Genomic DNA, 120,807 nt, shown 5'->3' with positions numbered 1-120,807 from the left:
TGCTAAGTTGGTTAGAGCGTCCCGGTGCACCAACATCACAGGTCCAATGCCCAGGTAGGGCACATACAAGAAGCAACCAATGAATGCATAAATAAGTGGAACAACAAATCCATGTTTCTCTCTCTCTCTCTGACTCTCAAATCAATAAATCAAATTAAAAAATATATTTCAATGTACCTCGATATGAAAATATACGAAAAAATATATCTCAATTTATTTCAAAAATGTAATACAATGTACCTTGATCTGAATTTATTTTGTGTGTCTTTAGGCTATATTCCCAGGATTGAAATTGCTGTGTGATAGAAAATGGCTTTTTTCAGCCTTTGCAGATAATGCCAATTTGTCTTTACTTTACATTATGTCTTACAAACTTTTTGCCTGCTTGTTTTTTTTTTTGTTAGAAAATAGAGGAAGCCTGCCTCTCAAAACCCCAAATAAGAAAGGAAGCCCTGGCCAGTGTGACTCGGTTGGTTGGTGTGGTCCCATGCATGGAAGGCTTGCTGGTTGATTCCCTGTCTGGGCACATGCCCAGGTTGCTGGCTCCATCCAGGTAGGGGGCGTGCAGGAGGCAGCTGATAGATGTTTCTCTCTTTCTCCCTCTTCCTTCCTCTCTCTCTAAAATCAATAAAAATTCTTAAAAAAAAAAAAGGAAAAGTTGAAATTGCATGTCAGTCATGTTAGATATAAGAGAGGGATACAACTTATCAACTCATCTCAAGGCAAACAATGACCAGGTCATTTCTTAAAGGCATTTAACTTTAAATAGATCTTTTTTTCTTTTTCTTTTTGTCTGAACTTTCTCAACTCCTGGAACATACACTTTTTAAAAAAAACCCTTTGATTGATACCCAACCTTTTGTCTTCTGAACCTTTCACTACCTTACAAAAGGAACTTATTAGCTTAGAATTGTTAAATGGGAGTCTGTTCTAATCTTTGGCCAGGAATTTCCTAAAACAGTTTTTAAAAGTTCTGTTTGGTACTTTTTCAAATGTGCATACTTCATACATATGTGTATGTAAGAAACATTCAACTCTGTAGAGAGTTTTTATAAGAGTTTATTTGAGTCAAACTGACAACCATTGTCAGGAACCAACATCTCAAATGCTTCTGAGAATAACAGTTTTGCAGTTTCTTTTACACATTTGAGGCTAAGGAGGGAAGTAAAGAAGAGTACATGAAGGTGGGAGAAAACAGGGTGTCAATCAGATTACACTATATTTAACAAAATTACATGCTCTTTGGAGGGAGGTTACACCTTCCAGGGGTATTTTGAAGGTGTGTTAACCTAAATGCACAGAAACAATGAACAAAACTTGCTTAAAAACCTTTCACTAGAGAAGTTATATGCCTGGGGCATGACTACCAACTATGACTTGCCCAGTTAGGAATTTATGATCATATTCTATGAGGTTACCTTTGGTAAAAATTCCTTTTTCATCCATACATGTATGGATTCCTGTGGATTCTTTATATATTCTATTCCGTCTTTTATCACAGTAATAATTTTATTTTCTTCTTTTCAATATGACAATAACTTTTTACTGATTCTAAAATTACCTTTTTAAAATTGTAAGTATAACAATGACTAGAGACAAAATTTTAACATCTTTAGTTAACCTCAGTACTTAGACTACCTGCATTCTTTTAATATTTTAGCCTGTATTCTTTTAAGCCATTTAGACAATTAGGTAATTGGGTATATTGGTTTTTTTTTAGTTGTTGTTGCTAGCTGACAATATTTTGGAAGTGGGAAACTCTACAATGTTACATGCCGTTTGTACTTTTAGGAGGATTTTTTTAAAAACCCTGTCAAACACAAAGTCCTAAAAGCTCATTTTCTTTTGTTTTAATGAGGATAATTAATGGCTATTAGTATCATGTGCCACGTTAACCCTTATGTTCTTGAAAACCATAATTAAGATTATCTATCAACCTTACTGTCTAACCTACTTTTACAGCGCTAGTATGTTTTCCCAGTCTATTTTCTTCCAATTTACTTTTATTCAACACAGTGGGGAGAATAAATACTTCTTCAGGGCGTAGCACAATCAGTCCGCCTAAATGCAGTATAAAAAGCACTTTACCTTCTTTATAACTGAAAGAACTATACCAATTGTAACCTGAAGAGTAGGTTAGTCAGATTAACAAGTTTTGTCCTCAAGGTGCTTTTATTTAAGGAATAAAAAACCAAACTCTTCTTTGTTCTTTTTTTAACCTATATATGTGAACATTACTATTTTTTTAATTCTTTTGATGTCATGCAAGAAATCTCTGATTTAATATAAAGCCAATTTGAGAATGAAGAAATGCTTATAGATACTTAACTATGCTTACACTAATTACACTAGACTTCATAGTAATATTCCTAATTCTGACAAGGACTGTGTATTAAGTGTTCACTGTCTTCACACTGGTGAAATTTAAGAATATGTAGAATATATAGCCATAGGGTAGAGAGAAGAGGAAAATACCTTTGATGGCCTTCGTTATTTTACTGTAATTTGATTTTTAAATTTTTGTATTTAATTTTGAGTAGATACTATTCACAAGGCTCAAAATTCAAAGGCCCCAAAAGATAAGCAATAGGGAGAGTCTTCGCCCATTCCCGTGCTCCAGCCACTCAGGTGCACCCAGAGCAACGAAGGTTAGAAGTTACATCCAACGGCGCAGTCTGCAGGTGTTTCCTGCGTTAGCCCCTCTCGCCCCTTTGTTGAAAAGGTGAGGTTGAAAAGGCTTTTAAAGGAGCCCGATTTGGAAATTGAAGCGGGACCAGAATCGCGTCTCCCGGCATTCTATTCTAATTTAGGACTTGAGGCGACCCTTGCAGCCAGCCCGCTGCCGCTGCGGCTGCTTCTTTCATTGCCTCTTTAAAGTGGCTAGTTGGCAACGAAGATCAGGGCGGACCGTCCAATCCGGTTAATTTAAATCTCAAAGTCGCTTCGTTGAAGCCTGGTGCGCCCGGGACCGGTAAGGTTTACCAGAAGGGAGGTAGGGGAAGAGATTTTTGGTTCATCAAAAGGGGGCAAAGGTTATAAAAGTCTGACCTAGGGCTTAACCACACGGTTTGACTTTTGCCAAGTCCCGGAGATGGCCCAGAGTGCTAAGGTCGGCGCGGCTCCCAGACGGGCGCGGACGGGCGTTTAGCCCTCCGGCTGCTCGCTCCTCTAACCACCCGACCGGGACTCTAAGGCGCTGGCCTCGGTCCCACCCATTCCCGCTCCCAGCCTGCAGGCACCGTGCGGGGGCGATGAGGCCTGGTCCTCGCCTCTTCGGCTGGTCGGGCGAGTGTGGTGCGGGAAGAGACGCCCTGGCGCCGGCGCCAGCGCCAGGCCCGCCGAGGGACGGCCCTCCTCCTGGGTCTCGGGCCGCTCCGTCCGGTTCCCTCCTGACCCCACGACCTCCACTCCGAGGGGCACGATCCTATAGGCCAGCCTGCGCCCACCGCCTCCGAAAGCGGACCGAGAGGTCTGCCCCGCCCTGCCCAGCCCTCGGGGGAAGAGCGATCACGAGGCGGAGAACGCGACTCGGCTAACGGGGCACCTCTCCGAGCCCCGCCCCGCACGCGCAGGCACCGGCGTGGGAGTGGGAAGGCGCCTTAGCAAGCAGCTCTGTGGCCCAATGGCTTACCGCTGCCTTCGGGCGCAGGCCAATGAGGCGCGCGGGGCGGGACTTCCGCCTGGCCGCAGTGTTGTCTTCCCGGCTCGGGCTCCCGGCTGTGGGGTCGGTGCGGATACTCAATGATGGAGTCAGGATAGGACCTTCCGCAGATACGCGGCCCGCGAGCCTACTTGTGTTGCGGGGCCAGGCTTCCAGGTAAGAACCGCGAGGCCTCGGGGCGGCGGCGGCGGCGGCGGCGGCGGCGGCGGCGGCGGCGGCGGGCGGCGGCCTGGGCCGGAGAACACGCCCCCTCGCCTGCGCGGAGCTGCGAGGTCTGCTGCTCCTCCCCAGGCTGGACGCGGAGGAAATTAGGCTTTTCGAAAAAACGAAAATAAAAAGCTGTGTCCTGGGCGCGCCGAGTCCCCCGCCCCTCCATCTCGCGCGTGTGTCTGTATCTGAAGTTGCTGGTGTCTCGCTTTGGCTTCTCACGCTCCCCTGCGGAAGTGGCTGGAGCTTGGGACGAGGTCAGGAAGGCGTCTCTGTTGCAGCACTTGCCGCAAAGTCCCCAGGCGAAGTCGGCAGACCTTAGTTGCCGGGACTCTAATCTTTGGAAAACAGAGGGCTGTCACCTCCTTCCTTTCTGCCCTTCCCCTCCTCGTCGTCCCCCCTCCCCCGCGCACTGGAAGCTCTGATTGAGCGCGGGACGGGGCTGCTGCGGACGGACGCCGGGTCCCTGCGCCCCGAGCCCGCCGCTCCGCCCGGAAGCTCGCGGGGCCGCCGGCGCCGACGGTCGGGCTGTGCCCGAGAGGGAGGGGCGGCCACCGGGCCGAGCGACGCCGGACGCGCCCGGGCAACTTCAGGGCAGCCGCCGAGTGTTCTCTGTCAGCTTGTGGTAAATTCCTCTATTTTGGCCTAATTTGGGAATAGTAAATTTCCAAAACTGTCGTTTTGTCCTCAGTTTCTGCACCGCGGGCAGCCACGCAGGTCCTCCTGTGTCCCCAAACCTGCCCCCCTGTTATTTGTCAGTGATGCAGCAGGAACAGTGAACACGGAGGCATTTCCTTCAACAATGATCTGTTGTTTTCCAAGGAGAACATCTGCAGTTTTGATACAATATAAGTCAGATGGGTGTGCCGCTAAAGAGTGCTAGTAGAGAAACAGATCAACTCAAGATGGAAGCTTTTAATCTATTTAATTAAGGACAATTTTTAATGGGTCGAGGAGATGAGCTCCACTATAAAGTAACAAAACTGGGCTGTGGTAGGGGAAAAAAAGCTTTAAACAGGAGGTAAGAAGTGTAGTGCAGGGACATGGGAAGTTATTAATGGATTTTGGAATCAATTTAGTGCATTGACATTAACGTTAGAAAGAGAGGAGAGAGAAATATCAGAGGACATCCTATGGCGTAAGAGTAGATATTTTTTTCATGAAGCTTTTGTTGGTTTTTAAATACGTGTGTATGAAGAGGAAGATGTTAATGTATATCATTATTGTGGATTATGTCAAAATGCTGGATCCTTAACTTGGGGGTCAGGTGGGGTTCAGCCTTCAGCTCTGCTATTTACTAATTCTGCGATAGTATCTGTAAATAGGGAAGAATTATAAGAATTAATTGAAATAAAATGTCACGTAGTTAAGCCTCAGTGTTTTTTAAAAGACAGTTGGATAGAGCCCAGTTATTTTTGTGTCAGAAATGACAACTGTTTTATTAATATATTTTTTACTTGTGCCTTTGTTTGAAGCCTACCATATGTAATAGTAAATCATGTGGACAGAATCTTGGTTTGTGCAGTTTTAGTACTTGAAGGGTTTGGAGTAAATTCTCATCTATCCTTTTTTAAAGCTCATTTCTTTCAAGCATTTTGTTACTAGCATTTGGCACCCTTCCTTTGGTATTTTCCCGCAGCTCAGAGTAACATAGATATATTACAAGTTTTTCAGGCACTAATTTTAGCAAGTAAGGGTAGGACTGGGTGTGATAGATTTGTATCTTTGAGTTAAATTGGAAGGAAGGCATTTTATGTTTTATAGTTATTGCCATAAAAATGTATGAAATGAAATGGCTTGGTCAAATTTCATGGTATGCTTACTTCATGTTGGTATGACCTAAAAACAGTTGGTGTTTAAATAAAAAGTATGATTTTGGATATTTTAAAATCTGGAAATTAATGTTTAGCAGAAGGCAAGATGAGTTTGAATCAAAATAGTGTTTCGTACCATTTGACATATTACTACCATATGGCATTGCATATGGTAGTTTCACATGACAAAAATGGAAGAAAGTTAGTAAGCATTGTTAGTTTTCTCAAAAGAGGAAAGAGTTCATAGACAAGTGTCTTTCGTTTAATACAGCATGGTGGTTAATCAGTTTAAACATTCATGTATTCTGCAAGTATTTATTGAGCTTATATAAATACAGTATTAAGCTTTTACATTACGCAAAATTTGATTTGGAAACAGAACATAAAATTGGTATAGTCAGAGTTTACATATAGCTTATAAATAGTAACAACAGTAATAATAGCTAACATTGATTGTTTACTATGGGCCAAATAAAATTCTAAGCACTTTATATTATCTCATGTAATTCTCATTGTTGTCAGTGTGGTAGATAGTACCATTATCTCCTTTTTATAGATGGGGAAGGAAGGCATCACAAACACCTATCTTGCTGAGTTCACACAGATTGTTAGTGGAGTTACTGGAATTTGCACGTAGGCATTCTGACTAAATCCTTCCATCTTGTGTCATGTTTTTATTAAAAAAGAACTGTAGCCCGGCTGGGCGTGGCTCAGTGGTTAAGCGTCGACCTAGGATCCAGGCGATCAGGGTTCGATTCCCGGTCAGGGCACACGCCCCGGTTGCGGGCTGCAGCCGATCAATGACTCTCTCATCATTGATGTTTCTATCTCTCTCTCTCCCTCTCCTCTCCTCTCTCTGAAATCAATAAAGATATATTAAAAAAAAAAAAAAACTCTATGGGGTTATTTTGGATTCTTTACTTGCTGGTTTGGATGACTTTGGGTAGAATCTTTTGGCCCTCAGTTTCTTTAACTCCTTCCTCAGAAAATGTAGTTAGTAAGCCATTATGTTTTTGTGGGGATTAGTATAATTTGTAAAGCACTAGACAGAATATGTGTTTAATAAATGATATGCCTGCATCTGCCTTTTTCCTTTCTTTGAGGATGTGACCATTCAGAATATTGTTAGCTGTTGGAGGAGGCTGGGAGAAGAAAGCTGGTTCCACATAAGGACACTGCCTAAACAAAGGTACTGAGGTAGGAAAGCAGAGAACATTTCCCAGAGTTGTATGTTTAAGGAACAGGCTGGTAAGGATACTTGGATACAGATCATGGAAGTCCTTAAATGCCAGGCTAAGGATTTTGTACATGATTCTTAGTTGAAAAGAACCCCCCTTCGTGGATATTAATCTTTCACAGAAGTCTGGTGTAGTGGAAACCTGGAGGGGGGAATACCGTGGAGTTTAATTACAGTAGTTGAGTCAAGAAGTGATGACAGCCCAGCTGGGTGTGGCTCAGCAGTTGAGCATGGACCTAGGATCCAGGAGATCTCAGTTCAATTCCCGGTCAGGGCACATGCCTGGGTTTCGGGCTTGATCCCCAGTGGGCGTGCAGGAGGCAGCTGATCAATCAATGGCTCACTCATCATTGATGTTTCTGTCTCCCTCCCTCCGTCTTCCTCTCTCTGAAGTCAGTAAAGATACATTAAAAAAAGATGACAATGTGATTGTAGTGAAGGGTATAGAGATTGAGAAATGTTGACATTGACATTGGGAATTGACATGAGTGTGAGTCTAAGACAAATTTTTTGGGAGGATAGTGATGCTGTAAACAAAAATAAGGATATTATGAAGAACAGGTTTTGGTGGAAGGGGATTTAGGAGAAGAATTTATGATAGGGATTTTAGTTTTGGAGCTGAGGAGTTGTTCAGACATTTGGAAATGTAAAATGGGAACTGGGAGCTTTGTGTATTCCATAAAAATGGAAGAGACAAATTGCTCACACTTTGAGGAAAATTCACCTGTGGGTCAAAGTTTCACAGGAGTGATGTGACTCCTGAAGGTCCCTCATAAATGAAAATTTTTCACTTGATAGAGATGCACCCACTATTTTTCCTTGTGACATGTTTTGTCCTGGGAGGACAGGAGGAAAGGTTGTGGGGAGGGAAAATTTTGGAAACCTAGCAAGACTCCTATTTATTATTTCAAAAAGAGCCCTAGCTGGGTTGTTCAGTGGTTAGCACATCAGCCCACTGCTCGGGTTTGATTCTGGTCAAGGACTCGTATACTCTCACTGGATTGAAGGTGGGGAAAAAGAAAATTGTGCTATGAATTGCTTTGCTTGGCTTGCCTGTGAGGTTGAAATGGAAGCAGGGTTATATTGTAGCTGAAAACATCAACATTAAGGGTGACTTTGCATTAATAACTTGACCTTTCAGTTCATTTCCTCATTTGTAAAATGAGGTAGTTGGAATTTTTTAGTTTAACAAATCTGCTGTTAAGATTTCTGACAGCTTCTATTGCAGTCATGTTTCACTTTATAATATAGATAATATAGAGCTGGTCGTGAGCTTTCATTGAATAATAATAGGGACTAAATTTATACTCTTCTTAATGACCCAGATGTTTAAAAGATGATGCCTACAAAACTAATGTTATCTATTTGATGTTATTTACTAGTAAGACCACATTGTAATATAAAAAAAAAGCAAATTACATCCTAATATGTAGTTTTCCCTTTCTCATTATATAAGAAAAATGAACTATAATATTTTACATGCTAATAGTGGATCTTAACAGTTACCCATACTTTCATACTTTAATTTTACAACAGCCTTTGATTATTGTGCTAGATGCTGAGTATACCAGATCGAAAAGGTTTAGTTCCTAATTTCAGGGAGTTTAAAGAATCATGGAAATGATGAACAATTAAATTAGTTTAAGTTACACAGTGGCTGGAAGAAGAAAAAGTTCCTGTGGTCAGAGAAGAAAGACTGAGAAGGAATAGCAAGAGTAAGCTAGCGTCATAGGCAGAGCCAGTTTATGAAGAACTTTCTATGCTAGGTCACTATTTAGTTTTCAGTTTTATTCTGAAAGTTATTTAATCTGTTAAGGGATTTTATGCAGAGAGTAATGTGATGAGGCGTTTTTATATCTACCTTTATATTTCTCTTAAGGAAAGGATCCACGAGGAAGGTACTTGTTATTTCTAGTAATTTCAGCAGTGTAGTCCTACTTGTGGAAATCAGTCTTTTAACTCTGAAATACAGTTTGAAGAACAGTGTCAATTTTGTATTTTAGAATATGAGTAACCATGAAAAATTTAGACATTAAAACATTTCAGTGTTGTCGGTTGGAATGTTGTCCAGTACTCCAAAAAGGTTGTGGGTTTGATCTCTGGATGGGACATACAGAGGAGGCGACCGATTGATGTTTCTCTCTCACATTGATGTTTCTCTTTCTCCTTCATCTCTCTCTAAAATCAGTAAACATATCCTTGGGTGAGGATTTTAAAAAATGTAAGAAAACCCACAAGCATTTCAGTGTTTATAGCATTGATGTAAATTGAAAATACAGCTGAAATTTTGGGGTATTCTGCTCGTTGAAAATATCTGCTTCTGGTCAGCTACAAGATTTTGATTTGTAATCATTTCTAAGGGGCTAGAAGTTTGTTGGAATTTAATTGATTGAGTGTGACTCTAATTCAGGCTCAATTTCTAATGATCGAAATTCCCTTTATAGAGGGAATGAATTTCCAGGGGGAAATAATCACACCTGGTTTTCCACAATGCCTGACTCATCTTACATTGCCACTGGCAATGTGCGAGGTTCTAGTTTCTCTACGTTGCTGTCACCAACACTCGTTCTTTTCTATTTTTTAAAAAATTTAATATTACTGCTATCATTGTGGGTATGAAGTGGTGTCTCACAGTGGTTTTAATTTGCATTCCACTAATGACATTGAGCATCTTTTTATGTTTTTGTTGGCCATTTGTATATCTTCTTTGGAGAAGTATCTATTCAAGTTTTTTGACCATTTTAAAATTGGGTTGTTTGGCTTGTGTTTTTCTATATTCTGGATACTAGACTCTTGTCAGATATATGATTTGCAAATATTTTCTCCCATTCCATGGGCTGTATTTTCACTTTCTTGATAATGCCCTTTAATGCATAAAAGTTTTAAATTTTGATGAAGCCCAGTTTATTTTTGTTGTTCATGCTTGTGGTATCACGTACCTAAGAATCCATTACTGAATCTTAAGTCATGAAGATTTATCCCTATGTTTTCTTCTAAGAGTATTTAACAGTTTAGCTCCTATATTTAGGTCTTTGAACCATTTTGAGTTAATTTTTATATATAGTATAAGATAGGGGTACACCTTCATTGTTTTGCATGTGAATATCCAGTTGTTCCAGTACTACTTGTTAAAAGAGACTATTTCCTATGTGAATGGTCTTGGCATCTGTTGAAAATCAGTTGGACATAAATATATGGGTTTGTTTTTGGACTCTCAATTCTATTCCTTTGGTCTGTATATCTGTCCTTATGCCCTGAACACTATAGCTGGGTTAATGGTGATAAAGTCCTTTAGTTTTTGCTTGTCTTGGAATCTCTGTGTCTCCCCCAATCCTAAGTAATAACTTTGCCAGGAAAATTATTCTAGGTTGTAGGTTCCTTTCAGCATTTTAAAGACATCCTGTTACTCCCTTCTAGCTCATAAAGTTGCTGCTGAAAAGTCAGCTCATAGTCTTAATGGGGTTTTCCTCTCGCTTCCTTCAAGATTGTTTCTTTTTTCCCCTCCCTCCCTCTCTTTCTTTCTTTTTTAATTACACTTTATTAAAGTTATTCGGGTGACAAAGGTTAATATGAACATATAGGTTTCAGGTGTGGGTTTCTATGTTACAAGATCTGTATATTGCACTGTGTGCCCACCACCCAAAGTCATATCTTCTCCTGTCACTATATATTAAGACCCTTTTCACCCCCCCACCTCCTTACTTCTGGCAACCACCATACTGCTGTTTGTGTCCACAAGTTTCAGTTTTATATCCCACATGTGAGTGAAATCATACGGTTCTCGACTGTCTCTGACTGACTTATTTCACTTAGCGTAATATTCTCAAGGTCCATCCGTGTTGTGGCAAGTGTCAGTATTCCATCCTTTTTTTATGACTGAGTATATTCCATTGTGTCCATGTCCCACGTCTTTTTTATCCAGCCCTCTTTGCAGGACACTTTGGTTATTTCCATGTCTTGGCCACCGTGAATAATGCTGCAAGGAACATTAGGGGTGCATATAGCTTTGCAAATACATGCTTTCTAGTTTTTTGAATATGTACCTAGGAGAGGGATTGCTGGGTCATATGGTAGCTCTATTCTTAAATTTTTCAGGAATCCCCAGACTGCTTTCCATAGTGGTTGTACCAGTCTACATTCCCACCAGCAGTGAATGAGGGTTCCCTTCTCTCCACAACCTCTCCAACACTTGTTATTGCTTGTCTTATTGATAACCGCCACTCTAACAGGTGTGAGGTGGTATCTCATTGTAATTTTGATTTGCATTTCCCTAATTGCTAGTGAGGTCGAACATCTTTGCATATGTCTGTTGGATGTTTGTATGTCTTCTTGGGAGAGGTGTCTGTTCAGGTCCTCTGCCCACTTTTTTGTTGGGTTATTTGGTGTTGAGTTCTATGAGTTCTTTATGTATTTTGGATATTAAGTCTTTGTTGAAGCTACTGTTTGCAAATATCATCTCCCATCTAGTTGGCTGCCTGTTTGTTTTGTTGTTAGTTTCTTTCTTTATCTTTAACTTTTGCCATTTTAATTACAGTGTGTCTGGGAGTGGATCTCTTTGGGGTCTTTTTGTTTGGAACTCTGTTTCCTAGACCTGGATGTCTGTTTCCTTTTCCAGGTTAGAAAGGTTTTCAGCTATTATTTCTTTAAATAAAGTTTCTGTTTCTTCTCTCTCTCTTCTCCTTCTGGGATCCCTATAATGTAAATGTTTGTGTGCTTGATCTTATCCCAGAAGTCCCTTAAACTATTCTCATTAAGTTTTTTTTGTTTTCCTTTTTGCTGTTCTGATTTATTTCCAGTAGTTGGTTTTCCAGGTTGCTGATTTGTTCTTATGTATTGGATAATCTTCTGATTCCTTCAAAATGTTTTTCATTGCAGTTACTGTATTCTTCACCTCTGCTTGGTTATTTATTACATTTTCTCTTTGTTGAAGATTCTCTGTTACACTCTCAAGTTTGGTGAGCATCTTTATGACTGTTTTTTGAATTCTTTATCAAGCAAATTACTATCTCTGTTTCCTTAGGATTTTTCCCCTGGGGATTTTTCTTGTTCCTTGATTTTAGAAGTGTTCTGTTTTCATTTTGTTTGACTTTCTATGATTATTTATATGAGATACAGAATAGCTCTCCTAGTCTTGAAAAAGTGGCCTTGTGTGGAAGTTGCTTCTGCATAGGCTCTGTTTGCTGGATAGTTTTGGCAGGCCAGTTGGAGTTGCTTAGATGCCTATGGAGTCTGGGGTGCTGGCCTACTGAGCTGGAGTAGCCCTGAGTGGGGAGGCTAGGTGCATGTAGTAGTGCCCTGTTAATCCTGCTTGCTCCCTTAGTTTGGCGCTGAAATTGGTTCATTGGATGTTTATGGGACTGCTCTGCGATGACCTTGCAGGTAGGCCAGAGTACCTGGATAAAGCTCCCAGCAACCCTATGGACGTGGACAGGGCTGTATGTAATGGCTCTCACTGGTATATTAGACCCCAGAGAATTCTCGCAGTTCTTGGAGAGCTCCTGTGGCCCCCCAGCCTTTTTTATACCATTTATCTCTTGTTTGTTTTATAGTGAGTAGTCTTGTGTAGAAGCAACCCGTGTAGGCTGGGTAGTTTTGGCAGGTCAGTTGGAACCTGGCAGTCACTTATGGCACCTGGGGCCCTGGCTGGCTGGACTGGATCGGCTGTGGGCAGAGAGGCCAGGTACTTGTGGTAACACCCTGTTGATCCTTTGTGTTCCCTTTGTTTGGAGTGCGTGGGGCCATGTAGCTTGGAATGGGCTGTGGTTTGTTTTAAGCAGGCCAACATACCCTAATAGAGCTTCTGCTTGCCCTGTGGAAGTGGAGGGGGGTGTAAACTGTGGTGCTCAACAGCACCTCTAGTCTGGAGAGTTGTGGCAGCTCATGGAGAGCTTCTGCAGTTTACCAGCTTCTCTGTTTGGTCTCTTTCTCTCCTGGTTGAGCATTCATACTTGTCTCACAGGAGTCATTGTTCTCTATGTATACATGTATATTTCAGTTTGCTCATGGTGGGTACAGTTCAGTATCCTCCTATGCTGTCACCATTTTGGATCCCCTTTCACCTCTTTGATTAAATTGATTACTGGGTATTTTATTGTTTTGGATAACTTTATAAGTGACATTGCTTTTTAAATTTTATTTTTTGATTGTTCATTGCTGGTGTATAGAAACACAACTGATTTTTGCTGGCGACATTGATTTTAACAGTCATTTACTTTCTTCTTTACATATGTGAGCTGGATTATATAGGTAAATAAGAAAGTGGAAAGTGAAGCACTAAAGAATTTTGATCTCTGATGTATGATTATCCTGAATATGAATAAGTATGGAACGTCTGTATAGCATAGCATTGAATGATTATTTAAATTGTTGCATTCCTGGCTAGTATCATGTTACATATACTTGGCCATTATAGAAGATAAAACACTTCATTTTGTTTTCTTTAACCTTGAGAAAGGTTTGAATATAATAATTCATTTAAAAATTATTGTTATTTGTGACTTAAATTCTGATGTTACAGAGAAAGCCTTAGACATAAGCCACATTTATTGCCAAATCTGGTTTAGAGATCCATGAATAATACACACAAGTAAGATTGGAGTGGAGCTGATTTGAATATACAAATTATCATTAATATACTTTAGTTTCCCTTTCTTAGTTTTCCTTGAAAGAAGTAAGAAATGCCAATTTATACAATAATTGGATGGTCTAGAAAAGCTCGCATTTCATGACACAGACCTGTATTTGGCTCCTGGCTTCACTATTTAAGAGGTGTCATTGGACAAGTTACTTAAAAAGTAAGAGTGACAGGGATGTAAAGTTCAGCATAGGGAACACAGTCAATAATATTGTAGTAACTATGTATTAGACTTATTGGAGGATCACTTCATAAATTATATAAATATCTAACCATTATGCTGTATACCTGAAACTAATATAATACAGTAAAACCTCAAGATAATGGACTAATTTGGGCAATGGGGTATCCGTTAAAGCTGAGAGTCTGTTATATAATAGTAGGTTTTCTGAACACTTATATTAAAAAGTTGACAAATTAATTAGCTTACTGGTTTTTTACTTATGTAGAAATGTTTGTGTAATTTTAAATTTATATTGAATAGGTCTAGTAAATGTGTGCATTCACCAGTCACTGAGATTAAACAAATGCACAGGGATGGGGCGTGGCTTAGTGCACTTGGGAACATGAGTGGGCACGAGTTAAAACTGCTGCAAAAAGTCATGTCACGTGAAGACAGAACCAATTTACCTGCATGATACACGATGCAGTGTGATCATGTGCTAGTCATTTGCCACATATTTTTTATAAGTGGTGACTTGTGGATTTAAGTATGTAGACTATACTTGTAGATATGTAATATTTACTTATGTTGGAGAAATTACTACAGTGTTTTTTCCAGCATATGGCCTGTTGCTAAAATTTGTTAAAAATAACCAAAAAATAACCTATTAATTATAAGCAAATCTTGGTTAAAAGCATTTCAAAATTAACAGGGTGTTAATTTTCACATGTGACATTCAGGCTGGAAACTTTGTCCGTTAAATCCAAAGTCTTTTAAATCGAAGTACGCAAAATTGAGGGTTTACTGTATTGAATGTCAACTGTAATTTTAAAAAATAATAAAAAATAAGAGTGTAAACTTACAAAGTGCTTGATACATGCTAGGCACTGTTATAATCTCTTTATATTATTGATCTAAGTCTCAGTTTTCTTTCTTTATGGAAAAGTAGTGGACCCTACCTCTGTTTATAGTGTTGTGAGGATTAAAGGAAATAATGCATGTTAATTACTCAGTCAGAAATATGGTAAGCATTTAAGATACAGTAGCTATCTTTATCATTTATAACTTCACCTAACACCAGCAAAGAAGAGAAAAGGGTAACCAGTGCAATGAAATGCATATTTATTTGGCTATATAATCTTCTTTTTGGAAAGCAGTGTGACAATATGTGTAAAGTTTTAAAATGTTTCTTAGGCATAGTGATTCCACATGTAGGAATCGATCCTATGATAACAATCAGAAATATGAAAAGAGATTTATATTTATTATAGAATTATTTGTAATTTATCATAGAATTTGTAGTGGGTTCACTTAAATATTGAATAGTTAAAGCCATGATTTAGCTGTATAATGTGACATTAAGCAGTTATTAACATGGTTATGAAAAGTTTTAATAACAAGGGAAAGTGATACAACTTTAATAAAACATATAAATAATAGTACAGTGTGATACAAATGATGTAAAATAAGCATGGAAAAAAGACTTACTTATGGTTGGATCAGAGAAGCAGAACCACTGTGAACCATACTGATACAAGTGATACAGAATAAGGGATTAAACTTGAAGAAATTCAGGCAGCGGGTAAGAAGTATATTACAAAGCTGCTGTTGCCTTTGCCTCCTGTGTTGGGTGAGCTGGGCCACTCTGGGCAGGGTGGCGGCAGTGAGGAAGGAGAGCTGAAAGGTTGGGAGAGCAAGGATATACTAGAACCTGTGAGAACTATAACACAGGAGGACAAATGTGATCTGTGAATGTTAACATTATGGGTAACCAATATTTTCTCTATAACTTCCAATGAACATTATTTTTAGTCTTAGAAAAAAATAATAAACATTTTATTAGATACCAATGTAATGAATAATATATGAGGATTGGAGGCTAATTACAAAGGCAGTAACTTAAGTCAGCAAATGATGGAACCAGGGTTAGAACTTTGATCACAGATATTAAATTACAGCACTCATTATAGTTTTTGCAATTACATTTTAAAAGCTAAATTCAGTTTGTCATATTTTGAGAGAAACCACAGTGATTTTTATAGCTGGTAAATTTTCAGTCTTACTAATTAAACTGGCCTCAAATAACTTGTTTTGAACTTTGGAAGACTTTGTATGATTAAAATAAGATAGTATTTTATTTATTTTGAAATAATCACAAGGTACCAGGAAAGTTGTAATAATAGTACAGAAACTTTTTTCCCCTTAATTATTTGAGAGTACCCACCAAGTACTTTAGTGTAAGATTCCGACAAACAAGGATATTTTCCTTGTAGAAAAGGCTGATTTCAGGGCTCGGACAGGAAAAGAACAGGATAGGACTGGAAAATCTGGTGGGAGAAAACAAAGACGTGATCAAGAATGATGGGAACATGTCAGAAAGACACAGGAGCCTTTTGAATGAGCCTCTACTAGCCAAACTGGGGACAGTTGGGCATCAAAGTAATAACTGTAACATTATAATACATTGAATAAAACAGTAATCCATGAGTGAATGGAATATTTGATGAGAAATGGGATAATTACTGTAGTAGACAGAATAATGACCCCAAAAGATGTCCATATCCTAATACTGGGAACCTGTGAATATGTTACTTTATATGGCAAAAGGAAGTTTGCAAATTTGGTTCAGTTAAGGACTTTTGGGTGGGAAGATGATCCTGGATTACCCAGACAGGCTCCGTGTGATCACAGAGGTCCTTAAAAGTAGAAGGAGGCAGAAGAGGAGTTTGGAATAACGTGATGTGAGAAGAGGTCAGTCTGCTATGGCTGGCGATGAAGATGGGAAAATGGCTACAAGCCAGGAATCTGGGCAGCCTCCAGAAGCTGATAAGCATAGCAATCAATTGTATAATTTTTGATTTTTTAATTTTCTTTTTTTGTTTTGTTTGTTAATCCTCACCCCAGGATATTTTTTCCACTGATTTTTAGAGGGGAGGGGAGAAACATTGATGTGGGAGAGACGCATCTATTGGTTGTCTACAGCGTGCACCCCGACTGGGGTCAGGGATCGAACCCACAACCCAGGTATGTGCCACTTGACTGGGAATTGAACTGACGACCCTTCCGTGCACGGGCTGATGCTCCAACCACTGGCTAGGGCTGTTGTGTAATTTGAAACATTTTTATTTTAAAACACACGTGGATAATGGCCAAGACTAGGATAAGAAATTTGTGTGACTTTTAAAAAGAAATGATACTTCAGAGAGACTATGGGTGCTTTTTCAGATTCTGCACCTTTATAACACACTAATGGTCACATGTTCACTTTCTTCTTTTCCCTATTGTTAAATGAGAGAAGCACTGCTTTAAGTACTGTTAAAAACAGAAAGATTACTGTGTCAGTTATCAATTTATTTTCTTTCTGCTACAAATTCACAGTTCAGTACATGCTCTGCAGTAATGGGACTGGACTCTTAAGCATTTCTCCTTTACAAAGAGTGTGATGTAACTAAGCTTTATCAGGTGTTGGGGGCACTAAGTGCTAGAGGAAACTTGCTGGAGGAAGGGTTTTCTTGTGTTCTTCCTAGTTCTCTTGAGCTGCGCTTTCATTTTTCTTGCTCCTGCTGCATGGTCTGTCAGCAGTACATATGGATGGGGACATCTGGTGTTGCTCTGTCTCAGCCATGTGCTGAGAGAACACAGGTCTTCAGTGAGCTTGTAGCCCCACTCCAGACCTGGTGACCACCTTGCCATGGCCCTTCTGAAGTGGACACCACCTACCTAAGGCCTCGTGCCTGCAGTGCCCCAATTGCCTCTGCTTGCCTGCACTCAAGAGGATTGTTTCCTGCTTGTCTGGCAACAGTGGACTGGCTCTGGTTTTGGAAAACCCAGTGAAATTCTCTGTTATCTAGTGTGCTGCAACCATATCTTCTCCAATGAGAAACCCCAGCCTTGGGGAGGGGACCCATCTGCCAAGTTTATCTTATTGGGTACTCTCCCTCAGCCCTATTTTCCCCAACATAGTTTATTATTTTTCTTAAAATTAAAAACAGCTTTTGTAGACTTACAATTGACATACAGTAAACTACATATTTAAAGTTTATGCTTTGCCAACCTTTGAGATAGTTACGGAACTATGAAACCATCACCATAATGAAGTTAATGAAGATATCCATCTCTCCCAGAGATACCTGATGCCCCTTTGGGATCCCTCTCTCCTGCCCCCGTAACATCTTTATAGCTACTATCCTATCATAGTTTAATAATTATTATGCTAAGCACTCTCTGTTTAATTACGGTGTACTTTCTGCCTCTTGACTGAACCCCTTCTAATACAGATTTGGTGCCTGGTGGGGTTCTAGGAGATAGACCTAAAAATGTGAGGTTTTGGTATTGGTTTGGTCATGCCTTTGGGCCTGAGCCCAGTGTTGAGCTCCTTGCCAATGGAAATGGGATGCTAGTAATTCATGGCATCACAATTTATCAAGCTGTCATCTGTGGTTGATTGTCATGTATAGTCATGTGCTGCCTAATGGCCTTTCAGTGAGCGATGGACCACATATATGAGGACAGTCCCATAAGATTATAAGGGAGCTGAAAAATTCCTGTCACCTACTGACATTATAGTGCATCATGTGTTTGTGGTGATGCTTGTATAAACAAACCTGTGCTGTCAGTAGTAGTCAAGTACAGCACATATAATTGTATACAGTATATACTAGATAATTATGATATTAATTGATATGATTAATTGATAATAAGTGACATATTGGTTTATACATTTACTGTACTAATTGTTTTAGAGTGTACTCTTTCTACTTATAAAAACATTTACTATAAAATAATATGTTGTGTTACGCTGGCAGCAGCCTCATGCATCTTGTGTTTATCCCTCTCTCTTGGTTGTACCATTTTTTGTGTGCTTGATTTAATCCCATGTTGGCCACTAAGCATATAAAATCCACTGCTAATGTTGTCAGTAAGATGCTTCATTGAGTGATTGACTTGGAAACAAAATTAAAAGTGGTTAAGGGCAATGAAAGTGGAAAATCAGTGATAGTTATTGCTCTCCAGGCAGGCTCCTTAAAAAGTTTGAAGAACATGACTCTGATACCAAAAGATTTTCATTGGAAGGAATGTTCATGGCATTAATCTGCTTATAAGCTAACCACCAGGGACATATTTCTAAAAAGAATGACACCTCCCTGAGAAGAGCCTTTGGGAGTATTCTAGAAGAAAGCATCGTTATCATAGGCAATGGCAGCTCTGTGATATTATTGCCCCCGAAGACCTTCCAGTGGGAGAAGATGTGGAGGTGAAAGGCAATGATACCAATGATCCTGACCCTGAGTAGGCCTAGGCTAGTATGTCTTAGTTTTTAACACAAATGTTTTGTTTTAGTTTGTTTTTAATAAATGTTTAAAAAGTTAAAAAAGATTTAAAAATAGAAGTTTATAGAATAAGATAGATATAAAGAAAGAATATTTTTATAAAGCTGTATAATGTGTTTGTGTCTTAAGCTAAGTGCCATTACAGAAGTGAAAAGTTTTAAAAAATTAAGTTTATAAAATAAAAGTTACAGTAAGCTAAGGTTAATTTATTATTGATGAAAGTTATTTTATGAATTTAGTGTAGCCTAAGTGTACAGTGTTTATAAAGCCTACAGTAGTATACAGTAATGTCCTAGGTTTTCACATTCACTCACCACTCACTAACTCACCCAGAGCAACTTCCAGTCCTGCAAGCTCCTTTCATGCTAAGTGCTCTGGCCATTAAAAAAAATCTTTTATATTGTATATTTACAGTACCATTTCTATGTTTAGATATGTTTAAGTACACACATACTTGCCATTGTGTTACATTGCCTACAGTGTTCAATATAGTCTCATGCTGTACAGGCTTGTGGCTGAGGAGTGATAGGCTATCCCATGTAGCCTGGGTGCGTAGGTGGCTGTATATACCATCAAAGTTTGTGTAAGTGCACCCTGTGATGTTCCCACAGTGAAGTTGCCTGATGTCACATTTCTAGAACACATCCCCTTCGTTAAGCAGCGCATGACTGTATTGCCAACTGACTCACATGCCTCAAAGCCCAGATGGCTGCTACATTTGACATGTGTGGCAGTAATTATAACTGTAAAGACTGGAGTGTGAAGTGAAATCTTTTGAGTGTAATTGAGTACTTGAAGAGCGAAAACGACAGCTTGGATGTGTTAACTCTCAGCTCAAGGTCTGCCCTTTGTTCACTCTTTTTTGATTACACATTTTACTTCAGAAGAAATAATTACATCTCCTCCCAATTGTGAACTGTGATGCTTGCTCATTAAAAAAATTTTTTTGGTATAAAAGTATTGCACACTTAGGAAACTTGAATAAATGAAACAGATTTCTTTCTTTTTTAAAAAATATATCTTTATTGATTTCAGAGAGAGGAAAGGAGAGGGGGAGAGACAGAGAGAGAAACATCAATGATGAGAGAGTCATTGATCAAGCCCGCAACCCGGGCATGTGCCCTGACTGGGAATCGAACCCCGATTGTCTGGATCCTCGGTCGACGCTCAACCGCTGAGCCACGCCCGGCCAGGCGTGAAACAGATTTCTATTAAGAATATGGTGTATTCTTTTAGGCTTTTGTCTGGTATGTTATATAAAATGAAATAGACTTTAGTAAGTTTTAATTTTTAATTCTGAAACATGCAGGTATACATAATATAAAAGTCCCACCCAGAGTCCCATATAGAGTCCCACCCAGAGTTTATATATATTAACAGATTGTTTTGTGAAGGTCTTAATTTTGTGTGTGTGTGTGTGTGTGTGTGTGTGTGTGTGGCCATAGTTAAGAGGTGGTCATATTCAGAGGCTCTGTGGAAGATGATATTAAGAGAGGCCATGTGTGCATTCATTCTACAAATATTAAGTATCTAGGCTAATATGCTTTAGTTTTTAACAAAAATGTTTTGTTTTAGTTTGTGTCTTAGTTTTTATGTGCCAGGCACTGTTTGGATATTTCATGATATACCCATAAAATAAAGATTCCTGTCTTGGAGTTCATATTCTTGCCACAGAGATGGACACTAAACCAATAAATATAATATGTAAATAAAGTATAGCATGATAGGAAGTAATGAGTATTATGATAAATAAAAAATGTAGAGAAGATTAAGAGGAGTGAGGTTTGGTAGGTACTTAGGCAGGTTGCAGACATTTGTCAGATGAGAGTGTGGTATACAGAAAAGAAGGCCAAGAACAGTTCTCTGGGGTGATACTTTAAAGAAGCAGTTGTTATAATCACTTGATCTGGTACCCCATAACTCTCCATCATTAACATAGTAGGACAAATAACACCAAACTCTATAGATCATTGGGCATGCTCAGCGTTTTGTTCAGAAAGTATGCATAAATTATGGAGTGATGTGGGCGGAATTTTTTACCTCATAAATGTGAATCTCTATAATCTCATCTATTTTGCCTTTTAAAGAACTTTATATGACTGGGATATAGTGTTTGTATTCTTTGTGACTTGCTTTTGTTCAGGGTTATTCTTGTGAAATTCATGTATGTTGTTCATGTAGCTCTCATTCATTTTTATTATTTAGAGAATTACATTATATGCACCTACCACAGTTTGTTAATTCCACTTTTATGCATAATGCTCAGTAATGTTTAATATCAAAAAGGGCAACTCATTTGCCTATGTTTGCATAAGGACAAAGGAAGTATATATTGGGGAAGATGAGGACATGAGTTCTGTCACTTAACAGTAGCAACATTCTTGATTCTATTATGGTTGGTATTTTTGGGGAAATAGTAAAGAATTGTTGCTGTGGGAGAAAAATCAACGTGAGCATACATTAAACATTGGGAACAGTTTGTATGAGCCTCTGCAGTTCAAAGAATTGCTGTCTTAGAGAAACCTGTTTGCTAACCTTAAAAATTAAAAATATATTCATTTTGTTTCATTTGTTGGAAAAATCAAATTGTGAAGCAGTTGTCATGGAATCTGAAAAATTTGCTTTGGCTGACGGTAATAGTTAATAACCTTAGATGAGGATTGCTTTTAGTTTGGGTTGCTTCATATTAGAGAAATTAGCTGGGTAACCTTTGGTTTCCTTGGAAAGAACTATTGGGCATCTTATTATTGCTTAAAAAGTTAAGCCTTGCTGTTTTTTCCTGATGTGACACTTTTGCTCAACCATTTCTTTTTTTGTTTGTTTTAAAATATATTTTTATTGATTTCAGAGAGAGGAAGGGGGGAGAGAGAGAGAGAAACATCAGTGATGAGAGAGTCATTGATTGGCTGCCTCCTGCACGCCCCCGACTGGGGATGGAGCCCGCAGCCCCACATGTGCCCCAACTGGGAATCGAACCTCGATCTCCTGGATCCTAGGTCCATGCTCAACTGCTGAGCTACGCCTGGCTGGGCTCAACCATTTCTTTAAAAGCTTTAAAAAACTGTGCTCTATGGGAATTTTTCTATACAGGGTGGGGCTAAAGTAGGTTTACAATAGTTTGTATGGAAAATAATACAGTAATTAATAAATAAAAATGCAAGCATAAACTCTGTGTTTTGCATACTCACAACTGTAAATCTCCTTTTGTCCCACCCAGTAGTATATGTTAGTAGTTCCCAGTTGTTAGAACTCTTGGAAATCATGATGCTTTTTAAGGAACACTATGAAGTTACAGATATATTTCAGTTATTGTATGAGTTGAGTACACTATTTCGGAGGAAATGTTGTAGTACAATATATGAGTAATATACATACATGACCATGAGCACATTTTTAAGAAAAGTAACCTGTTTAATGAAATGTGATTTGGCTATTGTAAATGTAACAATAAAATAGTTAACTAGCTGTTCATACTTTTCCCGTTGGTGCTTGCTATAGTATATATTCTTTTGATGTATATTGTATAAGATACATTTATGGAGAAAAACAAATTTAAATTACTATCCATTTAATCTTCTTTGCAAATTAGGAAAAGATTACCGTTATTTTAGCAGTGGAGTATTTTGGTCCAGTTTTACCAGTGATGCTCAGAAATGTAGCTTGACAACCAATAGAATATGAGCTTGTTTAGAGGCTTTCTAATGGAAATGGTTAGCTTTTTCATTAGTGTTACCTGGCACTGAACTAGTTAATGTCAGAATGTGAGTCATCTTCAGACTTAAGTTATTTGGAAATGAATTTCCTGAAAGTAATGCTGGTCTTAAGAACTTAACTAAATGCATCCCCATATGTGAAATGAAGTTTTAGAATGTAATTTTGTGTAGATGAGTTGTATGGTATTGTCACACATTTAAATGTGAGGTTAGAATTTATTGTGATGCTTAGGGAAGTTTTTAAATTTTGCAATGACCAGATCAGCATTAGATGAGTAACTGGCATTTATGCTCTTAAGTCATATAGATAATCACATGTGTCACTCAGGGTGCTCAGGTTCTCAAAAATGAGGCCAAGAAAAAATCAGCAAAATCAAGAGTTGGATTTTTTGGAAAAGATCAACAAAATTAATAAACCTTTAGCTAGATTTAGTAAGAAAAAAGAGAAGATGCAACTAAAATTAGACATGAAAGGGGGAACGTTACTGCTGATTTTACAGAAATAAAACAGATTATGAAAGAATAATATGAACAGTTGTAGAGCAAAAAATTGGATAACCTAGTTGAAATGGATATATGCTGAGGAACACACAACCTAACAAAACTGAATCATAAAGAAATAGAAAATACAAATAGACTTATTACTAGTAAGGAGATTGAATTAATAATTTAAGACCTCCCAAGAGAGAAAGGCCCAGGACCAGATGACATTACTGGTGGTGAAATCTACCAAGCACTTAAAGGACAATTAACAGCAGTCCTTCTTAAAGTCTTACAAAAAGTTGAAGAGAAGGGAACATTTACTAGCTCATTCTATAAGGCCAACATTACCCTGATACCAAACCAGACAAAGACACTAGAAGAAAACTACAGACCAGTGCATGCATGCCTCACTTTTTTTCAAATCCTCACCTGAGGGTATTTTTTCCATTGCTTTTCAGAAAGAGAGTAGGGAGAGGGGGGGAGAGAGAGATGTGAGAGATACACATTGATTGATTGCCTCCCACACGTGCCCCAACTGAGGTACCTTTTCTTGACCGGAATTTAACCCAAGACCCTTCAGTCTACAGGCCAACACTCTAACCACTGAACCAAACCAGCTAGAGCCAGGCATACCTCATTTTATTGTGCTTTCCTTTATTGCACTTTACAGATACTGTGTTTTCATCAACATCAAAATGATACTTTACCAGCAAAAAGATTATTACTTGTTGGAGGCTCAGATGATTAGCAATTTTTAGCAATAAAATATTTTAAAATTAGTGTATATACAAATTTTTTTTTTTTTTTTTTTTTTAGACATAAAGCTATTAGACACTTAATAGGCTACAGTATTGTGTAAACGTAACTTTTATATGGGCTGGGAAACCAATAAATTTTTGTGACTTGCTTTATTGTGATACTTTATTGCAATGGTCTGGAATCAAACCTACAACCTCTCGAAGGTATGCTTGTATTTCTTATGAATATTGATGTAAAAATCCTCAATAAGTACTAGCAAACCAAATTAAACAGGACAATGACCAAGTTGGACTAATTGCTAGAATGCAAGGATGGTGCAACATATAAAAAGTAATCGGTGTAATATGCCACATTAACAGCCTAAAGGGAAGAAACTGATCACCATATCAGTTGATGCAGAAAAGGCCTTAGACAAAATTCAGTGGTTTTTTATGATAAAAAATGCACAACAAACTAAAAATAAAAGGAAATTATCATACCATAATAAAGGCCATATATGAAAAATGCACACTTTACATCATACCCAGCCATGAAAGACTGAAAGCTTTTCCTTTAAGATCAGGAACAAGACAAGGATGCCTGTTTTTACCACTTCTATTCATCATAGTACTGGACGTCCTAGCCAGATAAATAGGCAAGAATAAGAACTGAATGGCATTCAAATAGGAAAGGAAGAAGTAAAGTTATATATGTTTACAGACAAGTGATCTTACATGTATAAAGCTGTAAAGGCTTCCCAAAAAATCCTATTAGAACTAATGAATGGATTCAGCAAAATTGCAGGAGGTACAATTAGCATGCAGAAAGAATGTATTTCCATTCCTAAATAGTAACAGTGAACAATCCCAAAAGGAAGTAAATGAAACAATATCTCTTGCAGTAGCATCAAAAAGAATAAAATACTTAGGAATGAATTTACCAAGGATGGCAAAAGACTTGTACACTGAAAACTATATAATATGTTGCTGAAAAACATTAAAGAAGGTACAAATAGATGGATAGACATCCTATACTCATGGATTGATAGACTTAATATTGTTAAGACATCAATATTGTCCAAAGCAATCTGTAGATTCAATGTAATCCCTATTAAAATCCCAATGACATTTTTTTGCTGAAATAGAAAAATCCATCCTAAAATTCTTATGTAATCTCAAGGGACCTCAACTAGTCAAAACAATATTGAAAAAGAAGAACAAAGTTGGAGTTCTCATCCTTCCTGATCTCAGAACCTACAGTAATCAAAACAGTATGGTACTGGCATAAAAACAGACTTATAGACCAGTGGAATAGAATAGAGAGCCCAGAAATATATCCTTACATATATGGTCAAATTATTTTTGACAAGGGTGCCAACACCATTTAATGGGGAAAGGACAGCTATTTCAACAAATAGTTTGGGGAAAACTGGGCAGCCACAAACAAAAGAATGAAGTTGGGCCCTATCCTACATCATATATAAAAGTTAATTCAAAATGAATCAACGACCCGAACATAAGGGCTAATGTATAAACCTCTTAGATGAAAACATGGGAAAAGCTTCATGACCTTGGATTTGGCAGTGATATGTTAGATATGACATTAAAAGCATGGGTAACTAGAAAAAATGAGTTGGACTTCATTGGAATTAAAAATGTGTACATCATAGGATGTTATACAAAGTGAAAAGACTCATAGAATGGAGGGAAATACTTTTTTTTTCTTCTCCTTTTTTGTTTTTTAGAGAGTGGAAGGGAGGGGGAGAGGCAGAGAGAGAGGAACGTCGTTAATGTGAGAGAAACACATCGATTGGTCTCCCACCACCCACTGGGGCCGGGATTGAACCTGCAACCAAGGTACTTGCCTTTGACTGGAATCGAACCCGAGAGCCTTCAGTCTGCAGGCTGCCACTCTAACCACTGAGGCAAACTGGATACGGGTGTGGAGGTTAATATTTTTAAATCATATATCTGATAAGGAAAATATATACAGAATATAAAGAACTTTTGCAGCTCAGCAACAATAACCTGATTAAAAATGGGCAAAGGACTTGAATAATCATTTTTCCAATGGAGATACACAAATGCATAATAAGCATATGAAAAGATGCTCTACCAACATCACTAATCATTAGGGAAATACAAATCAAAACCACAGTGAGATACCACTTTATACCTATTAGGATGATTATAATCAAACAAAGAAAAAAGTGTTGGTGAGGATGTGAAGAAATTGGAACCCTTGTGTGTTGCTGGTGGGAATGTAAAATGGTGGAGGAGTTGTGGAAAACGAATACGGCAACTTTTCAAAAAAATTAAACATTAAATTTCCATATGATTCAGCAATTCACCTTCTGGGTATGTACCACAGAATTGTGAAAGCAGGGACTCAGATATATGTACAGGCATGTTCATATCAGCGCTATTCACAGTAGTCAACAGGTACAACCAAAGTGTCCATCAGTGAATGAATGGATAAACAAAATGTGCTATATATATATATATGTAATAGAATACTATTTAGCGTTAAAACAAGAAGGAAATTCTGATGTATTTTACAACACGGATAAATTTTGTAGACATTATGCTAAGTGAAATGTCAGACATAAATGGACAGAAAGTGATTCCACTTATATGAAGGACCTAGAACACCTAGTGTTTAGTGAGTACAGAGTTTCAGTTTGGGGAGATGAAAACGCTCTGGAGATGGAGGCTGGTGATGGTGACACAGCGTCATGAATGTCACTGAACTTTACACTTAAAAATGTTTAAAATGGTAAATTTTATGTATATTATACCACAATAAAGAAAATGAGGCTGAAAGCCTTCTAAAAAGATCACTGGAAAGTTAAAATTATTTATTCACTGTATTAAAACAAACTTTTATATAAATAAATGTTCAAAAATACAGAAAAGACGACCTCAGTATAATCTTCACCTAGATTTAACATTATTAGTCTTTGGTTTAATTTTTTTTTTTAAATGTCCTTATTGATTTCAGAGAGAGAGAGAGAGAAACATCAATGATGAGAGTCATTGATCTGCTGCTTTCTGCACGCCCCTTACTGGGGATTGAGCCCGAAACCCGGGCATGTGCCCTGATGAGGAATTGAACCAGGATCTTCTGGATCCTAGGTTGATGTTCAACCCCTGGCAGGGCTGGTTTAATTTTTTTTGACTGGCATTTTTTTTTTTTTAAGTATTATCTGACCTCTCTTGCTTTTTACTTCCTTTAACATTTTTTACAAATTGAGATATAATTCACATACCATAAAATTCACCCATTAAAATGTACAATTCAGTAGTTTTTTTTGTTTTTTTAAACTTTATTTTTGTTTAAAATATTACAGATGTTCCTTTTTCTCTCCAATGACCTGTTCCACCCCATCCAATTCCCCTCCCCAGTCCCTCTACCCACCATGTCCGTGTCCTTGGGTTGTGCATATATGCATATAAATTCTTTGGTTACTCTCTCCCCCTCCACCCACCTGCCCTCCTCCATCCCTCTCACATTTGTTAGTCTCATCTGTGCTTCCATGTCATTGAATCTATTCTGTTCATCAGTTTATTAAGTTCTTTAGATTCCATGTATAAGTGAGATCATGTGATGTTTGTCTTTCTCTGCCTGGCTTATTTCACTTAGCATAATATTCTCCAGGGCCATCCATACTGTCCCAAAGGGTACGAGATTCTTCTTCTTTACAGCTGCATAGTTTTCCATGGTGTGAATGTCGCACAGCTTTTTTATCCACTCATCTACTGATGGGCACTTGGGCTGTTTCCAGATCTTAGCTATTGTAAACTATGCTGCTATGAACATCGGGGTGCATATGTTCTTTCTGATTGGTGTTTCAGGATTCTTAGGATATATTCCTAGAAATGGGATCACTGAGTCAAAAGGCAGCTCCATTTTTAATTTTTTGAGGAACCTCCATACTGTTTTCCATAGTGGTTGCACCAGTCTGCATTCCCACCAGCAGTGTACTAGGGCTCCCCTTTCTCCACATCCTCGCCAGCACAAGTCGTTTATTGATTTGTTGATGGCAGCCATTCTGACAGGTGATACCTCATTGTGGTTTTAATTTGCATCTCTCTGATGATTAGCAATGTTGAGCATTTTCTCATGTGTCTCTTGGCCATCTGTATGTCCTCTTTGGAGAAGTGTCTGTTCAGGTCCTTTGCCCATTTCTTAACTGGGCTCTTTGTTTTCCTCTTGCTGAGCAGCATGGGTTCTTTGTACACTTTGGAAATTAGCCCCTGATCAGATACATCCTTAGCAAATATGTTTTCCCAGACCGTGGGGTTCCTTTGTATTTTGAGGCTGTTTTCTTTTGATGTGCAGAGGCTTTTTAGTTTCATATAGTCCGATATGTTTATTTTTTCCTTTGTTTCTTTTGCCCTAGGAGATGTATCAGTGAAAATTCCATTATGTGGGATGTCTGTGACTTTACTGCCTATGTTTTCTTCCAGGATTTTTATGGTTTCGTGACTTACATTTAAGTCTTTTATCCATTTTGAGTTTATCTTTGTGTATGGTGAAAGTACCTGTCCAATTTTCCCAGCACCACTTATTGAAGAGACTGTCTTTACTCCATTGGATGCTCTTGGCTCCTTTGTTAAATATTAACTGACAATAATGGCGTGGGTCTATTTCTGGGGTCTCTATTCTGTTCCATTGATCCATATGCCTGTTGTTGTACCAGTATCAGGCTATTTTGATTACAATGGCTTTGTAATACAGTTTGAAATCCGATAATGTGATCCCTCCCACTCTGTTCTTTTTTCTCAAGATGACTGCAGCTATTTGGGGTCTTTTTTGTTTCCATATAAATTTTCGAAATGTTTGTTCTAGGTCTGTGAAATATGCTGTTGGTATTTTAATAGGAATTGCATTGAATTTAAAAATGGCTTTGGGTAGTATGGACATTTTAATGATATTAATTCTTCCAACCCATGAGCATGGTATATTCTTCCACTTGTTTACATCTTCCTCTGTTTCTTTTTTCAGTGTCACGTAGTTTTATGAGTACAGGTCTTTTACATCCTTGGTTAAGTTTATTCCTAGGTGTCTTATTTTTTTAGTTGCAATGGTAAATGGTATTGTTTTTTTAGTTTCTCTCTCTGAAAATTCATTGTTGGTGTATAAGAATGCCATTGATTTCCAGATGTTGATTTTATATCCAGCTACCTTGCCAAATTTGTTTATCAAATCTAGTAGTACTTTGATGGAGTCTTTAGGGTTTTCTATGTACAATATAATGTCATCTGCAAATAATGACAGTTTTACTTCCTCCTTTCCAATTTGGATACCTTTTATGTTTTCTTCCTGTCTGATGGCTGTGGCGAGGACTTCCAGTACTATGTTGAATAAGAGTGGTGAAAGTGGACCCCTGTCTTGTTCCTGTTATTAATGGAAATGGTTTTAGTTTTTGCCCACTGAGTATAATGTTGGCTGTAGGTCTGTCATATATGGTCTTTATTATGTTGAGGTATGATCCCTCTATTCCCACTTTCCTGAGAGTTTTTATCAGAAATGGGTGCTGGATTTTGTTGATTGCTTTTTCTGCGTTTATTGATATGATCATACAATTTTTGTCCTTCAGTTTGTTTATGTGATGTATCACATTTATTGATTTGCTGATGTTGTACCAGTCTTGCATCCCTGGAATAAATCCCACTTGGTCATGATGTATGATCTTTTTAATGTATTGCTGGACCCGGTTTGCTAGTATTTTAGTGAGGATTTTAGCCTCTGTGTTCATCAGGGATATTGGTGTGTAATTTTCTTTCTTTGTAGTATCTTTATCTGGTTTTGGGATTAGGATGATGCTGCCTCATAAAAAGAGTTTGGGAGTTTTCCCTCCTCTTGAATTTTCTGGAATAGTTTGAATAGAATAGGTGTTAATTCTTCTTTGAATGTTTGGTAAAACTCGCCTGTAAATCTTTCTGGTCCAGGACTTTTGTTTGCTGGGATTTTTTTGATTACTGCTTCAATTTCATTAGTTATCGGCCTATTCAGGTTTTCTGCCTCTTATTAATTCAGCTTTGGAATGTTGTATGCTTCTAGGAATTTGTCCATTTCCCCTGTGTTGTCCAATTTGTTGGCATATAGTTCCTCATAGTATTTTCTTAAAATCCTTTGTATTTCTATTGGGTCAGTTGTTATATCACCTCTTTCATTTCTGAGTTTATTTATTTGGGTCCTTTCTCTTTGTTTCTTAGTGACTCTGGCTAAAGGTGCATCAATCTTGTTTATCTTTTCAAAGAACCAGCTCTTGGTTTCATTGATTTTTTTGTATTTTTTTTAGCCTCTATGTCATTAATTTCTGCTCTGATTTTTATTATTTCCTTCCTTCTACTTCCTCGGGGCTTTTCTTGCTGTTCTAGTTCTAGTTCTTTTAGTAGTTGTGTTGGATGGTTCATTAGATCTTTTTCTTGTTTCTTGAGATAGGTCTGTAATGCTATAAACTTTCCTCTCAGGAATGCTTTCGCCATTTCCCATAGATTTTGGATTGTTGTCTGTTCATTTTTGTTTCTTTCCATGAAGTGTTTGATTTCTTCCTTGATCTCATTGGTAACCCATTCATTGTTTAATAACATGCTATTTAGCCTCCATGTGTTTGAATATTTTTGAGGTTTTGTATAGTAGTTTCATGGCATTGTTATCTGAGAAGATGCTTGATATGATTTCAGTCTTCTTGTATTTGTAGAGACTTGCCTTGTGCCCTAACATGTGGTCTATTTTTGAGAATGTTCCATGTGCACTTGAGAAGAATGTGTATTCTGCTGCTTTGGGATGAAATGTTCTGAAAATATCAATTAAATCCATTAGGTCTAGTGAGTCATGTAAGGCCTCTGTTTCCTTGTTGACTTTTCTTCTTAATGATCTGTCCAATGCTGACAGTGGGGTGTTAAAGTCCCCCACTATGATTGTGTTGCTGTCAATCTCCCCCTTAAAGTTCCTCAAGAAATTTTTAATATATTTCGGTGCTCCTATATTAGGTGCATAAATGTTTTGTTTGTTTTTTTAATATATCTTTATTAATTTCAGAGAGAGGAAAGGAGAGGGAGAGAGAAACATCAGCAATGAGTGAGTCATTCATCGGCTGCCTCCTGCATGCCTCTGGCCGGAGATGGAGCCCCCAACCCCGGGCATGTGCCCTGACTGGGAATCGAACCCCGATCGCCTGGATCCTGGGTCGATGCTCAACTGCTGAGCCATGCCCGGCTGTGCTGCATAAATGTTTATAAGGGTTATTTCCTCCTATTGGATTGATCCCTTTAGTATTATGTAGTGACAATCTTTGTCTCTTATTATCGTCTTTATTTTGAAGTCTATTTTGTCAGAAATAAGAATTTCTACTCCAGCTTTCTTTTCCTTTCCATTTGCATGGAATATTTTACTCCATCCCTTCACTTTTAGCCTGTGTGAGTCTTGTGCTCTCAGGTGGGTCTCGTAGACAGTGTATATTTGGGTCCTGTTTTCTTATCCATTCAGCTACCCAGGTCTTTTGATTGGACCATTTATTCCATTTACATTTAAGGTTACTATTGATACCAACTTATTTAATGCCATTTTCCCCTTTATGCTGATGTACCTTTCTCTCACTATTCTGTCTTTTTCTTAAAGCAGTCCTTTTAGCATTTCTTGCAATACTGGTTTGGTGCTACTGAACTCTTTTAGCCTTTTTTTTTTGCCTGGGAAGCTCTTTATTTCACCTTCAATTTAAAATGATAGCCTTGCTGGATAAAGCAATCTTGGTTGCATGTTCTTGCTTTTCATTACTTTGAGAACTTCATGCCACTTCCTCCTGGCCTGAAAAGTTTCTGTTGAGAAATCAGCTGTCAGCCTTATGGGGGTTCCCTTGTAGGTCACTGCTTGTCTCTCTCTTGCAGCCCTTAATATTTTCTCTTTGTCCTTGACATTTGCTGTTTTAATTATGATGTGTCTTGGAGTGGATCTCTTTGCGTCCCTCTTGTTTGGAACCCCCTGTGCTTCCTGAACTTGTGTGGCTTTCTCCCTTACCAGTCTAGGGAAGTTTTCTATCATTATTTCCTCCACCAAGTTCTCTATCCCTTGCTGTCTTTCCTCCCCCTCTGGCACTCCTATAATGCGAATGTTGTTTTGCCTCATGTTGTCCCAAAGTTCCCTTAGACTGTCCTCATGCTTTTTAAGTGTTTTTTCTTTTTGCTGCTCTGATTGAGTGATTTTTTCTACCTTGTCTTTTAAGTCATTTATTCTATCCTCTGCTTCATTGAGCCTGCTTTTAATTCCTTCCAGTGCCTTTTTGATATCAGCTACAGCATTCTTTATTTATATCTGATTTTTGTTTATGTTATGTATCTCTTTTTTCATGTTTTCCCTAAAGTCCTTGATCTTATCCTCTATTGCCTTGTTTTTCTCTTTAAGTTCCTTGAACATCTTCATCATCAATACTCTGAACTGTGTTTCTGATAACTTGCTTAATTCCATCTCATCAAAGACTTCTTTTGGCGATGTTTTCTTTAATTTGGGGGTTCTTTGTCTCCCCAGTTTGGTAGGCCTTAGTGTTTGTATCTATATATTAGATATATTTGCTGTGTCCCAGTCTTGTGGGATGGGATATTGTATTGTGGGTTCCCGTGGAGCCCAGAGGTGTGTTTTCCTTATACTTCTGAGCTCTTTGCTCTAGGCATGTCCCTCTTGTGGGTGTCCCTTTTGTGGTTTCTTTATGTTCTCCTGTTGTGGTTGGGTCTAGATTGTCGTTGATCAGTCCTTGGGAGGACTCTCCTCTCAGGTTGGCTAACTCTGTCTCTGCCCCAACCTCGTTGGGTAAGCTGTTGTACTGGTGCTGGCAAGGCAGGACAAGACACAACTAAACTTCTAGGAAACAAGGGGTATCCTACAAAATATCTTGACAGTCACAATGAAACCAACCCACATGAAAATAGAACTGGGAGAGTGAAAGGAGAACACACACACACACAAAAAACAAGCTTAAAAAAAAGAGAAAGAAAAGTAACGCTTAGAGAGATGTATATTGTTGTTAGTAGTGGTGAAAATTTAGGAAATAATAGTAAACTAAAATGTGAAAAAATAGATAAGCTACTGTGAGATAACAGAAGCAGAGAAAACATTCTGAAAGAAGGGCCAACAAAAAATTAAGGGGGAAAATAGGAATAGGATAATAGTTGAAAATGAGAAAATAAAAATACAATAAAGAGAATAAGAGAAACTCACAATCGAACAAAAAGACAGGAAGACAGAAGGGAGAATAACAAAAGAATGAAAGAAAACAAGGAAAAGAAAAAAGAAAAAGAAAAAATAGTTATGCCAATGAATCGAGAGGAGAGAGAGAGATAAAGCCCAGGCAGGGAGGGAGTCCAGTAAGAGATTTGGTGGAAACTGTAGAAGAAAGCAGTAAACTTGGTTATAACGATAAAGTCCTAGTCATTAGCAGGGATATCAAGAAAGTCTTGATAGTAGAAGCAAGGATAAAACAAAACAAAGCAAATAAAACAAAACTACAAACAAGCTAAGCAAGACAAAATTATTTTTCAAAAAAATTTAGTTAAAAATGTTTTTAAAAAAATTAAAAAATAAAGTATTACAAAATTTAAAAAAGAAGAAAAAAACAAATAAATTTTCCCCCTTTCTCTTCTTCCTAAAGAAAAAAGAGAAAACAAACACACAAACAAACAAACAACCAAAAGGAAAAAAGACAGTCAATCAGATGAGTTTCTTCTGGGCAGCTTATGTTGTCTGCGGCTCTCTGTTTTGTGGGCTGATTTCCGTTCTCCTGGGAGGTGCTTGTGTATCACCCAATGTGAGTAGCCGTCTAGGTTTGGCTCTGGTGTCCTTAGGTAGAAGGTTGATCTGAGGCTCACCGTGGACCACCTCCTCTTGTCAGATATTTTGCGACTTTATAGTTCCCTGGTCTTGCTCCAGAGCCTTCTTGTAGAGTCTTTAGGGTGCAGGGTGGCTAGTGCAGCCCAGGGTATCACTCCCCTTAGAGATTTTGCTTTCAGGCACTCACTCTGCGGGAGTTAGTCTTTGCTCCACTGCCAGTTCCTCAGTCCCTACCCTGTCCTCTGATTCTAGTTCCCCAGGCTCTGTCCTGCTGCAGCTTCAGATTGATTTCAGCCTGTTGCCTTTTCTGTATAGGCTGTTTCAGCAGCCTGGACTCAGTGGGTTCGATTAAAGAACATTCTGGTGAGCCCTTTGCCTGCCCAGCCCCAGCAGGGGTTTTCAGCATTTCCTCCAGCTCCCAAACAACAGTCCCTGAGAGTCTTATTCTTGTAAAGTCCTCCTGTGATCTGCTCTCCCTTCCCCCTCAGGATTGTGCCCTGCGGGTGTGTTTGGGGCCTCAGTGAGCTGGACCTGGCTGGCATATTTTAAAGTAAATTACAGATATGACATTTCATTCCTAAGTTCTTCACTAGGCATCTTCAAAAATAAGGATTTTTTTCATACGAGCACAGTACTGTGATCACGTTACTGAGTATGGACACCCTTCCTGATGGGTATGGAGAAGCCAGTACTATGGCACTGGCCTTTGAGAAAGGAAAAAGCTATTGCGAACTCAGCTGGCAAGGAGATAGGAGGCAAGGCTCAAATCTGCCTCTCCAATGGAGAGTTTGGTGTGGAATTTAAGGGATTAGGGAAGGATGGGCTGGTATGCGAAATTGTGGTGGGACAGGTTGCAGTTAGAGTGCTTCAGCATGGGATATTTTGGACAACAAGTCCTTAGCTTCTGAAAGGATTCTGGTGATAAGGTTCAGGTCAAGGTCCAGCTCTTTGGTTACTGGTGGTGGTTCTGGTTGTTATTGAAGGTCAGATTCTCTCCTTGGCACAGCTTCCACTGCATGACTGTACTGTTTTGTTCTTTTGCCCCTGAAAGGCAACTCAGTATCTTGTTAGAAACAGGATAAGGCCAGTTTGAGGTGGTTCTGTGAACCATACCTAAGAAAATTGGCAATTGGTTTTAAAACAGATCAGATATCTAGACTATATTTCACATTGTCCCCCTTGTTCCTAAACTGTGTTTTTATTGTTGGTTTGTTTGAAGTTTGTGTTTTGCATTTGAATTTAATGTTTCTTATTTCTTTAACAGTCTTAACGCTCTTCTTTTATTTCATCTCCCTATACTGTTTGTTTACTCCATTTAATTTTATATACATTGGTGCAGTGCCTTCAAGTAACACACCCACTGTGTCTTATAGCTTAATTTTTCTATTCCATATATTTTCTGTAAACTTGAAGTTAGAGCTAAAGGCTTGTTAGAATCAGGTTAAAACAATTTTGGCAAGAATACATTTTAGGTGATACAGACTAAATAGAAAGTAGAATGAGAATTTGCCAGTTGATAAAGTCAGGAAGCGAATTTCAAAAGTCTGTTAATAAAATGTCTGTTAATAAATGTCGGTTAATAGTTAGTAGAATTTTGTCAAACAGTAGACAAATTTAGATATAATCAGAGATGTTGGCGATGGAGACATTTCTAGAAACCTGCTCTTTAGTTCTCAGGGATTTCTTGCATATTCTGTACTATATACTTCCTTTGAAGAAGTGTAACCTCCTTCTGGTTTTAGGGATACTCAGAATGAACATAGAGTCATGCTCTGTCTTTGGTAATTATTGAGAGAAAAAGAGAAAGGGAGGGAAAGGCAGGGCAAGGGCAAGGGAAGGGAAGGGAAGGAGGGAAAGAGGCAGATATTTGTAAATTGCAAGATTTTATTAGATGTGTGTTCTCTCTTTCTAAAAAATGGTCGTAAAGAAATGTCAAGATGATTGTGTCCTATTAGGGGGTTATGAGAGTCACAACAAACAATATTTATATTCTATCATAGAGGCTGCAACAGTTGAATAAATTGAGGGATGAGAGGCCGATAAGAATTGTAATGGGGAAGAAAAGTACAACACCCACTCTGCATGACCAGCAGTGGTTAGGAGTTCTGGTTGACAGTCACACTCTGAATAACTGATTGATCCTAATCTGGGACCAGGTTCACTAGTTTTGTAGGAGGACACAGACTGAGACAGCATATCAACATAAGATACATCTTCATTGAGGAGCTTACATTCACCCAGGTGCAGCTTTTATACTGTAACAGGTAAGATCAAACATGTGGATGTATATCACATCAGCATAGGAAAGTGCTGGAACCACTTCTGTGAATGGAACCACTTCTCAGAGCAGTTCATGAGTAGCTTCCAGGTACCCTCAGGGCTCACTTTTGGTTTCAAGAACACACACACCACAGGGAAACAGAGTCTATTGTTTTTGTAACAAGCTTGTATAGTTAACATACAGTCTTTCCAGTTTTCATGCTTTTCACTAGTTGGGAAGTCATTTTTATAATAAGTAATGTCACCTAGTATTAACAGTTGACAGTCTATATTTATTTTTACCCTGTAGTCCTAAGTGCTAGGAGATAGTATTAAAGGATTTATTGCCTTGGCCAGGTGGCCCAGTTGGTTGGAGCGTCGTCCTGTACAGCAGAAGGTTGTAGGTTCAATTCCTGGGCAGGGCACATACCTAGATTGCGGGTTTGATCTTTGGTTGGGTCACATATGGGAGGCAATCAATCCATGTTTCTCTCTCACATGTCTGTCCCCCTCCTGCCTTCCTCTGTCTAAAAAGCAATAAACATATCCTCAGGTCAGGATTAATAAAAAGGATTTACGCTTGTTAACCTTTGTCTCCAGAAGACTCCTTTGAGAAGGGAAGATTTAAAACAACAAAAACCCTTTTGTACTTTTGTTGAGAATGTATTAACAATGGTGGATCTCTTTAACAGAAACTGCATATATTTATACATACAAAAAATTTGCATACAATTTCCTAGGATTCTTAGTTTTTCTCTAAGTTTTCATTTAAAGGTAGAGGAAAGTGTATTTTAGTTTCTGGATAACAAATGAAGATACAGAGCTGGCCATAGCAGGGTGCATTCTTGGAAATAAGAGTTGGTCAGAGCAAGGTACCTGTTAGACTACAGGGGAATAAAATTATTTAGGTTGTACAGACTCTGAAATGTGAAATTTTTTTTTACATTTTTGCTTCCTCCCAATGATGATTACTTTTGTTGACTGCCTTTCTTCCCCCCACATTTATCTCAAAGTTCTTTTCTTTCTTGACTTTTGTGAAATAATCTTTCTCTTTTCTCTGCTTTCTCTCCCTACTGTTAAATTTAGATATTCTTCAGAGTTTTCTCTAGCCTCTTCTCATTTTAATTTTTACTTTTACATTAAGATTACTTTAGTTATCACTTATTTGTTGATGCTTAAATCTCTCTATGCCTTGGGAAGAACTCCTGACTTCTACCCAAGAGTGTGCACTTTAGAGGCACACAGCCTCAGTTTGAATCCTGGTTCTGCCATTATTTATTGTTTGACCTTTGGCAAGTTACTTAACTGCACTTTCCCCATCTATGAACTGATACTTAACATTATAGGGACTTGTTAGGATTAGATGAAATTAACTCAGTAACATGCTTAGAGCATTGCCTGTTGCTCTAAGTACAAGTGACTTATAACAGCTGTGGTTATTATTATTAGTGATCAATAACAGCTGTTGTGGTTGTTATTCCCATTCTCAGAGTTGTTTTCCCTCTAAACTCGCCCTCCTCACCCCCAGAGTTGGCTAGCAATTGCAGAACATTACAAGGTAAGCCAAACAGGTCAGTGGTCAACATACTGAATATTTATTCTTCTTAGCAAACTTTAGTAGCAACTATACCTTATTTAACAAGGATTTGTATGTTTTTATGGTATGGTATTTGACCAGAAATTGTCTAATGTGGTTGTATTGGGGGTTCCCAAGGCCACCCCAGGTTCAGTGACGTACCAGGAGAACTTACAGGACTCAGAATATGGTTGTGCTCCCAAATATGATTTATTACAGTGAAAGGACCCAAAGCAAAATCAGCCAAGAGAAAAGGAGCATGGGGTAAAGTCCAGGAGAAGCTGGGGTAAACTTGGAGTCCTCACCCAGTGGAGTCACAGAGTAGGCTTACTCTTCATCAGTGAGCTATGCGGTGCCTACTGTTTACACTCGGTGCTGTTCATGGTGCCAACATTTCATATTTCCGGAAAAAAAGTTTAGGCAGAGTTTAGGCACAGAAAGCTTTTCTTACCAGGGAATGAGGAGAACCCTTCTGAAATCTTTAAGTTCCCAGGTGCCAGTGAAGGGCCAGCCTTGCAAGGAGACCTTTCTAAGGATAGCCTCAGGCCTGCTATGTTAACTTTTTTCTGTACAGAGATATATTATAAGATGTACTTTCCATAAGAAACCAATACAAATTTATACATTTTAAAAACCACTTTATTGAGATATAATTCATACACCATAAAATTTACCCATTTAAAGTGAACAGTGCAGTGATTTTTACTATATTTATACAGTTGTGCATCCATCAGCACAAGCTGATTTTAGGACATCTTTTTTACCCTGAAAAGAAACCCTGCTCATGAGCAGTCATTCCCTGTTCATAACTGTCCCTCCCCCTCTCTTAATTCTTAACTTCAGCCGCAGGCAACCACTAATCTATTTTCTGTCTCTGTGGAACAAATCTAACATTTAACATGTTTTCACCATTATTTCATCTCTGATATTAATGGGTTTGTAAGGAGGTAGTTCAGAAGTTATTCAGAGATATTTTTCTTTCAGTGTTTGTCAAAGAGTCAGAGTTTGAGTCTCTGTGTAGTCTCCAAACCAGAGCCTTACCAACAGTAGTCATCCTCACAGTTGATCTTACATGAGTTAGTGGTATTTAATGAAGTAGTTCTTTATAAAGGCAAACTTTGTTGTCACTTGTAAGTATGCTATACAGTTGGTTGAGGCTTACTGATGAGAATTTTGAGCAAAAAGTATTACTTTATAAGAAGTGGCCATTTTTTTTTACATTCTCTCCTAGAGAGGCACAATATGCAAGAATAAATAAAAAGTAAATTTACACGTGAATTTATAAGTTATATTTAAAGAGTTATAAAAATTCTTTAAAATTGTAAAAAATTTATTTATTTTTAATACATCTTTATTGATTTCAGAGAGAGGAAAGGAGAGGGAGAGAGAGAGAGAGAGATAGAAACATCAATGATGAGAGAGTCATTGATCGGCTGCCTCCACGCCCCCAACCGGGGGTGGAGCCCACAACCCAGGCTTGTGCCCTGACCGGGAATCGAACCCTGATCGCCTGGATCCCAGGTCGACGCTCAACCGCTGAGCCACGCCCGGCCGGCCTAAAATTGTAAAAAATTTAAAGCAAAGGGGTTTGTGAGTTTTTAAATCATTATTTTGATTGAAATCTAGTTTCACCCATAACTGAATTAGTAGACAAGTTGTACTGTAAACCAAGAACTGTAGCAAGTTCTTTGTTTTGTGGTAAAAACACAGAACTTAGTTACCACGAGTTATGTAAGTAAGGGCTGACTAACCTTGGGTGTTTACCTAAGTGTCCAAATCTGTGTAAACTCTTATGCTTTTGAAATATGTTTAATTTTATTGCTATCATGTGTATAATTAAAGGGTATTTTTGGACATCAGGAATTAACATAGCAATGATTTATTTTCAGGGCCACAGTCCCAGAGCTCATTGTTACTTCCCTGCTTATCTTCCAGGTGATCTTACAGCAAGATGCTGCTGTCCATCGGGATGCTCATGCTGTCGGCCACACAAGTCTACACCATCCTGACTGTGCAGCTCTTTGCATTCTTAAACCTACTGCCTGTGGAAGCAGACATTTTAGCAGTAAGTATGGTAAAATTGACTCATGTCTAAAAATATCCCTGAAAGAAAAGCTTTATAAGAGTCTTATACACATGGTTGTTACGTGAAAGTGGGAGGACCTTACTTATCTTTTAATGGCTTAATATCTAATGTACAGTAAATACACAATAGATGTTGCTTTTGCAAGTGTGTGCACTCCCTAGAGTGCTCATGCACATGTATAGCTACATGCTGTGTATTTCTGTAGATGCTTACTGTTTTTCTTGATAATTAGTATATCTGTAATGACTTTGAAAGTGTTATTTAAAACAATTATATAAGATGTCTGTAGAAATAGTAAACTAAGATTAATGGTAATGAGTCAGAAGAAAAGCACAATGGTTTATCTGTGATGGTGGATAAAAAAGATTGTAGAGAACATCACTCTTCAAAACCTAGAGTGTCATTTCTAGGCTACTGTATTACTGTCCTCTAAACTAGGAAGTGCATGTTTTCTATTTCTCATTTTTGTGAAGCTAGAAAAAGAAGAATTTACTCTGTGTGTGTGCATGTGTGTACCCATGCACATCTATATTCTAGGTACTGTGCTAAGGTTTACTGTTTTTACTTTCTCGGTACAAGTGATTTGCTTACTGACATTAGGTGAGATCTAGAAGGGCCAGTTGTTGCTGATGAAAGCTTAATGTGGTCCTCAGCCATGTGTCTGCATACTGTAGCACTTGTGAAAGGGTCTAGGATCATTGTAGAGCCTGGGAGAGCCAGGATGGTTTCTATACTGTAGCTTTTGAAGGTTTAGCAATTCTAATCCCTAGGAGATTTCTCACCCTCTGTTTACTGCCTTTAGTAGGGAACTCACTGATTAGGTTATTTTCTAGGAAAGTGGATCTTTTTGAACTGGAATGGAAGTGGAACTAAGAGTCCATTGTTATTCAAACCTCTCCTCTACATTAGCCCCCAAAGTCCTTAGAATATTCTTGGGATGACTTTTGAAATTGTTACTGGAGAATCAAACTCCCCATCACTTGTGGGCGTGAGGTTCTTGTGATCTCTTCAGAAAATGAATTTTCTAAGCTTTGCATGGGAGGATGGGATGTGGAAGAAGGCTTTATTTGCGTGAAGTTACATTTCTCGGGTTCCCCTTAAGCCAGTCCTGGAAAAGGTGCAGCTGGGGTTCCAGCAGAGCCAGAAGGAGGGCCAGTGTCCAGAGTTTTTGATCCATGTTGCAGCCGGTGTGACTCAGCATTCAAGCTAGTTAAAGTCCATTGGTCCATGTGTGGAGCCCAACAGGGCTGTGTGCCATGTGGGCACAGGGGAGTGTGCCCCTGCAGCAAGTCAAAGGAGTCTGGCAACCTGGAGCCAAGAGAGGGTTGCTTCTTTGTCTATAAGTTTATGTATTTAGATTTCACGGGCTTGCACTGGCCACTCCCATTCTGGGACAGATACATACCCTCCCAGTCACTCAGACCTTTATGGGGCATGGGTTTAAACTGCCTTTGTCCAGTCACTTCCCCCATCAGTCAACAGGGAAGACTTGGAGAGTGTTAAATGCTGCTTTTCGGCAAGCTGTGTAAATGCATGCCTATGCTATTAAGCCTTTCCTTTCTTGTTAAATATTAACCAGGTTATTACAGTGGCATCAAAATGAGGTGGAGGATATATGGACTGATCAGGGAGTGAAGTTCCTCTCGTCTGCCTTTTCTCCTTTGATTTCTTCCATCCCCCCCCCTCCCCACCACCTCCCTCTCTTCTCTGTTCTAACACCTGCCACTTCTTGTCATCTTTCTTCCCTTTCTACCTGAGGTGGACTGTTATTCCATGGTTCAGCTGTGGTGGGTTAAATGACTATCAGTGGACTGCTCTGGGAACTGAACCGCTGTGTGGCCTTGATCAAATTATGTAGCCACTATAAGTGCCTCAGTTTACTTATTTATAAGCCGGGGTGTTGCAGTGATGATTAAATAAGGTAAACTTCTTAGAACAGTGTCTCCCACAGAGTGAGTGTTTTATCTAGTTTACTGCATTTATAGTTATTCTCATCACCCTTCACTCCCATGAGCAGTGTGTGAGACTGCACAAGGTGAATTTTTTAATAGCGACAAAACAAATATTAGGTATAGAACAGTCATTTCTAGCCGTCGTGTTGCCTGTGCTTCAGGAAAGTGAGTGTGGAATGTGTGATGTTATCTGGTGAAGGAACCATCAGGGGAGTTGCTTAAATCTGGCCTTTGTCCTGACACTAACAGATGGAAGGCGGCAGGAGTGCAGAGGTGGCCGGAGGGGAGTGGGGTGTGAAGGCATGCGACTGGCCAAAGGAGAGCTAAATATTCAGACTGGGGCACTGATGTGGTATAACACGGTTACTCAAAGGAAGTGAGTCAAGAGGTAGAAAATATTAGGTCTTCCTCTTAATTGAATAAGAACATCCCTAAAATCTGAGTTTGGAGCAATACAGATTTAAATAAGTTGATAAAGATTGATTCTAGTTCCTTTTTGGACAAGTATTAGGATTCTGCCTTTGAAATGATAGTTTTAGTCTTGTTATTTGTATGCCAGAAGATTTTATTTTGGACAGTTGAATTCTCCCATTTAATTGTTAATTTCCTGACAATAGCATTTGTCCATCTAGTTGGTGAGTTCTAAGAGACTATTGGAGATGCTACTATAGTGTGTTGCTAACTAGTCAGTGAGCTCCCTAGATCATGAGTACCTGGAAGGCAGGACTGGGTCTTACTAAATGTTATGTTTCTTGAGCCTAGTGCGAGTTACACAGGAATTCAGTAAATGTTTGACCTGATAGTTTTTCATAGGAGATTTAGTTCTTTCATTTTCTTTTAATAGTATTCACTCCTTAATACTTAAGATTGTTGTTTCTGTTAACAATTCATTCTCTTCTCTTATCTCGGTTCTCTTTCCTTTGACCCAAAGGAAATGTGAAACTATTAATTATGTAGGTTTATATCTAGAAACATGGAGCTTTAGAATTGGCTGGGGCCTTACACTTTAATGATAAACAGATCAATGTGGAATATCCTGAGGCTCATAAGCTACAAGTGACTTGTTAGCTTTGAGTAGTGCTGTGATCTTACTGAGAAGTAGTATCCACCTTATATATTTTCAGAGAGAGTCAACCCAGTTCTGGTTTACTCCCAATCTGCCTTTTGATTCTGTTGTAGGGATTTGTCAGGGAGAATTTGTTGAGTGGTAGGTGGTTGTGAGGGTCAGTGGGCAGAGTAGGAGACAAACACCCAGTGGTGTGAATAGATTGGATTACACAGCATGGTAGTTAAGAGCTTTAGCAATTGAATTAGAATCTGAGTTGAATTTAACATCTCTTGTCTCTTGAGACTGTATGAATGACAGTGTAGGGCAATGGGTTAAGAGCCAGAGTTCTGGGGCCAGACTGCCTGGATCAGAATTAGAATCCTGGTTCCTCTCATTTACTAGAGCAAGTTATTTTCAGTGTCTGTGGTCTCTCTCAAATGGGGATGAAGATACTAGTGACTCACTGTACAGGGTTGTTGTGAGGATTAAATAAGTGAATACCTGTTAAGTGTTTAGCATGATGTCATAAATGCTCAATAATTGTTACTTTCTAAATTAGTACTTTCTAAAAGTAGTACCTTTTTTAAAAAAAGTATTGCCTACACACAATTGTAGTTTTCTTTGGTCTGTCTATGTTAATCTAGATCAGTTTATTTTATAGTAGTGTCTTTGGCCTTGGAAGAGTTGAATGACTTCCTCAAATTCAACATAGAGCTGATCATAATGGAATTAAATAAATTAAACAGAGGTCTTTTAGTTAACAGATTAAACAGTTCATGTGGTGATGGGTATAACAGCACTTTGTGACTCTAAAGCATTTGTAATCATAGCGCACTATGCAAAGATGAATTAATGCGACAGTAGGGAATTACCCAGAAGCAGTGCTGGCCTTCAAGTATAACACCAGGCGAATTATTCCAGAGTCAGCACAGTGGATAGGTTCAGTGACTAAATGCTTGAATCACACAGTTTATTGAATTAATTACAAACATACGGAGAGAAGTACAGGTAACAGATGGATATGCTGAGACACTTGGAATAGGGTACCAGTGGAGGGCAAGAACCACACTACCTGAGTCCTGTGTTACTGTCGTTAGTTTGTCCAGTCTCTCTGCGGCATCAGCTTTCCCTGGTGTCAGGATGGTTACCAGGACCTGAGCTGAGGGTTAGCAAGGGGACTTGGCAGATGGAAGGTGTCTGGATCCAACCTTTGCTTGCTCTGTTGGAGAGGTGAGAAGTATTTGCATATGAACACCGCTGTAACTTGCTGTTCACCTGAAGAGCTATTTATCTGCTTCTCTCTGGCGGATGACACATGAAGCTAGAATGGAGATCCCCAGTAGGTGTTTGGTTTAGGGATGACATAGCCATCAGTCTAGATGTGCGACATAATCCATGCTTTGTGGATATTTAAGAGTTGCTTGATCCTTCCATCCTTTGCTGTCTATATGTAACACTCTTGCTTCGTTCCATTCTTTTTATGTGTTTTCAAAACAGATATATGCTAGTTTTTCTGGGTTTTTTTTCCTATAATTTATGGCAACTGTCTGGACTTCTAATGCACCATACAAGTTTTGTCTGTGTTTCAAAAGTCACTCGTTTATTCCCGCAGACTAGGATTTTCTGTATTGAAACCTTTGTATCAGAAGTTAACAGACTTTAGTACAATAAATAAAGGTCAGTTTCTGTTACAAAAAAAAAAAAGTTACTTGTTTACCATATTTGCTTAGTTTCATCTATATTTTTTGTTTTTCTTATTTTCTATATAGCAGATTGAACATTCTTAAATAATACAGCAAACTCACTTCACAATTATATTTACTATTATTTTCTAGAAGCACAGAGAACCCTTGTTTTGTTTTGTTCTGTTTTGCTAGAGGACTGATAAATACTGTAGCATAGGAATCTATATCTATAAGGAAGGGGAAAGTTGTTAAAATAGTTTTTTTAATACTTTCAGCTCTCTATATGTATGTACACTACTTCATTCAGTTTAGTCCTTTCATTGTTTAGCCTTAGATAAAAATGCTCAGATTATATAAAAAATGACAATGCTTTAAATGCGTGATTTGATGCTCCTTCTGGGGAAAAGGCATTTTTCATAGCTAGGCCCATAAACCCTGTAAATCTCTTCTATTAAGTCAGACCCTTATAATAGAGAGAAAATAAAGTAGAATTCTTGCTGAGAAATAATCTGTCTAAAAAATTTCTTGCTAGGGTATTGTCTGTGGGAAAAACTCAGAAAATAATTGGCAGTTTAATGTTAGAGAATTATTGCTGTTTAATTATATGAAATCAGAATCCAATTTAAGCAGCTTTATATATAGTAAATTTTATATGTTCGTTGCTATTTTAGTGGATGTGCATTTACAGAGTTATTTTTCTTGTGATAAACTGTGATAATAAATTAGAATTGTGGAAATGACAACTGAAATAATTTAATAAACTTTTTGTTTTTAATGTTATGTGTAAATCGGTTGTAACTTGTTTGTTTTTGATTTTACATTTAGTATAATTTTGAAAATGTGTCTCAGACATTTGATGACCTTCCAGCAAGATTTGGTTATAGACTTCCAGCTGAAGGTTTAAAGGTAAGAGAATAGTAATATATGCTTACGGCACAAGGTATTTAACAAGATGATTTTATTACTCTTTATTTGTTTCAAGAATGAAAATATTTATTACTATTTCTCATCATAAAACCCATACATATTCATTTGTACAGGGTTTATAGACTATTCAAAAGGTATGAAGAAGAATGTGAAAATCACCTATGATTGTCTTATTCTGAACTAGACACTGTTAATATTCTGGTATACAATATTTTAGACCTGTTTTCTAGGATATGTGCCATGTGTGTGTTTGTAGATATGTGTGCATATATATGTGAATGCTTATATAGATAATGAATCTGTACTTAACACTAGTGGAGGTGTGTTTTTATTTGCAATGGCTGCTTGGCAATTTCATAAAAAACTATGAATTTTTGAACATTGATTTGTTTAATCTTTCATAGTGGATATTTAGATTGCCCGGTGTTTGCTATTACAAACAGTGCTATAATGAATGTCTTTACCCTTGTGTGTCTGTTTATTTGCATAAGATACTTTTCCAAATGTAGAATTGCTTTGTTTATGAAACATGTTTAAAATGCTGTTGGTGTTCCAGGTTGCCCTTCCAAATTTAGTGTCTGAGGCTGTCCTTTTCCCCATTCCCTCTTTGATACCAGATGTTACCAAATATTTGTTAATTGATAAAAAAAATCTAATGAGATTGACCATCTTAATGTTTTTTTGCCTATTGTGTGTGTGTGCGTGTGTGTATGAGGGAGAGAGAGAGACCTTGTTAATGCTCTTTGCCCATTTTTAAATTAAGATGATTCTTACTGATTTGTAAAAATTCTTTGTGTATTGGAAGGATCAGTCTGTTGTTTGCTATTATGCTTCAGATGATTTTCCCCAGTTTTTCTCTCATCTTTTAACTTTGTTTAAGGTTTTAGAAGTTTTATTTTAGTTAAAAATTACTGCTTTTTCTTTCTACCTCTGTGTTCATGGTTAAAAAGTATTTCCTATTCCAAAGTAATATGAAGTTTTTATGTTATATAAGTTAGAATACGTGAAATTGTGTATATACATACCACAGAATGTTTTTAATTAGATATTGTAAAACTATTGTTCTCAATTAGGTTGACAGGCACTTCTGGGAGCTGCTTGCCAGCTTTTAATTTTTTAAAGATTTAAGAAATTGTTTTTAGTGTATGTGCTGCATTCATGATTTTAAATTATTTTTTTGAAACTCCCAGTGCTGTCTGACTCTTTCTCATCGTAAAAGTATTTAAACAGAAGAGAAGTAGGTGTACAGAGGAAAAGGAAGGCCTTCCTTCACCCCTTCATTTACCTGTGCACGTCCCACTCTTCTCCTTGGAGTTAAACATTAGGGTGTTAGGTGCTATTGTAGGCCTTTAGATCTTGTTTTCTGAATATGTAGTGCTTTTTGTTCATGAATTTATAAACTCATTAAGTTCATACTTGGTTATCATTTGTGTATATGAAAGGTTTCTTAATTTTTATAATGGAATCCCTTCTAGCTAATTTACGTAGAAAGGGGTTTATGAAGGGATAGAGATGTTCAGAGTGTCAGAGCCTGGAAAAGTAGTTTCCGTCCTGTTTCAGGAATAAAACCCAGAATCACCTGTAGAACGGGCTTGTAAAGGATTAATGTAGCCACTGACCTCCAAAGCACAGCCCCTTTCCTCTGATCAGGGGACCTCTGTGGTTTCACCTCAGAATATTCTGACTACTGCTACCCAAGCTAATCAAGCACCTACCCTTTACCAGGCTCTTCCCCCAGATCTGACTCCTGGATTTTTCTTTCTGACCACCTGCAGGCTACATAGTGACTAACCACATACTTTAGTGAAATATTAGCTGTGAGGGAGGCTGGTGTCAATGTTAGAAATGTTCAAACCCATAGAGACTTTTTATCTGTTCTTCCCCAAGCTCACTGAACTCCGTATCTGGTAGATCACATGTCTCCATATGGTTTAATTCTTTTTCTGGAATTTTCCCATTCATTTGGGACTTGTTTGTCTCCTCATTTTGGCTGCCTCTCTCTGTGTGTTTCTGTATATTAGGTAGATCTTCTACATCTCCCAACCTTGGCAGGGTGGCCTTATGTAGTAGGTGTCTTGTGGAGCCCAGTGGTGCAGTCTTTCTCATCGCCTCAGCTGGGTGCTCCAAGAGTGTCCCTTGTGTGGGTTGTGTGTGTCATCCTGTCGTAGTTGAGCCTTTGATTGCTGTTGGAAAGTCAGTGGGTTGGGTTGAGCCTCAGGTTAGCTAGGTGGGAAGATGGCCATGACCACAGCATACCAGCTGCTGTGCAGAGGCTGACCCCAAGGAGTGAGATTCGCCCCAGCAAGGCTTTGGTTCCTACCGAGACCATCCTTTAGGTATGCTGTTTGTGGAGCTAGTTGGGTGGTGCTGTGTTGTGGTCTGAAGCTGGCTACTAGGTGTGTTGGTTTTGATGCCTCTTGGAATGGGCTCCTGTGCAGGGCAAGGTCACCTACTGCCTGTTCTTGGCCCTAGGCCTCCTGGTAGGAGCTACAAAGTGATCCACAGTTGGTAGCTGCCTGTAGTGGGCCTGGAGGCATATGGGAGAGGCCACAGGGCAAACCCAGAACCCAGGCTGGCCACACCACAAAGCAGTGCTAGGGTCACTCTGCAAGAGGCAAAGGGCATGGTGTGTCCATTAGCTACCTTCCCTGACCCTTCGAACCTTTGAGAGTTATTAGGACAGTCTGCAGAATACTCACCCTAAACTTCAGTGAACGGACAGCAGCTTGAAAGGTACCAAAACATACAGGGAGAAAGCGACTTGTGTGGCTTCAGGGTGAGGGTTGGAGGGATAGCTGATATTGTTCCTGTGTTGAGCGCTCCCCCGACACAGTCTGCAGGCACAAGTGCTGCAGACTTTCTTAAAAACTCTCAAGGGTCCACAGACCCCAGGCAGGTGAGTATTGGCCTCAGTGTGTCCTGTACTTCTGCCTCAAAGGCTCCGGCCCCAGCAATGGTGCCAAATCTGAATTCATTAACCGGGTGAACACCGCTTGCCTCTCGCTGATGACTCCGATACCTTGCCCCACCCAAAGCTCTTTCACTGGCCGTTGATCACTGGTTTTCCAGGTTGATTGTTTTACAATATAGTTGTAATTTTGATGTGGTCATGGGAGGAGACAAACACAGTGTTTACCTACTTCATTACCTTGACCAGAAGCATCTTTGACATCTTTTAATCAGAGTTTATTAAAATCTAAACTCTAACTCATTGATAAAATATATAACCTAAAAAGGTAATAAATCTAAAATCTAATTCTAATAAAATATGTAACCAAAAAAGGTTATTGGGAAGACTTCTAACAGTGTATACAAGATGAGATGTAACTTTGAGGTGAAAGATACTCAGTTACTGCTCTCAGTAGTGTTACAAATGTAATATCTAATTTGTGAAGAGGTTTTTAAAATCCTTTTCTTAATCCAGCTAACCTTTTTTTAAAAACCTTTTCTTAATCCAGCTAACCTTTTTTTTTTTTTAATCCTAACCTGAGGATGTATTTTCATTCATTTTAGAGAGAGGAAGGGGGAGAGAGAGAGAGAAACATTGATGGGAGAGAGAAGCATCAATTGGTTGCCATTCATAGCTCCCGACTGCGGATCAAACCTGCAACCTAGGTATGTGACTGACCAGGAGTCAAGCCCGAAACCCTTTGGTGTATGGGACGACATCCAGCCAAGTGAGCCACCTGGCCAGGGCAGGGGTTTAACTTTTAATTGGTATATAACCCTCACATTTCTATCGTATTCAGCGCATTTCTCAGTGATGTGCAGAAGGTATGACTATCAGATTTGCAGATGGCATGAAGCTTGGAATGGTTAATATACTAATACTTTGCCCTTGAGTCTTAAAAGATAGGTACCGAAAAGAGTAGAAATATAGCTTAGTTGCAACATGTCAAAAATTTATTGAAATAACTGTGCTGTATTTGCCAAAAACCGAATTGGGTTTTACAGTGCATCAGTAGAAGTATAATGTCTAGAACAGGCTATTGAGTGATAGCTTGGGGCACCTTTCTGCTTACTAGGTGGGATGCAGCCCGATTCATGAATTGTCGAATAAAGCCAATTAGATCTTGAACTTATAAAAAATAAAAAAAGAGTGATAGTTCCCATCTGCCGTTACATTGGTCAGGTCATTTATAGTACTATGGTCAGTTTTTGGCAGCGAGCCGAAATAGAGTGAAGCTTAAGAACCAACACAAACACTTTTTTTTGTTAATGCCTCCCCTAGAACAGATTTGCCCTGATCTGTACAGTTGTACTACACGTTGCTCATTCTTTGTTTTTTCTTATCTTACTGGATCTGTTTGTTCTTTTCAGATATTACTTGGGTTGGGACTCAGTCTTACCCATCCCAGTGCTTAAACAGGGCCCTCATGAAATGCAGCCAGTGTGTTCAGAGCATAGTGTTCAAGGAACTTACTATGCTATCAACTATGGTTAAAGGATGTTTTGCTGCATAAGAGGAGAATAATCTCCAGTTATTTGTGAAAAAGGAATTAAATGGGTCCTGTATATGAAAGTTACTGGTAGATTTTGGAAGAATGACCTAATAAAGAATTAGAGAAAAGGGCAGTGGATATTTTTAACATTCTAGAAAGTTTTTGATATAAATAAAATCATTTGTCTCATATTAGGAAAGTGATAACTGATACCATCTGATTGATCAGTATTACTCTTTTGTTCTAGGTTTGAATGTAAAAAACTGACAGAAAGGTTGACATCCTTTTTTTGTCTATCCTGATCTGAGAATATGTTTTTTATTTTTACAGGGAGAGAAAGAGTGAGAGAGAGAGAGAAGGAAACATCGATGCTCAGAGAAACATCAATCGGTTGCCCCCCGTATGCGCCCCAGCCAGGGATCGAACCCACAGCCTTTTGGTGTATGAGATGATGCTCCAACCAGCTGAGCCACCTGGCCAGGGCAAAAGGTTGACACCTTCATTTGAAGTATTTGCATCAAATTTTGGAATCATCCTTATTGCCTTTTAGACTAACATCTTCGTGGTTCACTTTTGTAAATGTTCATTTCTCTACTGGTCCATTTTGTTCTTCACCCACTGTATTGTCTTTTGGAGACAGAATAGCAGAGTGGTTGAGAACATAGGATCTGGAGTCAGACTTCCTGGGGTCGCATGCCTGCTCTGTGTAACCTTGGGCAAGTTACCTTTTTTGAGACTTAGAGTCCTCGTTTTTATTTACTTATTTGTATCTTTATTGATTTCAGAGAGAAGAAGGGAGAGAGAGAGAAACATCAATGATGAGAGAGTCATTGGGAATTGAGCCCACAGCCCCAGGCATATGCCGTGACTGGGAATTGAACTGCGATCTCCTGGATCCTAGGTCAATGCTCAACTGCTGAGCCACTCCCGGCCGGGCAAGAGTCCTCATCTTTTAAATAGGGATGATACTAATAGTCATTACCTCCTAGGGTTGCGAAGGCGAACTGAATTAGAACATTTAAAGGGCATAGTGCTTGACACAGTACTGAGTGCCGTGCCTCTGCAAATGTTAACAGCTTGGTGTTAACTGCAATTATTGTTAATTCATAACTTCAGGTATTCACTGAGAAAACAGCTTATCACTTCTCTTCTCTCACTTGCTTTCACTTTTATACTCTAATGAAGGCAAAGGTGCACTGCTGCCTCGCTTTCAGCACTTTTGTTGCCGTTTTTGTACTTTTCTTCATTTTACTCACTGTATAGTGTAACATTCACTGAAATCTGAAGAGAGGGAAAGTCTAAGGCTCTTTTTAGCCTGAAACAGTTTTTGAAACAAAACCACTTCATTAAATTATCTCTGTGACTTTATTAACCAATGTAATTTATCAACAGAATAATATTTCCCTAATGTTTACCCTGAAATATTGCAATTCTGAATACCCTCTGAAGCACTAAAGCAGAATTATATTTGTATGATTTTTATGTTTAGATTATTTCAGTTAAGTGTAACCTAAATCACTTTGGAAAACTGCTTGGTGGTATTTACTAAAGCTTAATACTCAGTGATCCTGTTTGATATCCTATGATCCTACATTAATGCACATACTTCATAGACAGATACATGTGTTCATGAAAACACTTGTACTACAATGTTTATAACAGCACTATTTATAGTAGCCCCTACCTAGAAATTACCCAGATGCTCATCAGCTGCATATTCACACAGTGTAATACTATATAGAAATGAAAATGAAAAATCTACCAAGTGTATCTCAACAGTATGGCTGCTCAATAGTGGAGTTGAAGCTCACAGATACGGTACTGAGAGAAGGAAATGTAAATGAGCGTTTATTGTACTGTATGGTTCTGTTTATGTTAAGTGTTAGATTAAGCCAGAACTAATCGAAGCTCTTAAAAGTTCCTGCAGTGACACTGGGGACTGCTTTGGGGAGCAGTGGATGGCAGAGTGGGTGAGGGGAACTTCTGGAGTGCTGTTCATGCTTCGTCCTCATACAGATGTGTCAGTTTGTGAAAACTCATCAAGCTGAAAAATTATATTTTGTGCCTTTGCTTTATGCATAGTCATAAAAGCTTTTAAAAAAGCAACATGTTGCCCGGCCGGGCGTGGCTCAGCGGTTGAGTGTCGACCTAAGATCCAGGTGATCGGGGTTCGATTCCCGGTGAGGGCACATGCCTGGGTTGCGGGCTAGACGATCAGTGACTCTCATCATTGATGTTTCTATCTCTGTCTCTCCCTCTCCTTTCCTCTCTCTGGAATCAATAAAGATATATTAAAAAGAAAAGAAAAGCAACATGTTAATATATTGTAAATTTACTGCATTATACATTTGATGATAATTAAGGTGCCAGTCTATATGTGCTATTTTTGTTTAGCACCGTTTAATCAGAGAATTACAACGAAGACAAGAAAGGTGGGCATCCAGTTTCTGAGTTTCCTAGGCATTGGTAGTTTTCTTGAGCATCCTATGTATTAGCATAAAGTATCCCCCCCCCCCCAGAAGATAGAGATGAGGAGGGTTCTTGATTTAGAGCAAGCGTCCTTTTAATAATAAGGGACCGGCCCCAGAGGGTGACACTAGGCATGTGCACCTGGCTTAAGACAGCACGTTCTTGGCCACTGCTATTTAAGGGACTTCTGCCAGATTATTAGCAAAGCCCATGGTTACCTCATACAGACTTTGTGGATGAAAGAAAGTGAATTTGCATTTAGTTTTAAGTGGCTCGCATCTGAGGGAAGAATAGGAATTAGTAAGTTACCTTATTTTATTGGGAAGTTACTCTTTCTTTAGCATAATCAACAGGAAAGATAATGCCTAATAATTTAAGACCTGTTTTGTAAGAATTCAGTTTTTCATTAATGCCAATAGTTTTTTGTACTTTTAGCTTATGTGTATTTTTATACATTGTAAGTTTAAAAATAAAATGCTGCTTGACTGAGTAGCTCAGTTGGTTGGTAGGTCAATCATCCGATACACCAAAAGGTTTCAGGGTTTCAGGTTCGATCCCTGGTCAGGGCAGGTACAGGAGGTGGCTGATTGATGTTTCTCTTTCTCTCCTTTCCTCTCAAAAAAAAGAATCAATAAAAACATATCCTCAAGGGAGGATTTAAAAATATAATAACAAAATTAAAAAATAATAAGGCATGCTTGTCATATGCATTCAACAATATAGAAATGATTAAAAGCAAAGACCTTTTTAAAGCTCTTCTTGTAAACCCATTTTTTATTTTTATTTTTTGGTTTGTACATATCGTAAATTTATTTATCCTAAGATGCATGTTAGCCTTGGCTGGATAGCTCAGTTGGTTGGAGCGTCATCCCCGTACACCAAAAAGTTGTGGGTTGGATTCTTCATCAAGGCATATACCTAGGTTGCGGGTTTGATCCCGGGTCAGAGTGCGTATAAGAGGCAACCGATCAATGTTTCTCTCACATCAGTGTTTCTCTCTCTGTCTCTACCCCCCTTCCTCTCTCTCTCAAATAAAACAAAACAGAACACCCAACATATCCTCGGGTGAGGGTTAAAAAAAAGCATTTTCTTACCCCATATTTTAACATCTCTAAGATTGGGGTGTCTTTCAGTTGATGTCCACCAGGTGGCAGTCACGATGGAGCTGTCATCTCAAGGACATGGGAAAGTTGGCCTCAGCTGCTTTTTCTTCACTTCAGTTGAGTTATATGCCTTAATAGTACTACGCAGGTTCACTTTAATTGCTGTTATAAGTGTCTTGAAGAGAACTGTATGTACTATAGTTTCGCATTAATGCAAAAAGTTTGTGTGCGTAAAGGCACAGAAAAGGCAGCAGAGGATGTAAATTTAACATGAATGAAGTAAATAGTCATTGTTGGAATGATAACCACAGTTCTAGTAAAAACCAAATGCTTTATGGAATCAAGGAGGGGAACTATTCTGTGGTAAATAAAGGTATGCGGCATTTTATTCCTGAAACGTGCAAAAGCATTCCTTACCACAGCTAAGCAATGAAATTTAAGGCAGGAGGAATTACCAAATCCTGTGGGATAAATGGTTGGTATGAGCACTAGACCAGATTATTTAAGTTAATATCTTGTGGACATCTTTTCAATTTAATGTATATAGATTTACCTCATTGTTTTTAATGGCTTCATTTTTTTAATTGTCTGAATATATTACAATTTTTAAATGCCTTATTGATGTGCAAGGTTTCAAATTTTTGCTGTTAAAAACAATGTAGCAGGGACTATCTTTCTACATATGGCTTTTCTAACTGAGGCTAGTGTTTCTATGGAATCAATTTCTAGAAATTCTGTGCATTTTCATTGTTTGATAACAAAAGAAATTTAAAAGTTTAAATAAAAAAATAAATGATTGCAACTATACAAAAAGTTAATTTAAAAAAAGTATTTGCTTGGTTTAGAAATGTCAGTCATTGTTAGGAAATATACCAACATGCTAATAGTGGTTGTCCTGGGGTAATGGGCTTCTGTGTGACTTTGAAAAACTTTAATAGGAAAAACAGAATTTAGTTTAAAAATCTAAATCCTATTGAAACCAGTACTATTTAGAAGTTCTGGGATTATGAGCAGTTGGAGAATAGGAACTATTGTGTTGCCAGGTAATTCATTTAGCATAATGCAAAACACATGAAACAAATTCAGAAGAAGATGTTAGAAGCATGTTGAATTGATTTTTTTTGTTCTAACAGAGAAAACACTATCGATTCTTTTTCAGGGTTTTTTGATTAACTCCAAACCAGAGAATGCCTGTGAGCCTATAGTGCCTCCACCGTTGAAAGATAATTCGTCCGGCACTTTCATTGTGTTAATTAGAAGACTTGATTGTAATTTTGATATAAAGGTAATGTCTGCTTTTTTATTTTTTTGTTACTGTTTGCTTAGTATTTTGAGCACTCTCTTGTTGCAGAAAGGATTTAAGAAGCTCACTCGGCTCATTCAGATTAAATGAAGGAATGAGGGCAAAAGGAAAATGAGGAGGTGAAGGCAGAAAGGCAGGAGCAGGTTGACGCGAGTCGTATTTATTTGCCACAGTAGCAGCCGGTACAAAGGGGAAGACACCGTCGGTGTCAGGATTCACAGTTTTAGTAAGATTCACAGCAAACAAATTGACTAGGATATAAATAATTCTGTAAGACTTACGGTGGTGGCTGGGCTTCTTTGAACTGTGGTGGAATAGTGGAACGTTGCTTGATCCCAAGTCTAGGACTGGAAGTGTTAGCCTTTAGTTTTACATCTTCACTCTATCACACCTATATCCGTACCTGTGCCGGCATTGGGATTTCTCACTGTAACAAGCTGATTCTGTTACCTGTATAAAGTTTGTCTCCCAAGAACGGGTTAAGCTCACATTTCAGATAGTGAAACAAAATTTGCTGTAGGACTTCCCTCCCAACTATCAGCGCTACTCTAAAGGTGTGGTTTTCTGATACTTTTAATACTGCTTTTACAAACCTGTTTTTGTACTGTGCCTGAATTTTGTCTCCTTTCATTTCATGAAAGAACACCTCCACGGTAAACTTACTAAAGGAATGAAAATAATAACTGTATTATTTGGGGTTTGAAAATGTAGAGCACTTTGTAAATAATAGGTATCGTTACTATTTTATATTAGTTCCAAATCTAAACTCTCATTTATTAGAGCTTGAAGTCAAATGTAGTAGATTTCCTGCTCTTCAGAGTTCTTATGTTGTTTATAATATTTTGAATTTAAAACCATTTTAAGATTTGATGCAGAACCAAGCTGTAATGATTATAGAGTGTTCCAACAAAAATGAAATATTATTTGATAATTCATTAATTTTTGCGTCTAAAAAATTAAACTTAATGCTGATTCCAAGGTTTATTACACTGTTGTGCTATGTAATTTTTGGCTCAGTTCAGTCTTTGGTAACTAGAAACCAGAATACTTTTATTTTTATTTTTTATAATTTCCTTTTTTAGATGGGTATGAGAGGTGGTTCACTGCAAAATTTAGGGAAATACTGTCATTTATTTATTTGAGGGTGAAAGCACAACCCTGGAATGTATAGGTAGGCTTGTGAGTGTGTCTTCATCCTCAGCATGCGTCTGAGTGCCTCTCAAGGTGTTCTGTGATTTGTGATTCCATCTCACTTCTTCCCACTTCCCACGTACTTGAAGTCTCTCAGCTCGCTGTGCCATGCTGACCACACCTTTGTGCCTTTACATGTACTGTTTTTTCTGTTCAAGGTCTTTGTCCAAGATGACCTTTCCGCCTTTGTTTCTGATTGTTTCGTCGTTTAAGTGAGAGCTGAGGATGTTAACTCCTGTGGAAGCCTTTTCTTTCTACCCTCTCTGGCAGAATGAATCATTCTACCTCAATGTACCACCCTTCCACTTTGTAAATACCTCCCTATTGCTCTTTATCCCATTGTTATTTTTAATTATATATATTTCACTTATGCGAGCATGTTTAGAATTCATGTTTTAATTATATTTCTATATCTAATTTGTATCAGAGTGCATGGTAGGAGAGCAATAAAGATTTGTTAAACTGTGTTGTATAGTAGTAAGCCTTCTTACTTATATGTATAATGTATTCTTTAAAAACATGTACTTGTAAAAAACATGTAAAAACGTTTCAATTTGAGGATTCTCATCTTAGAAAGGAAAATGTTAAAAAATTTCCCATTATCCCTCACTGTGTAGTACAATTGATGTAAAATTGATTAAGGTAATGATGGGAAAGATGCTGACTGTAACAGGCTGAGAAGTCTCACAGTCTGCTGTCTGCAGGCTGAAGAACCAGAAGCCAGTGGTATAATTCAGCCTCAGTCCAAAGACCTGACAACCAGGGGTTGGTATAAGTCCTATAGTCCAAAGGCCCAAGAATTATAATTTGGCTATTACTCTAGCTTATCTTGAGAGAAAGGGAATTTGCCCTTCTTTTGCATTTTGTTTTGTTTGGGTCCTCGGTGAGTTGGATGATGCTTACCCACATTAGTGAAGACTGATCTTTATTCATTGTACCGAATCAAATGCCAGTCTTTTCCTGAAACATCCTCACCTTAAAATGTTATCTCAGCTATCTAGGCATTTCTTAGCTCCGTCAAGTTGACACATAAAATTAATCATTACACTGACTTTTCAGAATCTAAATTATTGGCTGATAATTCATGTTGTGATATCGTTACTCAGTGTCAGTTGATGTTTAAAATTTCTAACTTGGCTTATAAAGGACAGTTCAAGTTATGCCAATGCATGGAAATAAAATGTGTTTCATAAATACACAAGAATAAGAATTATGGGTCACATGTCAAAGTAGTGTGAATTGATAAGAATAAGTTCCTCATGATTACTGAAAAACAACTGGAATCCCATCCTACAGAAAATTTTCTTTCTAAGAGTGGTCACTGGTATATAGCCTTTTAGCTTTATTAGCTATAATCTTCAGATCAGAAATCTATGCCTGTATTTTCTGGGCATTCAAATTGGTGATTATGTATAGTTTTATATTAGGTATGCTATGGAACCTAATTATTTACATTTTTTTTTTTTCTTAATTGCAAATAAATAGCTTGTTGTGGATAATAAATAGTGCTTCATTTATATATAGCCACAATTTTATATGAATGTAATGACTGAAGTAGAGAGAAAAATAACTCATTTCTTCTTTACTGATGTAACAAACTGGGATTGGTACTGAGGAAAGCTTAATTCAGATCATACAGAATGCCTCAGTTGATAGTAATTGCAAGGTTATTATTATTAGTTTTTGCCATGATTCCTATCCAGAGCGACACACAAATTATCTCAGACAAATGAGAATTGGCTCTATCTCACAAAGCTTTCCTTGGAGAGAGGAATCCTTTCCGTTAAAGACAGCAGAAGAGAAAAGAAGAAATAAAATTATATCAAGATACTTAAAATGATTAACGGTGTTCTAGGGTTTTACTTTTTGTAAATTCTTTAGATTTTCTTTGAAGATGAATATTGTACTGTAATTAAAGATGTCTCTTATTTCTTCCATAAAAGTAAATGACTTGAAAGTTGGGTGCTAAAATAATAGAAATGGCAGAATAAAAACTATTCCAGGCCTGGCCAGTGTGGCACAGTTGGTTGAGCATCCTCCCATGAACCAAAAGATCACCAGTTCGATTCCAGGTCAGGGTACGTGCCTGGGTTGCAGGTTCGATCCCAAGCGGGAGACATGCAGGAGGCAGCCAATGGATGTTTCTCTCTCTCATCGATACATATATATATATATATATATATATATATATATTTTTTTTTTTTTTTTTTTTTTACTTTATCTTCATTGTTGAAAGTATTACAGGTACCCCACCCCCTCCCATTGATTCCCTCCACCTTGCTCCCACACCCTCCCCAACCCTTCACTCCATTATTGTCTGTGTCTATGGGTTATGCATATCTGCATATAACTTCTTTGGTTAATCTCTTTCCACCCCCCACCCCACCTTCCCTCTTCCCGTTGAGATATGACCGTCTGTTGCATGCTTCAGTGTCTCTGGGTCTGTTTTGTTTGTCAGATTCTTTTGTTCATTAGCTGCTGCTTAAAGAAGACCCTTCAAGATTTCATGTAATACTGGTTTGGTGGTGATGAACTCCTTTAGCTTTTTCTTATCTGTGAAGCTCTTTATCTGACCTTCAGTTCTAAATGATAGCTTTGCTGGGTTGAGTAATCTTGGTTGTAGGTTCTTGCTTTTCATCACTTTGAATATTTCTTGCCATTCCCTTCTGGCCTGCAAAGTTTCTGTTGAGAAATCAGCTGACAGTCCTTTGGGTGCTCTCTTGTAGGTAACTAACTGCTTTTCTCTTGCTGCTTTTAAGATTCTCTTTGTCTTTAACCTTTAGTAATTTAATTGTGATGTGTCTTGGTGTGGGCCTCTTTGGGTTCCTCTTGTTTGGAACTCTCTGTGCTTCCTGGACTTGTAAGTCTATTTATTTCACCAGGTGGGGGAAGTTTCCTGTCACTGTTTTTTCCAAATAGGTTTTCAGTTTCTTGCTCTCTTTCTTCACCTTCTGGGATCCCTATAATGCAAATATTGGGCCGCTTGAAATTGTTTCAGAGACTCCTTACACTATCTTCATATTTCTGGATTCTTTTCTCTTTTTGCTCTTCTGGTTGTGTTTTTTGTTTCCTTCTGTTCCAAATTGCTGATTTGATTCTCAGTGTCCTCTACTGTTGATCCCCTGTAAATTATTCTTCATTTCAGTTTGTGTAGCCTTCATTTCTGATTGGTACTTTATTATGTCATTTATGATCTCACTAGTTTCCTTAATAGTCTTACTAAGATCCTTGAGCATCCTTGTAACCGTTATTCTGAACTCTGTATCTAGTAGCTTGCTTGGCTCCATTTCATTTAGTTCTTTTTCTGGAGTGTTCTTTCATTTGTGACATGTTTCTTTGCCTCCACATTTTGGCTGCTTCCTGGTGTTTGTTTCTATGTATTAGGAAAAGGTGCTATGTCTCCTGGAATTGGTAGAGTGGCTTTGTGTAGAAGGTGTCCTGTAGGGTCCAGTGCCTCAGCCTCCTTAGTCACCTGAGCTGGGCCTTCCAGGAGCCCCCCTGTGTCTCCTGTGTTACAGTCCTGTTGTATTTGAGCCTTAGTTGCTATTGGTGTCACTGGGAGGAATTGACCCCCCGGCCAATCAGCTATGAGGACCAGATGCAACTACAGCCAAAGAGCTGGTGTGCTGGAGACACCCCTGTGGAGCAGGATTTATTTTAGTGGGGCTTTGGTGTTCACTGAATGTGCCCCCTGAGTGTGTCACTCGATATGGTAGGGTTGTAATCCAGTGTGGTCAAAGCTGACCACTGGGTGCACTGTCTCTGGGGCTTCGTGGGCGGTGAAAAGTCAGCCTCTACTTGTGCCTTGCCCAGGGCCACCCAGCATGAGCTACCCAGCAAGCCATAGTTGGCTGCTACTTGTGCTGGGCTTGGCAGTGTCCAGGAGAGGCCAAGCTATGAACCAATGCAGGCCACCACTAGTGCCAGGCCTGAGGCCACTTATTAAGACAAATGGGGCATGCTGAGGCCAGCTGCTGCTTGTTTGAGAGATTTTGGGAAAGTCTAAGCATGAGGCTCCAGAGGCCACTTGCACAGAAAAGCCACTGGAAATGATTTGGATGAGCTTGCAAGTGGGGAGGGGCGGGTCCCTGGGAATCAGCGGGGCGGGGCCAAAGGTGTGAGTCAGGAGCTAGAAATTCAGAGAAGCCCCTGCCTGTCAGCTGTGTGGGGGGGAGGGCTCACCAAAGGAGCTGTGGCCTCCGCCAGCCCTTCTGCCTGGGAGGAACCTGCCCCTCCACCTCTCGCCCAGATTTTAGGCAGGTTAGTTCCTCCTCGAGTGTCCCAGGTTCCTTTTCCAGCTGCTGCCTGGCACTGGGCTCAGAGGGAGCCTCCGAGTGAGTCCATGCCGGGCCCTTTAAGAGGAGCTGCTGTGGCTCCCACAGCCTCCGGGACCCGCAGCCACAGTCCCCCTTGGTTTTCACATCCCGAAGCTGTGGGGACGTCTCTTCCCGGCCCTGGAGCCCTGGGCTGGGGGCCTGCTGTGGGGCTGGGACCCCTCTCTCCTTCGGGTAACCCCCACCGCCGAGATGTCCCTTCCAGGTTTCAGCCTCGGCACTGGGTGTGGGCCCGCGGCAGCGTCTCCGTGATTCAGCCCCGACCCGCCCGCATCCCCCCTCCTCCCGGTCTCGGTGCTGCTTCAGCTCCCTGGTTGTGGGGCTTCTGTGCAGCCAGATCTCAGGAGGCTCTGAGTGAGGGTGGTTCTGTATTTTAATTGTGATTTTGATGTGGTTGCGGGAGGCGGCGGGTACTGTGGTTTCCTAGCCGCCATCTTGTTGTTTTTCTCTTGATGTTTCTATCTCTTCTCTCCTTTCTCTCTAAAATCAATAAAAACATTTATTTATTTATTTATTTATTTATTTTAAAAACCACCACTATTCCAAGTTTTTTGCAACTTAGAGATAGCAGAGATAGCCAAATAAGATAGCAGGCATACAATTAATTTTTGGAGGGTAGGAAATTGCATTGTTTGTAATGTTCTAAAAGAAAGAGAGCACTTTTTAAAATCTTTTGTTGGGAGAAGCACATCTGAGGTTTTTAATTTCTCTTGCCCTGGAGAGATGCAGCAAAGCGCACATTCAGAAGCAGCATTTGGCTATGTGGAATGTCCAGAGGCCAGTAAGAACTATTGATCACACTCCAGCTGTTATTCTGAAAACAATCACTTTTACTTAACACTTAGAAAAGCTGAATCCTCTGAAAAATAAGGCTCTTTAGACGAAAAGCAAAACAATGTCATTTTGTTTATCTTTGTACAATGCCGTTCTTTACTGTGACAAAATATAATTATTTGGAAATGTTCGTTTTGGGTGAGTTTGAAGTTAAAAAAAGCCTTGCTGGCTCTTTGGGAAATAAAGTAAGGCTATATTAAATATTTTAATTAGTAAAATGACTTTTTAGCATTCTGAAGCGAGAGTTCTCAGAAGATTTGTATTAGCATCCCACGGAGAAATATGCCATTTATAAAATTTTGTAAAAATGTCTGGTTATTTCAAGAACATTAAAATAATAAAATAGAATCCTAACTGGATTGGGAAATAGACACTATTATTGGGACCTTCCATTGCCTTCATATGCATTTCACTTAATGCTCTTAAGTATTTCTAAATCTAGATACTATTTTGTTTCACATTTTTCTCTAGGTCCAAATGTTTTATGAGAATTTTAAAATATTACCATAAGCTTTTTTTTGGATTATTTGGATGATAAGGTTATAATAATAAATAAATAATTTTTCTTTTTTTGTAAAATTTCGTTCATCTTACAAAATGGTCCCTCAGTTTTCCCTTCCAGGGTTACCTTTCATCGTCCTCTCAGGCCCCCTGGCTGATACATTTCACGGTATTTCCAGAATTGCACTTTGTTTTTTTAAAAAACATATCTTTATTGATTTCAGAGAGAGGAAAGGAGAGGGAGGGAGAGAGAAACATCAATGATGAGAGAGTCGTTGATCGGCTGCCTCCTACACGCCCCCGACTGGGGGATTGCGCCCCCAACCTGGGCATGTGCCCTGACCAGAAATTGAACCCTGATCGCCTGGGTCCTAGGTTGACGCTCAACCGCTGAGCCACTCCCGGCCGGGCCAGAATTGCACTTTTATTTCGGTAGTACTAAGCAAGTAGGTATGACCTTGAGTAGAAATTAACCTCTGCAAATGCTCTGAAAGTCTTTTAATGTCATTATTTAATTTTTATTACTCTTCTCTATATTCCTACAAAGTAAAGTATAGCATTTGTTATTAATGTACTTCAGAATTATGTTTAAAAGATTCCACTGAAAAAATGTGGCCAGGGGTACTCGGTGGATGGACACTTTCTGACCATATATGGTTCAAATAGCTCTGTGCTACTAGTTAGTTAACTTACTCATTTGTTTCTTTCTTCCACCCTTTAATTGATAAACATATCTGCATTTTAATAATTAGGTTTCCTTACCCACAAATTTATTCAATATTAAAACAACAAAGGAAAATTCTTTTTTTAATGAGGAAAGTAATATTCAATCAAGAAAAAAGCTGGAAAACAGTAAATTACATGTACTTTACCTTAACCCAATGAAGCAGTGTTATTCCAGTAACTTTATTTACATATCTCTTCCCCACACATTCTTTTGCTTCAAAAGCAAGATACTCAGATTACTCAGACAACACTGTAAATGACAAATGCCTAATTAAGGAGGAAAGATGGTTTATACCATTGAACTTCTGTTAATAAGAATGAAATGTCATTAGAGTCTAATACTGTCTTCAGTGGAGTGGCTGCTCTCAACATGGCCTCTAGTGATCACAAAGTAACGTGAGGAAAGAATGGAGTTGGCATGGGGTTTAATCTTGGCAGTTGTCTAAAGTTGCCAGAACTATCCAGACCCAGAATGTATATAGCCAGGACGGTCAGAAGAGGCCAGGCCTCTGAACCACCCAGTATCTGTGCTATGCTGTGTGTGTGTGTGTGCATTTTGACTAATTACATTTTTGTGTTTTGAAACAGCATACGCAGAAAAAGTATTTATAATGTATGTATGTACAATTTAAATTATAGTAAAATGAATATCGGAGTACTCACTACTCTGCTTAAGAGAGACCTGTTACTTATTAATGTTTAAGTTGTTAAGTACTTCAGCCAGACCAAGTTAAAGACTTTATTAGGTAAATTATCTTTTAGGTTTTATTAATATACAGATTATTTTAAACTAGTATTAATATCTGATCTTCATGAAGGAGTTTCCTATTTGTAACATTTTTACAATAATTTGAGATGTTTTAATAAAGTGATGTTAAGTGTACCATAAAGTGATTGCTTATTAAAGCAGCTCATTTTCTTTCTTGTGTTTGAAAAAGCTTGTGATGGGAAATATTTTTTGCTAAGGCCAGAGTAAACCCCAGCCATACAGTGCATTTCCTGTGGCTTTATGTAGATTCTTTTCTCGCTTGGTTCTAGCCCAGAAATTGCACGAGTATATCTTTTCCTTCAGCTACCCTGGAGTTGAGCTCTTAGTACAGTGCCTAGAACACCAAAATGAATAGGTGGTAAAGGGAGAAGTCAGCCGTCTGTCACTGGGTGGCGCCGAGCATCACGGTTCTCATTGTAATTGTTCCATCAGTGATTTTTCAAGTGTAGTGTGAGTCCCTGTCATTGCTTGGAAATTCCCAGTAGGCTGACAGCAAGTTCATAGAGTTATTCTTTTGCTGCACAACAAGTTCTTCCATCAAACTTAATTTATGGTGCTGGGTGAGTTGAAAAGGAGCTTCTGCTGTGTTAGGATGAGAAATTAAGATTTGATTGAATTGGAATCCTATCAGTATCCCAAAGCAAACTTAGATCAGATTCTTCATTTTAATATGTACTTCAGTATACACAGGTAACTAGAGAACATTATATGAATGCCTTTGTTAAACTTAAATTGCAATTCTGAAAATTAAATATTTAGGCAGCTTTTAAGTATGTAGTTTATTGTAACTGATACAGTTCATTGTAAAGTAAAAGTTTTTTTTGTTTTTAAGCATCTTTACTTGAAACTAATAACAAACATCAGAAATAGCTGCACATAAAGATTTATTTGGTTTTTTATTGTCACTGAGGGAAAAAAGGATTATGTTTAGTTTTAATCTTTAGGACTCATCATGTTTCAGATACGATATTAAAAATTCATTGGAAACAGCCACATTCAGAGAACTACAAACTAAAGACTGATTTTATCACGGTATGTTGCAGAATATTGTTGTTGCAGTAAGTGGAAAAGTACAAATCTCTTTTCTGATTGCAGAAAACCTACAGAACATTGAGAACTCATTATATGAGTGGGTTTCAAACTTTCTGACTGCAGCCCACACCAAGACATTTATTTTTACTCATGTTCCAGTATAGCGCAACACACAGCCTATAATAAAGTTTTATGAAACAGTACTTTCCTGTACTACTTATGATACTCTGCTATACAAATGTTCTTTTTACTTAAAAGTTCACCAAGGTCCACTAGGTTATTACCCATGATTTTCACTACCCATATATTTGAAAATTGCTTTCCTATGTACCAAAGATTGACTTTAAAATACTGCGACTGAAACATAACTTAAAGTCTTAATTGATTTTTAAAGTTTCAAGGATTCTGGCTTCTGTTTTCTGCTATACTTGAAACAAATAACTATGCATACACATATTGATTTTGCCGGCCTTAGCAAAAACTTTTTTGATGAAGCAAATAAATTCTGCTTATCTTTAAGCCTAAACAAATGTATACAGTTATAAAGTACCATTTGTTAAAAGATGAACACTCTCAGAACATCATCTAAAATAATGGAAGAAAACACGCCTTTGTACCACCGTAATAAATGTCACAGAGCTTCAGCATTAAAATCACGTACTTTTCCTTGGAAATTCTATGTATTTATTTTTTTTAAAGTTTAGAATTCTTGGGTTTACTTCTCTGTTTCTTTACCAAGGGTAGAGTGAGGGTGGAATGACTACTAGCAGTCTTCTAGTGATGAGCACAGAGAGAGAGGAAGTGATATTTGACGTGTAACTTTAAGGAGAAAAACCAGCTCAGGGCTGGTGAAGCCTGTTCATGATCCCAAGTCACTGGAAAAGGTCAAATTGCATTTGGTACCTTTGACTTGAGAAAGCTGAGGAAATGCAAAATATTTCAGCAAGATTTTTATCCACAGTGACTGAAGTAAAATGTTTGGTGTCCCAACAGGGGAACTAACCAACAGATATAAGGAAATTTTATTTTTTGTGGCATATATATTGCTGGGTAGGGCTGGATAGACAGTTACCTTAGTTGTGATTTAGTTTGATTAAACAGGTATTAATGTGAGAGAGATTCTTCTAGGCTTGAGATATATGCAGATATACAGGTTATTTCCTTTCCTTAAGGAACATAAAGTGTGGCTTTCAGAATGCTTTAAATGTTACCAGATCTGTTTTTCAAGGTAATAATAGGTTTAATTTTCTGGTAATTAATGTTTTTACCAAAAAGCATGAGAAAATGATCTTTTGTAATTTTAAGGTAATACTTGATAAATTGTTACAAAATTAGTTTTCTAGTATTGTGATTTTCATTTATCTTTACGTGAAGCAGGATTATTCTTTTATCTTTTAGAGAAATGGTGAACTGAGTTCACATTTATGTTATTAGTGAACCATGGCAATTGAAAATTATAACATTTAAAGTTAATTACATGACGTTTGCTTGATTAAAATGTGGTCTCTTTCTCTCTCTGATAATTGAGCTGATAACTGAGATGGCTACTGACTATTGGGTGGATAGTGTGTGCAGTGTGGATATGCTGGACAGTGGGACGAGTCACATCCCAGGATGGATGGAGCAGGACTGGGAAAGATTTCATCATGCTCCTCAGAGCAGCACATAATTTAAAGCATGAATTGATTATTTCTAGAATTTGCCATGTAATATTTTCAGACTGGTTGACCCGGGGTATCTGAAACTGTGGAGAATGAAACTGCAGATAAGGGGGTGGCTAACCGTGTAGGTTTTGTTTTACTCACGAGATTTTAAGATTAATGTTTTCTGAGTCTTGACACTCTCTCATTTCAGTTCCCTTTTCCAGACATTAAAAAATGTTAAGTAAGGTTAGTAATCCTGGTTCCCATCCTGATTTCTGGGAAACCCCATGTTTATTTAATCAAATAATATGTTCAGATCTCAGCTCTCCCTAAGTGTAACCTTAGGGCAGTTTTGTTTACCTATTTAAAAAAAATTTTTTTAAATATAGAAAAGAATATCTACATTGTAGAGTTGTGTTAGTTATTAGAAATATATATATGTAAAGCACCATCACATAAAGGCTTCTTTTATTCATATAGTCTTTGGTCTGGAGCCTTGTTATATGTGATCTGTAAGTAATTTCCCCCAACTCCTCATGGCTTTATGTTCCTTAAAAGATCTCTACTCATGACCATCTTGGCAGCTTAATCAAGACGGTTGTATTTGTGTTAGTACCAGTTTGTCCAGTCTGGAAGTAAGATGAGCTATTGGGCCATTTCCAGGGTTTCTTTAGAACCTGTCTTATTGTAGGCTCTTCCATTAGCAGTTTTTTATCTTCTGACACACTGGCTATTTTTATTATAAATAGCACTTATATTTCTTTAAAACTCTTGGTTATATGCCACCTGGTCTACATTATTTAGTTGCAGGTAATTTTTTGATTAGATGTAGTGTATTTACCACAATTTGAGCGAATAGTTCTGGTCAGTCTCCTTAAAAAGACATTTTGGCAATACAGTTCAGAAGGCTTTTTAATGCAGTTTCATTTCTGATGGGCTTTGGAATTTAGTTTGTTTGTTGTACATGCTTTTCATGAATCTTTGAGGTCTTTGCCTTCATCTGACACCATGTGTTTGAGGCTGCATTTTGTGAATGTGAAACCTTGCATATGCTTACTAAATGATTTAGGTTTTATTTCTACTTCATGTGTTTTTAAAAATACCAGCTGCTGCTTATTTAAAAATGTAATTTAATTTGACTGACACATGAGTTTTAGTTCATAAACATGGATATATTTTCCTTGTTTGTATTCATAAGCCTGTTGGTCCATATGTTAATATGTTTCTTGATTTAATTTTATTATTTTACTTTAGAAATCAATAGAAACAACAACAAAAATCCTTGGCAAAGACTTCTTGTTATATTTTTGAAAGCATATTTCTATTTTTTGGAATTTACTCATGTGCCAACAAGGATTTCTTGCTATATTAGTATTTTCTAAGTTTTCTATTTTAGGAATTTTATTTTTTTAAGAGAAAAAGCTTTTGATATCAATGTAATTTTATATTGTATTTATGGAAACTGGCATTTCCAATGTGTGAAAGAAACATTTCTCCTCAGTTACTTAGTATAGTTTTAAGAATCTAATAGCTAGATTTAGTTACACACATAGCAGATTGTTGTAAATCCATTAATCTGTATCGTGGTGTTGTTTTTTTACACTTTGGGGGGGTCAGAAAGCCTCCTGTAAAATTGATGGTTACTTTGTGTCTTCTTACCAGGAAAGTTCACACATAGATAATTAACTGCAGGAGATTTAAGGCCCCCAAGAAGGCTTGTTTTGGGAATGGGGTAGTACATGTATGCATAGGGACTATAATATAAGGCTCTATATAAGATTTTAAAGAAAAATGTAAACAAACTGATATAAATACTCCAGGCAGGGTGCCATTATCTGAGTGCTTGGGGATTGCATGTGGAACAGGATTGAATGGGGCAGGGGTTGGAGGGCTTCCTGGAGATAATGGCATTTGAAGGCCTGATGGGCATTCAGAAGCCTGCTGTTCCAGGCAGAGATGATGACATGAGCAGGCAGGCAGGCAGGAAAGCCCTAACCTGTTTAGGTACGCACGAGTATGGAGATCTTTTCGAGGGTGATTGTTTCTGATTCGTTCTGCACTGAGCACAACACATGGTACCTTACTCGTTATGTAAACTCAGCAAATACTTACTGAACTTTATCATGGTTCACGAGAGCACCTTTCTCTGTGTCATAATATGTTGTATCTTTGCTCACAAATACATATTTTTCAGGAAAACAAAGTTAAATCGTATAATTTCAATGCCTATGTGCATTGGTTGGCTTTAAAAAGAAACGAACTTGTTTTATATTAGCAGAGAACAGCTTTGATATAAATTTTATATTTCGCAAATTGTATCTCTGGGAACAGTTTTTTGGATGTGTGAAGGAAACGTTTCTTTTCAGTGATTTAGCTTTTGGGGAAGTTAAAATTTAGGTAATTAAAGCAACAGATAAACTAATAGCCACCCCAACCAGGTATACTTTTGTTTAAATAAAAGCTGAGTGAAGTCTGTACTGCTATGGTAGTTTAATGAATAAATAATAGGTTAATATATAAGTAAGAAGTAAGCTTTAGAAATTATAATATCCTTTTTAAGAGTTTCCCCCCCACCCCTTGAAAAGCAGTAATATCTATGGGGAAGAAGCTGTGGGGCTGGCATTGTCTCAATTTTATTTGGATAATAAAATCCACCTAAAAAAAACCACGTACACACTGACAAAAATATAGTAAACTTCCCCTTCCTTCCCCCCTCCCCCTCCCCCCTCCCCCCTTCCCCTTTCCTCTCCTCTCCTGAGGATATTTTTTCCATTGATTTCTTTTTTAGGGAGAGGGTGGAAGGAAGGGAGAGACACACAGAGAGAGAAACATCGATGTGAGACATTGGTTGCCTCCCACACTCACCCCGACTTGGGCTGGGGATCAAGCCTGAAGCAGAGGTATGTGCCCTTGACTGGGAATCTAACCTGAGACCCTTTAGTCCTAGGGCCAGTGTTCTAACCACTGAGCAAAACCAGCTAGGGCAGTAAACTTACTTTCTTGATTATTGACTTTTTCTTGCATGACTGCAAAACATTCCTTATAACAGTTTTGTTGTCTGGTTGATTTTCTTGCCATTAATACTAACATTAGAGCAGTAGATACTGTGTCAGTGACCTATTTATGATATTTTAATTAGTTTTAAAGTCTCTGCCTAATTTTCTCTCTTGTGTTTATAATATTATAATGTGAGCTATTAATTTAAGCACATATTTTATACACTTATTCATTCAAATAATATTTAATAAGCTTCTATGCTGGCTGTTTCATAGATGCTATAGAGGCTGTAAAGATAAACAAAATGTTAATTCTTTGAGGCACTTTTATTTCTGACAGTTCAGTTTTTCTCAGTGATAGGATAAAATTATTCTGATTAATCCACATTATTGTCTCTTCCAACTTGTATGTGTGGGGTAGTTTCAGTTAAGTCATGGCTTATGTAGAAGATAATTTTACCTGTGCAGAGCCAACCGCCTGGTTGGGGTTGAGTCCACGAGCCTCACTCCTTCCCTAGCGTTCAGGTCCAGAGTCTGTCTTGTACGTGGCTATTCCTTTTACTCTTGGGAACTCAGTTCTTTGAGCTTTCCCTTACTCTTTGGAACTTGATTCAGGTTTCATTTTTATTGAATTACAGTAGAGTTTTGAATCATTATAATGCTGATAACTAAAACAGAAGTAACAGACCTTCTGGGAATTAAAAAAAATGAATTTCCCTGTTCTTTAGAAGTAGTATAAAGAAACCCTCGGAGAGACTTATCACTATGCAGTCATCATAAGGTGATGTTCGTCAAAAGTTTCTACTACATTAAGTATTCAAAACGATATTTTATATGTATAATGTGTGTGTGCATATACAATATAAAATATGTAATGTGTAATATGTAATATATATATGTAATATATATTAATGTATAATACATATATATTTTGCCTATCCAATTTTCATTTTATTTAACGAATATGCAAATAATGATCTGATTCTTCATTTTTTATCAATGATCCAAAGGTTATATACTAAGTAGCTTAGGTCTGGGTTTATTTTTATTTAAGACATAGTTATTTTTAAAGTGAGGTGTGGTAACATGTTTGGATACGTTTTAGATCCTTCAGGTAAGAAAATTTGGTCACATACCTGGCCATATTCTTGGGATGCAAAAGTTAACTGTTTTGGATACTAGCTTTAGGAAAGATTAACTAGGTAGATGAAACCAAAGTTAGCAACTTCAGGCTGGAGGTATTTTTAATTCTTTCAAAGCTAAAGAACATGGTTGATGAAGCTAATAAAACAATAGCTTTTATTTGACTAATTTCTACATGTTAGGAATAGTATTAATTATTTTAATATTATTTTACATGAGAAAAGTGTTGTCATTCTCATTTTAAAATTGGGGAAACTGAGCCCTAGCCGGTTTGGGTCAGTGATTAGAGCGTCGGCCTGTGGACTGAAGGGTCCCTGTTTTGATTTTGGCCAAGAGCACATACCTCAGTCCCAGGCTCAATCCCTGGCCCCAGGTCGGGGCTAGTGAGGGAGGCAGCCAATCGATGTTTCCCTCTCTCTCCCCCTCCACTCTCTCCGAAAAGCAGTGGAAAAAATATTTTCGGGTGACAGTTAAAAAATAGTAAAATAAAATTGAGGAAACTTAGAAATAAAGCAGAAAAATAATTTGCCCAAGTTTATCCCACTAATAAGTAGTGGAGGCCGATTTGAATTCCCAAGGGCTGATGACCTGAGCTTGATCACAGCAATTCTCTGTGTCTTTAGAGCTGGACAGATTTGCTGCTTTGGATCCTTTTAGTGTTTTGGCTTGTTTCCCTACCCTTTATTTTCTGCTCACTTCAGTTAATACCGTGAGTGAAATCAAGAAGATATCTGAAGAAGTCCTTGATAAGCAGTTGTAGAACGTCCATTTATGTTTCAAGAACACACTTGAGATCTGTTCTTATATGTATAAGATATGTAAGAAGTCCTAGATACGTGGTATAGACTTGTTGACTCATGTTTGTTGAAGTTCATTGAAGGACTTTGTGACAAAGCACTTTCTTACTCATATCGTGACTGTTTTCTGACTTGCAGGTTTTAAATGCACAGAGAGCAGGATACAAAGCAGCCATAGTTCACAATGTTGATTCTGATGAGCTCATTAGCATGGGATCCAACGACAGTAAGTACAGGTATCACTTTTCTTCTCTCCTGTTTGACAGATCTTTGAAACTAAAACTTAAGATTATCCTTCTCTCATTTTCTGTTTAAAAAGCAAAATTTCCTTTCTATCAGAATGGTGATTCCCAATTTTTAGCCCTGTTGGGACAATTTTATTCATAATAGAAATGGAATTGACTTGTTCTTTTCCAAATAGTTTTTTTGTTTTGTTTGTTTTTTTAACTTACATGTTTCATTTTAGAAGATATGTTGATATTTTGGTAAAAACCAAAGGAAAACCAAAGCTTTTAATAGAGATAAACATGCTGCGCTAAGGATGCCATCAAAGAATTTTTGTGATTAGAGATTTACAATATTAAATTTTAGGGTATGAGGCTACTGTATTCTTGTGGATTTTCAAAGCCACATACTTGTGCTTTCTTAAATACCACTTGGTTATCAGCCACTTAACATACATTGGCATGCCTGTAGCTTTTCATTTATTTATTTATTTATAAAGATTTTTTATTGATTTTTAGAGAGTGAGGAAAGGAGGAGGAGTGGAGAGAGAGAAACATGGATGTGAGAGAGGAACATCGAGAGGCTGCCTCCTGTACGTCCCCTGCCTGGGATCGAGCCTGAAACCTGGGCACACGCCCTGACTGCGAATCAAACCGGCAACCTTTTGGTGCTCGGATGGGACATCAACCAGCCAACTGAGCCACACCAGCCAGGGCTAGCTTTTCATTTAAAATGGGAATATTGTTTCTTACTCTCTACTAAATATTAGCTTGTAAGGAAAATGAGCCAATTTTAATAAAATAACTGGCTTTTATCAGAAAGTAACATTTAAGCTGTGCACTTTCACTTAATTTAGTGAGAATGATAAAATATGTCTTTTATTATGTTGATGAGGTGGTATTTGGATCCCACCTAAGGATGGGGGCTGACCTTCAGGGAGGGGAGAGAGGCTGGAAGTTGAATGGATGCCAGTGGATAATGACTTAATTAATCCTGCATATGTAATGAAGCCTCCATAAAAACACAAAAGGACAGGCTTGGGAAGCTTTGGGGTTGGGGAATGAGAGGTGCTGGGAGAGTTGGGTGCCTGGATAGGGCATGGAAGCGCTGTGCCCCTTCACATGTACCTTGCCCTGTATATCTCTTCTACCTGTCTGTTCCTGAGTTATAGTCTTTCATAATACGTGGATAATTTAGAAAGTAAGATATTTCTCTGAGTTTTGTGAACTGCTGTAGCAAATTAACTAGACCCAAGCGGGAAGAGGTGTGGAACCTCCAGTCTATAGCTGGTCAGTCAGAAGCACAAGAGACAGCCTGGATTTGCAATTGGCTTCTGAAAGGTGGGCATCCAGTCTTGTAAGACTAAACCCTTAACCTGTGGAATCTGACGCTGTCTCCGACTATATAACATCAGACTTGAGTTGAATTGTTAGATGGTGTAGGGGACATACACACATACACACTGGGAATTGGGTTCTCAGAACCCAAAATACACTGCCAGCATTCATGATTAGTTATTTTTATTTTCCTTTTAGTACATAATAATGCCTCTTGTTATTTCCATTGAGTCACACCTGCAAGAAAGAGCTTGGAGCAAAGAACAGACATAAAGCAATGGCTGGAATGTATTTAAGACTTTAAATAACTACATCTTCAATAGGAAATACTTCAAATTCCTTGACAAAAATAATCTTTTTATAGCATAAGACAGTATTTTATGTTGAGTTGAACTCTTTTCCTTCTTACCCCTAACATAACCTGAGGCAAACTTATATAAAAAGAAAAATTTTAGCAATAACTTTCTTAATTTCTTTATATTTTAAATTAGTACTTTAATATTCTATCTGATTAACTTATTGTACTTACAGAATCATGAAATGCCCTTAAGAGGCTCTAGCATTTTACAAAAATTTGACAGCCACTGCTTGGGAATTAGAAGAATTGATGAAGGGATTTTACTTATCTGTGCCCTAGGGAAAGTTACTTAACCTAAGTCCTTTATTTTCTTCTGTAAAAGGGAATGATTTTAATTTTTATTTGACCTGACAAGATTGTGAAGATGAGATGAGAGCAGGTATATGAGAAAGTCCATGCCATGGCAAAGTGGGAAGAACCTAGATTAGGGGTGAGAGCCTCAAGTTTGAGTTCAGGTTGTGCGAATGCCTAATTTTTCATTGCTTTCTTCCTTCAGCAAATATTTTTTGGCAGTCTATATGGAATCAAGCACTGTTTTAGGTACCATGACTATAGCAGGGATTGATACAGTTTATGGCTTTGTTCTCATATTTTTCATTGAAGTAGCAGAACACAGGAGTTTAAGGGTCTGATTTCTGGGGACTATCTGCCAGGGTTTCAACCCCAGCTCTACCACTTACTAGCTGTGTGACCTTCGTTACATTACCTAACATCTCTGTGCCTCACTTTTCTGATCTGTAAATGAGAATAATAATAATATTTAACTCATTGGGTTGTTTTGAGGATTGAATGAATTATGACATATAAAGCATTTAGAAGACTGTCTATTATTATTGCTGCTGTTACCATTATTACTACATTCTAGGGTAGGAGAGAGGAAATGAGCACAAAGAGATATGCTATATGACAAGTAGTAACAGGTGCTATGAAGAAAAGTGTGTTAGGCTAAAGTGATATAAAGTGACAGGGCCAGGCTGGGCATGGCTCTGCAGTTGAGCATTGACCTAGGATCCAGGAGATCGAGGTTCGGTTCCCGGTCAGGACCCATGCCTGGGTTGTGGGCTCAATCCCCATTTGGGGGTGTGCAGGAGGCAGCTGATTGATGACGACTTTCTCATCATTGATGTTTCTATCTCTCCTCTCTCTCCCTCTCCCTTCCCCTCTATGAAATCAACAAAGATTTTTTTTTTTTAAAAAATTATAAAGTGACAGGGATGAGAATAAGGTGGCTATTTTATTTTTAAAAATTTTTTTAAAAATATGTCTTTATTGATTTCAGAGAGAGGAAGGGAGAAGGGAGAGAGAGAAACATCAATGAGAGAGAGAGTCACTGATCGGCTGCCTCCTGCACCCCCTACTCGGGATCGAGCCCGCAACCCGGGCATGTGTCCTGACCGGGAATCGAACCTCAATCTCCTGGATCCTAGGTTGATGCTCAACCACTTAGCCACGCCGGCCCCACAAGGGTGGCTGTTTTAAATAGGGTGGTCAGAGAAGACATCTGTGTATGAGTCTTTGACATTTAAGCCTAAGTCTAAAGTGAGAGGCTGAGCCATGCCTCTCACTCTTCTGGGGGAGGAGTTTTCCAAGGAAAGGAAGCAGCAAACAGATGCCAAGGCTCAAAGATAAAGCATACTTGGTGTTTCAGGGTGTGGGAGTGGCTGGAATTGATTGAGCAAGGGGCAGAGAGAATGGTAGGGGGTGAGGTTAGAGAGGGAGCCAGGGGCCAGATCATGTCCAGGTCTGTAGGATTTTGAAATTTGTTTTGCGTGGGTTTTATACAGGGGTGTGAGGTGATCTAACATGTTTTAAAATGACCACTTTGGCTGTGATTCCTTTTGAGAATAGACTACAGGGAAAAGGTGGGCAAGAGTGCCAGCAGAGTTAGAATGTTGCTGCAGCAGCCGAGCAAGAAGGGATGGTGATCTGGAATGTTAGCAGCGATTGTGTCGAGAAGTGATAGAATTATGGACCTGTTTTGAATTTGATAGGATTTGTTATGAGGAATAAAGGAAAGGGAGGAGTCTAGGATGACTCCCAGATGTTTACCCTGAGAAACTAGGTGAATAGTTAGCTATTTACAGAGGTGAGAAAGACTAGGAGTAGAGCAGAGACATTGAGAGTCCCACTTGAAGACATTAAATTTGAAACATGTAGGCAATCAGGTGGAGATATCAGACAGACACTTGGATCTAGAGAGGGTGGGGCTGGCCATTTAAATTAGGATTTGTCTATGATATCATGATACTACTCTTTGGCAGTGTATACTTCATGGAGTTGTTTTGCTCATCAGAATTAAAATTTCGTGTTTTTAAAAGTATCTTGTGAACTAGAACATGTTTTCAGTAGATAATGTTGCAGTCTCCAATACGGCTGTTCATATTTGCATACATCACTGTCCCTCTTCTTAGTCTTCTGACTAAAATGAAGAGCTTTTTACATCTCTTTAGGTATCATAAGTCAAAGAAGTTACGTTACTTTCAATAATTATAAGCCAGTAATTACAACCCAGAAGTTTCTCTTTGAGTTTATCAGAGTATCTTCATGAAAGAGTAAAACATTCATTTTACAAAGGGTATATAATTCCAAGTTTAAATTATTGTATAAAGTGTCAACTATGTGATAGAAGATTTCTTAGCAAGGTAGAAAATATCTCCATAAAATGTGTATGATTATATCAATACCTCCGCAGCTATTAAAAATGAGGGCTGAATCTTTATTCGCATGACAGGATCTCCAAAGTGTATCCCTGAGTGGAAGGGAAGCTTACACTGTTCTCATTGTATGAGCCCACTGGTGTAAAAATAAGCATTTATTGATCCCATTGATGTAAAAATAGTGACAGAATATTCCTTTACTAACCATTTTGGTTCCTGCCTTCCTGGGGCTTATGTTTTGTGTGTGTGTGTGTGTGTGTGTGTGTGTGTGTGTGTGTGTGTGTGAGAGAGAGAGAGAGAGAGAATATGAATGAATGAGAAGGATTTAAAAAAACACATTAGTGGTTGCTGAGGTTGGGGCAGAGGGGATTATTTTGAGGGGTGAAAGAACATTCTATATCTTGATTGTTGTAGTGGTTACATAATTACATGTATTTGTCAGAACAAAGGTGCCCTGGTCAGGTGTCTGAGTGGTTGGAGCACCATCCCATGCATTGAAGGGTTGTGGGTTCAATTCCTGGTCAGGGCTCATACCTAGGCTGTGGGTTCAATCCCTGGTGGGGCATGTTTGGGAGGCAGCTGATCGATGTTTCTCTCTCTCATTGATGATGTTTCTCTCCCTCCCTCCCTCTCTCTAAAATCAATAAACAAAACAAAATAAAACAAACCCCCCAAAAGTTTATTCAAATAAAACCTTTGTCTTTGAGTGGAAAGGATTAGGGTTGTGTTCTGTTTTCTTCTTTACTTGTGTTCTCCCCCCCTTTTAAAAATAATTAATATTCATTCTTAAAGAAATGTAGAACAAAGTTATTGTGAAAAATAAAACAAATGGGCTTTACCTAAAGCCAAATCTGTTAAATTAGCTCACAGCTGAAAATAAGGCTGCTGTTTCTATAGTAACATTAAGAGAATTGCCTTTGTTTCTCTGAGTAATGGGTAATTTTTACAAAGTTTTTTTTTTGCTTGTTTTTGGCATTTGGTTTTGTAATATAGGTATAAGGGTCAAATTTCTTAGGAAACCAATCAAAACACACAGCTTTACCACAAACGTCAGGATTAGGAGGAAGTAGAAATTTACCCAGCTTTTCTGTCGTATGCCTTTCTCAACTCCCGCCAGCCCTCTCGCTCTGGAAAGCCGCACATGTGTGCTGTCATTTTTCAGACTGTTGTGAAGTGGTCTTTTCTTACATTCCTAGGCTTACACCTCTCCTGGGAATGGGTATGTAAAAAAAGTTTTTTCACTTTCTCATTGAGGAATTAAGTGTGGAAAGAAAACTTAAAATTTCTTTTTCTTCCTTTTCTAAGAGTTAATTATGCCTTTAAAGGGTAAGTCAAATGGAAACATTAAAAATAATTATATTCTGATCTCAGGACTATTGAGATAGTATGATAATGTATATAAGCAAAATGTTAACTTTTGTTATTGTAAATATAATATCTCTAAGCCACTTTGATGATGGTATAAATCTACAATTGGGAAAATCAACAGATACACAATTTGAGTTGATTGAAACTGTTTCCAGTTGCATTTGCTGCTGTTATGAAGAAAATTACTTGATTGTACATTAAGTATATATAGGCTTTTAAGAATAATTTTATTGTTTTTATACAGTTGGTGTGCTAAAGAAAATTGACATACCATCTGTCTTTATTGGTGAATCATCAGCTAATTCCCTGAAAGATGAATTCACATATGAAAGAGGGTAAGTAATGGATATAAAAAATAATCATGTAGCTATTAGTTAATAGCTGTAATCAAGGTTATAATTTAGAATGCTCTATTGTGCTAAATTATCTCAAGTCATTGTGATTTTAATACTTACTAATTGTACTATTCTGTGTATGGTTACATATTCAAAATATCTTCATGTTAGAGAGATTAAGTCACCCATTTGTTAAAAAGATAACAAAACTTTTTTTATAGTTTAATCAAACTATTGGTATTTAGAAACAGTGTGATGAACATTTATATGACAGTTTTCATTAAGACATATTGGTATTTTATTACAATTTGTTATTTTATAAACGCAATCCAAAACACAGTGTCTTAAGTAACTAACTTTTACAGAGACAAAAAGTTTGTAAGTTTAAAAAGTTTAATTTGGAATAAAAACTTCTATATGGAATTTCCCCTTCAAATCTCATTAGCAAGTTAATATATAGACTGAGACTAACTTAAGGCACAGCTTTGTCATCTAATACAGAAAACACTGCAATCAGCACTTCAGAGCTTCTTCCCTGACACAGATCCCATCCCTAAAACATAGTGATAGGCGCAGGCTTTTCACCAAGAGGCACAATAAGAACACTACTACTAATAAAAGCAGTGAGATTGATTGCATATTTAGCAAGTGCCAGGCACTCATGAAACTTTTACATTTGTTATCCATTTAATTCTTACAATAGCCCTCTAGAGGTTTTTGTATCTCTTATTATCTATATTTGCCAAAAGGGGAAACTGGAACAATGAAATTCTAATTATTTAGGGGGAATAAATCCATGAATATTTGAGTTTGAAGATGCATAAGAGGGTTTTCTGTTTACCGTTTTTGCCATTTTCCCTATTTAGTTTTGATATTTAAAATATGGTTCATATATGCTCATAATGTCTTATTAAGTTAGGGGATGCAATTTTGGATGTTGTGTTACAAGTAGTTAATCCAGATGCTATTGTATTGTGTCAGCCATGTTTGTGTAGTTAATAGAGGGGGAGAACTAATATTTGCTTTTACCTCAATATTGTTCCCCCATTTAGAACAATTATGTGTATTTTAATATGCATTTTAGAGTTGTGTTTTAGTTATAAAATCATACTTTTGTTGTTGTTGATCCTCACCCAAGGATATTTTTTCCATTGATTTTGGGGCGGGGGGAGAAACATACTGATGTGAGAGAGACCCATTGATTGGTTGCCTTCCTCACATGCCCCCTGGGGCCAGGGATCGAACCTGCAACCCAGGTATGTGCCCTCGACTCGAATCGAACCCGGGATCCTTTGGTATGCAGTCTGACACTCTAACCATTGAGCACACCATCCAGGGCTAAAATCATACATTTTTAAGTTAAAAAGTAACACATACATGTTGGTAAGTTATGGAACAATTCGGAAATATAAAGTATTTAAATGAGATTTCCTATGATGCTATTCTCTAACAATAGCTACTGTTTTAAGAAACCTTTAATTGTTCCCATATTTGAATACTCACATCAGTTAGTGATAATAAGCTCATAAAACACAACTATAAAATACATAGTATCTTGTAACAAGCTTTATTTACTTAATATTTGGACCCTTTCCATGTTAATACAAGTCTACAAATTTTTTTATCCCAACTCTTGGGGAATTGAACATTTCTTAGATTTTTAAAAGTTAAGTAGTATTCCTAATAGGATTTGAGGGAGCATCCGATAAATTATATACAGGGTTGGTAAAGTAGGTTTACAGTTGTTCACATGAAAAAATACAAATTAATAAATAATAACACAAGAATAAACTCTGTGTTTTGTGTACTCACAATTGTAAACCTACTTTTGTTTACCCCTGTATGTCTGCAGTGAATAAGTATTTTATCACGTCAGTTCAGTTCAGATTGCTTATCAAATGAATTGCAGACATTATTTTTAAAGTTTTTTTAGGTTTCAGAATTGTGTCTAAGGGACTGTAGACTTGAATATACAGATCTGCCTCATACGTCTTTTGGCTGGCCTGCTTACCTACCTACCCACACATTAATTTCTTCTGCTTTTTGTTATAGTAACTTTCAAACATGTTTAAAAGTAGAGAGAGACTATAATGAATCTCATCATTCAAGTTCAGTATTATCAACTCACGATCAGTTTTGTTTGGACTACTCACCCTCTGGCCCCACCTCTCCTCCCTTTTTCCCCACCCCATGATTACTTTGAAGCAAGTCCCAGATATCATTTCAGCTGTAAATATTTCAGAATATATCAGTAGAAGATAAGGTTATATATAAAATATAACCACATTATCATTATTATACCTTGTTTAAAAAAGTAAACATTAATTTAGTATCAAAACATTTCAGTTTTCAGATTTTTCCCAACTATTTGAAATCCTGTTTTTAAAAATATTGTTTATATTCCAAATAATGTCCATACACTGAATTGGTTCTTATGTCTTAAGTTTTTAAGTTTGTCCTGTGAATTTTCTTGCAGTCTGGACTTTTTTTAATCCTTGGGTATCGTCTAGACTATTTCTTTGTTACTTAGTTTCCCTCTAAACTGCTAATTAGATCTTGAGGTTTGTTCCAATTTAAGAGTTATTGGGAGCCTGGGAGAATAGGTAAGGCAAGAAGGCTTTATATACGGTATTATGTATTTCCAACAAGAGACACAATATTTGGTTCTATCTTTGTAATTTAATTTTATAATTTTTCCCTCATTTATTAGGACTTGCACCACCCATTTGGGTAGGTCAGTTGATTAGAGCATCGTCCAGATACGCCAGAGTTGTGGGTTTGATCCCCAGTCAAGGCACATACAAGAATCAACCAATGAATGCATAAATAAGTGGAACAACAAATTGATGTTTCTCACTCTCTCTCTTTCAAATCAGTAAATAATTAAAAAAAGAAGACTATTACCTTATCAAATATTTGATTACCTTGAAGTGCAATCTGTTTAGGAAAGATAGGAAAAACGCTTGATTCTTTCCCTTTACTGTTTTTCAGAATGATTTGGTTTGCTAGCATCTTCCAAAGATGATTTTATATGTATATATATATATTTAAAGTATCATAGTGAACTCATGAGTTAAAATCTATTTCGTATGTTTCTGTCCATTCTAGTTAATATCTTTATTGATTTCACATTGACCCCTTTCAGACCTCTTCAAGTTTAATCCTGATTTCCTTTGATGGGAGTCTAGGAGCTTTTGATTGCTCCTTGGGTTTTTTTTGTGCTTGACTAGATATTCCAGGCCCATCTTGTTCTTTTCATCCCTCTAACCTGGAACCCCTTCTTTCGTCAAGGTCTGATTCCTTTTAATTGGTTATGACATTTAGAGACGGGAGATCATTGCTCCTGGGTTTGTCATTCTTTCTAGGGCTTTTCAGTGGACAGAGCTAGGAAATATGTATGATTTTATTTGTTTTGTTATGTTTTGTTTTAATCCCCACCTGAGAATATATCTTTTATTAATTATGGAGAGAGATACATTGAGGTAAGAGAGAAACATCAATCAGTTGCCTCCTATATGCACCCTGACCAAGGATCAAACCCCCTAGATATGTGCCCTGACCAGGAATCGAACCCAAACCTTTTGGTGAACAGGGTGAAGCTCCAACCAACTGAGTCACTCAGCCAGGGTATCTGTGTTTTTAAAGATACAATAAATCATGAGTGCATACTGTTATTTCCAATATAACACAGGGCTGTAGGATTTTTACTTTACTTTGTGGGTGTTACATCTGTATTTTATTTTTCTGTGCTTGAAGACACCAATATAGTTATTTTCTTTTGAAATGACATAATACACACAGAAGAACAATATCAACACTACTTTGAACATTTATAAAAAAGAGTTCTTTCTCTGCTTAAGGTATAATAAGGATGTACAGGCAAATTATGTTTGTTTTTTTAAATTTATTTTTATTGACAGTATTACAGATGTTTCCCATCCCCCCATCCCCTCCACCCAGCCCCTGCCCCTGCCCCTGCCCCTGCCCCTGCCCCTGCCCCTGCCCCTGCCCCTGCCCCTGCCCCTGCCCCTGCCCCTGCCCCTGCCCCAGCCCCAGCCCCAGCCCCAGCCCCAGCCCCACCCCAGGCCTTCACCACACTATTGTCTGTGTCCATGGGCTATGCATATAAGCATATAAGTTCTTTGGATAATCTCTGATCCCCCCTCCTCCACTCCCTCTGAGATGTCAGTCTTTCCCATGCATCTATGTCTCTGGACCTATTTTGTTTGTCAGTTTATTTTGTTCATTAGATTCCACATATAAGTGAGATCATGTGATATTTGTCTTTCTCTGACTGGCTTATTTCACTTAGCATAATACTTTCCAGGTCCATCCATGTTGTTGCAAAGGGCAAGAGATCCTTCTATTTTACAGTCATGTAGTATTCCATGGTATAAATGTGCCACAGCTTTTTTAGCCACTCATCTACCAATGGGCACTTGCGCTGTTTCCAGATCTTAGCTATTGTAAATAGTGCTGTTATGAACATAGGGGTGAATATATTCTTTCTGATTAGTGTTTTGGGTTTCTTAGGATATATCCCTAGAAGTCGGATCACTGGATCAAACGGCAGTTTGGTTTTTCATTTTTTGAGGAAATTCCATACTGATTTTTATAGTGGATGCACCGGTCTGCATTCCCTCCAGCAATATACCAGGGTGCCCTTTTCTCCACACCCTCGCCAGCACTTGTATGCTGATTTATTGATGGAGCCATTCTGACAGGTGTGAGGTGATGCCTCCTTGTGGTTTTAATTTGCATCTCTCTGATGATCAGTGATTTTGAGCACTTTTTCATCTGTCTCTTGGCCATCTGTATGTCCTCTTTGGAGAAGTGTCTATTTAGGTCCTTTGCTCATTTTTTTAAATTGGAATGTTTGTCTTCCTTTTATTGAGGTGTATGAATTCTTTATGTATTTTGGAAATTAACTCCTTGTTCACTGTGTCATTGGCAAATATGTTCTCTTGTACAGTGGGGGTTCCCTTTGCATTTTGAGGATGGTTTCTTTTGCTGCGCTGAAGTTTTTTATTTTGATGTAGTCCCATTTGTTTATTTTTTCCTTTGTTTCTCTTGCCCTAGGAGATGTATCGGTGGAAATTCTGCTACTTGAGATATCTAAGATTTTGCTGCCTATGTTTTCTAAAATTTTTATGGTTTCATGACTTACATTTAAGTCTTTTATCCATTTTGAGTTTATTCTTCTGTATGGTATAAGTTGGTGGTCTAGTTTAATATTTTTGCATACACCTGTCCAATTTTCCCATCACCATTTATTAAAGAGACTGTCTTTACTCCATTGTATGCTCTTGCCTCCTTTGTCAAATATTCATTGAGTGTAATGGCTTAGGTAGATTTCTGGGTTCTCCGTTCTGTTCCATTTTCTATATACCTGTTCTTGTGCTAGTACCAGACTGTTTTGTTTACAGTAGCTTTGTAGTATAATTTTATATCTGGTATTGCAGTCCCTCCAACTTTGTTCTTTAAGATTGTTGTGGCTATTGGGGGTCATTAATTGTTCCATATAAATTTTTGGAATAATCTAGCTCTGTGAAATATATTGTTGATATTTTAAAAGGGATTGCAATGAATCTATAGATTGCTTTGTGTAGTGTGGACATTTTTATGATGTTAATTCTTCCAATCCATGAGCAGGGTATAGGTTTCCACTTGTTTGTATCTTCCTCTCTTTCTTTATTCAGTGTCTTATAGTTTTCTGAGTACAGGTCTTTTACCTCCTTCATTAAGTTTATTCCTAGGCATCTTATTTTTTGTTGTTGCAGTGGTGAAGGGATTGTTTTTTTAGTTTCTCTTTGAGAGAGGTCATTATTGGTGTATAAAAAGGCCATCGATTTCTGGATGTCAATTTTGTATCCTGCTACTTTGTCAAATGTATTTATTAACTCTAGTAGTTTTTTTGGTGGATTCAGTAGGGTTTTTTGATCATGTCACCTGTGAATAATGACAATTTTACTACTTCCTTTCTAATTTTGATGCCTTTTATATGTTGTTCTTGTCTGATCACTATGGCTAGGACATCTAGTACTATGTTGAATAAGAGTGGTGAAAGCAGACATCCCTGTCTTGTTCCTGTTTTTAAGGGAAACACTTTTAGTTCTTGCCTAAAAAGTATAGTCTTGGCTTTAGGTTTGTTGTATATGGCCTTTATTATTTTCAGGTACGATCATTCTATCCCACTTTGCTTAGAGTTTTTATCATGAATAGGGCTGAATTTTGTCGAATGCTTTATCTGCATTTATTGATACGGTCTTATGATTTTTATTCTTCATTATATTAATGTGATGTATCACATTTACTGATTTGTGAATATTGTACCAGCCTTGCATCCCCAGAATAAATCCTGCTTGTTGATGGTGTATGATTGTTTTAATGTATTGTTGGGCCCCATTTGCTAATATTTTGTTGAGGATTTTAGCATCCATGTTCATCAGGGATATTGGCCTGTAATTCTCTTTCTTTGTAGTGTTTTTGTCTGGTTTTGGAATTAGGATAATGCTGGCCTCATAAAAAGAGTTTGGAAGTTTTCCCTCCCCTTGAATTTTTGGAATAGTGTGAGGAGGATAGGTGTTAGTTCTTTGAATGTTTAGTAAAACTTGTCTGTGAAGCCATCCAGTCCTTTTATTTGTTGAGAGTTTTTTTTAATTACTGCTCCCTTGTATGTCACTGTCTCTCTCTGGCTGCCCTTAAGATTTTTTTCTTTGTCTTTAACATATGCCGTTTTAATTATGATGTGTCTTAGAGCAGGTCTGCGTTTGTCTTGATTTGTATCATACCCTCTGCTTCCTGAAGTCATGTGGCTTTTTCCTTCACAAGCTTAGGGAAGTTTTTCTGTCATCATTTCGTCAAACAGGTTCTCTACCCCTTGCCAACTTTCTTCTCCCTCTGTTACCCATATAATGCAGGTGTTGTTTTGTTTCATGTTTTCCCAACGTTCCCTTAAACTGTCCTCATGCTCTTTTTGCTCTCCTCTCAGGCTAGCTAACTCTAAGGCTCAGCCACATCCACATTTTGTGAACTGTTATACAGTTGCTGATAGCAAAACAAAACAGAACCAGACCAACAGGAAATAATCAGGAACATCCAAAAGTTCCTGTCATCATCAGCAAAAACAGCCACAAAAGAAAAGAGAATTATTTAAGAAAAAAGAGAAGAAGAATAATAAGCAAAACAGAAAGGGAAAAAATAATATTACTAATAGTAAAATAAAAATAAAGAGAATACTGGAAGTGAAAGGGGCAGAAAAAAAGATTCTACAAGGAAAGAAGGGCAAGCAGAAGAAGAATAAAGAGTAGGAAAAGGAAAATGGTAAAAAAGACAAGAAAACAGAAAGCAATAAGAAAGTTATGCAAAGGTAAAAAGAAGAGAGAGAAAGGTGAAGCAAAAGAAAGAATGGAAAAGAAAAACCAAAAGCAAAAAGAGTAAGAAAAGGAAGGGGGCCAGTAGGAGATGTGAAAAAAATAAGAGAGAAAAAGAGCAAAAATATTAACAATAATAATAATGCCAAAACAATATAGAAGAAAATATTGAATAAAAGAACATGCAACAACAACAAAAAAGTCAGCAAGTGAAGATTGTCTCCGCAAAATATGTTGTCTGAGGCTCACTGTTTTGTATGCTGATTTCAGGCCTCTTGGGGGAGGTACTTCTGTTTCAGCCAGTGTCAGGAGCTGTCCAAGTTTGGCTTTCATTGTCCTGTTCTAGCTGTGGTCCATCTGAGGCTCTCTGAGGACCACTTTTACCTGTCAGCTACTCACCATCACACCACCACCCTGCAGGAGAAACTTTACCTGTCCTTCACTCATTGGGTTTGATCAAAACAGAATCTGGTTGAGAATGTTGCCTGCCCAGCCCACAGGATGGCGCCAGGAATTTCCTCCTGGTCCCAGACAATAGCCTCTGAGGGTCTTACTCTTGGAATGTCCTGCTCTGGGTTATTCTCCTGACCCCCACAGGACTGCACACAGCAAGCACATCTGGGGCTTCAGAGAGCTGATCCAAAACCTTTTCTCCAAGCCAGCAGCACTTCCAGTGTCGCTTCTGACCAGTGTCATTATTTCTTCAAACAGGTTTTCTATCCCTTGCTCATTTTCTTCCCCCACTAGTGCCCCTATGGTGCAGATGTTCTATTTCATGTTGTACCAAGGTTCCCTTAAGCTCTACTCATGCTTTTTAAGTGTTTTTTCATTTTGTTGCTCTAATTGAGTATTTTTTCCTACCTTGTCTGCCAAATCACTGATTCATCCTCTGCTTCATCAAGCCTGCTTTTAATTCCTTCCAGTGAATTCTTGATGTCAGATATAGTATTCTTCATTTCCAACTTGTTCTTATTCATGGTTTCCATGTCCATTTTCATGCTGGTTTAATTCCCACTGAGTTTCTTCTAGTTCCCATTAAGTTCCTTGTAGTTCTCACTAAGTTTCTTGAACATCTTTACTCTGAACTCTATGTCTGATAAATTTCCTACCCCCGTCTCATTTAGCTCTTTTTCTGGAGAATCCTCTTTCTTGAGAATTCTCTTTTTCTTTCATCTGACAGCTGTTTCTCCCTATTTTAGTTGTCTCTTTGTGTTTGTTTCTATATATTAGATATAATTGCTATGACTCCCAGTCTTTGTTTGGGTGGCCCTTTGTAGTTAATGCCCTATGGGACCCAGTCTCCTTGAACTCCTGAGCTGGATGCTGTACAAGTGTTCCTTTGTGGGTTATTTGGGCTCTCTTGTTTCAGTTGGGTCTTGGTTATTGGGTGGGATCCCCTCTCAGGCTGGCTGATTGTGAGGCTTAACCCCAACCACGTGTGCTAACTACTGTATAGGTGCAGTGTAGAGGTCGTTTTTGCCCTTCCTTATTTAAAAGCCTCCTCTTGAGCCAGTCTTCAGCTGGTAATTCAGGATGAATATTCCCCAATTTAGTTTTAATTCCAGTTTTGTTCTGGGAGGATGTGTGAAAAAGATCCACCTGTTATGTCACCCATCTTAAAAACTCCAAATTATGTTTTAATGACATGAGGTAATCTCCTGTGTGCTGATACTGTCGACTGGAAACACAGGTCTAGTTAATTTATTTTGCTTTTAGATTTTAGGGATAGCTTTTTAATCTCCACTGTGACTTTTAGAATTTTATGTAAACTTAAAGTGAAAATCAATAAAACACTGTATATTCAGAGAAGTCCAGCTTCTGCCTTACTATTTTTCATCCTGTCCCTCCTGTTCCATTCTCACCTTATAAGTAATAATGTTTTTAAGTTTTTAGTTTATTATTTAATTATTTTTTAAAAAATTATAAGCAAATACCTATCCCTTCTTTTTCTTCCATCCTCAATATATAAACATGTTCCTCATCTTGGTTTTCTTCAGTTAACAGTATGTCCTGGAGATCACACTGTATGAGTAGATAGAGATATTCTTCATTTCTTTATCTGCATAGAACTCGTTTGTATTTCTCTACAGTTTAATTAGCCAGCCCCTTGTTGATGAACATTGGAATTATTTATGGTCTTTTGCTGTTATAATTAGTGCTAGAGTAAATAACCTTATGTAGAAGTCTTTTCATGTTTTGGATAGTTTACCTTTGAAATAGATTCCTAGAAGTGCGAATGCTAGATCAGAAGTTAAATGTATATGTATTATTGCTAAATGCTGGCAGATTCCCATCCATAGGACTGTGCCAGCAGTACGTGACAGTGTCTCTTTTCCCATAGGGTCATCACCAAAGTGTGTTGGCAGATTTTTGGATTTTAATAATCAGATAGGCGAAAAATAGTTCTTCCTGTAGTTTTAATTTGTATTTCTCTTATTATGAGCAAGTTTGAGCATCTGCTCTTATGCATAAGAGCTATTTGCATGTCAGTTCCTATGGTCTGTTTATCTTTAGCCCATTTTTCCTATTAGGTTGTTGATAATTTTCTTCTTTATTTTAAGAAGCTATTTATTAGGTATGTTAACCATTTGTGTGATATATTACAAGTCCCCCCCCCCATAATTTGTCATGTTACTTTTACTTACAGTTTTGGTTTTTTAGTGTAATCAAATGTACTAGTCTTTTCCTTTGGGCTGCTAGTCATGAGTTTTAAGAGTTTCCACTGCTTCTAAGTTACATAGGAATTTATCCACATCTATACTTCTATGGTTTCATTTTTAACATTAAATCTGTGGCTCATTTATAATTTATCCTCTATACCACGTGAGGAATGTATCTAATTATGTCTTTTTTCCAAATAACCATCCAGTTATCCCAACATTACTCCTTAGAATGTTCATCCCTTCATCCCTTTGAGATGCTGCCATATTTCATTACATACTTGAATTTTCTATTTATCTTATATCTGCCAGTACCACACTTTTTTTGTTATAGGATTTTATAATGTGCATTAGCATCTGATGAGCTAGTTCCCCACCCCACTCCCCACCCTCTTTTTCAGGTCTTTTATACCTATTCTTGATTGATCTTTCACAACATTTTGTTATAGCTTTATTAAGCTGTATTTCATATACTGTAATACTTATTTAAAATATACAATTTATTGATTTTAACATATTTACAGCTGTCATCACATATGTGCAGCTGTCATCACATTCTAATTTTAGAATTTTCCAACATCTCAAAGAGAAATCATCTATATATTTGTAGTCAGTCCCTGTTCCCCACTACCTCTTCCCCCATACTAGCTCCAGGCAACTACTAATCTACTTTTTGTCTTTATGGGTTTGTCTCTTCTGATCATTGCACATAAATGGAATCATACAATATGTGGTCTTTTGTGAGTGGATTTTTTTACTTAAAATAATATTTTTAAGGTTCAGCCATGTTGTGGCTTTACTTTTTTTTTTTTTTTTTACTGCTGAATAATATTCCCCTTTATGAATATACCACATTTTGTTTGTCCATTCACCACCCAATGGACATTTAGCTTCTTTCCACATTTTGGGTATTAATGAATAACGCTGCTCTGAACTTCTGTGATCCAAGTCTTGTGTGTACATATGTTTCCATTTCTCTTGGGTATATACCTAGAATGGAATTGCAGGGTTATGTGCTCACTCTATGATTGACTTTTTATTTTTTTTAATCGTCACTCAAGGATATGTTTATTGATTTTAGAGAGAGAGGAAGGGGGAGAGAGAGAGAAACATCGATGGTTTTCTCCCTTATGTGCCCCAACCAAGGATTGAATCTGCAACCTAGGTATACGTCCTATCCAGGAATTGAAACCACAGCCTTTTGGTGTATGGACAACACTGCAGCCAATCAAGCCACCTGGCCAGGGCCTCTATGTTTGACTTTCGAGTAACTGCCAGACTCCCTTCCAGAGTGCCTACACTAGCAATGTATGAGGGTTCTGTTTTCCTCCCCAAGTAATTTAATAAACAATTGTCTAGCTTCAGAAAAACCTGATGCTATTTTTATGGAAATATCATTATATTTATAAATTAATTTAGGGAGAATGGTCGTTTTTAGGATGTTAAATCTCTTTAAGAACATAATATGCCCTTTTATTTGTTTAATTCTGCTCCTATGAACTTAGGAAGTTTTTGTTTTGTTTTTTAAGTCTAAAACCTATGTGAGAAAAAACATTTTTTGAAATTAATTTATGCTTGAGTATTTTATTTTTTATTACTGTTAATGGGGTATGTGCTTTCATTATTATCTAACCAGGTTTTATTTGTATATATCAAAGCTTACTATTATTATTTTTTAAATATATCTTTATTGATTTCAGAGAGAGGAAGGAAGAGAGAGAGATAGAAACATCAGTGGTGAGAGAGTCATTGACCGGCTGCCTCCTGTGCTATACCCCCTGTTGGGGATCAAGCCCGCAACCCAGACATGTTTCCTGACCGAGAATCGAACCTTGATCTCCTGGATCACAGGTTGATGCTCAACCTCTGAGCTACGCCTGACTGGGCTCAAAGCTTATTTTTGTATATTGATTTTATAACCTATAAGTTGACTAAGTTCTCTTACTGTTGGTAACTTTTCCATTGCCAATTTAACCATATTGGCTAGTACTTTTGACATCATGTTAAATAGTAGTGGAGATAGTAGGCACCTTTGTCTTGTTCCTCACTTTAGAGAAACTTCTTGTTTCTTCTTTAAGTAAGATTCTGGCTTTTTACCACATTAAGAAATTATCAGTGTTTTATTGTACTTAATTCTTTTTAACTATTAAAAAGAATAGTATAGTAGCCCTTGGTTTAGATGTACCTTTACTTATTTAACCAGGAAAACCCATTAGTTGTAAGAATAGGCTCTGGAGTCAGACTTTTGTGGATTCTAATCCTGGCTTCCATCGCTTCTTATCTGTGTAACCTTCAACAAGAATTTATCATATCTGGGCCTTAGCCTCCCTCCTCTTTAAAAATGATACAGCATTGCTAGGAGAATTAAACACACTAGTCAAATTCCTAAGGAATACCTGGTACAAAGTAAATGGTCCATAAATGTTAGCTCTTAATCCCTTCTCCCAATTTTGTATATTTCAGAGAGTGCTATGACAATATCCTTGATCATACATCATGTGCAATTGTACAAGTGTTCCTTTATCAAAAGCACCTGCAAGTGGAATTGCTGTAGTATAACAATTTAGTAAATAATTATCTTACTGCCCTCCACAAAATGTGAACCAGTTATGTTTCCACCAACATTTTAGGAAAGCCAATGTTTTCTTCAACTCCTGCTAATAGTATATATTATCTTTATTATTTATCATTATGAGAAGAAAATTCATTGGTTAAATTAGCATTTCTTTATTCATAGAGAACATTTTTATAGACTCTTTGATGTCCTTTGTTTATTTTGGTCTTTTTAAAAATTGAATTCTAAAAGCATTTAGTAACTTTTTAGTAAGAGATAACATATTGGATGACACACAACTTTTGACAGTTGTGGGCAGAGGAGAGAATTGTTTTTGATCACATTGAGTAGCATGCTGTACTGGAGATATTGCTGGGGATATGGCCTTTAGGGAGTCATTTAATCTTCGTGGACCTATTTTCCCTTTTGAAAATGAGGGGATTAAAATAAAGAACCCTGCTCCTTTCTACTCTAAACTCTCCATCTCCTTTCTCATGTTTAGGGACTCTATTTTTTTCATATTTTGTCCCTAGCACCAAGCATAGTAAATGCATAGCACATTCAGTAAATGCTGGTGAAATTAAATTGCTATTGTGTTACTTCACGATTCTCCAGCAAGACACAGCACTGTGCTGGCAGCAGAACAGTGTGCCACAAGTGGGGACACGGCTGAGCAGTGGGCCTGCCTGTAGGGAATGGAGCATGTCGGTGAGGCAGTTGTGAGGTTTGTCTGAGGGGCAAGTTCAGGCAGGTAGTCATCTGCAGTAGTGAGGGTGCCCAGCAGCTGGAAAGTTGGTTTATAGGAAGGAAGGCTTTGGTGTATGGGTGTACATCCATTGGGGCTCAGTAGTTGGGTTGGCTGTTGCTATTTGATCCAAGGTGGTAGGGGTGGATATGAAAACAGACAACAGGCAATATGTCGTGCGTCAGCAGAGGAATTGGGAAATTAGAGTGATTATTGTTATAAAGTTTAGGCCAAGACACCTGGTTTGAAATTAGGCTGGGAACTCATGTAAAGGAAAATAAGACAACTAGTTTATTTCTTGGGTTGCATAGGACTCTGCTTCAGTGAGCAAATCTCAGCTGCAGAGCTCATGGAGTATGTTGTTTATGGACTCATGTAGTAAGATACTAAAGCTGTTTAAATATCTCTTTTTTCAATTACAGATTGATCTGGAATGAATGGGGCAGGGATGAGTCCACAGGCTCAGCAGTGGGAGCCTGACAGACAGAGGAAATAGAAATAAAGCTGGAGGGCTGATACTCTCGTAGTTTTCCGTCGGGTATCACCATCACTGTCACCCCCCCACCACTCTTAGTTTCATTAAGAAAAAGCGTATCTTGAATGTGCATTTGGTTTTTGATTTAAGATGCTTAAAACTTTCTATCAATTATAGACCTTTTAAAAATCCTCACACTATATCTTGAAAGTAAGCTAAATTGTCTGAGATATAACAGGCAACCACTAATAGGACATATTACAGAACATTGGATTTAGAACACAGGCCTATGAATCCTAACACTGGAAAATTCTAGAATCCATTCTGTTTCTGTAGTTACACACACACGGGAAGTTTCCAATAAAGCCTCTTAATTTCTAGTTCACTGGGTCTTCCTACTTTGTTCTTTTAGCTTACTTCTCACCTAGCAGTTCCATTCATTTCTGAGCAACCCTGTGACTTGTTTTATAAGGACAGTGTTTTTTTATCGCATTCAGGCCACATGTACCTTAGGAAGTCATTAACATTAAAGAAAAAAGAACAGAACATAAGAGATGTAAGCTTCGCTATTGCTGAGATATTTAGATGCTGTGATGGGCTGATTTTAGGATGTGCAGTAGTCTGGTTTCTGACCCCTCACACTGTTAATTTCTATCAGGTTGGTGGGGGTGAGGCAGGGAGGTGTGCCGAGGATGAGCACCTCATGGACAGGCTCTTGTACCATCTCAGCCCTGGCTCCCATGGTCCAGAGGGCTTATGCCAAGAACTAGGACATTACTTACAGAGCTGGCTTCATGAGAAAGAGATGGTACCCAGTGGAGCAACTCAGGCCCTGCTTTTCTCTTTTTCACATTACTTATACATCAGTCACGTCAGTATTTTATGTAATTATTTTGTCATCCATATTCTGCTAGAAAGTGATTGAATAAAAAGCCATTTTTATTCTAGCAATCGAAGCAGTTTTTGGAGAGTATTTAAGTTATTGGGGGGAAATTCCTGGTATTATCTCTTTTGTTTGTTTTTGTTTCTGGTGAAGCTTGATAGAGTTCCTTGAATGTGAGTATAGTAAATAATAGCATAAAGACTTAAAAATCTCTTTGGAATAGAAATAATTTGCTTTCATGTAATTTTTCTTAAGTAGTGTGGTGTCCTAAGCATCTCTATATGGGGGAAGGAGTCAACCTATTTTTTATTTTCTTCTATAAAGTTGAGAATTTTTCTTTTGCATTTAATCCTTGAGTTATGAAGTACCTTGCTTTGCTACCCCGACTACCACAGGAGCACAGTGGAGAAATCAGTCATAGTACTGACCAGTATACAGACCCTTCCCTACGCTGAGGATACTTTCTAATGCAGGATTTTGTTGCTGTGCAAAATTTGCTCACACAACACAATAGTATGCTACTCTGATCAGTTTCATTTCATGAGTACCTGTTAATTTTATAATAGTAATATTACAGTAACTAATAACATTTTGATAACAAAGGGGAATAAGGCATGTAGTGTTCTCCATCCCTCCTCTGACAACATACATATTTTTGTAGTGGTTTTTTTTCCAGTTAAGCAGTGGAGAAGATGGAGAACAGAGAGGAAGCTGCACCTCCTGTGAATTCCTCACCAGTTTTCCATTGCATACCTCACAGATAATGACAGTGCAGGGGCTGTGTCCTTTGTCTCTGATATAACAAGTTCATGAAAGCATGTAGGGAGGAGAGTGTGTTTTCACCTTGATGGCTTCAGAGTTTTTCCATAGGAGGAACTGGTGAACAGTAATTTGGTTGGGGTGGGGGTTTGTGGTTGACACACTACCCAAGGTATTGCCATTATGTTAGTGCTGATTTTGCATGTAAAATATGCATACTTTTGCCCAGGTTACTAAATTCAGTAAATAACATATTTCCAGGATGGACACAGTAAGTATTGATTAGCTGATTTCCCCTACCCAGTCTAAAAGCTTCTTTTAATTATATTATTTTGGCAAATATGTGAAATAGATTTAAAGGTAGAAAAATTATCCCTTAAGTTACTGAAAATTATATATTAGAAAATGAGATATCTAGTGGATTGAATTGTAATGTTTAAATGCTTTTTAAAAAAATGTCTTCTTTGGTTTTGATCACCATCATAATTTGGCAAATCTTAATATTTCTCATTTATTAATTCTTGTTTCTTCCAGGGCCCACATTATCTTAGTTCCAGAATTTAGTCTTCCTCTGGAATACTACCTAATTCCCTTCCTTATCATAGTGGGCATCTGTCTCATCTTGATAGTCATTTTCATGGTAGGTAAATTTATTTTAAATACTTCAAAAAAAAATAGTATAAATGTCTCTAAAAAACATTGTATTGAGTAAGAGAAGCCTTACCTTAAAAAGTATATATTGTGTGAGTCCATTCATGTAACTGATTCTGGAAAAGAGAAGATAATTTGGGTAGAAAAATCAGAACAGTGATTGCTACTGGGGGGCAAGGGAGGGGATTTACTGGGGCGGGTATGAGGGAGATTTCTGGGGTATGAGTTATGTTCTGAATCTTGGGATAGGTTTGGGTTGTACTAATGCCTGATTCACCAAATTGTATACTTAAGTTTTGTGCATTTCATTGATGTGTAAATTTTGTCTTTGCATTTAGATTATTCAGATTTCTAATATGGGTCAGTCAGTTTTACATTTGTACATAGATGCAAAAATCCTAAATAAAACATCTGAATGTCTAGATAAGAGAAAGTTTTAGTTTTACGGAACTAGAAGAATCTTGGCATCTGAACTAGACAATCCCTTGAGTGCTGTTAGTAGGAATGTTAAATGGAGCAGCCACTACGGCAGTTCTTCAAAAATTTACACATAATACCGTATGATCCGGTAGTTCCATTTTCGGATAAGTACCCAAAAGAATTGGAAGTAGAGAGTTGAAACTATGTTCATAGCAGCACTATTTGCAATAGGCAACTCAGTTGTTCATTGATGGGTAAACAAACAAAATGTGGTATATACATACAATGGAATATTATTCAACCTTAAAAAGGAAGGAAGTTCTGACACATGCTACGACATGGATGAACCTTTGAGGCATTATGCTGAGTGAATAAGCCAGTCACAAAAGGACAGATATTGTATGATTCTATTTATATGTGGTACCTAGAGCAGCAGATTCAGAGACTGAAAGTAGAATGGTAGTTGCTGGGGGCTATAGGAAGAGGATGGGGAATTACTGTTTAATGGGTACAGAGTTTCAGTTTTGCAAGATGAAAATAATTTTATGAATGGATAGTGGTGATGGAAGCACAATAATTTGAGTATACTTAGTGCCCGTAAAATGGATAACATAGTAAATTTTATGTATATTTTACTGTGTTTTAAATAACATAAAAACAATTGGACATAAAACTAGCCCCATAAAATTGAAGTTTACCCTTATTTTCCATTTTCTAAAATAATTTTTTCTGAAATTGGAATTATATGTTACTTCACATTTTGGTGAAGGTTGTCTATAAAATCATCTAGAGTCTACTGACCTTTTTTCATAATTACCTGAACATTCAGATGGTTGTCTGCTTCTTCATCCTAAATTATATTTCTAAGAAATTATCTATTTTGTCTGTTATCACCTATAGGGTCAGAAGTGATTTATAATATTTATATATTCATTAACAACTTAAAGAGAATTTCTACTATATGTGGAATGAGTTCTCTTCATATCCCTCTGTGCCTTGCACAGTGTTGTCAGTTTATCTGTTTTGCCTTTCAAAGAGGTAGACTTTGAGGTGTTGGTTGTTTTTTCCCCTTTCATGCAACAAGTATTTATTTTGCACCTAGGATGAACTAGGCACTAGTCTAGGGTCTGAAGATTCATCATTGAACAAAATAGTTAAAACCCCCTGATGTCAAACAGCTTACATTCCAGTTTTTATTTATCTCTTGAATGTCTGCTGTTAGCATCATTATTTGTTTCTTGTATTCTGTTTAGATATATTGCTTTTCTTTTTCTAGCTTGTTGAGCTGAACGCTTATTAAATTATTTTTCTTGCTAATATGTGCATTTAGGTTATAAGTTTCTCTTTTAACAATCATTTTAGCTATAACTCATACATTTTGATAAGGAATATTTTTATTTTTATTGATTTGCTAAAATTTTTTCCATTGTTTTATATGTTTCTTTATGACTCTTGATGTCTCCATCTATGTGAAGGGGGCCTCAGTGACTATAACTCCTGGCCCTTCTCTACTCTTTCACTCATTTGGTCTTAGGGAAGATGAAATATCTTATCTGTGTACTACATTTGGGAAGAGTAAATTAGGGCATGCTTGACTCAACTCCACCTTTCTCTTGGGACCAGCCTGTCTTCAACTCCACGGGAACTGGTTCTGCAATACTGGGGGAGGGTGAAGGGAAGGCCTGCTTCATTCCAGAGTTGTCTTTGTCTATATCTGGGTGGGTAAGGCAATCTAATTCTGTGGTTCAATAAGAAGTGCTCTCTTCCTCCAATGAGTTAGGCGTTCCCCTTGTCTTCATCTGTCAGTTCATCATCTTATTTCTCAAGTTATTTAGAATACAGTTGGCGAACAGGCATGCTGATTTTAAGGACCCCTCAGAAACTCAAATATCCGTTATGACGTCTTCTGTGACTTATGAACTATTTTAAATGTTCAAAATACATATTTATTCCTATATCTCCCCCCGTCCCCCCCCCCCCACACACACACAGTTGATTTCTAATTCAATTGCATTGTGGTCAGAAAACATGGTATGTTATGGATTATTTGGTATGCTCAGGTTGCGGCCTCGATCCCCAGTGGGGACATGCTGGAGGCAGCGAATAGATGTTTCGTTCTTGTGTCAGTATTTCTCTCCTCCTCCCTCTAAAAATCAATTTTAAAAAATTAAAAGAAAAAGACTTGCTCTTTGGTTACATCTCATAAACATTCCCCACCTGTGTAAACAAAGAAGTGTAGTATGCAAAGTTCCATATGTGTTCTTTTGTTTGAGCTTGTGCATTTGTTTTGTCTAGTCTTTTTTTCACTATGTTTAAAACAGCTTTATTAAAATAGAGGGTGGGGCAAAAGTAGGCTTACAGTTGTGAGTTTATTCTTGTATTAATACACAGATAACATATTCTAGAACTGTACACCTGAAACGTATAATTATGTTAACCAGTGTCACCCCAATAAACTAAAAAAAAAGTGAAGATAAATAATAAATAACCTGTATAATTTACATAACATAAAAGTGTACAGTTCGGTGGTTTTTAGTATACTCACAGAATTGTCTCATCATCACAGTAATCTATAGCTTTTTGGACTCTTCTATTTTCTAAAGCAGTGCTAGGCAATAGAACAATATTGTGAGACATTTATTATAGTTATTTTTTTGGCAGAAAACTAACACTAATTGTACATTTTTATGTAACCAATAACATACATATGTTTTCTCATTTTTTAAATTTTATTTTTTAATCCTCACCCTCATCTATGTTTTCATCAATTTTAGAGAGAGAGGAAGGGAGAGAGAGAGAAACACTGATTGGTTGCCTTCTGTATGCACCCCTGCCAGGGATTGAATCTGCAGCCTAGGTATGTGCCATGACCTGGAGTCAAACCTGCAACTTTTGGGGGTATGGGGTGACACTCCAGCCCGCTGAGCCACCCAGCCGGGGCCATATGTTACTTCATGTCATCCCAATAAGTGTGGATCATTGTCCTTAATTCACAGGTGAGGAACTGAGTTTCAAAGGGATTAAGCAATTTGCCTGTGGTTCCACAACGATGGAGCTGGAGTTTATTATTTATCATCTATCTATTATCTATCTATCTATCATCTATCTATCTATCTATCTATCTATCTATCTATCTATCTATCTATCTATCTATCTATCATCTATCTATCTATCATCTATCTATCTATCTATCTATCTATCTATCTATCTATCTATCTATCTATCTGTCATCTATCATCATCTATCATCTCTTCTTTTTTTAGTTTATTGGGGTCACATTGGTTAAAATAATTATAGGTTTCAGGTGTACAGTTCTATAATATGTTATCTGTTTATTATATTATATGTTCACCACCCCAAGTCATTTAATATAATTAAAAATTTTCTGCTAGCCAAATTAAACAAATAAAAAGAAACAAGTGAGATTAATTTAAATACTATCTTTATTTAACCTAATAAAGCTAAAATGTATTTTACCACTCCATTAATAGAAATAATTATAAAATATGTTTTACATTCTTTTTGTAGTCTTTGCGATCCAGTGTGTGTTTTATGCTTTTATAGCGAGTCTCAGTTGAGACCAGCTGCATTTCAAGTGCTCAGAGCACGTATGCCGATGGCTACCATATTGGGCAGCGTAGGTCTGTGGTCTTTAAATTTTTTGTCTTCTTGAGCTGTAAATTACTGAGCTTGTGAATTTGTGTATTTCTCTTATAATTTTGTCATTTTCTAGATGAAATGTCCTTGTTATCATTGTCATGAATGTCTCCTAAAGACTTTTGTCTTAAATTCTATTTTACTTGATTACTACCTTTTCCTTTGCTTGGTGTTATCATGGTCTATATTTATCCCTTTGCTTTTTACCTTTATTTTTGTCTTAATGAGTTGTTGATAGCATATGGTTGAAGTTTTTTCTTTAATATGCACTTTAAAAAAAAAAAAAAATTAATTTAATCTACTTACATTTTTGTGATTATATATATTATTGGACTAATTTCGCCCTTTTTCTCTCTCTCGCTTTCTCTTGTCTGTTTCTGCTACTGGTTTGAAAGCTTACATTATATTGTTATTCTTCTAGTGGTCACTGTCAGTTTTTTTTCTAAAAGCTTTTATTGATGTACGGTTAAATTTAAATTGTACAATTTGGCATGTTTTGACATATGTATATATGTGACGCTATCACCACAATCAAGATAATGAAATATCGGTCCGCTCAAAAAATTTTCTCATGCTCCTTGGCAATCCCTCCCTCTAACCCCTTTCAGTTTCTCCTTCATGTCCCACTTACCCCCAACTCTAGGCAACCACAGATTTGGGTAAATACAAGTAGGTGTGGGATGATTGGGTCATATGGTAAATGTGTTTAAATTTATAAGAAACCCCCAAACTGTTTCTCAATGTGGTGGTACCGTTTTCAGTCCTACTGTTAGTGTACCAGAGTGTGAGTTTCTCTGATTCCTTGCCAATACTTGGTATAGTCAGTCTTTCTAATTTTAGCCATTCTAATAGGTGTATAGTAGTAGTAGTTGTGATTTGAATTTTAGTTTTCTGTTGACTTATTTGTTGAGCATCTCTTCAAGTGATTATTTGCCATCCTTAGCTCTTCTGTGGTGAAGTGTTTATTCAAGTATTTTGCTCATTTTTTTCTATTGGGTTGTTGGTTTTCTTATTACTGAGTTTTGAGTTCTTTTTATATTCTGGATACAAATCCCTTATCAGATAATGCAGCTTCCAAATATTTTTTTCCCAGTCTGTAACTTGTCTTTATCTTTTAACAGCGTTATTTGAGGACAGAAGTCCTTAACATTGATGTAGTTAAATTTGTCAGAATTTCCTTTTATGGATGTTGTTTTTGGCATTTGGTCCTAGCCCTGTGGACTTCCTTTTTATTCTTGCAAGCATAGTAATTTATAGTTAAAAATCTTTTGTATGTTATCTAGCACTTCTGAATATTTGTAGTAGAGGTGTTCCGTATTCTTCTGCTAGAACTGAAAGTGCAGTGACCAACAAGTGTGTGCTGGAACACTTTTTTAGTTTATAACTTACAGGGATTTCAACCCTCCCATTCTTCTTGATCTTCTTTATAACCTGTAGTTTACCATTTGTATTTTTTCAAACATACGTGTTATTTATAATGTTTTGTCAGAGTAAATTAAAGATAATTTAAGTCAATGAATAAAAATTCAAAGGATAATTTAGTGGGGTAATTAATCACTAATGTAGTTTAATGCTTTCATTAATATCACCATTAGGATTTAAGTAAATTGAATTGATTTTCAGCAGCTATCCAGAAACTTAAAAAGATATTGGTTATTTTAATGGCCATTTTCTATTTGCATGTTTAGTATCTGATTCTTTTCCCCTTTTATTTTTAGATCACAAAATTTTTTCAGGATAGACATAGAGCCAGAAGAAACAGACTTCATAAAGATCAACTTAAGAAACTTCCTATACATAAATTCAAAAAAGGTAAGTAAATATTTTTATTTTCTAAATAATTACCCTTAGTTTATGTAAGAACACATGGTGACCAGACTCTTAATACTACCTTTTGAGTCCTTGCCATGCACTGTGCCTAACACTCAGTTAATAATGAGTGGATGTGGGAAATGTTCGTTTGCTCTGGTGTATCCTCATGAAGGCAGGTAGGGTACATTGTCTGCAGAGAATTTAAAAACAGTAATGAAACTGACCAAATGCTTTTTACCATGTGCTAGTAGTTCTAAAACATCAGTGGATAAAATCCTCTGTGCTTGGGTGGTCTGTTCCCATGGACCTTCTCATTCTCTCCCAGCACACACCATTGCATTAACACTGCATTAACTAAACTCATAGGTAGCTATTGGGTGTCATTATGTTTTAAATACATCATCTCATTTAATTTTCACATTTCTATGAAATGGAAACTGTAAAGGGTATTATAGGTGAAGCACTAGAGGGTCAGAGAGGCAAAAACTAATGTCACATAGCCAGTACTGACAGAGCTGGAGAGGGGTGTGGGTCTAATACTCTAACCAATATAATTTCTCCTACCTATGCTTTAGTGAGCTTTTAGTGCAGGTACATGCTTGTTAAATCCTTTTGGCTAGCAGTTCCCAGCTTTTCAATTTCATATACCAGTAAAAATGTTCCTTTTTTTAATTCAGCAAGAAAATGTATAGAGAGTAGAAAGAAATAGAAAAGTCATTAACACTTAGTTCTGCCAGATTTTTATTTTCCAAGTAATAAAATGTTTAAAAACCTACCATTTACAATAACCATTATTTTATGAAAAATACAAAATTTAACAACAACAAAAATAGGAAAAAACACGTTAAAAGAAAAAGGGACATCTGTAAAAATGCACTGCACTGTTATCACACAGTGAGAATTAAATAAAAGCTATTCACAGACCAGAAGTAGTTTGAGGACTGGCTTTAGGAATCACTTTTTAGGCTCCATTTTATGTGTTTATTTTTGTGTTTTCTAAACTCAGGGGGAAAAAGTTTTAAGAAATGGTGTTGATACTGTCCTGGGCTAAAAAGGGCATGCGTAGTTGGCTTTTCCTCTGAGTAAGATGAGTAACCAGTGAAGGATTTGGAACGGAGGAAAGATAAGGTCTAAACTGGACCTTTCTGCTGCTATGTTAAGAACAGGTGTAGAGGTGGGGGGAAAAGGGACATTGGTGATACTTTCAACAATAAAGATAAAAAAAAGAAAAAAAGAATAGGTGTGCTGTAGAGGGTTCGAGGGTATACGCAGAGAGACCAGGTAGGAGGCTCCTGCAGTAATCCAAGCGAGATCCGAGTGTGGCTTGGACTATGGGGTAGCAGTGGAGGAGGTGAAGAAGTCTTAAATTCTGGATATATTTAGAAGATGGAATACTCTGGGTTTACTGATGTGGGGAGAGGAAACAAGGGTGACTCCAGAGTTTTTGTCTCAGCAACAGGAAGAATGGCATTGCCCTAAAGAGAAATAGAGGTGTTTAATAAATGGTAGAGCAGGTTTTTGGGGAAAATGTACAAAATTCGTTTTGGATATGTGGAATTTCTGATGTCTACTAGACATTATAAATGAGTTTAAGAGAGGGGTCTGAACTGGAAATATTGGTATAAAGATGTGTTTATATCATGAGACTAGATGAGATTGCCAAGAGAACGAGAAAAGATGGACAGAAGAATACCAAAGATGTATTGGGATATTCCAACATGAAGTAAGGAGAAATCCGCAGTGGAAGCTGAGGAGGCGTGACCAGTTATACAGGGGGAAGCAGGAGAGAGTAGTTTACCAGAAGCCAAGTGATGCAAGCTTATCAAGGAGCAAGGAGTGATAACCTGTGTCACATGCTCCTGATAGATACAGAACATGGGACAATTATGACAATTGACCATTAGAGTTTATTATATTGATGAGCAGTTTTGACAGTGGTCAGGCCAAAAACCTAATTTTGGTGGGTTTAAGAGGAAATGGAAGGAGAGGGATTGGAGAATGACTACAGACAACTTTTTCAAGAAAATTGACTACAAAGAGGAGCAAAGAAATGGGGTAGTAGCTGCAGGGGGAAGTTGGATCAAGTAATAACAGCATGTTTGCTGATGGAAATTGGTGATGCAGGTGACAGATGGGAGAGTGGCTATAGTTATGTCTTTGAGAAGGGAAGAAGGGATGAGATATGGTGCACAAATAGGTGGATTGGCCTTAGATGGAGAACTGAGCTAAGGGAAGGTAAAATATGTGGGTGCAAAACCCTGTTAGATGGTGGCAAGTCTGTGGAAGTGTTCTTCCATTTTTCTCAGTGAAGTAGGAAACACAACCATCAACTGAGGGTGAGGATAGGACAGGAGATATTGGAGATTTAAGGACACTAAGATAAGATGTTTTACTCTGGGAGAGTGGGCAGGCCAGTGGACTAGGGGATTGTAATACGGTTGCCTGGCAGCCTGAACCCCCCTTTAAGGTTCTTGGTTATGAACCCATCAGCATACTGATTTTTCTCTAGCTGTGTTTATCTGTATGGAGTGGTGCTTATCCTTACTACCACTCCCTGCTTTAAGTGTAAAGTATAACATGTATTCAGAAAAGTATATGACATACATTTCTGGAACCATCTAGTTCAAGAAATAGAGCAGTACTAGCACCCTAGAAACTACTCTGTCCCCTTCTAGATTATAATCTTTTTTTCCTGACCGGAAGTAATCACTATCCTGGCTTATGATAATCATTTCATTTCCTTTCTCTTAAGTTTTACCACCTATGCATGCACTGCAAAACAGTATGGTTTTCTCTTCCCTTTTTTTGAATTGCATGTTTTATTTTGTCATACCTCTTTTAGTAACAGCTTTTTTTGGTGAAATTAATCACTTTATAACATGTATATGTACAGTTCACTCACCTTCATTTCATCCTATAAATATATTAATTTATCCGTTTTACTATTAATAGACAGTTGTTTTTTGTTCTCTTTTTAGTTTAGGGCTATTACAGACCACACTTCTAAAACATTTTTTACATTCTGGTTTATATGAGCATGAATTTCTTTATGGTGCCTACCTAGAAGTAGATTAGCTGGATCATAGGATATGCCTATCTTCAATTTTGTTGGATAGTGCAAAATCATTTCCAAAGTAATGATGGTGCCAATTTATACTCCCACCAACAGCGTATTGGAGTTCCTGTTGTCCCTCCCACATATTTATAAATATTTTGTACTGATAGACTCTTAAATTTTAGCCAAATTGATCAGTTTATAAATATGTCTCGTAGTTTTAATTTATATTTCTCTCCTTGCCAGTGAGGTTAAATACCTGTATTTTTACCTCCAGCTGGATTTTCACTCTCATGAATTACCTTTCATGTCATTTTCCTGTGAGGGTGTCGCCTCCCCACCTTCCATATGCAGGGAGGACTTCTTTATGTCCCCTCACAGCTCCCACCTGGAGGCATGGTATGGGCGAATGAGCTCTTCACTAATGTTATGTGTTTGGACTGTCCTCTTGTTTGTGGCTTATTTTCCACAGGACTAACGTTCTTATCTTTTATGGTGGTGTTTTGCATATTTTAAAAGAACTTCTTCCCTAGCCCAAAATCATATAAATATTTATATTATCTCCTGAAAGCTTTATAGTTTGGCCTTTCACATTTGAGTATTTAATCCACCTGAATTGATTCTGTAAAATGGGGGTCCATTTAAGGAGTTTACAGTTTGATATTTCACATACATATATGGATATCCAGTTGTCTGAGAGCTAGTTATTAAAAATACCGTGTAATCTGACATAGCTCAAGGGTCTGTGTGTGTGGTTGTTTCTGGACTGTTGGTCTTACTGTCTCTCCTTATCACACTGTTTTAGTTACTGCAGGTTTAGGTAAGTCTTGATGTCTGAGAGAGTCCTCCCACCTGTTCTTTAACACTTTTGAACTATTCTTGACACCAGGCATTTCCATGTAAAATTTAAAATCAACTTGTCAAGGCCGCCCCACCTGCAAACATAGACATACAATTATTGTATATTTTGTAGTAAAATATACATTACATAAAATTGACCATTTGAACCATTTTTAAGTGTGTAGTGAAATACACATAATGTAAAACTGACCATCTTTAAGGGTACAGTTCAATGGCATTAAGCACATTCACACTGTTCTGCAGCCATCACCACCGTCCATCTCCAGAGCTTTTCCATCCCCCCAACCGAGGCCCTGTCCCCAGTAAACATAACTGCCCTTTCCCTGCTCCCGCCACTCCGAGGCAGCCACCCTTCTACCTGCCCTTGCTCTTTATTTCTATTTATGTCTTCTACTCTTCTCTGCATTTTGCGGTTTCAACTGAACATTTTCTGATTTCATTTTCTCTCCTGTCTTAGTTTATTAATTATACTTTTCAAATTTTTCTCTAGTGACTGTCCTAGAGTTTGCACTGTACAACTAACTAAGTGCACTTTCAGATACTATACTGCTTTCCTGGCAGCAAAGTACCTTATAACAAAATATTTCTAATTCCTCCCTCCCATAGCACTAGGGACATTGCTGTCATTCTTTTCACATGAGCATCTGTAAACACAGACAAGCATATACAGTTGAGTACGTTGTAGCTGTCGCTGTTTTGAACAGACTGATCTGTGAAATCAGTTAGGAGTGAGAACAAGGTTTTACCTTCCTTCGCTCAGTCCTTCTCAAGTGCTGTGCCTTCCTTTATGTATATTCGCGTTTCTCACCTCTAGCCTTTTCCTTCTCTCTGCAGCTACTTTTAACATTTCTCCCAAGGTAGGTCTGTTGGCAGCAAGTTCCCTCAGTTTTTGTTTGTCTGAAAAGTCTTTATTTTCCCTTTTGTTTGCTTAAGTTTTATCTTTTTATTGTGGTAAAAAACACACATCATCACATTTACTGCCATAATCATTTTTAAGCGTATGGTTCAGTAGTGTTAAGTATATTACGTCGTTGTACTATAGATCTCCAGAAATTTTAAATCTTGCCACACTGAAACTCCACACTCATGAAACACTAATTTCCCCTCCCACCATCCCCTAGTCCTTGGTAACCACCTTTCTGTCTTCCATTTCTATACTTTTGAATATTTTAGATACTTCATGAGTGGAGTCATACAGTACTTGTCCCTTTGTGACTGGCCTGTTCTGCTTGACATAATCTTGAGGTTCATTAATGTTATAGCATGTGACAGACTTTCCTTTTTCAAAGTTGTATAATACTCTATTATATGCACATACCGTGTTTTTTGATTGCTCTTCAGTCTCTTCACTAGTTACAGGACTGTTCATATTGTCCAGCTTTTTCCTTGTGAGTACAAGGCTAAAGTGTCTGCCCTCTCCCCCACCCTTCTACTTACACTTCTTCAGACCACCTTGGTTACATGTGTGCGTTTCTCTAGATCATCTGTTCACCTACGAGTTAAACTACTAAGTCATAGAATATGTGTATCATCAAATTTACTGCACTGTGCTAAGTTGATCTCCAAGGTGTTTATACCAGTTTACCATCCCACAAGAGGTATATGAGAACTGTTACTTTACAAATTGCCATGTCCATCCAGTATCCTTGGAAAGTTTTAGGTCTGATCACATCCACCTGTCTTGTCTGAGATCTTTAGTATTTTAGTACCGACAAAATTATTCGTTAATATTACCGATTTATACAGACTGCTTTTTAAAAATATATTTTTAAAGTACTGTCCTTAAGTAACTTACACATTAACGTATACAGTAAATTTCAGATTGAAATATCTGTGCGTGTATGCAGCGTATATATCCTGGGCACATGCTGTGCTCTAGACAGTAATGAATATGCACCAAGAAGGAGACATGGATCTTTTTGCAGATCCCTAATACATAAGCGAGATAGGCTTCACATACTAAAATTGTTCATTAGTCTACATCTAAAAGACATTTTTCTTTGCATAATTACATTATTTTTAGTTTCCAAGAAACAATCATACTTAGCACCGCACTTAGTAGGAACTCAGATACTTGCTCATTGCCCCAAATTGTAGTTAAATCACAAACCATTTAAATTCAGTCACACTGGCCCTAAAAATATTAAACTTACCATCCACTGTCAGAGTTCAAACCTTTGCTAAAATACCCTTTTGTATCCACTGGCAGTAGATAGTTTTCAATTTGCACAGGTGATTTGACAGTAAAAAAAGTTGTTCTCAGCATACTTAACAATTATGCCATTGTAAGCCAAATTCTGAGAAATTTAGAACCAATTGCAATCATTAATGGATGAATTACCTCTTAAAAGGGGCAGATTAAACACATTTTGATAGTTGTTATTTGAAAAAGTCGTATTTTGTCATAATTACGGAAAGGATAAAGTCAGAATGGTCTCCACGTGAACATAGAACTGGAGACCACTTTAATTTTTAAAAAAGTTATTCCTTTACCAAAATGTTACACTTGGTTATTTTCCTTAGTCAAGGTGCATGGGGCTCCCTGGTCTGGAGTGAAAAGCTCGTTAGGCTCACGGCTCAGGATAATGACAGTGCTGGAAATTGATGTGCTCCGTGCCTTTCAGTTTAAGGACTGGAGTAATGCAGTTCGCCGAAACGGAGTCGCACTCACGTTTTCTTTCTTGCGGGAATTTCTTTACCGAGAATTCTGAATCCAGGCGGCAACATGCGATCGCACAGGTTGTACATTGCACGGCTCTGGGAAGTTCTCAGTCATTCTTCCTCAGGAGAGATTTTTGTATTTGTGGTGATTATTTTTTGGCAGATAGCAATAAAGTGCTTTGAGGGCGTGTTGTTTTTACCCTTAATTTGCATAGAGGTAACATTGAGCCAGTAGAATTTTTTGGTCTGAACATGGAATGATTAGCATAGTGCTGTAGCCATCTTAAAAAAGTCAGTGTGCCCGGCCGGCCTGGCTCAGCGGTTGAGTGTGGACCTAGGATCCAGGCGATCGGGGTTCGAGTCCCGGTCAGGGCACATGCCCGGGTTGCGGGAGGCGATCAATGACTCTCTCATCATTGATGTTTCTCCCTCCCTTGCCTTTTCTCTCTCTGAAATCAATAAAGATATATTTAAAAAAAAAAAAAAGATTGAGACTTAAGTCATCATCCAAACATTATGAACATCAGATGCAGTGTCTGGATCCTAGTTTGAGTAAATCATCTGTAAAAAGACAGGTTTGAGACAATTGCGGAAATTTGAATATGCCTTGGGTATTGGATGAGTTAAATTAGTGTTCATTTTGCTACATGTGATAATAGTATTATGATTGCTTTTTAAAAGTTCTTATATATATGTATGTGTGTGTATACATATATGATTTTTAAAGTCACCTTTGCTACATTGAGAGTTGTAAAAAATATTATCCCAATCTAGTCAATAGGCAGAAGTCATCTAGAAGAAATTCTGCTTTATGCCAAAGTAATGTAGGCCCAATGCCTACTCCACTTTAAACCCAAGTGTACCAGAGGCTTCTCAGGTTTTTTGTTTAAATACCTTTATATGAAGGAAAAGAAAAATAATTATAGGATTAGAACACACAAGTATTTAAGGACGTACATAAATCTGAGGTGGTTGAAGTTGGCTGTGGAAGAGTATTGTACGCTTTCTAGTGGCCTGAAAAGGAATGAAAAAACCCTGAAACCTTTAGGACTTAGTACAAGGAAATGCTTTTTAAGTACTTGAGATATGATAATATCTACCATTTTAAAATCCCTTTAACTTTTATTTTTAACTTCAGGATAATGACAAATTTTGAATCTATTTGGTTCTCTATTCAGAAAGATCTTGGGTGCAATTGTAGTTTATCTGCATAATGCATCCAAGTTACAACCAGTAAGGATTAATACAGAATGGCTGTTTAGAATACAGGGAAAAGTTGGGTTTTTAAAAAAATTACCCAAAATGGAATTTGGTCAATGCTCACTCGGTGTTTAGTCTTGGGTTTTAAGTTTGTTACGTGGATTTATTTATGGTCTCTAAGGCAGTCATTTTTATTCTTACCCTCAAGCCTCCCAAAAATTTGCCAGCATATAAATGTTTGAACCTTAATTAAAGTTGTAGAATATTGCTATTTTGTAGCATCCTAGAAAGGTTTATAAAAATGTGAAGCCATGGGAGATAGGAATAAAAAAGTCTTTGTTCTTTTTCCATGTGTGACAATCTGAAGACCAAAAGAATGTTCTGGTTTATGAATTGGAAACATCTTAATTTCTAATAAGTGGCTTCTTAAGAGTACTTCTTAGCCTCTTACCCTTTACACACTCTGAATCAAAGGGGATTACTTCAATGTGAAATTCTTATTGCATGTGCTAGAAGTTAATACCGCACATGCTTGGACCTTGGAGCGTGACAGTGACAGACCTGGGCTGGGATTCTGGATCACCCATTTTGACCGTGTGACCTTGTGCAAGTTTCTTAACACATGAGGAGTCCCTTCATGTGTAGATGGGACTAACAGTAGCTGCTTCATCGGGTGGGTGGGTGGGTGGGAGATGTAAATTAGTATGTGAATGCTTATAACAGTGCCTGGCACAGCAACAGCTCAACAAATGTAGCAGTTATTACAAAAACAACATAACCCCTTAAATAAAAATCATAAAGTATTAGTGTCATAAAAAATCAGTCATTAAACATTTCTTTTCTGATGGAAAAGTAAAGGATTGCCAGAATCATGAAGCAGCTTAAAATGTAACTTTATAAATATTACACTTGGCAGTTTCTTTCCAATAACCCTAAGTGTAAGCTAGTTACATTTTGTTTTAGAATGCTGTGGTTATGAGGTGGCATTAAAGTAAAAGGAAGGTGTATTTGTTATGCGTGTTCTGGTACACTGTGATGGTTTTGACAAAGTATGCATAGGTAGAAGAAAGAAAAAAATCCCAATTAATTATTGCAATTTTCTTATAGTTGTAGATTCAACTATTATATGATTGAAAACCTGAAGGAAGTATAGGACACTTCCGTGCCCACTCATCACTCCTGTGATAGCACCGAGCCATGGGAGTCTCAAAACGGTTCACGTTGGTTTTTTAACCCTCACCCAAGGATATGTTTTTATTGATTCTAGACAGAGAGGGAGGGAGAGAAGGAGAGAGAAAGAAACATCGATTGGTTTCCTCCCCTATGTGCCCCCACTGGGGATGGAACCCGCCACCTAGGTATGTGCCCTGACCGGGAATTGAACCCACAACCTTTTGGTGCACAGGACGACGCTCCAACCAGTTGGGCCACCGGGCCAGGGCTTGAAAGAATTCTTATAGGCTCAGAATGTAGTGGAAATGTTACTGTTGGGGGAATCGGTAACATTTTGGAAATAATTTGTCAATGAACCAAAAAGAATTTGGCTTTTGGAACTCTCCCATGTAACTCGAGGCCTTACCACAAGCAGCATATCTGCAAAGGTTAGTCACACTTGCACACATTTTTTGTACTTTGGGGACTGATTATCTTAATTATTCCTAATTATCTCACCGATCTTTACTTTAGCTCTTCTAGAAATGTTTGTGCTGATTAATACTTAAATGATTTAAGTATTGACAGCCATTTCTAGCACATACAAAATAATAGCCTTTTGGTTGTTTTCTTGCTTTTGAAGCAGCCAGCTTCCTTATAAATTTATTAGTCATTATTCTCAAAATTGCTCTTCAGCTGAAACTGTGGTTTCTGAGTTTCCTGTGTCATTTGGTTAATGCACTTTTCCAAGTCTATAACCATGAGGACCGGTTACTACATACCGTGTTTCATAGCAGATGAAAAATCCTTATGGGAGCTACCTCCCTACCCCACCAGCATGTGAAAGAGACAGATCTCTGAGATAAAAGTGACTTTTAAAAAGTGGGTTTCATATTTGAAATATTAAGGTAGCAGGGATTTTTCTTTTATAGCATAAACATTGAGATTTTCCAAGGTAATACGGAAGATTTTATTTCAAAGACTGAAAAAGTAATACAGCATTTTATAGCAGATTACATATAAATGGAACAATACTTTTATAGTTTTTTTATTTCTTTACCTATTATGGCATGCTTTACCTGTTAGGTTTTATAGCTACATTAACTGCTTTTACACTAACCTTAAAAGTAAATATTAGTTCCTTTGCTCAGGGCTTTAAATAATCAGGAAGACTTCTCAAGCAAATCTGGCTTTAAAAATATTTTCTCATGTTGTCTTTTGCTCAGATTTCTTGGGAACTGGTATGAAGGAGGAGAGAACAGCAGATTAAATTTATTTTTATTTGCTAGAAAGTGCTTCCATTGTGAGTTTTTGTTTTGTTTTACTGGCAAAGCAGGGAAAAAGGTGGGCACTTTCTCTGCAAGGACGGTAGTTTTTGCTGTGAAGCTCATGAATCCAACGCTACATCTTCCCTAGGCAAATTATTTAAAACGTGTATGTTAAGTCATTATTTCTCATGAACACTGTGTTTAGCTCTGAACGTTCACTGTCTTTTTATTTTGAGAAAACCTATCCTCGTTGACTTACGGCCTGGACTAGTTTGTTATAAAATCCAACATTTAAGCTCTGCATCAGTTTATTTGCACTGACTAGATTGTTTGAAACTAGCTCATTTTGGGGTCATCTCTAGAAATAGTGATTCCTCTTTCTGTACCTAATTTCAGGTCTAGATGTTTTTGTTACAACATTGCTCAATGCAGGTCCCCACCTAACTTTCGTACTAGCTTGTTCAAGACTGAAAGAAGGCCAGTGTGGTTGAAGCAGGGGTGGAGGAGGGTGGACTGGCGTGAAATGAGATGGGAGTGGGAGGCAGGGTCCAGTCGTAGGCAGCTCTCAGGAGTCCATCATAAGGAGCTAAGGTTTATTCTAAGGGAATCATTCAAATGGGATTGACTTGGAGAAGCAGCACATGGGGCAGGAATAGAAGGGAGATTGGGGGGGCTCTTACAGTAATCCAGGCAGTTGGACCAGAGTAATTGAGGAAACAGAGGAGCAGTCAGGAACATTTCAGAGATACAAGTTTACCGGGCGTGGTGACTGAATGCAGGCTCTAAGGGGAGCGGCATCAAGGCTGCCGGGCCCGGCAGTCAGTTCACGCCACTGCAGAGGCCACCTTAAGGCGTTGTGTGATTCTTCTGATGGGTCAGTGCCTTTGCTCTACCTGATGACGAGGTTTCATGGAAAAACTAGGGAGAGAGGTCTAGAGGGGAAAGTCACAGTTCTGTACACCTGCATATTTTAACATTTCCAGATTGATGAAACTTTAAAAGTGCCTTCGTGAAATTTTTCTGAAGTATTATTCAAATAACAATAATACCAAAAACATTCCAGACAAAAATAACAAACATGAATCTCACTCCTCCTACGACTTGTGAACCGTCCAGCCACTAGTAAGTTGGCAAAGTGTTTGAGAAAGCCTGGATGTGTTTTATATCAGGGTCCTCAGCCTCAGCACTGTTTATAATTAGACAGGATAATTCCTTTTTTGAGGGCTGTCCAGATCACTGCAGGGTGGTTAGCAGCATCACTGACCTACTAGATGCCAGCAGCACCAGCTTCCAGTTTGAAAAGTAAAAGTTTCCAGATATCACCAAATACCGCCCCCCCTTTGGGGGGAGGGCGCAGGCAAAATCCTCCCCAGTTGAGAACCACTGTTTTATACTAAGGAATAAAACTTTCAAGAATGGTGCTAATGGTAACAAAACTAACATTTCTTAGCACTTGTTATAGCCCTTTAATCTTACCAGAACCAGTGGAAAAATTTAGCAGACAAAAATCTGCTAAAGTTGTAAATCATAAAGAAGTAAATGCTTTAAATTTATCTTTAAGTTAAATATAAATCCATTCAACAGTTGTATGATGTTGGGCCGTGGCCTTGAATATTAATCCACTGACTGGATTTCAAAGTTGTTAAGGTACATAATGCATTTTCTGCTATTTTTAGTTTCAGGTATTTTAAAATGGGAAAGAAATTGGATTCTGCTTTCATTCTTTTTGTTAATATATGCTTGTCCTTTTTTTTTTTAGATTTCTCAACTATATCTCATTTAATCAAATTTTGGCTATATTAAAAGTACTCTTGATACAGTTAACCTAGTTTTCAAATGACTCCATAAGTATTTTACAGTCACAGTTCAAGGGCTACTGAACATTTAATTAAATTACATAATTACCCTCAGTATAACAAATGGGTTCATTGGCCACTGCCGCTCATTCCCTGTAAGCGTACAGTTCGTCTCATGGGAAAGAAGCACATGGGGCTGCTAGAGAGCAGCCTGCTAGCCACAGCCTTCGGTGTATCATGTCACATGCCAGCACACCCACTGGGCCAGTTTCTTCAGGCGGAGACTGGTTAAGAGGCTCTGGATGTGCCAAGCACTGTGTATGTAAAGTACTTTATTTACATTATCACTTTTAATCCACAACAGTCCTAACACAGATACGTTAACACTTGGTTTTCTTTGGAAAGCTAGAACATACAGGTAAGCGTCTTGCACAAGGGCACATAGGTAAACATTGAACGGCCAGGATGAGCACTCCCGGTGGTCTAGCATGTGCTCTCCCATCTCATCACCAGTCTAAGGCCATCGGGGGTCAATGCTCTGCAGAGCACTAGGTTCCAGTTTGGTCCATGACCACAAACTACACCTTTGAATCTTGACCTGTCATCTTCAAAATAGTGCTGTGGCTAGAAAATAAGGGAGATCAGGATAAATCCATCACTTCGAACAATTCCAAGCATTCAGTGACTGAAGCCTCAATTCCATACATTTAAGGCTAACCCAGATATTGCCTATATTCATTTCCTATTGCTGTGGGAACTAATTACCACAAACATAAACTTAAAACAGCACAGACTTACTGTCTTAGTTCTCTAGGTCACAAGTGCAACACAGGTCTCACGGGGCTAAAATCAAGGTGTTAGCACGGCTGCTACATTTTCCCCCGGGGGCTTTACAGGAGAATCTATTTCCCTGCCTTTTCCAGCTTCTAGAGTTCATCATATGCTTTGGTTCATGACCCTCCTCCCCTCCAACTTCAAAGCCAGCAACATTGCAACTCCCTGAACATTCATCCATAGTCACATTTCCCTCTGATTCTGAACTTTTCTGCTTCCCTCTTTAACTTTTAAGGACCCTGTGATTACATTGGGTCCACCTGGATATTGCAGGCTAACCTCCCTACCTTAGCAGTATGAGGTTTGGAGCCTTGGATCAGTCTGATCCTGTTCAGTTGTATCAGCTCTCTGTTTTTAATGGACATTATCAAAAGTTATGAGACTGAAAGCTTGATTTGTATGAGAAATCAGCCATGATTGAATTGTTTAATGTATTAAATCTGTCCTCTAAGTCCATGTAAATGGATCAGCTATATATAAATAGATACAGAAATACTGGAGTCCTTTCATCTTTTAGTAGTTTGAGATGGGTATAATCAGCCTCACCAAATTCCACACACAAGGTTCTAACACAGAACCTTGTGTTTGTTACAGAACGTATTTGATACTGAACAATAGTAATTTTCATTGAAACTTTCTATTTATGACTCCTCCTGAATGTGTCATTTTAAATGACTCATGTCAGTGGGATTGTGTTGTGTTCATCCAGCCCTGCTGTCCAGACATGGGCTTTTTGTCCAATGTGTGTGAAATGGGCACAGAACTTAACTGTTTGTTCCCTGAGAGTTTTGTAAGTTTTTACCTAACATATTCCTTTAACAGAAAACACTGAGTTGAAAACAGTCACAGTGGTCACTGTTACTGCACAAAAAGCCACTACTGACTCAAGACTGTGTGACTCAAGTATGATGTAAGATGGCCATTTCCTTAAAAAACTTACAACTACACTTGAATTCTAGAAAGAGCTATGAATTAATAAACATTCATGATTTAAAGGTGGTAAGTTCAACAATAAGAAATTAAAAAGGGCAGAGATATTAATAGGCACCATTTAGGGAATGCTTATGTCCCATGTGCCTGGCCCTTTGCTCACATTATCTCATGTCATCCTCACAGCCCTACAAGGTAGGTAGAGTCTTCCCCAGATTTGATAAAAGAACTGGAGGTCAAAGCCTAAGTAACCTGCCTGGAAACACGGATGTGGCAGGTGGTGGGTCGGAGATTTGAAGCTCAGTGTCTCACTCCAAATGTGTTTTTATTTACTATATAGTTTTTTAACTGAGTATGTTCTAACATTTTCCACTTTTACTTAGGAGAAAAAGAGACTTTAAGAAGTCTAAGTAGTGAAATTTTTGTCTGTGGCACAAAATATTTCAGAACTAGCATTTGAATAGTTATATAAAACACTAATGGAATTCTTTAAAACTTTTGCTGAGGTAATCAAGGCAAACAAATTTGACATATTTTATTTTAGGTAAAAGATTATTTAAATTAAAACTTCAGTTTCCTGAAGTTAAAGCAGGCCGCTGCTCTGACAGAAAACCACAGGTATCGCTTAAAGATAGATAAATCATAAGCATTAAAATTACTGAGGAAAACCTAACTTGAAAAATTTAAAAAGTTAAGAACACTTCTCTATATCTTCTAATAGGTTTTGTTTACTATCTTTTTGTCACAGGAGATGAGTATGATGTATGTGCCATCTGTCTGGACGAGTATGAAGATGGAGATAAGCTCAGAATCCTTCCCTGTTCCCATGGTACGAATAATTACATGTTGCTTTGAGCTGACATAGTAAATTTATATTTAGGTTCAGTATTAGAAGGGGACAAAAAATAGTTATTAGCACACGCTAAGCCAGGCCCTGTACTAACTAGTGGTCTCATTAAAGGATGGAGATGTATTTATAAAAATTTACACTTTTCTTTTGTCCCTACATGATGCATATAGATCAGAATAACATTAATAAACATGGTAAAAAATTAAAAATGTTCACAACCGCAGTATACTTCTTAAAGATGTATATTTTGCCTCAACAGCCTATCACTGCAAGTGTGTAGACCCTTGGCTGACTAAAACCAAAAAAACCTGTCCAGTCTGCAAGCAGAAAGTTGTTTCTTCGGAAGGGGACTCCGAGTCGGACACGGAGAGCAGTCAGGAAGAAAACGAAGTGTCAGAACATACCCCTCTGCTCAGGCCCGTGGCTTCTGCCAGCACCCAGTCGTTTGGGGCTCTGTCGGAGTCCCGCTCGCATCAGAACGTGACAGAGTCCTCAGACTATGAGGAGGACGACAATGACGATACTGAGAGCAGTGACACAGAAAGTGGCGTTAACGAGCACAGTGTTGTGGTCCAGCTGCAGCCCGGCGAGCGGCGTTACAGCACAGCAAATACGGTTTGACCGGGTGGGCGCCCGGGCCACTTCCCTTTCAAATGTTTAGTTAGGTATAGAATTTGATTTTTTTTTTTCTCCCTTCACAGATTTCTGTAGAAATAACTTATTTTTTAGTATCCTACAGTTTAATCTTGCTGAAACAGGTGGGTTTTTTTTAATCTAGTATTATCTGCAGGAGTGTACTTCATTTAACTAACAAGTAATAACAGACTGGTGCTGTAACTAAAGCATCAAATCAGCTCTTATTCTGGAATGAAATATAGCCAAAACATAAAAAAAGAATTCTCAGTATAGCTTGCAATTATTAGATCACAGTGTGCAGTCAGTGCTGTGGGCACCTCGCATGAGCTCAGCCAGCTCCCACCTCCGTAGCGGTACCTAGCCTAGAGTTGTGGAGTTGGGATTTGGTCCGGTACTGCCCCAGGTGGCCACCGTTAGGGAGAGGCAGCAAGGTGATTTAGCATTTTCCCATCGATTGGCAATAAAACACAAAGCTTTTTCCTTTCTTTTCCCAAGTAGTTTCATCCTGAAAGGAACGTCAGATTTCAAGTTTTAAGGTTTTTAATACTATAGTATTGCATATGAATTTGATTCGTTAGCCAAAGTAATACGTGTCTCTGGACTTAACTTACCGAATTTCAGTATCCTTAAGGTTTTTGTGTTGTGATCAAAGTAAAAAGGAAGTAGTGTACAAAAATACCAAACTTCAGCAACCGCTCACACACAGATAATATACCTCTCAATAAAGAGCATCTTGCGCTGATTAGCCCTGCTAAACTATGTACAGAGGAAATTGTTCAAGTATTGGATTTGAAAATAATTGCTTCATGTTTAACAGAACTAATGATGTATATAAACAGTTTATTATGAAAAGCTAAATTATATTATACATCATTGTAACTACGTAGAAACTATAGACTTATAATCAGAATGCTAAGAATTTTTATATGGCCTTGTATGAAGGGAGTTTGAATGTTAATAAACACATTTTCCACTTTAAGCACTTTGTTCTACTGGAGCATGACCGCCATTGGCCTTACTTTAATAGGCAGTGCTGTAGAGGTATAAAGCTACGGCGACTAGGGTCATTTAGGTCAGACACACACATCACCCTAGAATTTTATACGAGGTAACCGACTGCTCAAAAGTTAAAACTGCAGCCAGAATCGTTCCAACAGTAATGGGCATTCTGGTACCCTGTTGTGATGACACGCTGTGCACCCCTACTAGGCTGCTGAGGGGACATAGTAGGTATCTTGACGTGCCTGTACTGGCACTCGGGACTGACTATACCAGGTACATGAGCCTTTGTTGTAAAAAGAGAAAAAATAATACATTTAAAAGAAATGTAACACTGTTAGGGGGAATTTCACTTTCTGGATTGCTTTTTAGAAAAAGTCTTATAATTAACCCCAAAAATAGTTATTTCTGCTTATGAAAATAAAAGCTTGAATTCAGTATCTACTGTCTGACATCTCATTTCCATGCCCACAGGCGTGAGAAGTAGAACATTAGTGTACTTAGTGCACTATGATAGAGCTTTGGAATTTGGTAATTTATTTTCATTCAACCTAAGGTAGGGTGTGAGGACAAACACTGAACTCAGTGCCTGGCACATACACACAGTAAGTAATAGCTTTTATAGTTATTAAATAATAAAAATCAAAGCTGAAACAATTTTTTTTTTAACAGGGGAAAAGTCAAATCACTGTAACATGAATTAGATACTGTGTTCCCTCATTTCTTAACCTGTGGTTCAGATCAAATGACCTGCTTCCTCTACATTTAAGTTAGGAGTTTTTCTGAGGTAAAAATGACTTTTTTTAAAAAAACTCCAAACTGTTATTTAGTTGTAAAATGTATGAAGTGTCGTAATTGTTACTAGTTCTAATATTCACTTGAGATCTTTTATAATGTCTTCATGGTGTAACTATACAATTTTTTAAATAGGACATTAAATAAAATGAAAATCAATTTCTCTTCAATACCTTCATAATTAAAATTTTTTCTAATTATAAAAGGATAGTCACCTGGAAACTTACCCCAGAGATAAAGTTTATTTTGACACTTTGCTTCTAGAAATACATATACATGTATATTATGTACTATATTTATACTGTATGTAACGTGTTTATATCCTCATGTTACTTAACATTCATTGGTGAGCATTTTCTCATGTCATTCTTCAATGAGTGTTTTATTCTCTGGACAATCATATAATATATATAACCCATAACCCTGAAAGTTGACTTTCCTAGTTTTCCAAGTTTAGTTATTATAAGTATTGCTATATGATGGATATTCTGGCATATAAATTTGTATAGCTCCATTTCTTTAGGTTAAATTCCTAGAACTAAGTACAAAGCAAAGATACATGCTTAAGTTTTTATAAGTGTTTTTCTAATGAAATTGTGCATAGGGGGCCAATGACTAGTTTCATCATTTACTATTTTAATGATTCAGATGCCCACTACCATCTTCTACTCACCTACGCACACCCCAAATGCACGTCCCCTCACCTACTTAGAGGTTCATTCATTAAGGGTTTCACAATTCTGGTTGCTGCTTTCTAATCAATTACCCTAACAATTCTTTACAACTAAAGTGTGAATTTATATTACCATAAAATACCAAATCATTGCAACCCAACCACCGAATTTTCCCTTGACCAACCTTTTGTTCCTAAAAGGGATCTCAACAGGTCAGGAAGTTGAAGTTTTTGTTCCAGTTTTACAATTTCTAAGGTGCGCCCACCCAACTACCAAAGTAGCCCAAATCCCCATCTTCCCAACTTACTTTTACATCCCTTTATGTACAAATTCACAACTACTGCCTGACAGTACTTCAAAGAAAAAACTTTTACTTATGCCCAGTATATTTAAGTAAGGCAAAGAGATTAATTCTCATTCCCTAACCCACTGTTTCTCAAAGTGTAGCACACAAGCTGCTTAAAGTGATTCAGACTGACCTGCCATCGTTTGTAAAACACCTTCCTGGGCGTGTGGAATTTCCATCTCCAGGATAGAACTCCAGAGCCTAGAATCTGCATTGTACCCAGCTCCCGATTCACTTAGACACACCAACTTTTGAGCACCCCTGCTCGGAGCTTCTGCTTGATAGTTCATGGTAATGATTTATCTAAACAGTATTAAACTAACATATTTACAAAACTTCAGTATATCTCAGGGACCTTCTGACCTCTGGGATTAAACTTGACTTACATAGCTATAGTTAACATGTCACTCCAAAGCCAGAAACTGCAGGAACATCCCGATCATTTTATATGCTGCCTAAGGAATGTCTTCTCTTAGGTGCGAGTCCCAGCGGGCTGACTTCAGCCTCCCAACATAGCCTCCAAACCTAAAGAAATCATATCACGGCACAGAAGAATCCACAATGCAGAAACCCTTGTTGGTACTGGGGCCCTTACTGCTCACTAGATTCCACACCTAGAGACCAGCAACAAAAGTATTTAATTTCTAGTGGACATACTAATTTTCCTCTCATAAGCCTGAGATGACTAAAAGGCATTTTAATCAAAAACCATTAAAAAGAAATTCCTAGGCACTCATTTTATTTATAATAAATACTGCAGGAAATGGGGTAGGCCATCAATTGAATCTTTAAAAAAGATTATAAGCTTGCAGCAGCTTTTGGCCTATTCTTCATATTCCCATTGTGTAAAAATCAAGTGTGACAGTAAGCCAACAATTAACAACAGGAGTCTGGAGTATTTGGTTGGAATAAATTTATTTCATCTGTCTGTAAACAAGGTGTTTAATAGTTATGGCATTTTTTTAAATGCATATTAAATCAGATGAGTTAGACTGTATCCCAGATGTAACAAAGTGCAGGGAAAGAAATGGACAAATCAGCAACAAGATTTGTTTTTAAATCTGTACATTATCCACAAGGCCCAAACAATAGAAGCAAATACTAGAATGTCCCTAACGTAGTGCCATTCAAAAGAAACCTTTTATAGGTCAGTTAAAATCCATCTCACAATAGCAACAGTTCATTTTAACAATAGTATGGCACAGAATACATATGAAAAAAATTCATCACAAGACAGCCAAGTCCACAATAATGCAACTTCATATAAAAACTTAAGCTGCAAATAAAAATTGGTCCTATGAAGAACAAACTGGACACACTCCAGATGGTTATGTTGGGACACCTAATGTCCATAATGGCAGCCTTTTACAATTTTACTAAAGAGTAGAGCTGGTGTGCAAAGAAAAAGATAGGAACAGAAGTCTGAGCTATTGCAATGATGGAATGTCCCCGGGGAGGCAATCAGTATGGTTACTGTGAGGTCATGGGAGGAAGTGCCTTTTGCTCTTGTTTTGCAGTTGCACTCTTCGTATGTCCTGTAGACACTATGAAAAAAGGTTTGTCTACTCAAGTGCAACAACAATACTAAAAGCAAACTATTGCAGCTCTCAATAGCTCATCAACAAAAGGGATTGTTAATTGGTTAAATAAACCAGGCACTGCATAAAATAAGGAGGAAGCAAATGAAATACTTCCTGTGCGAAGGGAGGTGTGAGAAAAGAGGAGTGAAGGAAAGATGCATGCATGTTCTCCACCCAACCATGCGCTACAAAAGGAAGACTAAATGAGCTAAGTAAATGCTCAAAGTGCTGAAAAGACACTGATCAAATTAGAGATTGTACACCGGCACCTTGCTTATATTAACGTATTTTAGTAATCAATATCCCATTAATTGCTAAAACATAGTGATGCCCAACTTGGCATGCCCCCTCCCCCCCCAATTTCAAGGTATCATGCAAATCATTATTGTGCTGCAATTATGTTGCCAGATAAGGGTTGATTACATACAGCGGTTAACATACAAATGATCCATTGGGCAAATAGGAATCATGACATTAGAAAAGAGGTAAAGAAAAATTAGCTACCATATAGTCTGGTAGCACTGTGACCATAATTGGGGTGGTGATGAAGACAGTTGCTAGGTAGATGGGGAGAGGCTGCTTACACATCAGACCTCCTCAGGTATAAAGCGAGTTCATATGCTTTCTTGTTAAGTGTGCCTCCGTGGACACCTTCCTTTCCCATGACTATAACCAATGCTGGAGTACACAAGGAAACAAAACAAAGTGAACAGAATTATTTAAGGGGGAGGGCAGAAAGAAAGATACCTTTCCCCACCAACAGAGGGATACAAAGGAGACACAGGTTCATACCCCATCACCCTGCATTGCTAATAAAATTTCCAGAATTAAGACTCAAGCTTACAGCTAGGAAAGTTTAAGAGCAATTTTCCCCTAATACTTAACAGTCTGCCTAGCAGCTAGAACCCAGAGTCTCTCAAGTATTTTGCCATTGAGTATGCCTTCTTATTCAATCCGCCTCCATGGACCCCTTCTTTTCCCATTACAAAGACCAAGACTGAAAGAGAAAGAAGAAAAGTGTTTCAAAAGAAGTGTTAATCAAGAAAGTCACATAAGTTTTAGCAGACAGAACCCCGATTAATAAGGTAACATTAAGTTAGTTTTCCATGAACTGTCAAGCACTGAAGTCAACTAGGTCTCCAAAAAGGACAACTTTCAAACTAGTTATATGCTAAAAACTATTAACTGCATTTTACAAGTCCAATCAATGCAGCTGCAGGATCTATAAAAATATACTAGCTAGGGGAAAAAACTGTGATCATTTATCTTCCATTCTAGGGCAAAAAACTGGTTAGTATGACAAATGCATATTAGACTGTCCCCAAAAAAACGCAGGTGATTATTTTACAAAATTCTCCCAATTTAACAGGCTTGATTAAGTACAAACTATTAAGTTTTACCAGTGAAGCTAAATGTGGGTCTAGTACCACCTCCAGAGGAAAACCAAGATCACATTTTCAATAGCATTTTCAGTCCTAGTCAGAACAGGTGAAATTAAAGGTACCCAAGGCTTATGCTTACTGCTCTGGCTTTGTTTTTCATTAAGTCTAAAATCCTGAAATAGATTTATTATTTCCAACAGGTTCTTCTATGATGAGATTCAAAGGTCTACCCCCAAAATATATGTATGTCAGATTTTACACTCACAGCCACTAGATGTCAGCAGTGCTGTATGGTTGAAAATCTTCATGTGGTTTTATGCCACCTGGTTGATGGCTTTTTAACATTTATATGAGCTCAGCTAATATTTAAAGAGATTTGTCTATTCTTTCAGTCACCTAACTTTCCTATAGAGAAAGAGTCATAAGCATCAACTCACATCAGAATAAGAGTAACCTTTAGGACAATCAGAGGGAGTTGGTAGGACTCTTACAGTAAATTACAGCTCAGAGGAGCTTCCAATTCCTTCACATGGTACATTTGGTCTTATAAGTGCCAAGTCCACTGTATGAGACTACACAAGCCCTCTTTATTTACAAAGTATTTACACAGGTTAAATATACTTTGTAAATTAACTAGATGTCATAATAAACTTCAATTTTGAAAGTTCTGAAAAAGTAGTGAGACTTAACTGCAGTAAGATTTTCTGCAATGTTGACAACAGTCAGGAAACACAAGAATTTCTGGATCAAATATATAAATGAAATACAATTTCCTACTTCTCATATCTAAATGACACGTAATTTTTGAAGATACTTTAGTAAAGGGACAACTTACTCCAAAACCCTTATACTATTTCTTTCTTCCCTGCAGTGTTTCTAATAGAAAAATGAGTCA

At 37.7% G+C, this 120,807-nt stretch overlaps 2 protein-coding genes across 5 annotated transcripts in view; one reads left to right on the top strand and one right to left on the bottom strand.

Annotated features, from left to right (window-relative positions):
* The first annotated feature begins 3,657 nt into the window (after nt 1-3,657).
* Nucleotides 3,658-116,362, top strand: RNF13 (ring finger protein 13). Of its 3 annotated transcripts, XM_081138239.1 has the most exons (11): nt 3,681-3,817; nt 25,725-25,836; nt 39,579-39,708; nt 45,240-45,320; nt 54,515-54,640; nt 70,763-70,850; nt 76,814-76,904; nt 92,888-92,993; nt 98,800-98,893; nt 113,399-113,479; nt 113,760-116,286. In XM_081138239.1, exons 3-11 carry the CDS (start codon nt 39,595-39,597, stop codon nt 114,119-114,121), a joined length of 1,143 nt encoding a protein of 380 aa, XP_080994365.1. In that variant the 5' UTR covers nt 3,681-3,817; nt 25,725-25,836; nt 39,579-39,594; the 3' UTR covers nt 114,122-116,286. The 3 variants fall into 3 exon arrangements, with proteins under 3 accessions (XP_080994364.1, XP_080994366.1, XP_080994365.1); XM_081138238.1 differs by lacking the exon at nt 25,725-25,836 and having other exon boundaries at nt 3,658-3,817; nt 113,760-116,362; XM_081138240.1 differs by lacking the exon at nt 25,725-25,836 and having other exon boundaries at nt 3,667-3,817; nt 70,763-70,860; nt 113,760-116,356.
* Nucleotides 116,363-117,846: 1,484 nt separating this feature from the next.
* The window catches only part of PFN2 (profilin 2), a 5,993-nt gene continuing 3,032 nt past the window's right edge, over nt 117,847-120,807 (bottom strand). The window contains exon 3 of one of the 2 annotated variants that reach the window (XM_081138236.1): nt 117,847-119,527. In XM_081138236.1, the coding sequence (XP_080994362.1) occupies nt 119,430-119,527 (98 nt within the window). In that variant the 3' untranslated portion in view covers nt 117,847-119,429. The remainder of the gene's footprint in view (nt 119,528-120,807) is intronic. The other variant, XM_081138237.1, reaches the window with a different exon arrangement.

The sequence above is a fragment of the Miniopterus schreibersii genome (genome assembly GCF_964146895.1).
Source record: "Miniopterus schreibersii genome assembly, chromosome: 5".
Lineage (NCBI taxonomy): Eukaryota > Metazoa > Chordata > Mammalia > Chiroptera > Miniopteridae > Miniopterus > Miniopterus schreibersii.
This window is presented reverse-complemented; position numbering and strand designations above follow the sequence as displayed.

What these genes read in the sequence shown, in the direction of transcription:
- RNF13 (XM_081138238.1), top strand. Translation starts at nt 39,595, where the DNA reads ATGCTGCTGTCCATCGGGATGCTCATGCTGTCGGCCACACAAGTCTAC. An exon ending in GAATTCACATATGAAAGAGG is followed by an intron (nt 76,905 to 92,887) that starts GTAAGTAATGGA and finishes TGTTTCTTCCAG; the next exon opens with GGCCCACATTATCTTAGTTC. An exon ending in TATACATAAATTCAAAAAAG is followed by an intron (nt 98,894 to 113,398) that starts GTAAGTAAATAT and finishes TTTTTGTCACAG; the next exon opens with GAGATGAGTATGATGTATGT.